Source organism: Cetorhinus maximus, chromosome 12 (assembly GCF_964194155.1).
Source record: "Cetorhinus maximus chromosome 12, sCetMax3.hap1.1, whole genome shotgun sequence".
NCBI lineage: Eukaryota > Metazoa > Chordata > Chondrichthyes > Lamniformes > Cetorhinidae > Cetorhinus > Cetorhinus maximus.
In genome coordinates, this window is record NC_135890.1 from 39577015 (window position 1) to 39721193 (window position 144179).

General features: G+C 42.8%; 2 protein-coding genes across 3 annotated transcripts; both read right to left on the minus strand.

Annotated features, from left to right (window-relative positions):
- Positions 1-16608: 16608 nt before the first annotated feature.
- On the minus strand, positions 16609-43162 carry LOC144687371 (fructose-2,6-bisphosphatase TIGAR-like). The gene is made up of 6 exons (XM_078553410.1): positions 43068-43162; positions 39454-39491; positions 35551-35672; positions 31688-31765; positions 20040-20150; positions 16609-18212 (listed from the first exon to the last, which is right to left on the minus strand). The coding sequence occupies exons 1-6, from the start codon at positions 43094-43096 to the stop codon at positions 17748-17750; spliced, it is 843 nt and encodes a 280-aa protein (XP_078409536.1). The 5' UTR covers positions 43097-43162; the 3' UTR covers positions 16609-17747.
- An 8178-nt stretch (positions 43163-51340) lies between these two features.
- LOC144687369 (G1/S-specific cyclin-D2) lies at positions 51341-85448 on the minus strand. 2 transcript variants are annotated; one of them, XM_078553403.1, is made up of 6 exons: positions 85102-85448; positions 83014-83229; positions 82060-82219; positions 76104-76252; positions 72436-72590; positions 54023-54166 (listed from the first exon to the last, which is right to left on the minus strand). In XM_078553403.1, exons 1-6 carry the CDS (start codon positions 85294-85296, stop codon positions 54157-54159), a joined length of 885 nt encoding a protein of 294 aa, XP_078409529.1. In that variant the 5' UTR covers positions 85297-85448; the 3' UTR covers positions 54023-54156. The 2 variants fall into 2 exon arrangements, with proteins under 2 accessions (XP_078409531.1, XP_078409529.1); XM_078553405.1 differs by lacking the exon at positions 72436-72590 and having other exon boundaries at positions 51341-54166.
- Positions 85449-144179: the final 58731 nt, after the last annotated feature.

Below are 144179 nucleotides of genomic sequence, written 5' to 3' on the forward strand. Positions count from 1 at the left end.
GGAACCACTGCATCCAAAGCTGATCAGTGAGAAAACTGTGTATTTACCTGGTTACGTTTAAGAAGCTCCAACTTCCAAGGCAGCAGATGGATAGGATGGTGGTGGGTAGAGTGGTAGAATGGCAGGTAGGGTGGGTAGGTGGGTGAGTGGGTAGCCGGGTCGAGGGGGTTAGGTATGGAGCTGGTCAGGTAGGGTGGGGAAGGGTAGTCAGGTCACAGGGTATCTGGGTAGTGGATGTTCGTCAGGTCTGGTCAGGGGGTAGTCGGAGGGGGTGGTTGGGGTAGTTGGGAAGTGAGTGTGACTGATTGGTTGGTGGGAGGGGGTCAGTTCTGTAGTTACCCAGAAGTTGGGTTTTTCCATCTAATATTCCCTGGGTAACTATTCAGGTCAGTAAATCAGAACTGTCTAAAGTCCCTGACTCTACCTGAGAGTCGGAGACTTTTGCTGAGGGTGCTAGGGAACAGGGACATTTCCCATCAGAAGTTCACACTTCCTGGCAATTCCCACAGAGGTCAGCATGTCAGGACTTCCCGGGATCCCAACACACTTCCTGCGTCATGCATCCGGTGTCCGACGATCCGGAGGCTGGAAGATCTGGGCCAATAACTTTCCAAAAGGAAATGTATAAATACTTGACTGGGTAAAATTTACAGGGTTATGGGGAATCATGGGAGTGAGACTAATTGAATAGTTCTTGCAAGAGCTATCAAAAGCACAATGGGCTGAAATGTCTCCTTTTGTACTGTATTATACCCTTCAAGGTTTTGAGCACCTCTGTCAAATCTCTCCTAACTTCCACTGCTCTAAGCAGAAAAATCCCAGTTTGTCTCAACCAATTCTTGTATTTCATTTTACTTAAACTTCTAATTTCCACTTCTATATAAATCACCCAACAATGGAGTAGCCTTCCCTGAACTACTTCAACTGATGCCAATCTGGTATTACTAAATTCCATGCTTTCTTGTATCCCATTACTGAGACTGATGTACTTAGGCTACACCAAGTTCCTCCTTTTTAGCTAATGTTGCCTCATTAAAATACAATTTATTTACCATTTTAATAACATCTCCACCATTTATTCAATTTATCCTTATGGTCATGTGTTCATAATTATTGGCACTTAATGGGCAAACGCTATTCCTGACCTGTCATTGGCAGTACCATTTATAACCACACAGTGGCAGACATTTCCAACCAGTTTTAAAATTTTCATTAAATGAATTGTGATCAACATAATCACACTACAAATAACTTTTGCCAAATAAAAGGTGTGGCTATGGGTACCCACATGGGCCCCAGTTATGCCTGTCTCTTTATGGGGTATGTGGAACATTCCTTGTTCCAGTCTTACTCAGGCCCCCTCCCACTACTCTTTCTCCGGTACATCGATGATTACTTCAGTGCTGCTTCATGCTCTCCTCTGGACCTGGAAAAATTTATTAATTTTGCTTCCAATTTCCACCCCTCCATCATTTTCACATAGTCCATCACTGACACTTCCCTTCCCTTCCTTGATCTCTCTGTCTCAATTTCTGGTGATAGACTGTCCACCAATATCCATTACAAGCCTACCGACTCCCACAGCTACCTCGACTACAGCTCCTCACACCCCGCTTCCTGTAAGGACTCCATCCCATTCTCTCAGTTCCTTCACCTCCATCGCATCTGTTCCGATGATGCCACTTTCCAAAACAGTTCCTCTGACATGTCTTCCTTCTTCCTTAAGTGAGGTTTTCCACCCATGGTGGTTGACAAGGCCTTCAACCGTGTCCGGTCCATCTCCCACGCATCCACCCTCACACCTTCCTCTCCCTCCCAGAACCATGATAGGGTCCCCCTTGTCCTCACTTATCACCCCTCCAGCCTCTGCATTCAAAGGATCATCCTCCGCCATTTCCGCCAACTCCAGCATGATGCCACCACCAAACACATCTTCCTTCACCCCCCCAGCAGCATTCCGTAGGGACCGTTCCCTCCGGGACACCCTGGTCCACTCCTCTATCACTCCCTACAACTCAACCCCCTCCCACGGCACTTTCCCATGCAACCGCAGATGGTGCAACACCTGCCCCTTTACTTCCCCTCTCCTCACCATCCAAGGGCCCAAACACTCCTTTCAAATGAAGCAGCACTTCACTTGCACTTCCCTCAATTTAGTCTACTGCATTTGCTGCTCCCAATGCGGTCTCCTCTACATTGGAGAGACCAAACGCAGACAGGGTGACCGCTTTGCGGAACACCTTTGGTCTGTCCGCAAGCATGACCCAGACCTTCCTGTTGCTTGCCATTTCAACACACCACCCTGCTCTCATGTCCACATGTCCGTCCTTGGCCTGCTGCAATGTTCCAGTGAAGTTCAACGCAAACTGGAGGAACAGCACCTCATCTTCCGATTAGGGACTTTACAGCCTTCCGGACTTAGCATTGAGTTCAACAACTTCAGATCATGAATTCTCTCCTCCATCCCCACCTAATTTCCGATCCCTTTTTTCCTAATAATTATTATATATTTTTAAAATATACTTTTCTTTTCCCACCTATTTCTATTATTATTTTTAAATTTATTTCCATCCATTGTTTTATATCCACCTTTTAGCCTACTTCGATCCCTTCCCCCCCACCCCACCCCCACTTGGGATATCTGTCAATTGCTCGTCCTGCTTTCTCCCCTTAATGTCCCCATTAGCACATTCTTTAGATAATATCACCGCCGTAAACACCCCTTTGTCCTTTTGTTTATGACATCTTTGGCAATTTCTCCTTTGCCCCCACCTATCACTGGCCCTCTATCCAGCTCCACCTGTCCCACCCCCCTTAAACAGCTTATATTTCACTTCATTTCTATTTCTCTTCAGTTCTGATGAAGAGTCATACGGACTCGAAACGTTTACTGTATTCCTCTCCACAGATGCTGTCAGACCGGCTGAGTTTTTCCAGCTATTTTTGTTTTTGTTTCAGATTTCCAGCATCTGCAGTATTTTGCTTTTAATCACACTACATGTACTTCGCTATATACAGATATTCAGAAAGTTTTGTCTCAGTAAAATCCTAAAAAAAAATTTTTTTATATGAAAATTGCTGTAAATAAAGTCTGATTCACTTTGCATATGGATATGAAAAAAACTAAGTTCAATTTCTAATTGAACACCTTCAAACTAAGAAACATATCGGGATTTTCATGGGCTAAATAGTAATACATATTTCTTTCTTTGAACATTTAATTCATAGAATCATATGAATTAAAACATAGGAAGATGCCCTTTGACCGTTTCAGTCTGCCCCAGTGATGGCTCTTCAACTAATTATCCATTTTAAATCCATCGCCTATTCCTCTGCATCCTTTTCAAATCTTCTTTTTCAAATGATACACAATCCCCTTTTAAATGATGAGTCTCTGCCCAAAAGTCACAACCCTCAGTGTAAATAAAAATCTTCTGATATTCCCCTTTGTTCCTCCAGTTTAGGACCAGCAGATACAGTCTTTCACTGTTCACCATCCTAAAATCTGTCTTAATTCTAAAAAAACACTCTATTTGATACCATCTCTATTTTTCAAGCTTTTCTTGCAACTTCTCACTCCTAGGAACATTCTAGTAAATCTTTACCATTCCCTTTATGCTTCTAATATCCTTTCTATAATAGAAGAACTGCACATAATACTCCAACTGTGATCCAGCCAATGTCTGGACAAATTTAATATCACCTTCTTAGTTTTATATTCAATGATGCGATGCATAATCCCTGAATTCATTTTGCCTCTTATGACCCTCTGTGTCTAGAATTCGTGGTTCCTTCAATCTGTTATGAAACATAGGCATTTTAGTGCATGGGGAGGCATTCATCCCTTTTTGCCTACATTGAATGTCCAGCCCTCTCAGGGACTGAATTAGCTCAATCCAATTTCCTCCTTTCACCACATATACATTTCCTTCTTCAAGTTGTGATCCAATGTTTCTTTAAATTTGGAATCAATTTAGCATTGATCACCAACCTGTGATAAAATAGTCCAAATTCCAGTAATATTGCATGAAAACCACACTTCCTCTGTGTATCTAGTGTTTGCCTTTGATTTCTCTACCAATGTAAATAATGTGGTTTATCTTATCTATTCTTTTATGTAATTTTGAACACCCCAGTCAAATCCACTGAATATTCTCAGTTTGAGAGAATACTGCCCCAGTAAGTCCTCGTAACTCCGAACTCTAAGCACATACTTCCTTTTCTCTCTTTTCCCCAAAACGTATCATTTTACATTTCACTACATTGAACTGCATCTGTCATCTATCCATCAAGCTCCTTCATTCTTCCTCACAGTTTGCCATGGTCCATACTGTGGCATCATCAGCAAACTGTGACATCATCCCTATTGTGCCTATCCAAATCAACAGAGCCCTCAGGAGAAATTCCTCCACATCCCACCAATCCAGAACACATCCATTTACCCCTTTCAGCCACCTCCCCATTCCTGTGGCTACATTCCCTTTAATGCCATGGGTGCTAATGTTCCAATGTAGTACCTTCCAATGCTTTCTGAGATTCTGTACACAACATTCACCCTATTCCAGTCCCCAATTCTGAAGAAGTGTCGTATTTGGCTCAAAACATTAACTCTGTGACTCTCTCCAGAGATGCTGCCAGATCTGCTGAGTTTTTCAAGCACTTTGTTTTTATTTCAGATTTCCAGCACATACAGTATTTTGCTTTTATTCAACCTATTCCCTTTGTCAATATACTTTGGTTTCCTCAAAAAATTTATCCAGTGAAGATGTCATACCTGCATGTTTTCTGTGTGTTCACTAATTTCATTCCAAATTATCGACCCAAAAAATTCACCCAGAACATAGGTAAGGTTAATTAGGCCATCATTTTTTAACTTATTCCTTCCCTCCTTTGAACAGGCATATAATATTTCCTAACCTCCAATCCATTGTCACAGTTCCATTTTCCAAAGATTTTTGGAAAATGCTAGTTTGTGTTTCCACTATCTCCTGCACAACCCAGTTTTGTAGGATGAATACCATCTGGGCCTGGCGACTCTTCTACTATTAATCCCACTTCATTTCCTGTTTGGAAAAGTCTTTGTCTACTCATCTGGAAAATGTTTTGTCTAAAGATCCCACTTTCAAGTTGTGTGAAGTCTTCGTTGTGATGAAATGGGCACCTGGATTTTATGTCAAAATCGTAACTGTAACTAAAATGGTCAGTCAGATAATCAACAAGAAGTCTCATGTGTGTCATTTTGGTCTCTATGCCTTGCACTCTTGTCCCTGACTATTAGTAGCTCCCAACTTTTGCCTAGAAAGGTATTATGAACAACATCACTGCTATAACTCAGATAGCCAAGGGGGTGAAGGCTGGTACACTTACAGCTTTTATTTACATATTTTCATTGCATATTATTCATCTCCAACCAAAAAAAAAATTCCTGTACTGGGGAAGGGAAATATTCTTCATTCTGTCATGTCAGTAGTACTAATGGCACTTGTGACTTCCTCTCCCTTCCTCACAGGTCTCAGGAAAACTATTGCTCCCTGTTTGTTTCTCAATGCACAATGCAACCTGTACCAGCACCAAATTATTTGCATGACCACGATTGTTGTAAAAACCCATCTGCTTCACTAATATCCTTTAGGGAAGGAAATCTGCTGTCCTTACCTGGTCTGGCCTACATGTGACTCCAGACCCACAACAATGCGGTTGACATTTTGAAATGGCCTAGCAAGCCACTCAGCTTAAACAGCACTGTGGGTTTACCTACACCACATGGACTGCAGCAGTTCAAGAAGGCAGCTCACAACCACCTTCTTAAGGGCAACTAGGGATGGGCAATAAATGCTGGCCTAGCCAGCGAAGCCAACATCCCGTGAATGAACTAAAAAAATACCTGGGAATGTTGCTGCTGAGACTGCAAGTTTAAAATGGAAGTGTCAGCAATTACTTTCTTCTTCATTGATTGCAAGACTTCACGAAAGGGAACAACATTTAATGAACCCCTTTCACAGGAATCTGTGATAATCCTTAAACCTGTAGCTTGCCTGTTTATCATTAATCTAATGTAATAGACTTGGCCTGAAAGACTCACCACCACCTTCTCAAGGGAAAATAGGATGGACAATAAATGCTGGCCTTGCCAATGATGCCCACGTCGCATGAACAAATTGAAAAAAGAGGCTATATTGGTAAATTTCAGATCCTTGTACTTGGGTATTCTCCACCAGTTCCTTTGTCGCCTTTTAGCATGTTTAGGTCTGGAACATAGATTGGATACTGACAGTTTCTAAACTTACAAGCCCCACATTGGAGCCGAAGTATATAATCTTGGCTTCAGGGCAGTTCCGAGAGAGTGCTACATTGTTGGAGGAGCTACTATTTGAATCAAATGTTAATCCAAGGCCCAGCCTGTAGGATGAGGAGGATTTTAAAGATCCCATGGTACTATTCAAAAAAAGACCCGGGGGTCTTACTGGGATTTACCAGCTGATATTCCTCTTGATCCAACATCACAATAAGCACACTGGTGATTTATTTCATTTGATGGTTGTGAGGCTTTGCTGAACATAAAACAGCTGCTGTGTTTACTCATGTGTCAAAAATAATTGCATTTCAAAAAGGAATTAATTTGGGATATCCTAACAAGGTACTATGCAAATGAAAGTTTCTTGATAAGTCATCAACCAATGATCATTTTTATAATATTTACAGTACATATCTAAAGCTGTTGCTTTATTAAGTTCTGGGTGAGCAGAGGGATAGAGTGTAAACCTAAAGAAATTGTATTGTGCTGTGTACACTGTCAGATCCCATCTGAATTCCTTCACCATAGTGTCAAGCAAAGTACAGACAGAGCATTACCGCCCTTTACAGAGGAGCCAAACTTCTGGATTATCAGTGCTGAGAAAAGGTTTCATTTCGGGAAATCTAATTGAAGTTTTCAAGATTATGAAGGGAAATGACAGAGAATGAATTCCAGAGGACATAAGTTAAAAATTAGGAAATTAAAAGCATAAAGAGACATCTATCTGTATCTCTCCATCCAACTGCCTCAATTTCTCTATATAGTCTGTATTTAATTTAAATGTCTCTCTATCTCTATCTGCATCATTTTATGTATCTAACTATATTGATCTCAATCTTTATCTCTAGATATTTTTCTATCTCTATTCCTCTTCTTTCTGAAGCGAATATTTTTATTCAAAGGGTAAGAGCTGTTACCAGGTAAGCTTACTGAAGTGGATGGTATAGATTGAGTCAAGAGGCACCTTTAGTGACTTGAATTTTGCAGTCAGCGGAGAGGCAATGGCTTTCGCCACTCAGCTTGAATCCAACAACAAACTTGTCTAAAATGATCCCTGGGGCTGGAATTTGGGTTTGAGAAAGGGAGAATTCCCTCCTGACTTATGCTTCAGTAGCGCTCAGCAGCGCCAGTAAACACGCCAGATCACATGGTGCAGTGACTGAAAATGTTGCCATTATTGACACTGCAAAATCCTATACAGTGAGTCCTCACTTAAAGCTGTGGTTACATTCTTGAAAATTGCGACTTTAAGTGGAACAAATTTATGTGAATCATGGATTCCCATAGGAATCAATGTTAAAGACAGAGTTAGGTTACATTGGACAGTTCTCGCTTGGAAAAAGCAATGTACCAGTAGAAATACTGTATCGTACATGTGCAGCACTATGCATTCCTAGCTGGAATAAAGGCAAAATATAATGGATCACTAAATATAACGGAAATACTATATACATTGAAATTAGATAACACCAAATCACCCAAACAAGCCCCGAGTAGCACAGCTTCTGTGTCTCACCCACAGTACTCTAAAACTCAGCTCAGTTTATTGCTTGCTTTCCTTTCCCATTCAGCCTCGCCCTCTCTCCCTCCCTCCCCATTCCACCCCTCCCCCTCTCGCTCCCTCCCTGTTCCGCCCCTCCCCCTCTCGCTTCCTCCCTCCCCATTCCGCCCCTCCCCCTCTCACTTCCTCCCTCCCTGTTCCGCCTCTCCCTCTGTCCCTCCCTTCCCTTTTCGCCTCTCCCTCTCTCCCTCCCTCCCTTCCCGTTCTGCCTCTCCCTCCCTCCCTTCCCTTTTCGCCTCTCCCTCTCTCCCTCCCTCCCTTCCCATTCTGCACCTCCCTCCCTCCTTTCCTGTTCAGCCTCTCCCTCTCTTCCCATTCCACCTCTCCTTCTCTCCCTCTTTCCCTTACCATTCTGCCTCTCCCTCTCTCCCTGCTCCCTTCCCATTCTGCCTCTCCCTGTTCTGCCTCTCCCTCCCTCCCTTCCCGTTCTGCCTCTCCCTCTCTCACTCCCTCCTTTCCCATTCCATCTCTCTCACTCGCTCCCTCCTTCCCCATTCCAACTCTCTCACTCACTCCCTCCTTCCCCATTCCATCTCTCTCACACTCTCTCCTTTTCCATTCTCTAATTCTGTCTCCTTTCCCATTCTGTCGCTCTCTCCAGAGCCCAGATCCCTTCCTGACAGTTTGCAGGGGCCGAGCCTCTATCCTGCGAGGCGCAGATGCTATGCCATGGAAGAAGGTGGGTGGGGGCTGACAGGGTCGCTGGAGCCGGGTGGGTTGTGTTGCGGAAGAAGCGGGGGCCGATCGGGTTGTGGGTGTGGGAGGTGAGGGGGCTGCAGGTGAAGCCGGGAGGAGGGACAGGGCCACAGAAGAAGCTGAGGGGGCAGGGGGGCTCCTCCTTCCAGTTCCCCCTCTCACTTGGGTTACTCACAGTTTGGCGATTGGCAACCCCTTGACCCTGCGCTATGCTGCTCTCCTGCTCCCAGACCTCAGTCTTCATTCTCTCCCCACGGCCTGGGCCTCTGGTGGCTATGGCAGCAGCCCCAGGTCAGAACATGGCAGCAGCTGGCCCAGAGTTCAGCGTGGGCGTGGGTGTGGGCGGGGTGGGGGGGGGAGGTTGGCAAGGGGGTGGGGGGCAGGGGGGCGCAGGGTTAGTGTGCAGCTGACAAATGGCAAAGTAAATTAAAAAAAAGGTCCTAAATAGTAAACAACGTTACAGCAAAATGACAAATTGGGGCAACTTATAGTGAGGACTTGGAAATATATCGCCGTTCCTTCACTGTCGCTGGGTCAAAATCCTGGAACTCCCTTCCTGACAGCACAGTGGGTGTACCTGTACCACATGGACTTCAGCGGTTCAAGGAGGCAGCTCACCACCATCTTCTCAAGGGCAATTAGGGATGGGCAATAAATGCTGTCCCAGCTAGCGACACCCACATCCTGTGAATGAATAAAAAAAACTTAATGTTTTTGTGATGAAAGAAAGAATTGATATGGTGATAAGGTGGGTAGAGTTGATCTATGAAAGAGGCTCATTTAGAGTCTAATGCTGTCTCCTATACTTATAAAGGCTTACAATGCATTTCCAGCACAAATTGATAACACAAGAGGGCCAAAAAATCTTTTTCTCACTGGAGCTGTCAGCTGCCGCACTTTGCTACCACCTAGTGTTCACATTCAATCAGTGCCAAGCAAAGCCCCTAATCATTGTTCAGAGCAGCGTCAATTCATCTGTTTTACTATAAACAAATATTGATTATTCCATGCTGTATAAAGATAAACAACAATTAATCTCTAAATAACGGCAATAAATATTCAGGCTAATACCTTTATATAGGGGTTTTGAAAAAAAAACATGAATGCTGGAAATATACAGAAAACATCTGGAAAGAGAAGGCAAATTAATGCTTCCAGTTAATTCTTCATCAGAACTTACAACTGAGAGATAGGCAGGTGCCTCAACAGGATTGAATTCTTAAAATTCCACAAAACAATATTAAATCTGTTCTTCAGGATAGAACCACTGCTACACCAAATTGTGCATACAGTGAATCCAAGTATGTAAATCAGTTAAGATTAACAAAATGAAATCACATAACAATACAAGCCACAACTATTAAATAACATTTTAACTTAATGTTACAAAAAGCATAACATACCGTATTTAAAAAACTATAACATAAACAAACTGTTGCCAGGCGAGAAATGGAAGTAATGTTCTACAGTATCAATTGCACTGATTTTCATTTCTCTGTCACTCATGGATAATGAGACATCAATGACATTGATAGTTAAGAGAGCGGAAGTGTAGGTTTAGATTGTGGAGAATAGTGTAGCCATTTCAAAGCAACCTGATCTTACCTCAGCTCAATTTAACCAACCAGAGATGTGAGACTTTTAAGGCCATTGCTTGTTTATGAATTGTTTAAAGTACAGTTATACTGTAAATTCTAGGTTCATTAAGACAAAAGAAATCACAGTTAGAAATCGCATTTAGAGGGAAGAAAAGAAGTTTGAAAGGTTATCAGAGATTATGAAAAAAGCTAGCAGGAAGCATACGGAAAATAATAAAACATTTTATAAATACCTATTAAATAAAATAATTCAAGATATGATGCAGATAGAGATGAAGGAGGAAATGTTCTTATGCAGGAAAAGAATAAGAACTGTAAGAAATGGTGTCTTTAAGAGTACTATAGAATTAGCAGGCATAGTATTGTGAACCCTTAGCAGAAGATTATATGCTTTCTTTTTCCTCTCTCTTTAGGGAAAAAAAACATTCTTAGCAGCCAGGGACTGAGGCAAAACAAAGGTGTACACATTCCTGAATTGATAGCAGAAAGTTTTCTGGCACTTTATATACCCTCTTATCTACACAAGCGTCTGGTAAGGGCTAGCAAGTGGCCCTCAGCATGAGATAAATTACAAGGTAACTTTGAGCTGAAGTGATGGACAAGGGGAGGGTGACCATCCTGACATCTTAGGTACGTATCCTGTAATCATTGGTTCAAAGAGTTTGAACAAGTGATTCAAATAGAGTAAACTACCAGCCCCTAAAATTAAAGTATATTAATGGGTGCTTGGAGTCAGGGGCAGTCCTCGTCAGGCAGCTGCCTTCAGATGGAGAAAGAGCAGAGAAGATGAAGATGGAGGAAGACTGGGGGAAGAGCTTCCTAACACTTCAGCTACTGAGTAGATTGCTGCTGCCACAAGCTACAGAGATGAACACACTCTGCACAATCAGTCTGTTCATCCTCTTGGATCAGTGAACTGCTCTCAACTGTCACGGGTCATATACTTTTCCTATCTATTTAGCTTATGCATCATATCTAAACTAGCGCTCCTTAATTAACTTAGTAAACTATCAATTATGAGTTCTCAAACACCAATTCTGTGACTCCAGAACCTTAAAAATCTTACATGGTGAAGATATTAAATGGCTCTCAAAGAAGAATATGGTAATGCCAAACAGCGGAAGCAGCATGCAGTACACAGAGCTAAGCGATCCCACAACCAATGGATCTAATCTAAGCTCAGCAGTCCTGCCACATCCAGTCATGAATGGTGGTGGACAATTAAACAACTAACAGGAGGAGGCAGCTCCACAAATATTCCCATCTTCAATGAGCCCAGCACATCAGTGCAAAAGATAAGGCTGAAGCACTTTCAACCACCTTCAACCAGAAGTGCTGAGTGAATGATCCATCTCGGCCTCCTCCTGAGGTCCCCAGCATCACAGATGCTGGTCTTCAGCCAATTCGATTCACTCCACGTGATATCAAGAAACACTGGATACTACAAAGGCCATGGGCTGAGAACATTCTGGCAATAGTTACTTGTGCTCCAGAATTTGCCGCGCCCCTAGCCAAGCTGTTTCAGTACAGCTACAACACTGGCATCTACCTGGCAATGTGGAAAACCGCCCAGTTATGTCCTGTCTACAAAAAGCAGGACAAATCCAACCTGGCCAATTACCGCCCATCAGTGTACTATCACCTCAGCAAAATGATGGAAGGTGTCCTTGACAGTGCTACCAAGCGGCACTCACACAGCAATAACCTGTTCGTTGGTGCGCAGTTTGGATTTTGACAGGGCCACCCGGACCGACCTCATTACAGCCTTGGTCCAAACATGGACAAAAGAGTTTAACTCCAGAGGTGTGCTGAGAGTGACTGCCCATAACATTAAGGCAGCATTTGATCGAGTGTGGCATCAAGGAACCCTAGCAAAATTGAAGTCAGTGGGAATCAGGGGGGAAACTCTCCACTGGTTGCCATACTTAACACAAAGGAAGATGGTTGTGGTTGTTGGTGGTCAATCATCTCATCCCCAGGACATCACTGCAAGAGTTCCTCAGGCTAGTGCCCTCGGCCCAAACATCTTCAGTTGCTTCATCAATGACCTTTCCTCCATCATAAGGTCAGAAGTGGGGATATTCGCTGATGATTGCACAATGTTCAGCACCATTCATGCCTCCTCAGAGACTGAAGCAGTCCATGTCCATATGCAGCAAGACCTAGACAATATTCAGGCTTGGGCTGATAAGCAGCAAGTAACATTCATGCCACACAAGTGCCAAGCAATGACCATCTCCAACAAGAGCGAATGTAACCATCTCCCCTTGACATTAACACTGCTGAATTCCCCTCTACCAACATCCTGGGGGTTAACATTGACAAGAAACTGAACTGGACCAGCCATGTAAATACTGTGGCTACAAGAGCAGGTCAGAGACTGGGAATTCTGCAGTGAGCAACTCACTTACGGACTCCCTGAAGCCTATCCACCATCTACAAGGTACAAGTCAGGAGTGTAGTGGATGAGTGCAGCTCCAACAATACTCAAGAAGATCAACACCATCCAGGACAAAGCAATCTGTTCAATTGGCACCCCACCCACCATGTTCAACATTCATTCCCTCCACCACCGACAGTGGTAGCAACCTGTACAATCTACAAGATGCACTGCAGCAACTCACCAAGGCTCCTTCAACAGCACCTTCCAAACTCATAAACTCTACCATCTAGAACAATGGCAGCAGATGCATGGGAACACCACCACCTGCAAGTTCCCCTCTAAGCCACACACCATTCTGACTTGGAACTATATCACCGTTCCTTCTTCCTTAACTGAGGTTTCTCACCCACGGTGGTTGACAGAGCCTCAACCGTGTCCGACCCATCTCCCGCGCCTTTACCCTCACACCTTCCTCTCCCTCCCAGAAACATGATAGGGTCCCCCTTGTCCTCACTTTTCACTCCACCAGCCTCCGCATTCAAAGGATCATCCTCCGCCATTTCCGCCATCTTGAGCATGATGCTACCACCAAACACATCTTCCTTTCAATCCCGTCGGCATTCCGTAGGGACCCTTCCCTCCGGGGCACCCTGGTCCACTCCTCCATCACCCCCTACACCTCAACCCCCTCCCAGGGCACTTTCCCATGCAATCGCAGACGGTGCAACACCTGTCCCTTTACTCCACCCCTCCTCACCGTACAAGGGCGCAAACACTCCTTTCAAGTGAAGCAGCACTTCCCTCAATTTAATCTACTGCATTCGCTGCTCCCAATGTGGTCTCCGCTACATTGGAGAGACCAAACGCAGACTGGGTGACCGCTTTGCGGAACATCTTTGGTCTGTCTGCAAGCATGACCCAGACTTCCCTGTCGCTTGCCCTTTCAACACACCACCCTGCTCTCATGCCCACATGTTCATCCTTGGCCTGCTGCAATGTTCCAGTGAAGCTCAACACAAACTGGAGGAACAGCATCTCATCTCCCGACTGGCACTTTACAGAGGACTTAATATTGAGTTCAACAACTTCAGACCATGAACTCTCTCCTCCATCCTCACCTCTTTTTGATCCCCTTTGTTCAAATATTTATTTTTAAATTTATATATATACTTTTCTCCCCACCTATTTTTATTATTTTTAAGATTTATTTCCATTTTAATTCATTGTTTTGTCCCCACCTTTTAGACTATTTCAAACTTTTTTCCCACCACCGTCCCCTCCCCCCACCCCACCCACACTAGGGTCATCTGTCACTTGCTCATCCTGCTTTCTGCTCTTAATGTCACCATCAGCACCTCCTTTAGCCAGTATCACCACCATCAACGCCCCTTTGACCTTTTGTTTATGACATCTTTTGTAATCTCTCCTTTGCCGCCACCTATCGCTGACCTTCTATCCAGCTTCACCTGTCCCACCCCGCCTTAAACAGTATATATTTCACCATATTTTTACTTATCATTAGTTTTGAATAAGAGTCATATGGACTCAAAATGTTAACTCTTGTCTTTCTCTCCACAGATGCTGTCAGACCTGCTGAGTATTTCCAGCACTTTTTGTTTTTGTCACTGTTCCTTCACTGTCACTGGGTCAAAATCCTGGAACTCCCTTCCCAACACCACTGTAGATATACCTACACCACATTGATTACTGCAGCAGTTCAAGAAGGCAGCTCAGCACCACCGTCTCAAGAACAATTAGGGATAAGCAATAAATGCTGGTCTAGCCAGTGATGCCCATATCCCGTGAATGAATAAATTTTTAAAAATGTGAACAAAGAGTATAAGAGGAGGAAGTGCATGTCAAGGAGAACTATGGACAGCGGAGAACCCACCAGACCAGATGATTTCTATAATGTTGCTGGGAATCAGGAGCATAGCAACAAAAACAATACGTCCATTCATGTCGCATCTTTAGCCCAGGAAAATGGTCCAGGGCACTTCATAGATGCATTAGGGAAAAAATGGATGCAGAACCAGCGAAGGGGATATTAGGATGAGTGAACATCAGTTTGGTCTAAGTCAATGGTTTTAAAGAGAGTTTTAAAAGGTGAGGAGACAAAGAGGGATTTACAGAAGGAATTCCAGAAGATGAGACCTGGCGGGTGCAATCATGGCTGTCAATGGTGGGATGAAGGGCAAGGGGTTGCGCAAGAGCAAAGGAACTGAGAGTTTGGGGGAAGTTACAGAGACAGGGATGGGCAAGACCACTGAGGATTTAAATACAAAGACTGAGAAATTTAAATTTGAAGAGTTTGGGAATTAGGTGCCAATGAGATCAGAAAGGACAAGGGTGATGAGGGAATATGTAGCTGATTGGCCAATTTTTGGCCCACATATATTTGGGCACACGAGGCAGGATGTCCCACGAGGTAGTAGGATCCAAAGTGCAAGAATTGCTTCCTTTTCTTTCCTATCTGCCACTGCTCTGCCTCGTCATTAAGACGTTGTGACTCAAAGCACGATGCAGCTCGATGGACAAGTTGCCGCCATTTAAAGTTGGGTAGCAAGCTCCTCCTAGTCATTAATGTCAATGCTGCTGTGCTTCAAGAAGAGCTTCAGTGTGTCTTTGAAGTGTTTTCTTTGCCCTCTCCTGGCATGTTGACCATTTGAGAGAGTTGAGAAAACAGGACCTGGCTAGGGAGATGCTTTCCATGATCTGGACACAGTGTCCTGTCCATCAAAGTCAATTGTGCAGGCTTTTTGCCTGAATGCTATAGAGCTAGTTTCAAGAAAGATATTAGCGTCTGTTCCATGGTCCTCCCATTGAGTCCAGAGTATGCAGCAGAGGCATTGCTGATGGAATTTCTCCAGCACTCTTATGTGTCACTGATACACAGTCCAGGTCTCACTGAAGTACAGGAGTGTGGTGACAACTACTCTGTACACTTGGATTGTTGTGTCTTTATTGCCACTCATTGCCGTAGTTGGTAGAAGGCTGAGCCGTCACAGCTGATCTGGTGTTGGATCTCTTCATCAATGGTGGCCTTTTGAGGTGGCTGCCAAGGTATGGGAAATATTTAACATAGCCCAGAGTCTGTCCTTCAACATATATGGGAGGTGGAATACTTGGCTGAGCAGGTGTTGCTTGATATGTGAGTTTTGTTTTAGCAACATTCAAGGAGAATTGAAGAGATTGTACCAGGTTTGCAAGCCACTCTCAGTGGGTAATGACACTGCAGCCATCTGCAAACTGTAGATCATGTATGTCTAAGATGGTCAGTTTAGTTTTGACATGGAGGTGACTGAGATTAATGAGTTTTCTATCCAGACAGTATTTAATAGTGACACCAGAGAGCAGTTGATCTTTGATAAGGTGAATAGCTACTGTCCGGTAGATTGTAAAAAGTACTGGTGCTATCAAACAGCCTTGCTTGACCTCGGTCCACATTTTGAATGCATCTCTTTCAGATCTCCCACTCAAGACAGTTGCAGTCATTTAATCATGAAGCAATTGCAGGATTGTGAAGTTTCTTGGACATCCAAATCTTTGAAACACAATCCACAGAGCCTCACAATTAACGGAGACAAATGCTTTGGTCAGGTTGATGAACGCAATGAAGAGTTCCTGGTGTTGTTCTCAACATTTTTCTTGGAATTGTCTGGCAACAAAGACCATATCAGAGGGTCCTCTGGAAGGTCTAAAGCCGGTCTCTGGGAGGATTTCCTCAGCCACAGGAAGTAGGCAATTCAGGAGAATGCATGTCAGGAATTTCCCTACTGCGGACAAAAGGGAAATACCTCAATAGTTTCTACAGCATGATTTATCTTCCTTCTTGAAGATAGTTACAATTGTCGCACTCCTTCCCAGTCCTCTGTGCACCTCGTTTCTTCTTGTTAATGTTCCATCCTGGCACTCAACCCCGCCAAGTTAATTTAAACCCTCACCAACAGCATTAGTTCACTTCCCTGTGAAGGTATAGGCCCCAGCTCCATTGAGCTGCAGAAACATTGCACTATGTTAACTGTAAGAAGTATAACTTTGATACTCAGTAAATTAAAAAAATCAAGTCACGACATGCTGCATGGTATTTTATTTTCATCTCTTTTGTAGCATTCATAATTGTTCGATGAAGTTTTATTTATCAATCTCCGTTTAATCAAATTTTCATGTATAACAGATGTATTTGCTTTACATTAACATGCCACAAGGTAAACAGTTCAATGCAGCTACACATTCGGGTTTTCACTCAGTGGTGACAACCCTTTTCAAGTTGCTTAAAATCTATTAACAATACACATTGTAATGTCACTGGTATACAATCTTAATATACCCTACTGGTTTTTAATGATACACAAGAGCTACTATATTTTTGCACCATATGACTAATCTGCTGAGGAATTTATCACAAGGTCAAGCAGTAACCATAGTCATCAAGCAATAAATTATAGAATGCTTTCCCTCAGTAAGGAAATTAAATGACAACTCATAACCATTAAGGAGATCTTTTGCTCCATGTTAAATGAAAGGAAATATTAAAAGGTAGTTTCCTAAAATAACAAAGTTTCTCTGCACTATTTTAATATACAAGAACAAAAGTCTAATGAGAGATTTAAAATGGGAATGCTGGAAATACCAAGCAGGTCAGGCAGCATTTGTGGAGACAGGGAAACAGAGTTAACATTTTATGTTGATAATCTTTTGTCAGTACTAAAAAAAAGCTAGAATTGCAAGTTTTTTTCAAATGGCAGCTGTTGATGATTCTGCTTCTACCAGTTACACCACCTCTGAACCCATCTTTTGTTTCTTTACCTGGCCCATACCAAATCCTTTTATCTTGCACAATCAACCCTTTGCCATTTAATTTCTCCTGCCTTCTACTTACCCACAGACCTTCCCTTCTGTTCTTCCCAGCACCCCCTTTCCTTCCTCTGTATTTGCTTAAAACCTTTCATAATTCTGGCAAAAAGATCAACCTGAAATGTTAAGTGTTTCTCTCTCCATAGTTGCTGCCTGACCTGCTGATTATTTCCAGCATTTTCTGTTTTTATTTCAGATTTCCAGCATCTGCAATATTTTGCTTTTGTTCTAAGTAAATTAATATGGATTTGTCATAGTCACAGGATTTATTCAGACTGATTTTAGCAATGAATCTGTATACTGGCAAATGCTCTTACAACTAACATGCTTAACAAAGAATAATTTATCGCTATGGGCTCAGACTGAAAATACATCTTGTTGAACGCCTATGGTGTCAAGGTGGCTACATTTATATAGATAATCACACACTATCTGAGGAGAAGAGCTCGCTACCAGATCAAAAGTAATGACAAAACTGCTTATTCCTGCATTTGGACAGACAGAAAAAGCCTTGGACTGGTCAATGGATGGTGGTAAAGGACATTTCAGATTCTCTACAAAATGCCTAACCCACTGTAGCATTAATCCACCATGACTAACTATAAGTATATTAGCTATCAGATCTTCAGCAATGTCTGAATTGCTATCATTTATGTCACAGGTATTGGAGTCCACACTGTTGAGACCTTCCAGGGATTTATGCAAGCCTCCTGAATGTTCAGCAACTGTGTTGACATGGTCTGATACACTGTTACCTTTTCCTGTATGTGTCATAAGAAGTTGACATAAATAATTTAAAAAATCCTTTGCTCGAGCCTGAACCTGTAAAACAAACAGCATGTTGTCACTCAAACTGTCACAGGTGCAATATATTAAAGAAACATTTCCTACTACTGGTCCTCATTTGAAAAACAACTTTCTCACCTTTATTGCTTCATTAAACCCAATATTAAGACTATGTATCAAAGCGATTGTAGCAGTAGAACATAAATTTCCAACATACATAATCGCAGTCATGTTTCAAAACTTTGGACTATTTAGTTTAAGAGGGAATCAGGCTACCGTTTATTGTATTAAGATGCTGCTATTAAGTTAAATTTGAACATACATCTGTATTCAGTTCTATAGCCTAGACCGCTGGCTAGCAGAATTATGTTTCTCACATATCATATCAGCTTGAGAAAATGGAATTGTGAGTATATCTATGACAGGAAATCTGATGTAATGCTAGATTGGTGTCCCATTATTGAGCTCAGCAAAAATTTGAACTGAATTAGCCATGTAAGTGCTATGATAGGAACGGGGAACTTTCTGATTTGAGGAAGCAGTTATCCAGAGTGGCTAATGAAACTTGCAAATTGGTATTTAGTCTTCCTTCTCAACATGACCTACAAAAATCACATCAAAAAGCCTTGTCCACCCAGTTGCCACTCAATATTCTTTCATACAATCCACTAGCACCAGGCGTGAAGTGTTTTCGATACCATCCATAATCTTGCTTCAAGTCTCTTAAGAAATAGATTTAAAAATCCTTTTTCTACCCTAGAATGGCCGTGCAATCCAATAGTTTTATTTCCTCATAAACACAGCATGAGGCACTGGGTTTGAAGTCTTATGAAAACCAACGAAAGCAATGTCATTATGGTTCCCCATAGACCTTTCACTGACTTACAACCTTATATGAAGCCAAAACCTGTTGCACACATCTTTCATGAAAATGAAATCCAGCCCGAGGCATACGTACACATATAGAGCTTGGATTTATATAGTGATGTTCATGATCGCAGGATTTCTCAGATCTGCTTTGCAGTCAATGAAAAGCCAATGAAGTACTTTTGAAGACGTGTAGTCACTGCTACAATGTAGGGAAACAAAGCAACAAATTTGCACAATGCAAAGTCCCACAAACAGCAATGAGGTAGTAACCAAATAATCTCCTTTTGTGATGTTGCTTGAGGGATGAACATTGGCCAGGAAATTGAGAACTCACCGCTCTTCTTTGATCAATGCCATAGGGTCTTTTACATTCACGCAAGCGGGCAGATGGGTTCTCAGCTTAAAGTCTCAACTGAAAGACAACACTTAACAGGCCAACATTGAGGCCTAGATTATGTACTTAAATCGCAAGAGGAACTTGAACCCAAAACCTTCCGATTCAGAGGCAAGAGTAAATCTGAGCCATGGCTGAACATAATACAACGGAGACAAAGGTCAGGATTTTCCACCCCGCCTGCAGCTTGAATCCTCACGGGCGGGACAGAAAACGTGACGGACCAGCCAAAGGTCCATTGACTTTGGGTGGGAATTTCCAGTCCTGCAGTGGGTGGGACCGGAAAATCCCAGCCAAAGAATCTGAGACAAAGACACTGACTAACAAAAAGCGGACCAGGGAGATATAAAGAGATCAAAAGTGTAATTTTATAATTTGCTAGCAATAAAAACAAGTTTTGCAGATCAATTCCTTCAATTATCACCACTCAACTAATTTGATGGCAATGGATGAATGAACCTGAATTAATTTTGAATCAATTTTAAGTGCATAGTCTATATGAATTCAATCCAAGTCCTAATCCAAATTTATGTGGTTTAGGTAGTTCATGTGTTTTAAGCCTGTGATCTGCCATATCCATCCATCAATAAATGACTTACATCGTCCACAGTCTCTGCTCCTGGTGGAGTAAAATTAGGGCATTTCTGCCCTGCAGCTTTTGCCAGTGCCCTTAATTCACTCAGTGGCTTTCCTTCAACAATCCCATATTTCTAGGAACAAAAATAGGATTAAAGTTGCAAGTATATTGTTGTAATTTAGAAACAAAAAGCTTGTAATGCAGTCCTTGTCAACAAATGCAAATTTTACATAATTACATTGAGCTTTTGCTCTCAAAGAAATAGGACATACTAAATTAATTGCTTCTTTTTACAAGTTAACCATTTGTAAGTATGTAACTGCTTCACTTCCTTGGTTAAGCTTTTCCCATTATTAATTAATTTGCTCACAAGTAATGTGTGAACTGCTTATGTAAACTAACACCCTATAATCATATCCTTCCACCTGAGCAACAAAGCACTGAGAGCAGTGCCTTTAGAAACAGCGCAGAAAGCACAAACAGCTGCAGAGCAGCAAAGCACAGCAGGAGAGAACAGTGGTGAGAGGAGGGGGCATATTGCAGAGTGACATTACAGGACAAAGAATCACGTGGGATGAGTGCACTGATAAGCTTTCAATTTTTATTTCAAGTTAATTTTTATTTCAAGTTAAATTAATCAACTATAAATTAATTTAGAATAAGGCAATTAGGCAATAAAAGCAATTTGATAATTTATCATATAATTAGTGTTCAATTAATCAAACCTAGGGATAAAGTTAAAATTCAATAAAAAGGGACTGCAACAATAAAGGATTCTGATTTTTTCAGTAAATTAAAATCTGAAATTATATAGGTAATAACAGATAGTAAACTAACTCCCTATAAGATAAAGTGATGGCAGGATAAGGGAAGCAGCTGACTGGCGAGTAGCTGGCAAGTCTTTATTTAAGTCTTACATTTATTTCTATTAACTCAGCTAATAGTCTAAAAAATAGAGGCAAGGCCAGAATTTATTGCCCAGCTGTAATTGCCTTTGTGGTGGTGGTGTCAGTTGCCTTCTTTAACTGTTAGAGTCCATATGGCATAAGTACATACATAGTGTTGTTAGGGAAGGAGTTCCAGGATTTTGACCCATTGAAAGTGAAGAAATGGTATATAATTTCAAGTCAGGATGATGTGTGATTTAAGGAGAACTTCTAGATGGCAGTGTTCCCATGTGTCTGCGGCCCTTGTCCTACGAGGTAGTAGAGATCAAATTTTGGAAAGTGCTGTTAAAGGAGGCTTGGCAAGTTGCTGCAGTATATCTTGTAAACGGTATACACTGCTGCCACTGTGCATCAGTAGAGGTGGGAGTGAATGTTTAAGTGGGTGATACCAATCAAGCGGGCTGCTTTGTCCTGAATGGTGTCAAGCTTCTTGAGTGTTGTTGAAGATGCACTCATTTCAGCAAGTGGAGTATTCCATCACACTCCTTTTAAGTTGGTGGACAGGCTTTAGGGAGTCAAGAATGAGTGGCTCATTGCAGAATTCCCAGCTTCTGATCCGCTCTTGTAGCCACAGCATTTAAATGGCTATTCCGGTTAGGTTTCTGGTCAATGGCGAGCCCCACGATGTTGATGGTGGGACATTTAGCACTTTTAATGCAATTGAATGTAAAGGGGAGATGGCTAGATTCTCTCATTAGGAATGGTTATTAGCTGACATTTGCATGGCACAAGTGTAACTTGCCACTTATCAGCCCAAGCCCGAATGTTGTCCAGGTCTTGCTGTACATGGACACAGACTGCTTCAGTATCTGAGGAGTTGTGCATGGTACTGAACACTTTCCAATCATCAGCAAGCATCCCTACTTCTGACCATATGATGGAGGGAAGGTGAAGCAGCTGGATATGAGGAACTCTTACAGCAATGACCTGCGGCTGAGATAATTGGCCTCCAACACCACAACTATCTTAATAAAAAATAAAAGCAAAATACTGCGGATGCTGGAAATCTGAAACAAAAATAAAAATTGCTGGAAAAACTCAGCAGGTCGGACAGCATCTGTGGAAAGGAAGACAGAGTTAACGTTTCGAGTCCGTTCAGTTCTGATGAAGAGTCATATGGACTCAAAACGTTAACTCTGTCTTCCTTTCCACAGATGCTGTCAGGCCTGCTGAGGTTTTCCAGCAATTTCTGTTTTTGTTACCACAACCATCTTCCTTTGTGCTAGGTATGACTCCAGCCAGTAGAGAATTATCCCCCCCGGTTCCCAATGACTTCAGTTTTACTGGAGTTCCTTAATGCACATACAGTCAAAAGCTGCCTTGATGTCAAGGGCAGCCACTCTTATCTCACCCCCTTATTCAGCTCTTTTGTCCATGTTTGTGCCAAGACTGTAATGAGATCAGGAACCGAATGAACCCAACCTGAGCATCAATGAGTAGGTTATTGCTGAGTAACGTCGACAAGTGTTCACAACACCTTCCATCACTTTGCTGATGATCGAGAGTAGACCGTTAGGGCAGTAATTAGCCAGATTGGATTTGTCCTGTTTTTTGTGGACTGGACATACCTAGGCAATTTTCCACACTGTCCGCTATTTACCTGTGCTGTATCTGTACTGGAACAGCTTGGCTAAGGGTGTAGCTAGTTCTGGAGCACAAGTCTTCAGTACTACTGCCAGATGTTATCAGAGCCCATGTTCTCTGCTGTATCCAGTGCTTTCAGCCATTTCTTGACATTACTTAGAGTGAATCAAATTGACTGAAGACTGGCATTTGTGATGCTGGGGATCTCAGGAGGAGGCCAAATGGCACAAGAACCAAAGGCAACATGAGGAAAAACATTTTTATGTTGCATGGGGTTAGGATCTGGAATGCACTGCCCGAGTGTGTGGTGGAAGCAAATTCAATTATGGCTTTCCAAAGGGAATTGGATAAGAAAAACTTTGCAGGACAACAGGGAAAGGTGTGTGGGGGGAATGGGTCTAGCTGAGTTGCTTTGGCAGAGTGCTCGCACATACATAAATAGCCTCCTTCTATGCTCTTACCATAATATGAGAGAATTGTGACCATAATACAATAGAATTTTGCATTAAGTTTGAATGAGACATGTTCAATCTGGAACTGGGGTCTTAAAATCTGAAGAAAGGAAATTATGAAGGTATGAGGGGCAAGTTGGCTATCGTGGATTGGGATAATACACAAAGATTTGACAGTAGACAGGCAATGGCTAGTATTTAAAGAAATACTACAGGTCCATAACAGATACACATTCCTCTAAGCACAAACACACAAAGGGAAAGGCAAATCAACCATGGTTAATGAAAGAAGTTAAAGATTGCATTAAATCAAAGGAAGTGGCTTATAAAGGATGTCAGAAGAAGTGGTAAGCCTGAGGAATGGGAGCAATTTAGAACCCAGCAAAGGAGGACCAAGAAACTGATTAAGGGAAAAGAAAATATGAATGCAAACTGGTGAGGAACATAAAGGTGGACTGTAAAAGCTTCTTTAGGTATGTGAAAAAGGAAAGATTAGCTAGGCCAAATGTGGGCCCAGTACAGGTGGGGTCAGGAAAATGGTGGCAAAACTAAACAGCTACTTTGCATCTTCTTCCATGAAAACAGACGCAAAAAAATCTCCCATAAGTACTGGTCAACCAAGAAACTTGTGAAACTGAGGAACTAAAAGAAATTAGTATTTGTAAAGAGGTAATACTTGAAAAGCTAACTGGATTGAAGATTGATAAGTCCCCTGGACCTGATGAGCTTTATCCCAGAGTGTTGAAAGAGGTGGCTAGAAAGATAGGCGATGCATTGGTGGTTATCTTTCAAAATTCTATAGGTTCTGAAAAGGTTCCTGCGGACTGGAAAACAGCAAATGTAAGCCCACTATTTAAGAAAGGAGAAAGAGGGAGAATGAGAACTACAGACCCGTTAGTCTGACATCAGTAGTATGGAAAATGCTAGAATCTATTATAAAGGATATGATAACTGGACATTTACAAAAGAATGGTAAAATTGGTCACAATCAACATGGATTTATGAAAGGGAAAATCATGTTTGACAAGCTTATAGTTTTTTTGAGGATGTTACTTGTAGCATTGTTAAATGAGAACTAGTGGATGTGGTATATTTGGACTTGCAGAAGGCTTTTAAAAAAGGTCCCACACAGGAGATTAGTAAATAAAATTAGAGCGCATGGATTGGGGGAAATATACTAGTGTGGATCAAGAATTGGTTAGCAGACAGAAAGCAGAGAATAGGAATAAACTGGTCATACTCAGGATGGCAGGTTTTTACTAGTGGGGTACCGCAAGGATCAGTGCTAAGTCCACAGCTGTTCACAATCTATATAAATGATTTGGATATGGGGACCAATTGTATTATTTCCAAATTTGCTGATGACAGCAAACTGGATGGAAACGAAAGTGTGAAGAGAATGCAAGGAGGCTTCAAGAGGACTTGGGCAGGCTAAGTGAATGGGTTAGAACATGGCAGATGGAATGTAATGTGAGTAAGTGTGAAGTTATTCACTTTGGTAGAAAAATCGAGCAGCCAGATTAGTTCTCATTTGGGGAGAGGTTGGGAAGTGCGGGTGTCCAAAGGGACCTGGGTGTCCTTATTCACGAGTCACTAAAAGCTAGCATGTAGGTGCAACAAGCAATTAGGGAGGCAAATAGTATGCTGGTCTTCATCATGAGGGGATCTGAGTACAGGAGTAAGGATGCCTTGCTGCAGTTATACAGAGCATTGGTGAGACCTCACCTGGAGCACTGTGCAGAGTTTGGTCCCCTTATCTAAGGAAGGATATACGTGCCATAGAAGGAATGCAACAGAAGTTCACCAGATTAATCCCTGGGGTGGCGGGATTGTCTTACACGGAGAGATTGAGGAAACTGGGTCTGTATTCCCTAGGGTTTTGAGCATGAGGGGTGACCTCATTAAAACTTGCAAAATTCTTACAGGGCGTGATAGGATGGATGTAGATAAGATGTTACCCCTGGCTAGTGAGTCTGGAACCAGTGGACAGTCTCAGAATAAGGGGCAGTCCATTTAAGACAGATGAGGAGGAATTTCTTCACTCAGAGTAGCGAATCTTGGAATTATCTATCCCAGAGGGCTGTGGAAGCTCAATTGTTGAGCATGTTCAAGACAGAAACCATTAGATTTTTGAAGATATCAATGACATCAAGGGATATGGGGATAGTGCAGGATGGTGGCATTGAGGTATATGGTCAGCCATGATCTAATTGCATGACAGAGCAGACTCGACCGGCTGAATGGCCTACTACTTATGTTCCTACCATTCTATGCTTCTAGTGGCACTGCAGTACTTCAGCTTTGTACCTCCCTGTTCTTCAGGTGCACTGCAGATAAACGCCAATGCTGGAACCAACTCTACTTAATTGCTTCCCAAACTGTAATAAGTTTTCCACATGATACTTTAAAAAAAGGACCAATGCATTACTTTAAAATAGGGACTGAATGATGTCTAAATGTCCTATCACAATTATCTCCCACCCTCTAATCTTGCCTCTGCTTTACCTGCAGATTACACTTGGTGTTTATGCCTTTGTGCAATATCATGGAGACTGATTAGCAGTTATTAAGAGGAGTATGCTACCGAAATTTGCAAATTTCTGTACTTATATAGAAAAACCCATTCTTTCCACGGAAAAACCTGTGCACACTAATTGCAATTCCATACAAGATGTTGTGCTATGTGACTGAAAAGCTTCTTTTACTATAGTATAGATAATTAAACAACATTATAATTTACAAAAGGATAAACTAAGCGTTAAAACAACTATCCTGCAGCCTACTGTCTGTGATATAGAGGCAGTTATGCCAATTATAAATGGTTCTAGCAGGAAATATTTATGGACTCATGTTCACCAAACAAATACTGAATTTTGTGATGATGGGTGTTAATTTTTTTTAACACTTTTGGGAATATGGTGGTATTCTGTAAAGAAGGTTGTCCGCGTGTGTCCATGGGTAATTAAACTGGGGGAAAATTAGTAAAGGCAGCTTGTCTGTGGGAACGGAGAGATGAAAGGTAAAGGTTCCAGGTGCATGCATTTATAATGAGAGGCTATGGTGAAGTTGGAATTACAAGTAAATAGGCTGGGTTTGAAATTTGCATTATAAGAGGAGTAGGACTTTACAGCTGTTAAACTTCAAAAGGGTAGTTTAGGAGTGACAAAGGACTTTTACAACTTACAAAGGTTTCATAATAATCTTCCCTTGTTTACTTAAATTTTATTTGACCTGAAAGTGGAGGCAATAGGAAGACATGAAAGATTTTTATATTTTGGAAAAGTTGAGTTCAAAGAGGTGCTTAGGGCAATGGAGTCTAGGACGAAAGGGGGAAAAAAAAGATATTTAAGGGAGATGTTTAGTTGAGTTGTGTGGCTGTGTGAGGGAGATGTCCTGAGACCAGCTCTGTGCTGAGAAAAGTTGTGATTTTGAAGCATCCAGTTTCAAGCCAGGGAAGTCTTTGTTTCTGAACTTCTTTCAGATTTCCACAGCAGAGTGGAAGAAAGTGAGAAGTTGTGTGGTATACTTTAATAAAGTAGCAGTTTTTACCCAGGGTAATATTACTGGATTGTTATAGTTAAAATCTATAAAGCAGCTGTTGCCAAGTAGTTTACTTGTGTGTTCTGACCAAGTGGTTCTTTTTGGGGAATGTTTTGTAAGACTGTTTCAACTGTGTAATTTTAATCTTGTATGGATTAAAAGGTTTATTACCAAGAATTAAAAAAAAAAGCTTAATGTTAAAATCCTAAAAGTGTTACTGGGAGTCTATGCTTCTGGGGTCAGTAGTTTTCCCCCTCATTTTCAAAATCCAAAAAAAGTTATGATCAATAAGACAAGTTTCCCTCCGGGAATTGGCTTGTTCAGGGAATAACATTGACTGTCATAACAAGTTATACAAATATATTTAACATATATCTCATCAGGGTTTCCAGGAAAAAGACTCATCCACTACGTGGTGTTAAGAATGCCAATTGCATCATTATTTAAATTAACTTTATTTACAAAGGGAAATATATCATACACTGAGAAACAAAGTTTGTGCAGTTTCTCATCTGCTAATGATCATTTAAATTTAGTTATGTGTTTAAAAGTGTTGATGTCCTCCAACTTTGATCAGCATAGAAATCACACATATCCATTGGTTGAAAAATTCTTAGCCGCTTTCAAGCTTTGTGTATAATTTAATGCAATACAACAGGTTGCACCATGTCATTATGTATCATCTGAAAACTGTCTCCTTTCACCTATACAATATAAATGTGGATCAGATCCAAGCAAAATAATTTCCCTCCAATTTTAAACTGGTTTGAGACTAGTAAAGCTCTCCTTTGTTAGGGTAATTAATAGCTGCCAAGTATAAATTCAGTATAGAAGAGATCAAACAACATAGAAATTATATTTACCAAAAACTGAAAACTACATTTTACAGCTCAGGAATATTGCTGTAGATAAATCTTATTAGAAAAATAACACAGGGGCCACACATGGACCTGAATTTTTCCTGCGTCGGGCAGGCTTGGCAAAAGCGGCTGCGGAGCCAATCTTGATTGGCTCTGCACCTTCATTTTACGCAGGCAGGCCAATTAAGGCCCACCCAGCGTAATACACAAGCGGGAGCACTACCTGTGCAGGCGGGGGTAGGAGGGAGAGTCAGGTCCAGCGCTCTTTTGCGCATACGTGAAGCTGCCTCAGGGAGATTGAAGCGCTTTTAAAAAAAAAATGCAATAAAAATTTAATGAAACGCGTCTCCTCATGTGACTGTCACATGAGATGGGACATATTTTTATTTTTCAGAAAAAGTTTTTTTTATTTAAGTCGTAAAAGCTTTAGGAAGCCTCATCCCGCTTGTGGATGAGGTTTCCTAAAAAAAGTAAAGGCCGCTTGGCCTTTGTCTGCCCACCAACTGAAAAGTTGGATGGGCAGCGTAAACTTGAAATTAATTACTTCGTTAATGGCCTTAATAGGCCTTTCAATTATCGGTGGGCGTGTAGCCGACTCTGGCGCACACACGCCAAATGAAACAGTACAAGACTGTGCGATGACGTCAGGACACACACCCGACATCAGTTTAAGTTCCGGCTCATCAGGCCCACCCCTACACGCTGAATGTAAATTCCTGGCCATGGAAACTTGAAATGTTCCAGTATTTTAATTACTTAATATTAACAATTATTAAAAATTAATGCGATGATTTTCATTACAGCAAGTCCTCAAACTTGGTTGCCTTCCTGAAAATAGCAACTTTAAGTGGAACGAATTTAAATGAATCATGGGTTCCCATAAGAACCAAAGTTAAAGCTGGAGTTACATTTCTTTGGATATTTCTTGCCCAGAAAACAAAGTACAAGTTGAAATACTGTACCATACATATGCAGCACTGTGTATTCCTAGCTGGAATAACTTGCAAAATAAATCACTAAATGTAAAAAATACAATATACAAATTGAATTCTCTTAAAAAAATTACACTATTCACTTCATTACACGGTACTTTTTGATTGACCAGGCTCCATCAAGTGGCAGAAGTTGGTCTGTGCAGATAGTAGCCTAAGTCCTGACTACCTGCACTGACTTACTTCTGCCACTAGATGGAGGCCAGGACTTAGTGCAAGTTTAGGAGCAGAGTCAGAAGTTGGGAGCCACTGATGAACAGGCCTGAGGGCTCACATAAGGTGGGGGGTGTGGGAAGGAGTAGTCAACAAGGCCAGGAAGAAAGGGGATCGGGATTGGCAAGGCCAGGAGGAAGGTGAGATGTGGGCGGAAGAGGGTGAGGATGGAAGCTCTGCGGAAAAAGTCATGTGAGCAGACAGGCCACCAGAAGAGGAAGTCTGTGGCAAACGATGTTAGTGAAACTGGATAAATGGATATACTGACACTACTTTATTAATGATGTTCAACTGAAACACCGTTAAGTGAGTCGAAGTTAAGCAAAGACTCACTGCATATATAGTATCATCTGAAGAAAAAGGACCATTCAGGATCTTGTATCCATCATCCTGTACAATGTCAGGGCTTGAGAACAACAAACTGCATTTAAAAAATACCTTTAGTGTAGAAAAACAAGCCAAAGCACTTCACCGGAGGCTTTTCAAACAAGATTTGACGCTGAGCCACATAACAAGATATGGGGCCAGGTGACAAAAAGCTTGGTCAAAGAGCTAGGTTTTAAGGAGGATCTCAGAGGAAGAGAGATGGGTGTGGGAGGGAATTCCAGAGCTTGGGGCTTAAATAGTTAGAGATATGACAACTAATAACGATGCACTGGCAATTGGACAAGAGGTCAGATTAGAGGAATGCAGAATTTTGGGAGGATTATAGGGCTGGAGGAAATTACATAGATAGGGAGGGGCAAGGCCATGGATGGATTTGAACACAAAGATGAAATTTTAAATCCAAGGTGGTGCTCAACTGGTGCTCATGTAAGTTTATGAGCACAGAGGATGACGGCTGGAAGTGATGGTGTACGTTAGAAAATGAGCAGCAGAGTTTTAGTTGAGCTGAAGATTAGAGATTAGAGAGAGGCAGTCAGGAAAGCATTAAAATAGTTGAGTCTAGTGGTAATAAAAGAATGGAAGAGAGTCTCAGCAGCAGATGGACCTGAGGCAGAGGCAGAGACATGCAATGTCAAAGGCAGAAGGAGACAGTCTTGGCTCATAACAATTGTTACAACCTTGTAGCTCATAAGCAAGCCTATACCGGCATTACACCCTGCCTCATATTTCACCAAGTGATGGGAAATGTAGAACAAAGTTACTTTTAAATTAAAATTTGCATACCTACATGGTACAAACTAAAAAAAAGGTAGTCAACTAAACTGTTAAACTAAGGATCCAACATCCTAGTTGTTAAAAAAATGGGACATCATTAAACAGTGTTTCAATGTTTACAGAGATTCTATGCCAGAAAAAGATTTTGAACTGGACACGAAAGGAAAAAGCAAAGCAAAGCCAAGCCACTGGACCAACACATTTATCAACTTCTGACAAATTCCAAAACAGCTACCCTTTTAGTCCATCTCATCTAATTCCTCGAAAATACAAAACTCGTCACCTTCTCCATTGTAGCATTTAACTGTTCATTTAAATCCAGTGTTCTGGTCTCAACCATCCTGCTGACCAGTGATTGTTATTCTGTATGAATCCATGTCTTTTTCAACTTCCTGCCTTGATAAGTTCTATCCCAGCCATAAAGTTTATATACCTTCACTTTTACTGCAGGTACATACATCTATATTGAGCTTCATTAACACAAGCTAAACCCTGCTGACTTATCCTTGTAAGGTCTTGCCTGTTCTCAGAGTCTATAGCCCCATCACAAGCTAGGTATCTTCAGAGAGTTCATTAAGACTGCATTTAGGTATCCCACAGGTGTAACACTTCACTAAATAGTTCCTTCTAATTAGATCCAACTCTCCTTAGAATTACCCTCTGCTTCCTTCCCTCTTACCCAGTCTAAAGCCTAAATCTACCTAAATCATAAACAATGATTTTTCTAAAGAAGCTTCTCATAAGACATTTGCTCAAAGGCTATTGAAATTTTACATGTGATATAACTTTCCTTATTATTTAAATGAGATATCACCTCTTCAAAATACAGAAGTTAGATAAGCACAGCTATGTATGCCACACAAAACTTCACATAGAATCTGGCGGTTTGCCATTATAATTCTCTGTCTCACTCCCATTCTGGCCTCAGCCTTGCATACCATTTCAAAGAAATTTGTTATAAGTTCAAGGAACAACACGTCATCTTTTGATCAGGCAAGTTACAATCAGATTGCAATAACATGAAACTATAACCAATGCTCCCATTTTTTATTTGACATTAGGTACTGCTGTTGTTATTTACAGCTCCTCTAGACCTATATTTTGTTTATCTGTCCCATTATCATTCCCTTTCAGCATTAAACCTTGTGTCATTAAATCTCTCCTGCCTTCTAACTCATCACAGATCTTCCCTTTTGTTCTTTCTTCTGACCCCTCTCCCTAACTCTTGCTTGTAAACTTAAATCTCCAACTTCTTCCAGTTCATCAATCTGAAACGTTAATGCTGTTTCTCTCTACACCAATGCTACCTGGCCTGCTGGATATTTCCAGCAGTTGCTTTTTAAAAAAATTTCATAAACTGATTTATGGCTTGCATAATACTTAAAAGATGCAAAATATCATAGCAATTGAATAGATTCCTCCTTTTTTGATGTATTATACACAGGAAAACTATTAAGAAGTTACAGGGAAGAGAATTGCAATAGTATAAAAAGCAAGATCATGAGCTTGAAATTTGGGTAGCTAGAGTGTGCCCTGCTACAAGGCAGTTTTGTTTCTGTTGCAGAGCTATTTCGCTTTCTGGTCCGTTCATCTGTCAGCTACATAAACAACTTTAGCTTAAGTGCAATATTTTACAACAGATTGCGTACTTGGTGCCAGGTTGTTCTTGAAATCACTCAAGCTATTCAAAGTTCCTGTTAAAAGCAAAATATTGCAGATGTTGGAAATCTGAAACAAAAACAGAAAGTGCTGGAAAAACTCAGCAGGTTTAACAGCATTTGTGGAGAGAAAGACAGAGTTAACGTTTCGAGTCCGTATGACTCATCTTCAGAGCTCTGAAGAGTCATACAGGCTCAAAACGTTTTTGTTTCAAAGTTCCTGTTAATTGTCTAATTTATTATTTTATACATTTGATACTTACTCTTTCTCGAAGCCTTGCATCACAAATTATTTCAAGTTTCTGTCCACAAGTGTTCTCTAATACAATAGCAGATGCAGTCTGAAACATACAGGAACATGTTTACAAATACTAAGAATGTGGGGCATTACTAGCAAGTAAAACCAATTTGTAGAAAGATTATAAAGTTTATGAACCAAAGCTTCTTTAAAAAAGATATGTTAAAGTAGAAATAAAGTTAATTCCTTTTCAGAGCAAGTTCAGTTTTTCAAGAATAGCTGATGTACATCGGGAGCTGCTCTTATTTAGTATTAATTCCTTACTGTTACTTTTGGTAACAGATTGCTTCTGAACCACATGCTTTCAAGTGGACAAAATTATATAATGAACATTTAGAGCATTTTTTTTTACATTCATTTTTAGGGTATGGCTTTGACAACACTTACTGTCAGTAACTGAATGCCTACAAGAAGGGGGCTGTGGGCTGTCTTCTTCAACTCTGCAGTCCTTGAAGTAAAAGGTACTCCTACAATTCTGTTAGCTAGAATGTTTCAGCAATTTGACTCAGTCACGATGAAGGAGTGGTGATACATGTCCATGTGTATAGCTTGGGAGAACTTGGTGATGGCATTCCATGCATCTGCTGCCCTAGATGGAGGTCAGATTTGGGAGATGCTGCCACTGTAACCATGGTAGATAATAGTAGTGGCTGGATGTTTAAGCTAGTGGACAAGCAGACTGCTTTGCTCTGGATGATGCTGAGCTTCTTGAGCTGCACCATCCAGGCAAGTGGACAGTATTCCATCAAATTCCTAACTTTTTGGCTTGTAGGTAGCGGAGAGGCTTGAGGGTCAGAAGGCTAGACATTCACTTCAGAAAACCAAGCCTTTAGCTTGCTCTGGTTGCCATGGCATTTACGTGGATGGTCCAGTGGCTTTTCTGGTCAGTGGTGACCCCAGGATGTTAATGGTGAAGATTCAACTCAACAATGGTAATGTTGTTAAATGTGAGGAGGAGATAGTTTAGCTCTCTGGTTGAAAATGGTTATTGCTTGGTACTTGTATAACACAAATTTTACTTGCCGCTTATCAGCCCAAGTCTGGATGTTGGCTAGGTCTGGTTGCAGGCAGACATGACTGCTTCATTACCTGATTAATTGTGAACATCCAATTCTCCACCTTTTCATAGAGATTGTCTCTTTTCCAACATTACTGTCTGTAACAGCACTTTTCTGCCTGTCCAACTATCAAACCAGCTAGAGTTGGTGTTTATCTACTCTCCTCCATTCAAGTTGGTACTCTTCATTCTTGTTTCCACACCACCCCACCTCCCCGGTAAACCCATAAAGGATTGCTGTCCTTGATTATTTCTGTACAACTACTAAGTGGTTGATTAAATTAGCTGAAGCACTAGATGATGACAAAGGATAAATGAAAAGTGACACCTGACTAGAGACTGAGAAGCTGCAAACTTCAGACCATGCAAGTTTAGCTAAATGTGTCAACACCAACTGCAGCTTGAAATGAGTGTCTGCATACTTTCAAGGGGGTGATTCGGAGAAGGCAGGTAACTGTCAAAAATGTCAGCCAAGAGCATGTTGACAGGTTACAAAAACCTTGGCTGATGCAAGATCCTGACACACGGTCAGGTTGTGATCAGATTAAAGTATGGACATGTGCAGAAATAAGGACAACTGATTGGCCTGTTATAGCCAGAGTCCATGTCATACCTTGTTGATGGTTGGCAATTAAGGTACTGTATAAACATACAGCAAGGCCAGACAATTGTGGTAGAGGAACAAGGTCAGGCAGCCACTAGGTTACGGCCCCACCGAGAGGACAATTGGATAACATTTTTTTTGCTTCCTGGTAATTACCAGTTATGTACTTATATGTATTAATTCTTGTTCAAAATAAAAAGTTCAATTACTGTAACCTCCTCGTGTCAGGTCTACCTACTTGTAGTTCATGCTGGCACTCTCCTTCATCCCAAGGTGCTGATCCCAGTTTCTTCCTTCTTCCCCAAAGCATCGCTCTCAACTTCTGCCCTTTTCCTTCTCCCCTTCATAAACATTCATTCCCACTTTTCTTCCTTTGCAATCTATTAATCTCCTTCATTGCCATCAATTTCTCCCTTTTCCCTCATATCAAAGGTAACCAGACCTTCAGATAATTAACTGGCTGTAAAGAATTTTGGGCTGTCCTAAGGATAGGAAAGGAACTAAATAAATGCAAGTTCATTCTTTTTTTGCCTCTCCCCACTTCATTGCCATCCAATCCCTCTTCCACTGACATCCACTCCCCCCCCCCTACTACTATGCCATGCATTCTGCCCCTTCCCTTATTCTTGCTCCCACTCCTTACCCACCAATTGCTTGCCATACATGCTGTCCCTGTCCACTCAATTCATTTCTTACCTCTTTGCAACCCATTTGTACACATCAACCATTCCACCTTCCCTTCTTAACCCTCATTTCCCTAGTGTGCTTCCTATTGAGTCTGGTGGTTATGCATCAAACAGGCCCTGCTCCTCCTTTCAGTGCCGATGGCCCAAATTTCCATTTGGGCACGCAGTATGTGAGAACTCCCATTCTAAGGAGAGTTCCTATAGTCAGGCAATAAGAACACTAGTATTGAAAACAACCTGACAAGAGAAGTAGGGCTATTCCAATGCATAAAACACAGGATGAAGGAGAAACACCCAGAAGGGGCAGGGCAAGGCAGGAAAAATTCAGTTGCAATGACTGTCAACACTGGGCCCTAGAATGTTGATGGTCAGTGAAAAACAATGATCAGCATACATGATGTTCAGGTTGTAGGTTCACAAACATTTTTATGACCTTGGTGCAGGCCCATACCTTGAGGACAAGTTAAGATTGCCAAAGTTCATTTCATGCAGAGCCCTAACAGCTAGCACAAATAGATTCTGTTCCATTTGTGATGGAATTTAAATTAGGTATTGAATGTGAAAGGATAGTGTGCAAGCCCACAGCACCATCAAACTCACTGAACCAAACTAACTACATGCCCCAACAAAATAAAAAATAACTAGTAACAAATAGCAAAAAATAATCAACATTCAACAATTAAAAAAAAGTCCTGGGATTAGAAGATTGCTAGATGGGACAAAGGTGCTTTGTCTACCCAGTAATTGGAGACTTATCACCACTATTTGAAACAAGTAGAGGTAAATTCATATTCTTAAGTTCCGAAAAAGGTTCCACATCTATTTTCAGATGCTAAAGGAACTACTAGGAGGTCTGGGGAGTAGTGAATTGTGTTCCTGCCTCTGAGTCAGAAGCTCTGGGTTCAAGTCCCACTCCAGGACTTGATGGCCAAGGAAGGTGCATTCCTAACATGGTCAAACAGGTCGGATAGCAACCTGCAAATCCTTCTAACATAAGCCAATGGAAGGTGGTAAGAGCAGTAAAGATTCCTGTACAGTCATAAGAAGAAAAGGAAAATTGGAGCATCTACCATCACTATTCATAGCTCTGGACTACAACATGCATGTTGCCACGGTAACTCTGACTCCCAGGGATGAGTGGGGGTCAGTTGTCTCAGCTGGCTAGACAGCTGGTGTGGATCAGATTGGTGCTAACAGCACAGAGTTCAATCCCCCTTCCAGATGGGATGGATTCAGGACCTGCCTCCTTATACTAGTCATGGTGGAGATTGTGGCCCTATGAGTTGGACCTACTGAAGAACTACTGTGCTTTTACAGGAATTTCATCTTTATTGCTTCAAGATTCAATAACTCTTATTTTCCTGAAAGTTACTAGCATGTTGCATTTCAGTCCAACTTCGATACAAAAATTAGTTACAAAACTAATAACTTCTTGAAACTGAATCATCGTTGAAGATAAGCAGAATGAAGGTAAAAAGCACCTGTTTAGCACGCTGTAGGTCACTTGAGAACACATGGGAGAATCTGACTTTGCTGAGAGCCTGGCCTGCAGCCTTAGCCTGCTTGAAACCAAACTCGGACAGTGGTTCATCCACTCCCTGCCCTGAAAGGGAATAGAAAGATACTAGAACATTTCCTTTGCGCTTAGTGTTTTTTAACATGCATAACAGTAAAAATGTTGAAAATTATAACAGAACAACAAAGTAAAAGAGTGGTTAAGTTTGCAGGCCAGCTTTTATTCTATGCATGCACTGATTGGTATCCATTTGCAACAATTTATATATTTCCAGTGAGACAAGATGGGCTAACATTCTCCTGTAAAAATAAGGTCTCCCAAAGTCCTGTTGTAAGTAAGTCGGTGTCACAATACAGATGTTAACAAAATTTAAAACGCAGCTGACCATGATGGTGGCTTATGTCAGGAGCAGAGCAAATTTATACTGTTTCATTTGCAGAGGAGTGTGATTTTCTCCTGATGTGACACAATGGCATTGTTAAGATGGAGTAGAAGAAGTTTAATATGCATGCGGACTATAATTTTATTTAACCTGGCAGTTTAAAGGCTACTTCTCAGTGCCCTAAGATCTTTCACATTAATTAGGCAAGACATTCTTCTGACTAACAGTGAAACATTCCAGAACCTGTGGCTTCCCAACCCATTCTTGCCTTGCCAGAGGAGGGGTCAGACCAACAGCGGCAGGTAGACAATTAGTAGCAATTAAGTGCTCAGTAGGTTGAAAATTAGTGACAATGCCAGCATCTTGACAGTAGGTGGGGCTCCCAATGAGACTAAGGCTCTGGGCAGCAGGCCGGGGAGTGCCATTGACGCCTCCTTTAAATTGTCCTATCTCGAAGCTGTGGAGATCAGAGGGCCACAGCCGCAGGCTGTCCCATGGTCAAACTTAATTTTAAAACATGCAGAAGCAGTCATACGGCATCTCCATCGTGAGTCACCTTTGCAGTTTCGTACCCACATCAGCAGCACCCACTTTTCCCTTTGGGGCTGCTGGTCATCACAGCCTTGGGAGTTGCAACCGCCCTCCTGACTTTGCAGCCTGTCCGCTGTCCCTAATTGGATGTCAAATATGGAGCTGGTTTGTTAATGGTGCACCTCTGGGAAGATCGTGCAGGCGGGCGAGACTCCAACTCCATCGGGGTTGGGAACCGGACATGGTCTGGTGCCTGAAAATCTTCTAGGACTATAAGATGTTGCCCTAGATATCCCCTTTGTACATTAAAGGTTTATGGGTCATTTAGTCAAATTACAAGCAAATAATAAATCATCTTTTATCTTTACTTGTTATAGAAAAGCATTGTATAATAGTAAATGAACAATGGATCTACCTATTAAGAAATCATGGTCCAAAGTTTCTGGTGCCTATCTCCACTGCTGGAAGTACAGTTGAGGCAGCCTGTCACATCCCTGACCCTATCCCAAATTTCAGAGTTGAGGTAATTTACATAGTGTGGGAGAACACATCACGCAAGCATAAAAGTGTCTTGAAGGCAGGAGTGAAGGAATTTCTAATGGATGATGTCCTGAGCAATGTGGTAAACTCTGAAAGTCACTCCGTTGTATTCAAGAAGGTAACCTACAACCGCCTTCTCAAGGGCGAATAGGGATGGGCAATAAATGCTGGCCTTGCCAGCTATAGCCACATTCTGTGCACAAATCACAAAAAAAAAATGTATCTCTTCCAATGAGGGAGGGTGCAAAATGTATCTGCTCCCATACCTCTTGAAATTTTGGATGTAGGAAGAAAATGGCAAAGAGCTCATGGAACACAATATTTCACATCAAATTCAAACCCATCTGACTTGCACTGTTCAGTGCCCTTCCAGACAGAAATTTTAGACCTTAGGTGCTTCAGGACCTTTCAAAGAAGGTTACTCTAATGAGACTCTATAGTTTACTGACCCAATTGCTAATGTTCCTCAATGAAAGTTATTTATTTCTTAAATGAGATGATAATGGTGCCAGATCAAGTACAAAGTAAACATTCTATTAACCATACCTTCCAACCACAAATGAAGTGCTTCCTCTTTTCCAACTCAGAATTTGTTGGATTTATGGGCTAGTGAGCCATTCTACCTCGAATTTTGCAGAACCAAGTGTCAGTTGTAAAACAGAAGGACATGTGGGTAATGTCTAATGAGACCATATCAAAAATAGTAAGGAATGCTTTCACTGCATTATAGGGGAACAATCACAACAAATAATAGATGAAGCAAAGTGTCACTGGTCCCCAAACTAATTGCAAAATTTACATTTTTAGCATTCTTTCCACAGGGACAACAACAGTATATGTCTTGTAGTAAGATAAAAATGCAACATTGCAAGTTAAAATTTTCCATAACAGAAGTAAGTGACCCAGAACACTGTTCCTCAGTAAAATTAACTTTTCAACCTGGTTCCTTATGTTATCCTTCCCTCAGTCTGGGATACAGCCTACACTGTACTGGAAGCTTTATGGGACTTCATCCAGGATGCAAACTGCAAAGGCCATTGCAGTCAGGATCTAAACTTGTCCTTACCCCATAGACTGTCAGTTTGTTCAGCTGCCAGTACTCTTACTTCTGGGTCAGATTTTGGGTTTGAACCCACATTAAAAAGTTTGAGTTCAATGTACATTGATGTATGCAGGCTTTGCTACACTGCTAGAAGCGTCATTCCCTAGAGATGTTAAACTAGGGTAGTTTAGTGTCTAGGACACTATGGTGTTTCAGACGGATGTTAAAGATCTTTTGACACTATCCAAAGACCAAAGAATTCTCCCACTGTCCTTGCCAGTATTCCTCCAGGAAACAATACTGTCAAAATACTTTGACCGCTAATTCAGCCCATTACTGTTTGAGGAATATTGATGGTGCAAATTGGTCACTGAGTAGACCCACCTAACAATTACTGCACTTTAAAGTTATTCATTATGTGAAGCTTATGGAAATGTTTTTATGTAAAAAGGTGTTCCATAAGTCATTCATGACTGCATATCTACATTCCTCTGCAGTGGTAAATTATGCTCACTCTTGCTTCAAAATCAGAACATTGCAAATTCAAACTCCACTGCAGATTTAAACATAATCTAGGCTGACACTTCAGTGCAATGTTGAGGAGGGACTGCCATGTCAAAGGTATTAAAATAGATCAACCGATGATTTGCTGTTTATGGATCGTTGATGTACAAAAATAGTACTGACTTTGTCTATACAATACTATACAATAGTACTGACTTTGTCTGAACAAATACAGCACTATAGGAAGGCTATAAGTGAACAATGCTATATAAAAATTACATTTTTTCCCCTTCTTTTGTGGTCAAAAGCTTGAGCCAATATTTCCTTTGTCTTCACTTGGAGACAAAGAAAATTCTATCACCCACACTGACAATCTGAGTAAACTCCAAACAATCGATAAACCCTGGAGCCTTCCTGGTTTGTATGGTTCATCACCATATGCAAAATACATGTACCTAATAAGCCCTATGTAAAGCCTACATTAACATTTTTAAATAGAAACCAATGGTACAGTGGTAGAGCGAAGTTGCACAGACTGGTTAATGATGGGTGAGACCATATAACAACATTAAGCTGAAAAATCAGTAAGAGGGAAAAATAAACCAAGAAGCTCAAGCCAAGAGATTTAGCCACTTCACTACATCTTTGCACACATTCTAGCATCCTTTAGATGACAGCTGGCCAAGTCCTGGAAGCAGCTCATTCTCCTAAGAATGTTCCTTAGCACAGGGAACCCACAAATGAATAAAGGGGAGAAAATATTTCAAAAGCAGAGTCTCCACAGACTAGTATTTTATTGTTTCTTTTTAATCATAATTGGAAATCTAAGCTAGAGATAAAACATTACATTATTTTTGAATATTACCTACCTTGAAGAACTTTTGCTTTATTGTATCTTGTCTCACCACTAAAAAATGTTTAAAGAAGCACAATGTTAAACCAGTAAACAACAAGATAAACCCAGTTTCATACTTTAATTCTTTCATGGGATGTGGTGTCACTGACAGGACCAGCATTTGTTGCCCATAACCAGGTGCCCTTGAACCGGGTGGCTTGCTAGGCCATTTTAGAGAGCAGTTAAGAATCAACCACTTGCTGTGCGTCTGGAGTCACACATAGGCCAGACAGGGTAAGGATGGCAGATTTCCTTTCCTAAAGGACATTAGTGAGCCAGAAAGATTTTAACAACATGGCCACCATTACGGAGATTAGCTTTGTACATCAGATTTGTTAATTGAATTCAAATTGCAACATCTGCTGTGGAGGGATTTGAACACTGGCCCTCTGGATTACTGGTCTAGTGACATTACCACTATGCCGCCATCTCCCCCTTCACAATACAAAATTCTCAAGAATCTGCAGATCAATCACACATTCGTTTACAGAATTAATCAATGAACATAGCTGCATGAGTGCAGCGCCATCGCAATGCATGATAACTGAAGGATCAAAACCCCAAAACAAAATTTATTATACACATATTTCAGGTTACAGGATGAATTCAGATGGTGTCAAGGTAAAATATCTTCAGAAATAAGGAGGAAAATGCTTGAGAAACCCCAAACAAGTGCTCCATTCTCCAAAGAGTCACTGTCACAACATTCAGCATGACAATGTTTCAAAGCCTATCACAAGACCAAAACCGGCATTCAAGAGGGAATTGGATTATTATCCGAAGAATGTGCAGGCTAGAGAGAAGAGGTGGGGAATTGCTCCTTCAGACAGCCAGGGCAGATACAATGGGCCGAACGGCCTCCTGTGCTGTAACCATTCTGTGAAAGCAATAGAAACTGCTGCTTAGAAAAACTAAATACTTGCTCCACCCAAGGTAAGGCAATGTAATGATCAAATAAAGATTTAAAAATAGGTAATGGAAAGCTCGTCTTTTCAGTCCTACGTCACATATACACAATTGTAAGAGGCAAAAAGGAGCCATTGAGCAATTGTAGGATAATTAAGCCAAGCAGTTTTCAAACTACTGAATCTATGTAAAGGCTCATAATACAGTATGTTATCATTCTGCTTGCTGCACGCAATATGCGGGGTGCACACAATTCAAGAGTGCAGGCAAGAATTAGCAGTGGTCAACTTATTGTGAAATGTCTGGGAAGTCATATGCTTGATTTTATTGGGCTTGCAATACAATGAAATCGGAATTCCAAAAGTCAGTCGTCGTCAACCAGTAATTCTGCAGAAACTGTGCCTGTTAAAGGATGGAGGATGGTAGATTTTGCTCGGCATTCAACAGAATGAAGCCCTCCCATTCTACCATCAACTGTATGTGTATTACAATAACTGCAATATCATGTATCCACAACTTATCAAGGGTGAAAGAAACACCCATCAAAAACAGTATAGGCCACAGAGAGTGAATGGAGAATGACCCTTCATGTTAAATGCACTGTACCTTAAAAGAGCTGGATTGCTTTCTCTCAGTCTCCCTCAAGTCACTAGCCCTGATTGCTTGCAAACAGCTGGCAGCCATCTACTCCAGCAAGTGACTGTACCTTTCTTATAAGCTGCAGGGCAGCATCAGCACTGCAAGGACAATTAGAAGGAACCGTCATGATGGCCCACCATTTTTCTTTTTTAAAAACAGTGACAATGCTGCAGCTTAGCTGAAGAATGTTGAAATGATCTGTTGACACAACTGGCTGCAATGCAAGAATGTCTCATCCACATCCTTGAGTCTCTCTTTGTTCTGCTCATCAGTCGCCTGCATGCTGATGCCTTTATTGATTGTAATATTATGGAGCACACAGCACATCATCACTAGCTTGGACAATTTCTGTCGTGTGCACTATAAGTCACTTTAAGTCACCCAGGCAACAGAATCATTGCTTCAAAACACTGCTTAGTGAGCACCCAGGATTTGGCATAGACCTCACTGTTTTGTTGCTTGGCCTTGTTGGTTGTCATGGCAATTAGTCTCATCAGCCAAGGTTGAAGAGGATAGATAGATTCCCCAGGAGCCATCCATCCAGCTTATCTCCCTGGAACAGATCTCAAATGTTGGCCTGTCATAATATTTAAAAAAATCAAAGCAACTCTCAGCATACCTGATATTTATGCAGACGGTGTTCAGGTTGACATTCACACTGACACCAATTTCTTTTTCTATTTTTGTGTGGCACCAGTTGGCCTACTGGAGTCCAGGTGAGTGTGGGCATCATCAACAATGCTCAGAAATCTGGAAAACTATCAATAAAGAAACCTTACTACCTGCAATCCTGCTACAGCTACTCAGTGCCACAAAGCACATAGTAGTAGGCTACATACAGAGGCTTGTCAAACAGGAATATGACATTTGGATCACATCAGTTTCAAGTGCGTCATTTGCATAGAGAGAAGTGCAACATCCACGGATGGACAAAACGCACTAAATGCCATATAAAAAATACATTAGGACTTAAACTGGTTCTGGTTTGTTGCAAAATTAAATAATGGGAGTTTGATTACATCATGCCAACATCTGCTTGTTACACTGTGCTCTCCCACATGTACCTTATACCAGCTTTCAATAAGCAACCTTGTAAGCAAAAAGCTGAAAAACTCACTCATGTCCACTTTTTCATTAGTAGTAAAGACCCTCACATGATTTATACAGAAAATATATTTCAGTTATATTGATACTCAGGTGACTTTCCCTAATCCACTGCTTGAAGGTGATTGGGCAAATTCAACAGCAACTTTCAAAAGAGAATGGGGTGGCTATACATGCGCACACAAGAAAAAAAGTTGCAGGGCTGTAGGGCAGTGCAACTAATTAGATAATTCTTTCAACGAGCAATGGCCTATTCCAGTGCTGAAAGGCCTATGACATCCTCCACCTTCAGCTGCACCAAGTTCACAAAAGAAGTGTTGGATTATTAACATCCCTATAACTTTGGGAAAAGTTTGAAAGGTGCACTTTAACCAGTTAAATTAGGAGTGCCCAATCTTAACAGAAGAAAATGCTGATCTGAAATGAAAACGCTGGAAATGCTCAGAAGATCTGGCAGCATTTGTGGAGAGAGAAAGAGTTAAAGTCTCAGGCCAAGGGCCAATCTTGGTCTTGGTGGGTCCACGTTATGGAGACTCAAGGGCCATGATTGAAATTCCAGTCGGTGACCCTACATTCCTCTCAAGTTTCTGATACTGATAATAGGTCTTCACGCTACGAGTTACAATTAACCCAGCGGTGAGGCAACAAGGCTAAGGTCCTGAATCGTACCTCCCACAATATTCAAACAGGAAAGTGGCCAGTGAGCAAAAAATAATGAACAATTCCAGTTGCCCCGCCTACCAAGGGCTGCGGATCGAGTTAAATGGCAAACTCCACTGGTGCGATCAGAGACCGGCGCAGCAGAGGGTAACCCGGGCTCAGTGTTTCAAACAGCAGCCGGCCTAATATTACTGAGCTCCTCGGAACCAGCTTGTACCCTAGCAGCCTCGCTCCCTGGCCCGAGGGCCGCCCGGCTCCTCAACCCGGGATAGTACTCACTGCCGAACCAAGATGATCCCGAACTTCATGCTTTCAACCGGCGGCCTCCCGCAAGTAGCTTCACGTCGGAACAAACCATCCTCCCATAGGCTGACCCGGCCGACTGACATCATCCACATAGCAACCAATCAGAGCAAGAGACTTCACGGTGATGCAAAAGAGCTGAGTGTTCCCATTGTAATGGCCCTGTTCCCGCCACGGGCCATTCATACTAATGCTCTTCCATTCAATTTCAGCAAACCCCCCAGCCTGTTCTACAAAATAACCTCTTCATCCACTCATCGTGACAAGTGCATAATATTGCATTCTCACTCCCCTCTTGTGCCTTGCAAGTGGTGGAAAGATTTTGGGGAGTCACTCACCATAGAATACCCAGTCGCTGATTGACTCTGATTTAAACTGTGTTTAAATGTATTCCTGGAGGTTTCATCCCATGACTTGCCCCTATGCTCCCGCCATTAGTCAGCCAACTCATCCATCCTTGTGATGCACCACCTTCCTATGGCAACTGGAAAGCAAAAAGACTCGTTATAAATACAGAAAATGCTGGAAAAACTCAGGAGGTCTGGCAGCATCTGTGGAAAGACAAATAGAGGTAATATTTCCAGTTCACATGACTCTTCTTCAGAACTAAAGAGTAGTAGGAATGTGATGGATTTTATACTGCTTAAGAGGGGTGGAGTAGGTGTAGCAAAATAGGTCAGGGGCAGGTGGGAGCAGTTCCCATCTATCAATGACCTATTTGGCTCCACCCCCTCTGTTTTTCTCTCTGCACAGATGCTGCCAAATCTGCTGAGCTTTTCCAGCATCTGCAGTATTTTTCTTTTACATTAAAAAGACTTATTACCCAATTGGATGATGCACGACTGTCAGCCACAGTCTTCACCCACCTCCAATTTTCAATACTTTTATATCTATTAAAGAGGAATGTTCAAAGGAAATGAGAAAAAAACAATTTAAAAAAAAAAAAGTCCTGATGAGTTTTCTCTAGGGTTGCACACAGCAGTGTCCTGGAGATTGGTCTTCAATTCTTGGAGACTCCAGGCCAACCCTGGAGAGCTGGCAACCCTAGATCTGACCTGCTCTTGTAGCCAGAGTGTTTACATGGCTGGTCCAGTTAAGTTTTGGTCAATGGTAACCCCAGGATGATTGGTAGTGTTTTGGTGATGGTAATAATATTGAATCTCAGAGAGGAGGTAGCTTAACACAAATGCTACCTGTGTGGTAGCTTTAACAGGTTGGCACCTCATTTTTAGGTGCACTTGGTGCTGTTCTTGGCATATTTCTCACTGAATCAGAGTTGGTCTCCTGCCTTGATGGTAATGAGGAATATGCTGGGCTATGAGGTTACAGATTGTGGAAAACTACAATTCTGATGTTGCAAACTGCCACCTGGATGCCCAGCTTCGAGGCTAGTTCCATTCTGAAGCTATCCATCCTAGTTGGCAGGGTGTTAGTGCCACACAATACAATGGAGGCTATCCTCAGTGAAGATTGGACTTTGTCTCTACAAGATCACTCCTACCAGTATGCTCAAGGACATATGCATCTCCAACAGATTGATGATGATGATGATGAGGCCAAGTAGTTTTTTCCCTTGTGTTAGTTCTTTCACCATGAGCCTAAGCTCCCAACTTTGGCAAAAGTCTACAGATTTTAATGAGGATGGCTTTGAGGATTGATTGGGTTGGATTTGTCGTCTTTGTGTCTGGTGCTTGGGTTAATGCTGGGTGGTCAGGATGTTTCATTCTTATTATTTCTTTATTAATTGAATTCAAATTACACCAGCTGCCATGATGGAATTGTGTCCCCAGATCATTAACCTAGGCCTCTGGATTACTAGTCCAGTGACATTGCCACATTGTTAATATCTCTACCCAATTGAGTTGCATGCTAGGCTGGTTCAGAGGGCAGTTAAAGGTCAATGACACATATGAGACTCCAGGCTCACAGCAAAGATAGGCAAGAATGGCAGATTTCCTTTCTTAAAGGATGTTAGTGAAACATACAGGTTTTTAATGATAACCTGGTAATTGCATGGTTAACTTTATTGATATTAGCTGTTTATTCTAGATTTGTCTAATTGAATTTAAATTCTCAGCTGCCATAATGGGTTTTGAATTCATCTCCAGATCATTAGACTAGGCCTCTGGATTATTCGTCCATTAATTTAAGCATGGTTCACTCATGAATTCCCCTCCCTCCCATGCACTAAATAACTAATGTGACTGTGGCATTTAATGTTCAATAACTGTGAAGGAAAGGAGCATTTTTTGAAGCCTAGGGTCCAGAACATTGATCCTCTAAGAAGCAAGCAGAGCTGGACAAAAAAAAATTGCTGAAAAAGAGAGAGATATGTCTAAGCTTTTAATCTTGCATCCATCAGGACACCCGCAAGAATACCAATATAAGGGGAAGACAACAATTTATACTGTATGTGAAGAGAGTGCTGATTGGTTGGCAAGTGGCATTGTCATAAAGAATGCACCACTGATGATGCACCACTGATGATGACTGACAGTTGTTAACTGCCAAGCATTGTTTAAAATTGAAACCAGGCAGCTTGACCCTGATTGGTCAAGGTATTGTCCAGAGGAATGAGTCATAAAATGGCTGTCACTTATTTTGTTTGGCTGAAACAGGCATGATGTATGTACATGTTCTTTATGTCTGAAAAGAATAGGGCCCTGTGTATTAATATATATAGCTTCCAGTACACAAACACACCACACTGAGCCTGACAACCTTAAATTGGTTGTCAATGTAATTCTTAGCACATTGATGATTGGTCAGCAAATGTCCAATCGCGGTATCACATCTATTGTTGGACACTGTGTTCTGAGATTTGCAAGCATGGGCTGGTTGGGTATGGTCTGTACCCTGCCAGTTGTGAACAGCTGCTGGGACATGCTATTTGATATGATCCGCCAGTCTTTGGGATGTATGGCCTACATACCTAGCATCACACTTGGGCTGCCCAAGACACAAAAATGTGATGTCTGTCTACACCCCATCTTACCTCTGACTGGTTCTGCGCAACATGAATTGGCCAATTACCAGTTTTGACCAAATTTTCCACATACAGAGTGAAGGATTCCTTCACATTTGCAAAGACGATACAGGACTTGCATATCAATAGCAATGCTGCATCGATGTGTTCATTTGACATTGCTAGCCTATTCACCAATATTCCACTTAAGGAAGCCATAGATACTTGCGCTGCAGCACTATATCATGGCGATCTAGATCCACCACCATTGTGTGAATCAGTATTCATTGAACTTATGCAGTTGAGTTCATTTTTAATGACACCACATATGCCCAAATAGGTGGTGTTGCCATGGGATCCCCTCTAGGGCTAGCTTTCGCAAACATCTCTGATGGGATGACACCTAATCTCCTACCTCTCTCAAATTTCAGTTATGTGGCTGATACACTTGCTATATTTAAATCTGCATGCAACAATTTCCTTACATGTCTTAACAAGCTCCATCAAATTCACCTAGTACAATCCTCCATTCTTGGACTGAGGAGTTTACATTTATCATTTCCTCTAAATCCTTTCAGGAGTTCAGTATTTGTGTTTGAACCTTTTCAGGGGCTTGTGTTCAGTGAACTTTCGACAGTGTTATGTTTTAAACGTCCAAAACAAAATCATTTGGTAAATGATGTGTCAATTCTCAGAATACCATATTATTTACCAAGCTAAAACAGCACTTGGAGGCCAAACATCCTGCTCTCAAAAGATACACCAAGATTTTTTTCAAAATGAAGTTCTTTTAACTGCAAGTACAGGTGAAGATAATCAAACATGTTGGGCAGCTATTTTGTGGTGAAGTTTTGGCAAGAATCTACAAACTCAAGAAGTGCTGCATATTTTGAAATCAACTCGAAGTCATCATCCAGTATTTCCAGGTTTTACCAGGCTATTTAGGCAACGTATTTTACAGGCTCAATGAACTAAACATTTCTTTGCAACACAACAAATGTAAGTCATTGGGCTCAAAGAAGTGCAGAGTTTTGCCAAAAATGTTTGTTGTGGAGCAGCTATGTGCTGCAATGCAATGTAACTGTGTTCCTGTCATTGTCTTGTAAGATGACTACAAAATGTCTGTTCCAGATGTTAAAGATGTAATTCTTGAGCATTTGTCTCAGCTTTGTGCAAACCTCAATGAATATTTTCAATAACCTCACCTGCACAGGAAGTGTTGCTGAATAGATTCCTGACATGATGATTCAGGGCAAACCATTAAAAAAGTGTCAAAGTGCATGCATAAAGACTGATATTTTATATATTTTTGAATGCTTTAAATTGTTACAACTTTTACTCCCAGTTTTTGGCTGTGCTGAGTTAGCTGATTTTTGCTGGGAGTTCAGTTGAGACACTACAATTACCTTGTAAGATAGGAATTGCTTGACTAAAAAGACCAAGGTCCATTTTGTTTACCTCCTACTAGCCTGGTCATCACATAATGCAACAATAATGGAGTTTCAGCATCTCTGAGAATGGGAAAAAGAGCCAGAGAGTGTTTATCCTCCTAATTGCTATTTAGTAGCTCCTGCTGAAAAGTGTGCATGTATAAATGTTGGATACAGACAGGATAAGGCAGACAGAATCTTTACAGTGTAGAAAGTGGCTATTCAACCCATCAAGTCTGCACTGGCCTCTGAAAGAGCATTCTACATAGTCCCACTCCCCTGCCTTATCCCTGTAACCTTGCATTCTCTTTCAGAAAGCAATCCAATTCCCTTTTGAATACCTCGATCGCACCTGGCTCCACTGCCCTCTTAGGAAGTTCGTTCCATACTCCAACTATTGTTAGGGTGAAAAAAATTTTCCTCACATCGCTTTTACTCTTTTTCCCAATTATTTTGAATCTGTACCCTCTAGTTCTTGATGACGTCTTGAGTGGGAACAGTTTCTCACTATTTACCCTGTCCATACCCCTCAGAATCTTGAATACCTCTCGTCTCCTCTCAGCCTTCTTTTCTCCAAGGAACACAGTCCCAACCTCTCCCACCATGTGATGCTGACATGTAACACTGTAGAGCGGCTACTTCTGTCTGAGAAGCTTAACCCTAACAAAAGTTACTACTTTCAAGAAATGGATAGGAAATTCAAGAGCAAAAAAAAAGCCACCTTGGTGGCTTGTACTGTAGTCAGTCTGTATTACAAGTTATCATGATCTATGAAAATGGTTAAGTACAACAACTGGAAATTAAATCTAGCTTACTTTCATAAGACATGGTAGCTGAAATAATCCCAAATACTGTATAGAAGCAAGCTAGTGGTTATACTAATACAGCCAAACCATAAATGATATGTTATCAATGGGTTATTTCCAACATAGTTTCATACTATAAAGTTGAGGGTAAATAAATAAGTAAAATAAATTTGTTGAATTCTAATATTTTACCAAAAGCACAGACACAAGAAACAGTGATTCAGACCAACAAAATGTTTGTTTACTGGATAGTTTATTGGTTCATTTTGCACTTGGAACATAGTAGCAGCACAACAACTCTGTATTTTTAAGCTTCAAAACTTTGAATATTTCTTACTGAAGCCTTGCATTGCCTGTGCATTCCAAAGAACATGTCGTGAGAAATAGGTTAGAAAATGTGGTTAGAGCCAGCATAACAGGGATTGGGACTGCTGTCAAACCGCTGGCATTAACACACTGATGATGGAAGCCTGAAAGGAACCATTTATTGAAATATTCTCATTTATAACTTAGTTAGAAATATCATTTTTATTTTATTTGAAACAAACTGAAGAATTGATCAGCAAAGTCAAGATTTTATGACGACTGAATAAGTCAAATTCCATTTTTATTACACAGGAACTTCCAAAATTTTGAACGTGGTTTTCCAGACTAAGTCCACAATTGCCTATTTTTCTCTGAAAAGCCTGCATTGATAGCTTTGATATATATTTTAAAAATAGTATTCCACGGAATAGTGAGGCAACTAGAGAGTGGGTTTTAATGTAAAAGTTAAAATTTGAGTAAGGAAATCAGTAAGAGCATTTAGAATGATGCCACAATGGGAGAAAGATGGAAACATTATGGACAGTGTTCAAGCAAAACAAGTATGGTAAGTATTTGTGTTTAAGAAAGGTAGCACTCCTCATCACTGCTCTATGATCTGATATTTGTTTGTTTACATATTGTAAAAACAGATTGCAAGCATTATCTACCATGTACCACTTCATATTTTAATCACTGATTAGCAAATCATTGTTATCCCACCTCAGTTTAACTTATTTCACTTTCTATAATGACTTCATCTACCTGAGCAAGTTATCATTACAGGCAGGTTTAGATATAAAAAAAAATACTTTGTATTAGAGCTAGGAGCTCAAATTATGGGTTCTGGTAATTTTTAAATCCCAGTGCAAAGAGGTTATCTTAATCTTTAAAAAGGGGGACAAGGATGGGACTGATTTTCAGAAAAAATACAACACCCAACATTGTTGTTTTTAAACATATTTCCCAACTTTGAGATTCAACATTGATTTGAAACCACACAATTCTAGTAGCATTTTGCACCAAGTAAAAAACGCTCAATTTGTTCAGCACCCATCTTAATAAAATGGTTTACTTTGCACTCAAGTGCAGATACCTTGATGACTTTTGTAGGCACTACCAGGACAGGAATAGTATGGCCATATACATAATGAAGCTTCCTGACACTCCCAAAAATATCTCACCATGCATTTTTTTCAATTCTGCTACTCATCCTTTTGAGTGATTGCCAATCTAGTGCTGGGATGTGAGCTAGTGTTTTGGCTGTCATCTTGGAGCTGGGTTGAAAGTACCTAAACTTATTGCACACCCTCAGACGGTACATTATTTCACTCCAATGTTTTAAAATTGCAAGTACTTATAATTTGCAATTTTAGACATTGAAGCATAGAAAGCATACTCACTTTGCAGCAAACCTAGTCAGCACCAGATATTCCTATAAGCAGGCATCAACTCCATAAACATTTTTTGGATGGCTCTCATCTTCTAAAGATGTTGTTCATTTTGTATTACGCATTGACTGGTCACTATTGGGTTTGTCATAATGCTGTGAATACTCCATTGGCAAGTGGTGGGAGTGAATAGCAGAACCAGATCCGTTTGGTCCACTAAAATACCATAAACGTTAAATATCCTTTTAAATGATCAGTTAATTTTTAAAAAGTCTTTATGGCAGTAATTCTCAATGTTTAAAAAAAACTCATAAGGGCTTGTTTTAAAGAGATTTGATTCTACACAAGCCATAAGATCACAGCAGCAATAAGATCATGACTTAAAAAACACTTTCTTATCCACTTTAAGATAAATGTTACTATCACATATTGTATGAAGTTTAATCAGTATACCACCATGACTATTTTATCTTTCCCATGGCTGCTTTATTCAGGGACTCTGGCTCAGTGATAGTTCTAGAATTATGGTTTACTGTATGGAAAAACTGCAGCATTTGCCCTTTCAATATAGCAGCCAACATAAACATTTGCAGGAAATGATACCTAGGTTTGGAATTGCTTGGCTAAATCTTCACAACAGTAGTATAAATGGTCAATTGGAATTCTTTATCCACACTCTGAGCATATGCAAGGTGATGGCTACTAACGTGGATAGAAATGAGATCCACTTTAATTGAGTTAAATGGGGAAATATTAACACATTCTATAATCTTCCAATAAAGCAATTTATTTGTGCAAAATGATCAAATGACATGAATTCTCAATTTACTCCACCCAGAAGGAAATTTTGACATTCACCGTTGAAATTATCTGAATATTTCTGGGTCTTCTGTGTATAGCTGGTTATAACAATGAAGACCCATATCATATAGACGGGATGTTTCAGGATGTTTAAAATGAATGGTCTCACTAACCAACAGAATCCCAAAACTATGCTGCAACTTGGGGGTTTTTGCACAGAGCAACCACTACGCAGTAGCATTATATCCCAAATATGTAATAGATTACCTATTGCATAGCATCACAATGATTAGTAAGCCAAAGCACAAAGCTCACCTATAGGATTAACCATAATATCCAATTCTTGTCCTTCTGCCAAAAAAAATGTAAAGAATCCAACTTGGTTATTTGTCTTTCAAAGTTCTGCTCTACTTATCAGAATGCATCTCTTAGCACAAGCTGAATTAGCACACATCTTAAGAGTATGATGCATATTAGAATTAAGTGAAAACTGAAGAGTTGACACTTTTTGGGTGACAAGTGAGAAGAGAGTAATAAAAGACCCACACATATGCACTTTAGACCAAGTGACTTTATTGTCCGTAAGACTTGTCTATTTCCTTCACACCATAAAACCGTTATGATCCAAAGTCATTATAAGTTGAATAAAAAAGCCTTTTCAATACTGAACAAACACTTCACAAATCAACTGATCATATACTCCCACAAGTTTTCCACATTGTACTCAAACTATAAATGCTCTCTACTCATCCCTAACCATATGAATAACAAAACATAAGAGAACATTGTGAGAGAATAACATTGTATTGATATGGCATCACACTCAGTAAAGCAAAAAGTTTAAGAACAGAGTTGTGCATCTGAAAGTAAATGAGGTACATGGTAATGTTACTGAGCCCAGAAGGGAGCCATACGCCTGTGCAACCTGCTTGTGCATCTCAGCTGAGGCAGCACTGTACTACAGTGTGCCCAACCATATCTCTTTATAGCAACGAAGCCTGTAAGGCTCCCCAAAAACTGTAGAAGTGTGAGGTATTGTGAATATGAACCATTTTATTGTCCAGTAAACCTGAGGTAACTATGCTGTCTTTGCAGAATGTGACAAAAAGAAAATCATGAAACAATACTGGAAAAAACTGTACATGGGCACTTCCAGTAAATCAATGTACTCATTTTCCATTACCCACTACTTCAGGATTTTGAAACTTAAGCGGTAAAATAATATATTATAAAAATGTTTATAAAATAGCAGCACACTCAGTGAAACAATACAGCCAAGTACTGTTAATGTGAATAAGAATGAAAAAAATCATAGCTTTTCATAGCAGCGCAAAATAAAGATTCGTACTCCATTTTCTACCCTCATCAACCCACGTCAGGCTGTGTCAATTCAGCAAAAATCTATTTCCCCCAAATACTCTCTTTAGTCCTGCCTTTCACAAACCCCTAGTTCAACATTTCAATCAATAGCTTCATTTTGCAAATTTCAGACTGTTACAAAACATGTGCAAATAAACACCGCCCCAACTCTTTACCATCCATGCCCTAACGATGGAGCAGAAAAATTCAAGTAGACTGAATACAAATTTTCTCAAATAACAACAAGTTGTGAACCATGGTATTTGCTGCTTCTTGCACCAGCAAAGATTCTCATCCAAATGTCCAAGGCTCGGTACACCTGTGGCACACAAGATCCTTCTGTGACACTGAAAATACATGAAGTTACTGAAGATCTGCGGAATGTTGCAACCCAAACTGGAATGTCTTCCATACAAAGTGTTGTTTCTTTTTCCAGCAACACCATAATTATATAAACACCAGATACTGGGAAACAAAAACAAGTCAATTTCATAAACCATTCCATCCATCCCTTGGGAAATATATTCAAAGTGCTTTTCAAATGAAATGGTTTACAATAATGCTAACTGTGGGCCAATGTCTGCACAAAAAACAAACGTTTGGAAGTTTTTCTCTTTGACAAGTTTTATGCCGCTTTTCAAGTGGAAGGATATAGTTCAGTTTCTCTGCTCTTCACACAAAATGCTAGGTAATCACAGTTGAAATCTCCCTGCAAGATCAATAGTGATGACCAAAAGACTTACATCAATCTGGACAACCCTGTGTTATGTCTTCTAATGCACAGTTCTATGGCAGTGTAATCAGCTGACAGGCAATTGGACCAGGAGTTCCCTGGAGACATTCAAGTTTGGCCCACAGTTAGAGGAGCAGCTAACAATGCTGCTGTGAGTAGAATGAACCATTTCTGAAGAAGGAATCAGAAAGAGTTAGAGACATACATTGATGGAGGGAGAAATGAGATAGAATAAAATCAGAAACAATGATACAGGGAAAAGACAGAGACATACACAAAGTGAAACTGACAAACGGAAAAGTGAAACAAAATACACATGCAGAAAAGTGAAACCGGTACAAAGGCAGACAGACACATGGGAGAAAGAACAGGAGAGAGAAAGACACATGGGGGGAAAAAGAGGAGAGAGAAAGACACATGGAGAAAGATGGGGAAAAGAGACAAGAAACAGACAGACATGGGAAAAAGTGAGTGCCATGCAGAAATACTGACAATAGGGAAAAGAGACATACATACACATGGTAAGGAAATATATAAAACATCTAACACACACAGAGGAGTTAAAGTTGTTTTAAATAGGAACCTTCCATACAAACACTAATTATTTAAGGCAAAACATATACCAACAGAGTAGCAATTCTGTCAATAACTAAACTTCACTGGAAGATAAAAGGTTCAATATGTTAAGGCAGTTACATTCCTTCTAAACTGAAGATGGTTCATTCACAAAAGAGAAGACTATTTTCCAGCAACCCTCCCCAATCCCTCAGGCTATTGCTTTGCAATCTAAATTGAGCCACAATTTTTCTTATATCTGAAGAGGGTGCATGCACCATAAAATAGAACAGTAAATATCTAATCATTTGATCCCACATACACAGGCCTGCATTTAGCTAGCTATTTTATGCTTTTTAAGCATGTTCATCATTGATAATATAACAGCAATTATGCAAACAAATAAGGTGGGATTCCCTTCTGCAGAACACCATAGGCACCAGAGTTTTTAATATCAGTTTTTTTTCTAAAAGAAGCTTTAGATAGTTTCTATGTGGGAGCATTTTTAAAAAGGAAAAACAAAAAGATTTCTTCCTAAAGGGAAGATCTCACACAGCCTTTTCCATTCCAGCAGCCTCACAGATTTACATTTCTCACATCTGTGGGAGTGCTGGCCTGGTCCAGTTCATCCACCCTCTTTGAAGGGTCCTGCTGCTGTTGGTGCTGCTGAATTTGTCTCAGGTTGCTGACCAGCAATGATTCAATCTGCTCCTGGCAAGCTTTCAGGCAATCCTAATGGGAAAAAGATAAATCAGATCAGAAACATAACATTGAGGTGTTGGTAAATATCACACTGCGACACACTTTAATTATTCTGCTGCAAGGTGAGTGAAGATGTAATATATCCTGCAATCCACATTCTCTTTCACTTTTTTCTAGGTTCACATTCATTTTAATTTTGTGTCAGGAAGATATAATACTATTCATAATGATACAGGAGTTTATTGTGGAGTAATAGTGAGGACTCTGTGTGGGGGTGTGTGTGAGACTTGACTGTATTAAAGGCAGCTGGTCTGAAGGCTTTGATGTATCAGAAGATAAGCTAGGTTTGAAATGTTAAATAGGTAAACATGGGGAAGTTTTAGAATACTAGGTGTAAAGGGAGCATTTGCATTTTTAAACCAACCAGACTGACTTGAATTCAAAAGAGGGGATGAAATGTTTCACCTAGCCAGGAGAGGTTAAGAAACAGTGTATTTATTTTTCCTAAAGATTACTGGTAAAATTGGTACTATAATAGATTCTTATTATTAGAGATGTAAAGTCCAAAGACATAGTGAAACAATGGGAATTTGCATTCAAAGGGGAAATTATGTTTAAAGGGGAAATATGTATAAAAGGAGAGAAGGCTGTGTGCAAGGGAAGGCATTCTAAGATCTAACAAGTGTGAAAAGCCTCTAGCCTCTAAGCCTCAAACTGCAGTCTGCAAGAACTGAAGTTAAGAAAACACTGAATTTGACTGTTCAGGGTATCGTGTTACTTTGCCTGGGTATTTTAAAATCTGTGCGTTTTACTGTTGCCTTAATGGGGGTGTAACTAGGAGTTAGATTAACTAGGGGAGCTAGGAGTTATCACAGTAGTAATTTGTAAACCTATATATGTGTTTAAAATCATTTTCATTCTATTTAATAAAGGTTTAATTTAGTTTTGTAAGAATCCTAGAGGACTCGGTGGTCTTATTACTACTGAATTCAAAACACGCATCTTGAAATATATACAAATTGCAAAACAGTTGTGGCAGTTGTTTCAAGTTTCCCTTTGGGATTTGAGCAGCTCAGCATTTACCATCAGTTGTGCCATAACATTGGTTTAAAATATATGTACTTTCAGTATCTCAATCAAAGGTTTAGTTCAAATAAACCATCTGCCTATGAAAGAAACATTAGTGTCACAGTTAAACACTGGAATTTAAAAACATGATTTCAAGGTGAGAGTTAAATAAAAAGTAATGGTTGAATGTCAAAATACAGAAACAATGGCTAAGTACAACAGAACCTTGGAAGCATTTCCAACTGTCTGTGAATGATACAAATATATTAAAGTCAATTATTTGCAGTTATTTTAGACTAAGAGATAATCTAATCTTAATTACAGACATATCACAGAGGTACTAAAAGATATACTAATTTATTATCTACCTCCAGCACTAACAAATCCTCTTAAGCAATTCATTTTGCAGTTTTTTTGCAAATCATTTTTGGATTTGCTAGAACATGGCATAAAATAAATTACTATGCATTATATTGCGTATCAAATGCGCCTGCCTGACATTACATTATGGATGAGTCTGTGCTGTCTCCACTGGGTAAGTCAAGGTTTTTCAGTCATAGCTGTAGACTCTTTTCCTAGCTATTTACTCGTTCCTCTCTCCAGTCATTTGCTCAGGCTAAACAAAGCCATACAAAAACCATGGGGAGTGAAGTTGCACATGGACAGAAATGCAAAACAGTGATACCACATCGGTCACCTATTATATGCCCTGTCCAATATTCAGCTTCACTGACTGCAATAAAGTTGGATATCAGTCATAAAATGAGCAGCAAAAGCAATTTCTCCTGTGTTACATCTTCACTCATGTACACATAGTGTTGGGTTCAGCTCAAACTGCAAATTTTTCCAATCATCAAAACAACTCATCATAAGGCTGCCCTCCTCTACTCCAACCCTGATGAAACCTTTATCCATATTTTAGTTCTGGATTCAATTGTTCCATTACCTCCCTCGTCAGTCTCCTATCCCCCTATAAATTCAAATTTATCCAAAAACTCATCTGCATCTGTTACAGACTAGGGCTGGGATTTTATGGCCCTGCTGTGGCTGCACCCCTTGTAGGGGATGCGGTGACCCTGCCTAATGTCCATTGACTTTCGGTGGTACTGGTCAATCTCAGCAATGGGCGGGCGGGCAGGCATAAAATCCAGCCCTAAGTCTCATTCAGCTAGACCTCTGACTTTGCTGTCCCACAATAGCTTGAAATAAAATTATGGTCAACTTCACATACTCTTATTGCTTCACTCTACCCTTCCCTCTGAATCTTTTTAGGCATTCTACCACTTTCTGGCTTTAGCTTTTTACGCATCTCCCCTCCTTTATCCCAGCCATTAGCGGCAGAGCCATCAACCATCTCCACCATACTTTGAACTCTTTTCCTAAATCTGTAATACCACAGGCTGAATTTTCAATTCATGGTTGAGAACCTGACGCCCAGGTAATTTCTGGGTCCTAACCCTGCAGCGCTGATTTAAAAATGCAAAGGGCCTAAACTGGCCCAGGGGAAAGTTTGGCATCCAATCAGCATCACCAGGAATGACCCAGAGGCGGGATCTAGTAATGGAGCGCCCTTTGAAAAGGTGAATAGTAATCATGACTGGGCTTACCACTGACTGAAGCTATAGAGCAACAGGGAGCCCAGAGGGCCCGTGCTGACTTGGGCAAGCATTCCCCTGGTGGCTCTAAACTATTCAGACACCTCCCTCGAGGCCTTAACGGATGCAGTATCAGAGAGGAAAGAGGTGCTGTGCCCGGTGTATGGAAGAAATCCAAGAGAGACCAAGAGGGCGTGAATAGAAGCAGCCACGGGTAAGCCATTAGGAGGATGTGCAGAAAGCAAATTCATTGATCTGATAAGGTCTGGAAAGTTGAATGGCAAGCAACACCTGGGTCTTGAACTATGTAGATACCTGTATGCACACGAGCTGAGCAGACAGTGCCCATAATTCTCCCTAACATTGTTAGATCAAGTGGCCAATTGCATTACATGTGATTTCCAATTCAGTGGAGGCATGGAGGGGCAGTGAGGAGTGCAACATTTCACGTGAATGCTGTGCTGGAATAGATGATGAAGGACAGCCTACACAAATGTCTCTCTCTCATCCTGTAGGAGAATGCATAATTCCAGGGAAATCTCAGATGGGTGGTGTGCCACAGCTCCACACACGCACACACCCTGATGGAAAAGGCAGTGCTGGAAATTGCAAGGGTGCTATTATGACAGGCCACAGGTGACGGCGAGACAGGAGGTCATGAAAAGCAGGGTCATTTGATGGCTCAATCTTCAGGTGAAGGGCATAGGGGATACTCTTGCTCAACCGACCACTATCATCCATAGGGTTTGTTGTGCTCAGACACTTGCTGAGTAGCCCAAGTTCCTATTACCACCTTAGTGTGCTTCCCACAGAGCCAGTTGCAAAGGAGAAGCAGAATGTACCAGCCCAATCATCGCCAGCCTCCTTGGCAGGAAAAAGTGTTCCAGAGCCAGCACAGTCACTCCTTCCTCTGCATCTTCCACCAGTGGAGGCACACTTACCTCAGTTGGGCCTCAATCTATCTTAGAATGGGGTGCAGTGGGTAAACCACTGATGACGAGTGAGAAGGGTGAGGCAGACTCAGATGAGGGTAGGCCCCCTCAAGAATATGGAGAGCAGGCACAGCCTTGCTGTACTGGTGAAAAATGCTGGGCCTCAGGTGTTACACAAAAGGAGGGATTTTCCTGGAACATCAGAGGCAGATGAATTCCCAAATGTCAAGAGATCCAAGGCACTGCGGAGCCATGGGCAGATAATAGGGTTCATGCAGCACATGTATTCTGTTTTGACTCAGGGATTTGAGTGCATGAGCTCCTCCATTGAGAGAGTGATCAATCTTCTGGAGAGCGTTATGCAGCATCAGTCAGTGAACGTAGTAGCAGCACACAGTGACACACATGTAGCACTGACCGCTTAGTTTCACTGATGGCACAGAGATGCTTGGAGCGAATGCCAACTGAGTCCCAGCCAGTACCCTCAGCAGCATGCAAAGGCACAAAGTGAAAGGGCAGAGGCAGTCCAGGAAGCTCATGATGTCTTCAGGGGACACAGGCATCACCCCATGCCTCCTCAGCAGTCTGAATGAAGAACCATCCATGCAGCAAGGCCCAGTGACAGAGGCTGCCCCTGATATGTGCAGGCACAGAAGCCTGTGCGGTCCCCAGGGGTACCTCTACAACGAGGATGGAAGTCACAGGCATCTCAGCTATAACCAAAGCCAAGGAAATAGGCTGCCGCCACCTTATCCTCAGCCACAGGGATACCACCCCATAGGAATGGATGGGAACAGAAGGCACCACATCAGATGCACTTTATGGGTCACTTGGGTGATATTTTCTCCATTTCTATAGCAGTTAACTTATCCTTTAATAATTATTGTGTATGCCTACGATCAGACTTATGTTATTATTGCTTGATGTCAAAAAGAACATGGAGTTAAGGGCCAGGGTTGGGAGCTGGGTTTCTTGCAGCATCATGTTCAGTGTTGTGGGAGATTGTTGATGGTGGTAACCCCATTTAAGTTACTTGTGTGGTAATGAGATTATTACCAGACCATACGCTTGCTAGATGATTTTTGCAACTTGCCTTTCTTCTGAGCAGAGTAATCTGTTAAGGGCAGATAGCCATTCAAGTGAAACATTGCCAGACTAGTGTGGCTTGTGGCCATGCCAAACCAACAATCACTGGGAGCCCAGAGACAGCCTCAGCATGCTCCTGCCAATGCCTGGTCACTGCAATCCTCTGGAGTACCTGATCATCACCACCTTCCTCCTCAGAGGAAGAGTGGCATTCCAGGTCCTCCTTGTGATCCAGCTCCAGGCCCCTGTATTATCATATATAGATGTAGTCTCTTCAGGCACTGGCACTGTTATTTACAGGTAGCTGACTCTTGACCGAAGCTACCTGATGTCTTGGGGTGCGGCTTCTTCCCCTTGCATCCCTTTGCTGTGGTCCTCCGACCTCCTCCTGACTAGGAAGGTGCATCTATTGAAGCTTCTCCTCGCTACTCTGTCAATGTCAGAGGAGACTGTTCCTAAGGCCACTCCCTCATTGCTGCTCATTCATTCATGAGGACTTCCTCTACCAACTTCTGATGCCCACGTGATGCCAGCAGCCTCATTTCCCTTTCAAGAATACTGCCACTCTGTTCATAAACACAAACCTCTCAGCACCAGCGGTGGCAACTCCATGCCACAGGTTGAGCAGCTGAGTATAAGTCTCAGTTTCACACATCTGTTGACTAATGGATGCATTATTCCTCCTGGCTCCCCACTGTGTTCACGACAGATGCACCCCTGATGTGTACCAGACCCTCCCATTTTCCCTGCGCCTCCTGACTGAAAATTTTAAACTGTCTCTCTCCAAACTCTTAATGAGCTCCACAACGAGCCCAAAAACCTGTTTATTTGCAGCGTGCAGGTTTCTAGCTCCCCTCCTCTTCCTTTTGAAAATCATGTTGTGTTCCGGTGGTGTTGGGATCCAGCCACGCCATCCAGGAACGTGATTTTCAATGCAGTCTACATCCAAACTCACCCCTATGGACTTATGAAAATTCAGCCCCTCTACAACTCTTTACAGTTCTAAAAACATTCCTAATATTATTTTAAACTAGATTTTTGATCATTTCTCCAAAATTTTCAATAATATTACACAAATATGCATCTAAACTGGAAGTTTATTGAATTGTCCCATGATCTTAAATATTATTTGTACACCCACCAGTGTTTGCTACTTCGTTACTATACTATTTACTCCAAACTAAAGGATAGAGGCAGCCTGGGATTTGTGTAGAACTCCAGTTACTCTGAACTGCTGGTTAGAGATTTTTTTTGTAGCATTCCCCAAGCACTGATTCAGTTTCAGTACAGCTCCAGCACATAAGGCAGATTTTTCCATCTTGCACTTGGCCTGTGGGACATACACACTGCAGGCTTTGAATGAGCACGTTCAGGAACTGACACCACCAGATCTTCTGGGTGCAGCCCATTTATAATTTCAATGCCAGTTTGGGTTGCGGGGGGAGTGGAGAGAAGAGACTGAATCTGGTGCAGCTGCAGTTACAAATTAAAGGCAAACTGATTTATTTCTGCAATGAGAATAAAAGAGTCAGGAAATCACTGCAGTTGCTGAAGAATAGTGCAACGTCTACACAGAACCTCTCCATTCACTGATGCAGCTGCTCCTTCTGAAATGGATGAAAGAAGAATTACCCTGCTTGGCGCTGAAGGGCTTCCTCCTCAGACAAGTTGTACAGACTGCATGCAAGTTAGTAGAAAGGGCAAATACTGTGTTCCAAAGAACAGGGTGTGGGTGAAAAAGAAACATTGCTAAGCCTACCAAAGAGGGGCAAAGCACGCATGCACCAAGTGTTACAGCTTAACTACAGCAAATGCAAAGCAACCAGACAGTATTTCAGCTCTTTCAATGTTCATATGTAAAGTATGCCCAAAACACAGCAACACAATCATTAGGCTGAACAAAATCTATATCCTGTCTTCCTCGCAGCTGCAAGTTGGTGATATGTTTCTCTCCAACATACTTGTCCAATCTGACCATGAAGAAATCTAAGTCACTTCCCCCTTCAACCCCTCAACTTAACTTTCAGCAGCAGCTCAGTTGGTAGAGCTCTCACCTGAGTCGGAAGTTTAGAGTGATCAAGTCCCACTTCAGGGCTTGAGCACAAAACTGTAGGCAAGATACTTACAGTACAGTACTGAGAAAATGTGGCATTGTGATGCTGTCTTTCCGATGAGACATTAAACAGAGATGCCCTGGCTAATATTTATCCCTCACTCAATAACAGAAAAGAGATTATCTAGTCATCATCACATTGTTTGTGGGAACACGCTGTATGCAAATTGGCTGCTGCATTTCCTAAATTACAACACTGACTAAACTGAAGTAGTTGTTAATTGCTGGAAGGTGCTTTGGGACGTCTTGAGTTCATGAAAAGCACTATATAGTCTTTTTTTTAAAAACTTTATGCTTATCCACATTAAACTGTATCTGTCAATTGTCAACCTTCCTCTGAAAATGTGGTCACATCTAGCCCAGGGCTTTATTTACCCAAATACAACTCAGCAAGACAAACTTTCCAACTGTCACTTAGTACTGGAACTCCTGCGTACTAATATCTGTGAAGACAGCCCTATAAAGCAAGATCCCAATAAACCTGATGTATGATGCATGTTTATTTATTCATAGATGTCAAGATACAGGAAGGACACCTGCATACGTGCTCCTTAACTTTTCAAAATCTCAGCACTAGTTCACTTGTTGCAAGTCAAAGCTGCACATAAGGGGAATTAATAAATCTCGAATAAAAAGCAGTATTGATGACGACGAAAATACTGGACTTTCATAAAAACTCATCTGGTTCACTAATGGTCTTTAGAGAAAGAAATCTGCTACCCTTACCTGGTCTGGCCTACATGTGTCTCCAGAGCAACAGCAATGTGGCTGACTCTTAATTATCCTCTAAACTGGCCTAGCAAGGCACTCAGTTTTACCAAACCACTACAGAAAAGCTAAATAGAACCAAAACAGACCAGCATTGAACAAAGCACGGGAAACTCCAAAGGCACACCTTGCCCAGTCGACCCTGCAAGTTCTCCTTGCTGGCATTTGGTGACTTGCGCCAAAATTGGGAGAACTTCCCCACAAACTGGTCAAACAACAGCCCGACATAGTCATACTTACCAAATTATACCTGACAGCTAATGTCTCAGACTCGTCCATCACTGTGCCTGGGTCTGCCTGTCCCACTGGCAAGAGAGGCCCACCAGAGGTAGCAACAGAGTGATATACAGTTGGGAGGGAGTCGCCCTGGGAGCCCTCAGCATAAATGCTGAACCCCATGAAATCTTGCCACATCAGCTCAAAAAAATGGGCAAGGAAATCTTCTGCTAATACCACTTACTAGCCTCCCTCAGTTGATGAATCAGTACTTCATATTGAACACCACTTGGAAGGAGGTCAGAGGATAGGAAGGTCACAGAATGCACTCTGGGTGGTGGGACTTCAATGTCCATCATCATGAGTGGCTCAATAGCATCACTATCGAACAAGTTGGCCGAGAGCTGGACATACTTGCCAGGCTAGGTCTGCGACTGGTGCTGAGAGAACTGAGGGAAAAACCTACTTGAACTTGTTCTCACCAATCCACCTGTTGCAGATGGTACCATTCATGACAGGTTTGGTACGTGACCACCGCACAGTCCTTGTTCTGTCTTCACACTGAGGACACCCATGATCATATTGTGTGGCATTACCATAATGTGAAAACGGGATAGATTCAGAATAGATCTAGCAGCTCAAAACCAGTCAGTCATTCATTCATGATGCACTATGGGTTATCAGCAGCAGAACTGCATTCAACCACAATCAGCAACCTCATGGCCTAGCATATCTCTGACTCTACAATTACCATCAAGCCAGAAGACCAACACTGGTTCAAGGACTGTAGGACAGCAAGGCAGGAGCAAAACAAAGCATACCTAAAAATGAGATTAACCTGGTGAAGCTACAAACACAGGACTCTATGCATGCAAGACAGAGGAAGCAGCATGCTATAGACAGAGATAGTGATCCCAGAGCAATGGGTCAGATCAAAGTTCTGCAGTCCTGCCACAACTAGTTGTGAATGATGGTGGACATTTAAAACAACTAATAAGGGGAGACAACTCCACAAACATCCCCATCCTTAATGAGAGGGGAGCCTAACATGCAAGTGCAAAAGACAAGGCTGAAGTATTTACATGCATTTTCAGCCACAAGTGCTGAGCGGATGATCTTTCTCAGTGTCCCTCCTATGGTCTCCAGCATAACTCAGTCCACGTGAAAAAGGAACTGAAGTCACTGGATGCAGCAAAGGCTGACGACATCCCAGCTGTAGTACTGAAGACTTGTGTTCCAGGACCACAAATACAGCCCTAGATAGCTATGATATTGACATCTACCTGACAACAAAGAAAACTGCCCAGGTGTATCCTGTTCACAAAAAGGACATATCCAATCCGACCAATTACCTCCCCAAGGGTCTACTCTCAAATCATCAGCAAAGTGATGGAAGGTGTCGTCAACAGTGCTATCATGCAGCATTCACTCAGCAACAACCTGCTCATACTGTCTTTAAAAAACAGTAAAAAAAAAAGAAACAACCTCAATTTGGGTTCCACTATAGCCACTTGGCACCAGACCTCATTACAACCTTGGTCCAAACATGGACAAGACCTGAATTCCGGAGGCGAGGTGAAATTCACAGGCCTTGGCATTAAGGTAGCATTTGATCATGTGTGGCATCAAGGAGCCATAGAAAAATTGAAGTCCATCGGAATCGGGGTGGGGGGCGGGGGGGGTGAAAATTCTCCACCAGTTCTAGAGTCATACCTAGCACAAAAGATGATGGTGTAGTTGCTGTAGGAAAATCATCTCTACCCCAGGTCATTGTTGACGGAACTTCTCAGGTTAGTGTCCTAGGCCCAACCATCTTCAGCTATTTCATCAATGACCTACCCCCCAACATGAAGTCAGAAGTGGGGATGTTTGCTCCCTAATGTTGCACAGAGTTCAGTACTATTCACAACTCCTTAGATACTGAAGCAGTCCATACCTGCATGCAGCAAGCCTTGGACAACTTTCAGACCCTGGGTTGATAAGTGGCAAGCAACAGGAAATTACCTTCCTCAATAAGAGAATCTACACATTGCCCTTCAACATTCAACCACATTACTTTGCTGAATCCTCCACTAACAACATCCTGGGGTTGTCACTGACCAGAAATTGAACTGGACCAGCTATATAAATGCTATGGCTACAAGCAGGTCAGAGGCTAAAATTCTGCAGTGAGAACTCAGTTCCTGACTTCATAATGCCTATCCACCAACTACAAGGCACAAATCAGGAGTGTGATGGAATACTCTCCACTTGCCTGGATGAGTGCAGCTCCAACAACACTCAAGAAGCTCAACACCATCCAGGACAAAACAGCCCGCTTGATCGACACTCCATCTATCACCTTAAAACATTCATTCCCTCCACCATCAGTGCAGAGTTGCAACAGTATGTACCATCTCCAGGATGCACTGCAGCAACTCACCAAGTTTCCTTCAATAGCAACTTCCAAACCCCTTGACCTCTACCACCCAGGACAAGGAAAACAGACACATGAAAACACTATCACCTGCAAGCTCCCCTCTAAGTCGCACACCATCCTGACTTGGAGCTACATTACCAATCTCACTGTCGCTAGGTAAAAATCCTGGAAATCCATCTCTAACAGCACCATGGGAGTGCCTACACCACACTGCCTAGAACTGCTGCAGTCATCGACTTACCACCACTTCAAAGGAAATTAGGGAATGGCAAAAAATGCTGTCCTTTCCAGTTGCACTCATCTCCCACGGACAAATAGTAGTAAATAGTAAACCTACATCAGACAACCCTACAGATCTTCATGAATTTGAATTGGCCACTTTCCATTTCCTGTGACCAGTGTATCAATGGACTGGAAGTGGGTGAAGCTAGAGGTCTTTCCAAAGCTCAGCAATATTACAATTCTTTTGATATTAATCTTCTATTCCTCGTTCATGGATGTACTTCAACATATTACAGCACAGTCCATTATGTCGTCCATTAGGAAAGATCTTGCACATATATAGTACGTTTCACATCCTCAAGGTGTCCCCCAAAACTTTAGAACCAAATGGGTTTTTATTTTGCAGGAGTAGTCAATAGGTAGATAGAAAGATCCCAACCAGCAAATGAAAGAGATTGTCGACTTAACTGGTTGGAGATATTGACTAAGAAATGAATGCTGCCTATGACATTTGCTCTTCTGAACAGGATTACGTATCTTTTAGGTCCATCTGAACAGGCAGTTGGGGACTTAGTTTAACATCTCATCTGAAACACGGTGCCACTAACAACGTAGCACTCCTTCAGTACTGCACTGAATAATCAGCCTCAATTACATGCCGAGATCCTGGAAACATAGAAAGATTTACAACGCAGCCATTCCACCCACCACATTAGCACCAGCCAAAGAAAAGCTATCCAGCCTAAATCCCTCCTTCCAGCTCTTGGTCCATAGCCCTGTAGGTTATTGCACCTCAAGTGCATATCCAACTGGTTTTTTTAATGCAATGAGGGTTTCTGCCATTACCAACTTTTCAGGAAGTGAGTTCCAGACCTCCCAAAACTAGATGAAAAAAACTCAATTCCCCACTAATTGAGGTGATTGTGTCACCAGTGGAAGAGGAGCCAAATGTGCTCCTTTCTATAGTAAAAGAATGCCAAGATATTAAAGTAAAATTTGCAGATGTCATCTTTTATAGCATGCAAGAGAAATCTGCTAAGACTACCCTGCCCTTTCAAAGAGCTACGGTCAGTTACTACTATTACACTGTGCCTTGTAATTGAGCATCAGCCTTTTCCAAACCTCTTTTTACCATGGCAAGTGAACAGACGAACTTTTACTTTTTACACACATCAGCTGCAAGTGGATCTATCCAGAGTTAGAATACAGGATTCTACATGTAAAACACAAAATCAAACAAACTACAAGGTGTGACCACACTAATTTCTGCTCCATAAAGTAGCTGATCATAGCTACTTGCCCACAATTGCACAAACAAATTCTTTGCAGAGGTGGAAAATGGCATGCAACCCAAGGGAACCTTAATGGGGAGAAAAATATTTCTGAAAATACGTATTACAAATCTGAATTCAAATGTTTGATTTACAAATGTCGCTGGTCCTCGATGCGTGCATTTATTGAGACTTTACAGAACAATCATAAGGCTCTGCTCCCCAGCTGGCACATTTGTGTGTTCACGCTCTCAAAACTCAGTTCATGATGTACCTTATAGATACATTGAGCTGCTGAGGAGAGGGAAGGATTATACTTCAGGGGCATCAAGCCTCCTAGTCAATCACACACAACTGCATTCTATTTAGGACAATATTTTATAGTTATGCTATCACCATTGCATTAAAGGGAAATTATTTACAAATGCATCAGAACTTATCCTCCTTGAAACCAAACAATGGTATTTAACAGGTTAAATTAAAGTATTAGATAAAATAATCAGTGTTTGGAGGGATATTGAAATATTGTCTTACTTGCAAGTGTTGAAGTGATGGTTATATGTGGCTCAAAAACTACTAACAAAGCTGGCTGCTAAATATTTGTAGTTGTTAAGGGGTGTAGGGTACTTTTCCTTTCCATAGCATTTACAAAGCAAATGGCAGTACTAATTACAAAGATTTTTGATAAGTGAAGAAAATTGAATAAATCGTGAAATGTGATGATGACTCAGACAATTTTTCTTTCTTCCATGGATCAGCTAGGATTGATTTGCTCCATTAGAAAGTATCCATTATTAGTGGCTGTTAACAGCTTTTGAGAAGTAGCTAGTCTATGCCACTGCTTCAAATTACTGGGATCAAAAGAACACAGGAAATTAGATTCTGGCAGTGGAACATGGTATTCTTCCCTAGCAACACTAAAAACCTAGGAACCTATTATTTTTGCTAAATAAACTAGGAAGGGAACGAGAGGTGAAAGACAACTGCAAGCTTCTATAAGTAGATGAGCGGGTTACTGAAGATCTTATGCAAATAATCAGGGAAGGGTACTGAAGGTTTTCACACAAGGGAGAGCTGCTACTTTTTCCATAGACTGAGGAATTTGGACAGGAAGATTAGAACAGAAAATTATTTCGACAAACATCCAGCTGGCTGAATATAAAATCAAACTCTAGCCCCTGAGATCATGAGTCATCATTCTTCATAAATAAGGCTTTTGTCAACCTTGTACCTTTCTAGGTGAAAACCATTGATGCATCTAACAATTGTTGTTATTTAAAAGAGTAAGTATGCCTCACTACTTAAAAATTGCAGTCTAGGCTAAAAATATAATTCTCTTCTATTTCCATTACACAATTTACTTAAATGGAAAATTTCACAGGATGTGTAAAAATGTTATTTGAGTCTTTCAGCACTGATAACAAATACTCTTGCAGCTTGGGTGATAATGTATCATTAAAGTCAATCTGAAATTTTGAAATACATTAGTGACAAAATTTATACTAAAAGTGTATTAAACAAACTGTGGTTACTTCTGCACAAAAAGGGTTACAATTTACAACTGCCCCTAGAAATACTTCAACTCATTTCCCTGATTTTTAAGATCACTGGCACAGAGTCACCTGCTACATTCTGCTTTCCACTGTGAATGGGATGTGATGGAACAGCAGTATTATTTTATGTAGCTGCATCACCCCACTGTTACTCCACATGCAAAGCGCTCAGATTGAGAAGTTGAATGAATGCTAATAGCTGCCAACTCAACTAAATACAAGTAGGAAACGATCTCATTCTTCCATTCATTTCAGTCAATCCTGGCTGCTGTTTTCTTGCATACTAAGTACAGTCTGCAAACAAACAAAGCAGGATGAGGAGCAAGTCCCATCATATGCTTCCAAATCACAAGCATCAAGAAGCACAAAGAGTGGATAAGCCTTTAGTTTGCTTGGCGAAGTATTACATGACCCCCATCCTAAAGATACTTCTACCTTGATGGAGAGTGATACAGTGGACAGTATACACAAGGTTTTCCTAGTATCAACAGCACTCCAAAATACAAAGGGCTTATGTAGATTCAATAACTTTGCAATGAATGCAGAAAAGATGATACAAGAAACCATTCTCGCTCTGAAAATGACCGAAACAGCTCCAGGAGCAAAGATGGCAATGATCACTACAGTCGAAGAAGAGAAAAGTCGAAATCTAAAGAGAGAAGTCGCAAAGAAATGACCTCAAGAAACAGTGAGGAGGACCGCCCAAAAAATGGTGTGGATAAACGATCTGGAAAACAGGACCGTCAGGAGAGCAGATATTCCGAGCGCTGTAAGGATTACAGAAAGGATGAAGACAGGTGGAGAGAAAGTTCCCCAAGAAGACACTAAATAACATTCATAGTGCTGTTATTTGGGAAAACTGCATTGCCAAAGCTCTTGGGGCAGTACCAATGCCACAGCTAAAGGAGAAGGAACCACGTCTTGCAAAGAACTGCTGATCTGTACGTAGTTTCCACTGGAACCTTACAAACTGCTATTTCCAGTTGTCATCTTTTGTAATTAATAAAAATCTGCATTTCAAACAAATTCTGAGGAAATACCTTCAAGCAATGTTTCCTTTTGGACAAATCTGAAAGATGTGCAGATTTATTTTGTGGACAGTGATATCTTTGATAATGCATTTATAGAGGATTTGACATTCTCTTGTTTCATGTAAATGTTTTGTTTGTCGATTCAAATAAAAATCGTGCAGATATGTCAAAAAAAAAAAAAAACTTTGCATTTTATGTAATGATAAAAGACCATTTTGAAATGTTTGTAATATTCTTTATGTATTGAAGCACCTCAGAGAAACATATAGAAATGTGGATATCATAGCAGTTTCCTGTTATGACAATTTGAATTTTTTTTTAGTTATTTTATGAATAAAGTTTATTTTTGCAAAAAAAACTTTGCATGATAGGGGGCTGAATATAATTTTTATTTCCATTCCACAATTTACATAAATGGCAAATTTCAAAAAGGTGTGTAAAAATGCTACTTGAATCTTTTAGCAGTAATAAAAAGTACATTATTGACCAAGCTGCAACAGCTGGCACTAATCAATAGCCTCTGCACTGCAGTTCGCAGGGTCAGGAGTAAAGTCATAAGTTGGTTTGGGGGTTCATCTGAAGCACTCCACCTTTGGTGTGGGAGAGGGGGGAAACCACGGACTGTAAAAATTCCAGCCCTTCATTTGCTGATGATATACGCTTGGTTCAGGTTCAGGCCAACCCAATGCTATATCCCAATGCACAGCCTAGGGGTAGGAATTCTAGATTTAGGGAATCCTTATCCCTGCATCCTTCCACTAATTCCCTTGCATGGGTGAGCAGAGGTTCTGACCCAACAAGAGCACTTTGCAAACTTAAGCCCATGGCCAGCCATGGCATATCCATGTCCTAGTATAGTTTCTGACTATTTCAATAGGTTTCCCCTCATTACAATAGATTATACCAGAATGACCATGATTTTCAGTCCCACGTTTTATTCAGTGTGCCAATACATGAGGCACAAAGTTGCTTCCATGTGCTTGCAATGTTACGCTGTGATAACCCAACCAAAAAAGGACAAACTGATATCTGAATTAACTTGCCTGAACTAAGTTTAAAAGCTTGGCACTGTTTATTCTCAAGAGAAAGATCCAACAACCAACTACATTTTATAATGGCAGCAGTGTGTGCCACTTCAGGGCTTGAGCACAAAAATTAAGGCTGACACTCCAGAGCAGTACTGAGGGAGTACTGCACTGTTGGAGGTGTTGTCTTTCAGATAAGACATTAAACTAAGGCACCACCTGCCTGTTTGGTGGATGTAAAAGATCCCACAGCACAATTTTGAACAGCAGGGGAGTTATCCCCAGTGCCCTGGCCAATATTGATCCCTCAGTCAAAAATCACAAAAACAGTTTTTCTGGCTCTTATTACACATCTGTTTTTTGCATAGACTGATTAATTTGGACAGGAAGATTAAAATAACTAATTATTTTGACAAATGCCCATCTAGCTGAATATAACATTGAACTCTAGTCTGAGATCATGAGTCACCATTCTTCATAAATAAGGCTCCAGTCAACCTTGTACCTTTCAAGGTGAAAGCCACTGATACAGCCAACAATCGTTTTTAATTAAAAAGGTCCTGTGTCTCACTATTTAAAAACTGCTATCTAGGCACAAATTAGCTGCCACATTTCCTTCACTGCAACAGTGACTGCACTTCAAAAGTATTTAATTGGTTCTAAAGCACTTTGAGACGTCCTGTGGTCGTGAAAAGCACTACATAAATGCAAGTCTTTCTTTCTACATACAGCGTAGTTTATATTAACACAGTAAAATGTCCCAAAAAGCCTGTGTCAAATAAGGGACATATTTTTGCTTAAGAGCAAAAATAAAAAACATTTTTGACACCAAGAGATAGAAACAATTAGGAAAGATGACCAAAAGCTTGATTAAAGAGGTAGGTTTTCAGAAACATCTTAAGAGGAGGAGAAAGAGGTAGAGAGGCTGAGGAGTTTAGGGAAGCTTAAGACCTAGGCTGCTGAAAGCGCAGCCACCAAAGGTGAAATGATTAAAATCAGGCATGCGCAGGAAGCTAGAATTAGAGGAACACAGAGATCTAAGACTTGTGGTGGAGGAGGTGTCTGTACAGATAAAAGGAATGGAGGGGCCATGGAGGGATTTGAAAAGGATTAGGATTTTAAAATAAGAGGCGTTGTTGGATGTGGAGCCAGTGAGGACCAGCAAGCACAGGGGTGATGGGTGAATGAGACTTGGAACGTATAAAGATACAGACAGCAAATTTCAGATGTTCAAATTTATGTGGGGCAGAAGCTGCAAGGCCAGTCAGGAGGGCATCAGAATAGTCAAGTCCTGAAGTAACAAAGGTGCAAATGAGGGTTTCAGTAGATGAGCGAAGGGAAGGTTCGAGTCAAGTGATGTTATAGAGTTATAGAATAGTCTTAAGTAAAAAGATAAACAGAACCTCTATAATGTTTGAGATCCCCACAAACTCTAGGACTTGGTAGGGGGGGGGGGGGGGGGGGGGGGGGTGGAAATGGAAAATGGGACAGATCAAGCATATAAGAGGCACTGAACCTTTAGCCTAAACTACTTTAACAGGGGGTGGTTAACATATGAGGCAGACTATAAGGATGACAGAGGAAATTGAATACAGAAAAAGGGAGAATTGGATAGATATGAGGATTTTTTTTGGGGGTGGGGGGCATTTTTTTCAAAAAATTCATTTACAGGATGCATTGCTGGCTAGGCCAGCATTTATTGTCCATCCCTAATTGCCCTTGAGAAGGCATTGGCGAGCTGCCTTCTTGAACCGCTGTAGTCCTATGGTCCTCAGGAATCAAAGTTCAACCTCCTGGATAACCCAGGAGAAAAATAATAAGAGTATGAAAAATAAACTGTATTTTCCTAATTTTTTTTGAACACCCTTTTATTTTAGTTAAAAGATTGGAGGTGGGGTAAAAAGGCCTTTTTTCTGGTTGGGGTGGCTGGAACTGAGGTCACGTGATGAAATCTCTAGGAGTGCATCCAAAGTTGGCAACCTTAAATGTACACAACCCAGACTCCATAAAATAGGTCATGGTCAGGATGGTCATGGTATGGGTGGATTCCCACCTCACCAAACTTCATGCCCATTATAACTGACAGGAAAGTTTGTCCCTAATGAGGTTTTCACTGGGAGAAAAGACAGACTACAATTTATTAACAAAGATCAATTAATTTTATTAACCTTTTCAATACCAGTGATTTATCTGTTTTACATATTTGACTATCACATTTTCCCATTATGGTCAAACTTTTTTGCTTATTGGTGCTTGTTTCTCTTATAGGGGAGCACAGTGATAAGTGCCACTTTATCAATGGCTTCATATCTATCTGGAAACCTCCCTGGAATGAAGAATCACTACATGTATATGGGACAATCCTGATGAAGCTGAAGCCATGTGAAGGTTCCCATCTGCTGGAGTCTTTGTGAGCCCACTACTTTCAAAGATGGAATCTTCCATCACCTGTGCAGTGTTATGCAATGGCTCTGACTGCCAACCACTCAGTCACATGCTATTCTACATATTCTGTAACAGAAGGGCACCCCTTCATGATGGCCACATACCTACGTGAGTATACAAGTTTGTATCCATGAGGTTTCAGGATGCTTCCTTCATGTTTGCCTGGAACCATTCTCCAAGCCAGTTGAACCTGGCTACAGTCGCATCTTCTAGTTTGGATCCCAAAGCCCGAATTACATAAGTGAGAGTATTCCATAAAGACCCTCTGTCTGATTTATTGCCTGCGTAACTGAGACCTCAATTATAACCAGCTGTGTGCTCAATGGTAGGCTATGTTATGCACAACCGTTAGGTAGCCTAAATACAGCACCTTCAAATGCCATGGCTATATGTTCTTCAGAGTGAACCTTTTATTATAACATGTTTAATAGCGTCCATTGGAAGGCAGCCTCACTAAGGTATTCCCATACAATCAAGGAATGGTACTCAGCATACTGTACCTCTACTTTGTAAGAACTGCCTCCTCCAGTGCTACTCTAAATCAGTGTTCTGTACCTTTCCTGGAGTTTTCTGCTTAACATCACTATAAACATTTCTCCTTTGGCTGTATCTGCAATGGTGCCTGCTTCAAGTGGGAGTGATGATGTCTGGCATGCAGGTGACTCAGTATTCTTTGGTGGCATTTGGTTGACCACTGGGTTCAGATTGATCTGTGAAAAGACCAGGTGGCTCATTAGCAGCATATAAGCACACTTACTTATTTGGATACTACCTGCAATATTATACACGTGTATAAGCAATGAACAAGAACTTGATAAATAAGTATATGCTGCATACCAGTAGTTCAAATGCTTTAATCTCTGCAGTTCCAATGCCTTCCAGCTACCACCTCACGAACAGATTAAAGTTGTTCCCTTATACATAGGGAGTTTGTGGTCACATTGCACAATATATGATGCACATTGGATCCTCTTGTTATATGCCAGCTTTGTCATTTAAAAAAAAGAGCATTGGGGATTTAGGTAGTGATTTGGGCATTCCTGCAATACTTATCTTTTCCATCATGGCATGAGCAATGTAATTTTCATAACCTACTTTCACTTATTAGTATCTTGCTCACTGTATTCTTGTTAATCATAGAATGATTACAATAGAGGAGGCGGCCATTTAGCCCATCATGTCCATGTCAGTTCTCTGCAAGAGCAATTCAGCTGGTTCCTTTCCACGTAGCCCTGCAGGTTCCCATTCTTTAGGTGCTTATCCAATTCCCGTTTGAAAGCCCCGATTCTTATCTACCTCCACCGCACTCTCAGGTAGTATATTCGAAATCCTAACATAATCCTCACTCCTCGTTGCATAAAAAGGTTCTCCCATATCACCATTGGTTCTTTTGCCATTCACCTTAAATTCTCGGCCGTTCCAGCAAGGGGAACAGCTTCTTATCTATTCCCCTCTTGATTTTGAGTACTTCTTTCAAATATCCTCGCAACCTTTGCTTCTCTAAGGAGAACACCCCAGCTTTTCCAATCTATCTACATAACTGAAGTCCTTTAATCCTAGAACTATTTTCATAATTGTTTTCTGCACTCTCCAAAGTCATCACATCTAACCTGAAGTATGATGCCTAGAATTGGACACAATACTCCAATTGAGGCTGAGCCAGTGCTTTACAAAGGTTCATGATTACTTCCTTGCTTTTGTACACCATGTCCCTATTTATAAAATTCAGGATCCCATATGCCTTTTTAACCACTTTCTCAATGTGCCCTTTTAGCTTCAATGATTTGTGCACATATACCCCCCAGTGTCTCTGTTCCTTCATCTCCTGTAGAATTGTGCCCTTCAGTTTATATTGCCTCTCCTCATTCCTCCTACAAAAATGTACCGCTTCACACTTCTCTACATTTAGTTTAATCTGCCACGTGTCCACCCAATCCATCAGCCTACATCCACTTGAAGTCTATCACTAACCTCCTGACAATTTGGAAATATTGTGAACTGTATGTCATCTGCAAATTCTGAAATTGTGCTCTGCACACCCCAAGTCTAGGTCATTAATTCACATCAAGAAAAGTAGTGGTCCTAGTAATGAGTCAGTACAGTCATTTTTGTATATACAAAATCACACGTCAAATGACTTCCTACATGTTGTTTCATGCTTTGTGCAATTAACTTGCACCTAATCTGGGTTGTGCGAGTTGTTCCCATGTGCCCGACAGATCCTGCATGTAGTTTCATGGAGTTCAGTTTTTTAGTGACAAATTCCCCACACTGGTTGCTTGACACAATTGAAACTGCCATGTCCTTTCCACCCTGCCAAAAATATATGTTCCAAATATGCACTTGGAAGGCCCTAGCTGGCAAATTTGGCTTTTCTCAACTGTCATTGAGTCGTTATCTATGGATATCGCAGGCTCCATAGCTACATTAAGAAACCTTTGGACAGTTGTATGGACTTTAGTCATTTGTTGGTTGCATAGGAAGTGTTAAAGGTGTGCAACAATCAACAGCTCTCTTATTACTGCAAGTAAAATTACATTCTCAGGAAGGGCATCTTATAAATTTTGTTCCTGCAATTTGTTTTTGGGTCATAATTTATGAAAAATAATTGCAGGCATTAAAAAGAACACTTTACATAAACATCTATTTCAACAAAATTTGTAAATTAAGAGCTAGTAATTTCTGAATGGGGGCCCAGTTAGCTCAGTTGACTAGATGGCTAGCATGTGAATCAGATTAGTGCCAACAGCACGGGGTTCAATCCACAGTCCAGCAGAGGTAGATTTGGGGTCTGCCTCCTCGCCCTACCCATATTAAAAAATCATGACACTTTGCTGTGGTTCGGTGAATAATTGCCAAGGACCTGCTTTCAGGCACTGAACTTGAGAAGAATTATTCCTCAATATGCAAACACTATTCCATCAGTGGCAATAAAAACCATGCATCATGTATACTTAGCTTAATTTGATTTTGCGCTTCACAACTTACGAGTTGCTCTTGAACAGTACCCTCTATTTTGAACAGGAAAATGCTAAATGCAGAGTACCATGTCTGGAAAGTAATGTCATGCTAAAGCTATGGCAAGACTGCACAAACCTACAGCAACACTTTGTGACTATCTACCCTGCCAAAATACAGATATCATATGTAAGCAACAAATTACTTACCAACTGATGGAGCACATAGCTGCTTCTCTTTAAAATAACTCTCCAATTAGTAACAGCAAACAAGTTTTAAAAATAGATCAATTAAAATAACATTGAGACCTTGAATATAGCAGTTGGATTTTATTTCTCCCCATTTCTCAATGGACTTTTCCACTGATGTAATAAGTTGAATCTCAGCCATCCTCTGTGCATTATCTTGCCCCACACACTATCTTCTAGCTGAACAGTCCATATGAAAATCAGGAGTGCCACATCAATTTAAGCATTTTCTGAAATCAAGTTACAAAAATGACCTATGGCTGCTGGAGCAGAAACCAGAAAGCCCTGGGTTTCACATGTTCAAACTACTACAAATCCAACACTCTCAAAATCATCTTTTAAGCATTCCAAATTTCCGATAAGTACAATGACTATATCATTCCACGCTTGCATTCCAAATGCACTGTGACTAGCTAATCAACTGCATGCACATCATGTGCCCTTAATCACAATTAGTCACTGATGGGAGATCAAGCAACTAGAAGAGAACACCAAGTGGTTATTAAGCACAACAGTATCGTTACCTCTGAACATGCACATTTACTTTTTTCCTGAAACATTGTCAACTAGCACCTCAAAGTGGCTGTGTTTTTATATTATTTTTATATATTGAATAAAAAGGCAGTTGACAAATGCAGCGTTACTAAGCCATTGTACCTACATTCATGAAAAAGGAATGGAGACCCAGTATTTCAAGTTGTTGTTTTGTAAGAATCCACTGCTTTGCAAGGATGTTAAATTACTCAAGATATAAAATTCACTGCTACACAAAGTAAAACCTCTTCCTCACTTCCCCTTTGAGATAATGTGTTTAAAATGAATAAATTTGGAAAAAAAACCAAAGGGTGTAAATCTGTAAGTGCCCTGAAATATAATGTTCCAGGAAGATTACATTACTTACACCTATGGCAATTTAACTGCATCAGGACTTTTGACAAAGATTGAACATACTTTTGGACAAGATATTGGTTGCCAACCATCTGTCAGTGCCTTTGAGTAGTGTAACAGGATACTCACCACATCTGTGTGTGTGATCTTGGCCAGTAGATCTGTCAGGTTGTCACTTGAAAGTGAACTGTTGCCAATATCAAGCTGAAGTCCACATATTGCTGCCCCCACACTTCCAGTCGCAATCATTGATGGTGGATACATGGCAAATTTGAAGTCTGCAGGTTCAGATATACCACAGAGGTTTATAAACTATACATGCTCTCAAGCAATACAATGACTTTTAAACCAAATTTCTGGAATAACTCTCACTCCCATTCATTCATAATACCTCATGCTACATCTGAACAGACTGATCCAAAGACAATTCTTGTTAATTATAACATATTTAAAAGAGTCAAAATATATGGTCCGCTTTTCAATAAAATGACATCCCAGAAACACACTGATCACGAATGTCTGAATAAAGAGCCACAGTGCCCCTGCCAACCAACACTGCTGTAGGTCTGCTTCCACGTGTGGTCACATGAACACATTTCATTGCCCAATAACCTTGTAAGCTCCTTTAATGTCATTCACAATGCAAATGAGACAGCTAGCAAATGGCCAGAGGCCCAGAGTGACTAATGCCTAGCATCCAAAAGACTTACATAGCTTCTATCTCCACTCTTCCTTTCCTCCGTAACAGGCACCATAAACTTGGCTATCAAAGCTCCACATGTCCCCTCTTTGTTGTGCAACAGGCAGTGATTTGTATCAGTAGCTCCTATTTTTAGCATATTAATTAACTACTGCAACTGTTGAGGCAAGAGTCTCTAACGGGAGAGTGTGGCACCATTGTTTGAAACCATCTCCTCATCTTCGCTATTGAAAATCATGGAAATGACCTTCCTACTGATATGAATTCAAGCTGACATGCTCACAAAAGGACTGGGGGGCAGGGCACCAATTTCACACATGCGGCTTGCCAGCTCACCCGACCTAGCTAGCAAGGGAGAATTTTTTTTTAACGTGAAAAAGGACAGCATTATTGTGGGTCACCTAGAAGGTAGTGTGTTAGGATTAGGAATAATTAATTAAGCAATGACTGAACTACAACACCAACTAGAAATTGCAATATTTTATAGGGACATTATTTTCTAAAACGTTAATGTTTGTGCGGATAAAATCTTACTGCTACTCTACATAGTGTGAACGAAAACTATAGACGCTGCAGTTCTACTATACTTATTAGCCAATACGTAATTAAACACAAAACAAACCAGTATGTTTGGCATACATGTTTGTTGTAATTCAGGTATCACACATGTAAATTTTCATTGTTAAAACTGGGCTAAGGAGAGAAAATTTATAATTTGGGATGCACAGACATTCCCCTCAGAACTAAGACATTTTGGACATGAGTCAGAATGCCTGCAATCTGAGCGATCTAAGCAAATAATAAAGACATTACATTGTATTCTGGGTTCTGAACTATAGCCGGATGTAAAATTAAACTCTGCACAACCTCATCCACTACTAGCAGCAATTAGGTTTTGTGGCATTAACTGTACCAACAGAATAATATGGTGTGCAACATGGTATAAATGTTTCTTTAAAGCACACATTATCTGAATTATGAGCAATGCCTCAGGAAATCCAAATCAAAAACTGCACGTCAGCCAACACACTTTGTGCATCATTAGGTACTCCTCAGTTGACATTTACCTATACAACTACTTCAAGTAATTCTTCAAATGTGAAATACTTTGGGACACTGAGGAGTTATGAAGGCACTTAAGAACGAATTACTTCTATTTACTAAGACATGCTAGTTTAAATACAACCCTGTTTAAGGGTAGAAATGTATGTGTGCATTAAATGATTCAATACTCCTTCCACTGAGACAGTGCGCTCCCCAATTAATTGGAACAAAGCTAATGGAGGATATAAAAAAAATGTAAAGCACAACTTCTAGTGCACCATTTCCTATCTGTAATGTTTTTCTAACACACTTCAAGTCTAATACCAAAAAAAAATTCTTAGCAGTTGAAAATACCTTAGCTGACACAGTAGCCACAATTTCAATGACCTCTGTTTGACCTGATTAATCAGGTTATTAAAAAAGTAGTACAAGTCTGAAAATTAAAACATCTGCAAAAGACAAACACACTTATCACAGATGAATCTCAGTGCATGAGTCAATAAGAACATCTTTGTGTCAGAACTGCCCACTGGATTGGGGTTTCTGCATTCCTAATAAAGTGAAGGCCAGCTCAGAACTAACTAAGAAAAACAGAAAATGCTGGAAAAACACAGCAGGTCTGACAGCATCAGTGTCCCAGAATCTGTGCTTTTATCAGAACTATGTTCAACTTGTCTTTGAGGCTGCTCTGTTTGAAGCTATCTGAGTATTTACTTAATCAAAAATTTCCACTTTATATAGCATCATTGCACAGCTTCTTCATATGTTACACTTTTGAATCGGTTTCTATCGATTATTTTCATTAATGTGACATCTTTAAATCTCTTTGCTGTATACAAAATTATAATTACTTGGTAGCAAATCAAAAGAAATTTCATCCATATCTCTCATGTAATAATGTAGAGTGAACATTTAATATTAAATTTAAATGCATTTTTACACCTTCTAAACATATGCATCAAAAGAAACACATCCTGTAATACCAAATTAACTAAGGACTTGGGGGCCAAACATTTGCTGTCCCATCACCAGGAACAGGCAATGCACATATTCCAAAAGGCAGTAATGCCAGTATTGGTGCACATGGTGTGCTTGCTAGGCATTCACATGGGGAATGCAGCACTGGTTGTCACTTGCAGAAAAAGCCAGTTAAATCTTGTTGATTCAACAGAAAGCTGAAATTGGTTCCTTCATAAAGATGGGAGAATTTCACTTTTTGGAACTTTCCAGGACATGGACCCAGCCTGAAACACTCAGTCATGTTTTCATGCATCAGGCTTCCAATGGTGGATGCAACTACCACCTGCCCCCACGTAACTTCGAGGACCTGGTGTTACTAGATTACACCCCATTTCCTGCTCCCCACCTCAACTGCACTTCCAAGTTCACCCGCGCCACAATAAATGTCAACTATATAAACCAAATGCTGTGCAGTAGTTAAGGATAAAATTGAAAGAAACTTAGGATTCTTAGTCGACTTGTCATGAAACATCCAACCAATGCAGAAAAGCAGTAAAAGAATGTTAACCTATATAGGTGAAACAGTATTGAAATCAGAGGAAGTCACAATCAAACTGCACCGTGCTCCAAGTCAGACCCGAAATACTGCATTCATTTTTGGTCAATAGGGCACAAGGGTGATAATACAGAGAAGAAACAGAAGATTAATCTCAAGTGTCAATGGTCTGAATGAGGAAGGCTTCTGTAATGACCTTATAGAGACAGACACTATAAATGAAGGTGAATGGACAAGCTAAACCTAGCATATTACTTTAGATAAAATTGCAACAATAGGACAAGTGCATAAAGATTTTTTTTTTAAATCAGCAAAAAGGCAAATTTAAGAATATCACAAAATGCTTCTTCACAGAGTGAGCAACACATGGAACAAATTTCCAAAACTGAATACAGCAAAAAAGAAAAACATTTAAGAAACAACTGGATGTTACAATGTTAAGGTTGGGTGAGAGTGGAGGGGGCACAGTAGATTGCACCTCGATCGATAAATTAAAATAGTTTGAATGGCCTTCCCCAACTGCAATTATGTTCTGATCTTGTAAACTAAAACACAAAACCATCAACTGTAACAACCAAACTAAGTAATTTACTGCACTGGTATTTTAGACTGGTAACCTGTTTAATGTATTATTAGTCCCCTTTTTCATTCCAACTGTGATGTTTACAGATAGTAGGCACTGCATGCTATGTATAGTAATGCTAATATGTAGTTATATTCACCAATTAGCACTCAGGGCTGAGTTACTGAGCTTAATATTTTAAATTTGCTATCACATCAGTTTACAGTACAAAGTTTGTGCCCAAGAATGTGGAATGGACTCTTGTCTTGTGTAGTCTGTCTGTAATGATGTAAAACTTTCCCAAGACCCCATTCTTCCAAACAAAGATTGTAGCTCAGAATTAAAGTGTAAATACTGGCCAGGTACGATACCACTCTGCTACTGAACCGCCCTATACTTATCTAACTTGGGCGGAGCAGCATGATGCCTTTAACTCTACAAACTTATCTATGTTCTGAGCATCAACTGCTGAAACAGGTTCAAAGTTTGCACCAAGGTGATAATTACAGATTTGCGTGCTGCTCAGAATTACCTTAGCGGTCACTTTAAGAACTAGTGTTGATACTTAAAAATCTACACTACAAGAGCATTATGAGTAGTCATAATGGTTAAAAGGGGGCTAAAAATCAAGTTTTTGGCGTTTAAATTGCATGTTGTAATTGAAAGAATATGCTCCGGAGACTACAATTAATGTGATAACGTCTCTCTCAAAATAAACTGCTTTCCGAATGCAGATGCCTGCACTGCCACCAAATATCAAAGAAATGTTTTCATCGATCCTTTGTACATCATAGATTTCATATTCATTGGCAGTTAGATGGTGTATGGGAGAGGATTTTAATTTTCTACAGAAGGATAAACCAGATGGTCCAAATGCCCTCCTTTGTCTACACATATCTTTTGTGGGATTTAATAGTATAACAATACAAATTTTTTTAATCTCAAATTTCTCAGCATCTTTCAAACAATAACTGACAGGTGGCTTTAAAACTCTAAATTATGAATGTTAAATCCCTGAACAGGGACCCAACTTGTTAAAGCAGGTCACTCTACACATCCTCTATTGTTTAGTTACTGCAGTGGTCTTTGAATTTTATTTATTGCACTATACAAAACAAAAGCCATGGTTGTTGCTTTCTACAGGGTTCTGAGCCAGCTTGTGAACTATGCTTTTATCAAATTGGCTTTTTTTTTGAAGGAGTTAAAAAACTGTGCTAAATTCCAGCCTCATGTATTACTAATGATAAAATGGTCTTTCCTATAATTTTATGGAAAAACAAATCTTCAGAGTTGATTAGAGACATTTACCCATAAAATTTGTATGTATAATCTGTTCATATACCTTAGGTGTGTGAAACATGCAGCACTCCATTAACCAGCACTGAACAAAATTGATGAGAACCAGCATGAACATACTGGAAATAAATTTCAAAATATATTAATATGCCAGTCAATCTACCGTGACATTGGATACAAGGCGTCAAAACCAAGCATATTCTTCAGGTGAAGCAGCAACAGGGAGGAGATAACTGAACCATAACATACAAAATAACGGAGCCCTAATGTTAATATTTTCATATTGTCCTATTTGTAGGTTTCGTTAAAGAATTCCTATGTCTACATTTCTAATGGAAATTGGCCACATAAACCTGTACTGTAATCACAGCCTTCCACTAATGGGGGCAGCTCTGATAGGATAGTTCAATTACAGTGCGACAAGTTTACAGTTTCCATTATAAAGGCGAATAAAAGAATTTGGAATAGAAAAAGTTGATAGGAAGTGCAAGCTGACAAGATTTTTAATACATTAAAGATAAATGAATAAAAAAAAATCAATCATGAAAGCTTTCATTTGTGAAAAAAATTCTCAAACAAATATCAATGCATAGTCTAACAGAATAGCAAAATAATGTGGATGTGGGAAATCCAATAAAACAAAAGGCGCTGGAATACTCAGCAGGTCTGGCAGCATCTGTAGAAGCAGAAATAGAGATAACATTTTAGGTCTGTGACCTTCCAGCAGATGTTATAGTATCCTACGCATATTATGCCCAATTTGATACAAACCAAAACAATTTTGCAATCAGCAGCAGAACCAACATTTGTATTGCAAACCTTTGAAGTTTCCTCTACATACTCAAAGCACAATCAAAGCCAAGTCAAGGTTTAGTCTGTTTCACTACTGTAATCACAAGATTCCCCCACCAACGTATCCTAATCAGACATAAAACGGTACCTGTTGCAGATACTGGACCACTCATACCTGTGGCACAAAGGGCAATGAAGGTCTGTGCATGCTTTCGGATCAAGTGCAGCTTATCTTTAGGAAGCGGAAGCTTCTTCAGGATGTGTTCAATGAAGTCATGTGGAGTCACTGCTGCAAGGTTCCACTTCAACTTTCCCAAAACTACCAACTCCCACTCCTATCAAAAAGAGACGAAAGGTCAAATGCACCATAGGAAGACAACAATAGAGGGGAGAAAATAAACTATACCAGAATGTCTTTCAGAGGACATTTCAAACAAGAAGCCCACTGTATGGTAGAAGCACAACTGACACATTCAGGGTGAAGTCTTGAATATCTACCTCCAGAGGGAGCTACAGACCGAAATTTACACTATTCACTTCACTGTTGGAGTGAACAGACCAGCTCCTGCACTTGAAGCATATACCACCCTTTTCAATACACTTCAAATATTGGGCTCAGCCTTGTTAAAATTATTCAGTAAGCAATGATAGCAGAAATTGCCCAAATTAGTTTGTTGCAAGACAAATGGAGCATACTTATATCTTGTTTTCTTCATCTTTACATTTTAATTTGTGCCCTGTAGACTTTCTCAGTTTATGCATCCAGATTATGGGCACTTTAGTAAGAGGTTTGCCCACATTTATAACTGAAGAAAGCAGTAACTGAAGCAATTTAAGATTTTTTTTCAAATGTCAAGGAACAGAAGTGCTATTTATTTCATAAACATCCTCTATAATATTGTTGTATTGTGAATAAAATATTTGAATCATCACGATTATGGGTGTAGTTTAAGACCTGAATGAGTCTTTCCAGCTGAACACAAAGGTTTCCTAGAAAGTGCAAACCTGAAAAGTCATTTTACACTTCTATTGGAAGTTTATTTTGATAAAAAGCCAAGTATAGATAGGCCCTATGTGCTAATTTACAACATTGGAATTTTGCATAGACAACTGCAGATTGTGAAATTACCAGAAGCTCACGTGGTCTGATAGAGTTGTCAGTGTAAATGCAAAGCTTTTCTGCTGTCAGAGGAATAGTCTCTTTGAACTTTGATGCAAGGAACATACAGACCGCTCCGAGCAGCTGCAGGTGGCATTTGGTAGTTGGAACAATCGATAAGAATCTGTCCAGGTAATTCATTGCCAAAGGAAAGACCTCCTCCTCACACTTCTGCTCCTCGCAGACCTAGGAGGAAAAATGGCTAAAAATGAGGACTAACAAGGTCATGGAAAGTACTGTTAGTGGAGAGTGAGGCCCTGGCACCAGCCCTGATCTGTCACATGCCTCTGGTTCAGTCAGCAAGAAATGAACTAAAGTCACAATCGCAGCACCAAAAGGCTTAGAGACAATTGGCTGCAGTCTTGACTGTCACTTTTCAAACAATACTTTTAAAAAAAATATGCCCACAGTCTGACACAACACCCAACGCAATGTCACAGACTCTCACCCCCCAATCTCACTTACAGCCCACCCACCTCCAACTCTGACAACTGCCCTGTCCAACCAGTCTGACCGACACCATCTCCCATCCTCTCTCCTACAGCCGCCCGGAAACTCTCAGCTGACTCACCCCCTTCCCTAAGCGACAGACAACATCGAAGTCTGCGACCCACGAAAGCCCCGGCTCCAGACAGCACCGAGCGACTCCAGTAATTGCCGCCGCCGTCTGGCTCCATGATGCCGCGCCGACTGGGGCTGGGAACTGCGATCCCCTCACTGCAGACACCCAAACCCCAGCCCAGACCCACAGGGGAGGGGAGGGGCGAGAGACTGGGGTACCGGGGGGGGGGGGGGGGGGGGAAGAGAGAGAGAGAGAGAGAGAAGGTTCGGGCTTGGGGGGGGAGGGGGTGTCTCGGGTACCCGGGGGGTGGGGAGGTGGTTTGGGTTTGGGGGGGGGTGTCTCAGGTACCCGGGGGGGGGGGGGGGGAATGAAGGGGTTGTCTCGGGTACCCGGGGTGGGGGGGTGAGAGGGGTGGTTTGAGGGGGAGGGAGGGGGTGTCTCGGGTACCCGGGAGAGGAGGGGGGGGGGCTGGGTTGAGGTGGTTTGAGGGGGTGTCTCGGTACCGGGGGAGGGGGGGGTGAGAGGAGGTGGTTTGAGGGGGAGGGAGGGGGTGTCTCGGGTACCCGGGGTGGGGGGGGGGGGAGGTGAGAGGAGGTGGTTTGAGGGGGAGGTGAGAGGAGGTGGTTTGAGGGGGAGGGAGGGGATGTCTCGGGTACCCGGGGCGGGCGGTGAGAGGAGGTGGTTTGAGGGGGGGGGAGGGAGGGGGTGTCTCGGGTACCGCGGGGTGGGGGGGGAGGTGGTGGTTTGAGGGGGAGGGAGGGGGTGTCTCGGGTACCCGGGGGAGGGGGGGGTGAGAGGAGGTGGTTTGGGGGGGAGGGAGGGGGTGTCTCGGGTACCCGGGGTGGGGGGGGAGGTGGTGGTTTGAGGGGGAGGGAGGGGGTGTCTCGGGTACCCGGGGGAGGGGGGGTGAGAGGAGGTGGTTTGAGGGGGAGGGAGGGGGTGTCTCGGGTACCCGGGGGAGGGGGGGTGAGAGGTGGTGGTTTGAGGGGGAGGGAGGGGGTGTCTCGGGTACCCGGGGTGGGGGGGGAGGTGGTGGTTTGAGGGGGAGGGAGGGGGTGTCTCGGGTACCCGGGGTGGGGGGGGGAGGTGGTGGTTTGAGGGGGAGGGAGGGGGTGTCTCGGGTACCCGGGGTGGGGGGGGAGGTGGTGGTTTGAGGGGGAGGGAGGGGGTGTCTCGGGTACCCGGGGGAGGGGGGGTGAGAGGAGGTGGTTTGAGGGGGAGGGAGGGGGTGTCTCGGGTACCCGGGGTGGGGGGGGAGGTGGTGGTTTGAGGGGGAGGGAGGGGGTGTCTCGGGTACCCGGGGTGGGGGGGGGAGGTGGTGGTTTGAGGGGGAGGGAGGGGGTGTCTCGGGTACCCGGGGTGGGGGGGGAGGTGGTGGTTTGAGGGGGAGGGAGGGGGTGTCTCGGGTACCCGGGGGAGGGGGGGTGAGAGGAGGTGGTTTGAGGGGGAGGGAGGGGGTGTCTCGGGTACCCGGGCAGCTGCCTCTGAATACGAACCTCCAGCATCCAGGTGGCCACCATCCTCCGCATGAAGGGCTGGATGTCCTGCTGGACGCACTTGAAGTAGGAGCAGGCCGGCAGGCAGCGCTCCTCCAGCGCCAGCAAATTGTGCAGCACCCGCTCATCGTGCAGCAGCCTGGGGTCGGGCAGCGCCCTCCTCACGGTCTCCAGCTCACAGCACAGCAGCTCCATGGCGGCTGCGGGGTGGATGGGAGGCGAAGCTGGTGTCGGGGCTCCGCTGCCGCCTGTCCTGGCCTGGCCTGGCCTAACCTCCCTCAGACGGTGCTGCGCTGCGGCTCCGAGCGGGACGCGCTGACGCAGGGAGCGGGCAGCCGCTTGTGGTGTCGAGCAGCGGCTGGGCGGGCGCAGAAAGCGCGCACATCCGACACTGGCAGAGGGAAGCGGGGAGGCCGGCGGCAGGGGAGGGCGGCCATGCACATCGGGACACTCATTAAAGGCCCCCGGCAGGATGGCAGAGCTGGGCACAGGCGCCTCTCATCTCCGGGGAGGATTAAGGAGCCACGGCCCACAGCCGGCGAGAGGAACAAGCGCTCAAATCGGGGCTGAGGCTGAAGCTGCGGGTTTAATGGAGATTAAAAGCCGAGCCCGCCTCCCCACTGCTGGCGCTCCGTGCGCGCCAGGATAGCCCCACCCACAGGCCTTGATTGACAGGGGGGGCGAAATCGCCCCGCCTACATGCAGTGATTGAAAGGCGATGAGGTATCCCCGCCCACATGCAATGATTGACAGGTGGTGAGATAGTCCCGCAAACAGACATGGATTGATAGGTACAGAGATAGCCCCGCCCCCAGGGAGTGATTGACAGTGTCATGAAAAGTGGGTTACAGCCACAAATTACTTACGGGGCATATTGAACTTTTCAAGAAAGACGTGTGCGTTTTTAAAGAAATACAAGCAAGGACACTGAGCAAAAGATGGTTGATAATTTTAAGTGACCACTTTCTTAAAAAATTCCTATGTGGATTATATTGACAGACTTGTCCTGAGAGAACAGGGAATGTCGCACCAGAAATGTCATGGCCTTCCTCAAGCAGAGACACTTAGATAGGAAAGATGCAAGACTGAACTTTAATCTCCTGTAGTTGCAGAGACAAAAGACTGATTACCACATCTCAAGAGCCATCTAAAATCCACCTCCTGGTGATTCCTATCTCAGAATGTGTAAAATGGTCAAAGATCAAAGAAAACAGACTCTGGGTGCAAGACATGGTTTTTTTTCCCTTACAGGAATATACAGGGGAAAATGTGTTAAAAAGCTAGCTGCAGAGCAGTGCAGTGTATGCTAGTGTGCAGGTGTGCTGCATATGTGACAGCAAGAAGAAGAACAACTATGCATCCCTGCAGTTCACAGAATCATAGAACTTTAATGGCACAGAAGAAGGCCATTCGGCCCATCATCTCTCCAAATGAGTATTGTGACTTAGTGCCATTGCCCTGCCTTTTCCCCATACCAGTTGCAGGCGAAGTCTCTCTCTCTCTTTCTCTGTTGCTGGAAGCAAGACAGCGGAAGCCACAATCAAAAAGGAAATAGGACAGCTTCTTCAGCTAACCTGCAGAACCAAGTGTCTCCAAACCCCTTGTGAAACTTCCAAAGTCAGGTCTACCAGAATCACCCAACTTAACAGCCGCAATGTTTAGCCATCTACAGCTCACGGACAAGCCAAAGACTGATTCTTATATTTTTAAAAACTTTTATTTGGACTTTTAACTTTTTATTTCTGATCTGTGTGTCTTGCATTTTTATTATTTTTCTCAAGTTTTTTGTAACTAATAAACTTACTCTTTCTTTGACTCAAGTAAGCCTGGTTAAATTGGCCCCTTCTGAAAAAAGAAGCTCCATTGGACTGGGAAAAGTTATCCATGGGAGAAGGGATCCCTTTCAAATTAACCTTCTTGCGTCCAACTGAGGGGTTGAGTAAAAAAGGGGAGCCAGCTCATTCCTCCTCACCTGGGAGCCTAACAAAATTGGGGTCCCGTTCGGGAAGTTAACAAATTGGGGACCTCGCTTGGAGACCAGTTGTAACAAATTGGGGGCTTGATGCTGGAATAGTTCCCACAGACAAAACAAAAGAATTAGAGTGGGGAAAGTAAATTGTTCCTCTGAAACCAATAAAAAAACACAAAAAAGTTTTCTTGAGTCTGCCCTACTAAAGTGTAAAAAATGTCCCCATCTGATGCCACTGTTTTTACAGACGGAAGGGATGTTACTAATGAAAATTTAGCAGTTCTGTCCCTCAAACAATTAAAAGAGCTAGCGAGGCACTTAGGTTTAGAATTTAGCCAGAAAACCCAAAATTTTAAAAGGGTGGCAACGATCTACAGGTGGAAATTGAGGACAATGAAACAGATGGAGTAGCGGTAGAGAGATTGAAATTGGAGCAGCAGAAATTTGGATTTCAGGAAAGAGAAAGGGAAAGAGAGAAAGAGGAAAACCAGGAAAGGGCACAGAGAGAAGAGACAGAATTTCGGGACAGAGAGAGGGAAAGGGACCTTAAACTAAAACAGTTCAAGCTGAGGGGCAGGAATCCTACAGCGTCCCTTGAAGACAACATTAGCTCAGCCTTAAGGGCTGAGGCAATCCGTTTTGCTCATTTAATCCCTAAATTTGGTGAAGCAAAAGTGGAAGTCTTCTTTATCTCTTATGAGCGGTTAGCACAGCAGTTAAAGTGGCCAGTCCAACATTGGTCCCGACTACTGCAGAGTAAGCTTTCAGGAAAAGCTCATGAGGTTTACTCCCTCTTGCCTGCGGAGAGTGCCACTGACTATGAAGCAGCAAAAAGGGGTATTTTAAGTGCATATCAAATAGTGCCAAAGGCGTACTGTCAGAAATTCTGTACCCTCAGGAAACGGCCTGACCAGATATACCTGGAATTTAAAAGGCTTAAGCAACTTGCTTTTGACCAGTGGGTGCAGACACTTAAAACAGAAGCCACATGAAAATCTCAGTGAAATAATTCTCCCTGAGGTGTTTAAAAACTCAGCAGCCTTCCCAATAAGAACACATCTGGAGGAAAAGTGGGTAACAGGGGCCAGGCAGATATCCACACTGGCTGATGATTATGAGCTGATCCACAAACCCTTGTCCTAGAAGAGACCCTCCCCTAGTCATCCCCAACCAACTGGAACGGATAGAACGGAGAGAGTGATAGGAAACTGAGCAGCCATGGGAGAGAAGGAAATACTGGGGGCCCTCCTCAGGACAGGAAGGGTGGTGCTGAGATGAAAAGTGAGGCCAAGAAGCCTGTGTGTTTTAACTGCTGACTGCTGGAGGTTACAGGAAAAACCAGTGGGACCTACTGATGCACATACACCCTGTGCAGAGAATAAGAGTTAGTCAATAAGTATAGCAGACCAGGCTATGGCTCTGACTGCAGCTGCAAATCCTTGTAGGCGCACGTCTGAGAGTGTGAGGGGTGAGGTTAATCAAATCCCTGGAATTTACAAGGATTTTAAATCTGAAGGAAGGGGGGCCACATTTCCCCAGAGTGAGGCGAGTAAGCCTATAGGGATAATGAGGGATACGGGGGCCAGCAAAATTTTACTGCTGGGAAAAGGCATGACCTTTCCACCAGAGGGTGCAGTATGTGCCAAGGTGTTGGTAAAGGTGATTGAAGGAGGGTACATGCCCATCCTCTTATACTGAGTGCATCTGGAGTATGACTTTGTGTCAGGACCAGGGACCAAGGGAGTCATCCCCAGTTTGCCTGTTGGCGAGGTCAACCTGCTCTTTGGCAATGACCTGGTGGGATAAAAGGTAAAAGCATCCCCAGTCGCCTCAGGGAAGCTAACTGAGGTCAGGGAGACAGAACAGTTGCAGGAGAAATTGCCTGGCATTTTCCCTGACTGTGTGGTACCGCGGCCTATGGTTAGAGAAGCTCTGTCAGTGGAAGCTGAAGTGGCACTGCAGACAGAAGACTCTACGGTCTGGTTATCTGAAATCTTTTTTGGGAGTCTAGAAGACCCTAAGGAGGTAATAAATAGGTCTTACTTGGTAGCGGCCCAGCAAGCTGACCCACTGTTAGAAACATTAGCTCAGACTGCCCGCACTGAAGTTGAGGCAGAAGCAGCCCCTGAATGCTACTACATTAAAAATGAGGTGCTAATGAGGAAATGGAGACTCCCTCACAGACCTGCAAACAAGGAGTGAACAGTGATCCACCAGGTAGTGATGCTGCTGAGGTACCATAGGGAAATATTAGATAGCTCACAAAAATTCCGATGGCTGGGCATATCGATATACACAAAACCCAAGTCTGCATCAGCCAGCATTTTTACTGGCCGCACCTCCCACAGGGATGTTGTAAGGTTTTGCAGAGCCTGCCACACCTTCCAGGTTGTGAGAAAACCCCACCCTGCAATAAAACCTATATCTATGACTCTCAAGCCGGCTTTTGGGGAACCGTTCAGCATGGTGTTAGTGGACTGTGTGGAGCCCCTGCCAAAACAAAAGGAGGTTACCAGTATATCCTTACCATCATGGATGTGGCTCCCCACTTCCCAGTGGCTGTTCCCCTGAGAACCAAATCTGCCAAAACAGTGGTGAGGGAATTAACCCAATTCTTTACCAGGTATGGTGCCCACCGAGATCCAGTCGGATCAGGGCTCAAATTTCATGTCCAAAATATTCCAGGAAGTCATGGGTAACCTGGGTGTGACCCAACTGAAGTCTTCAGCGTATCACCTGAGGTTGCAGGGGGTGCTAGAACAGTACCCTAAAAATAATAATCAGGGCATAAGGCCACAAGTACCCCCATGGCTAAGTTTTCTTATGTTCGCTACTAGGGACTAACCCAATGAGTCCACTGGTTTTACTCCATTAGAATTAGCTTACAGGCACCTAGTGCGAGGGCCTCTGAAACTAATTAAACAGAGGTTTTTTAGAACAGAAGGAGAAAGTCTCCATGTTGGACTACGTAACAGTGTTCCAGGAGCAACTCATGAGAGTCTGTGATGTGGCCCGAGAACACTTGAAAAATCTACAGACAGCTATGAAGAAACTGGCAGACAAACATGCCAGGGCCCGAACCTTTCAGCCAGGAGACTATGTGTTAGTGCTCCTACCAATACCAGATGAACCCTTAAAAGCCTGGTTCAGTGGCCCGTATTGAATGGCAAAGAAGCTCGTGGAAGCAAACTATCTAATTGAGACCCCAGATCGGGGAAAAAAGCAACGGCTGTGTCATGTCAACATGATAAAGCAATATCACAGCCGAGAAAGGGACAAGCAGGTAACGATCTATCCCATTGCCACCGACCTAGAGGATGAGGATAGTAGTGGGGATGAATTGGAGACATGGGTGAGGCCCACATTGAATCCCCTACTACACAGCTAACCAACACAGAGATACTAGCAAACCTAGACACCTTATTCACCCACCTAAGGGCAGAACAGTGAACAGACATGACGAGGCTACTCACTGCATTTAAAGGCTTATGCAGAGACAAGCTAGGCTGCACCACACTAGCTCTATATGATGTGGATGTGGGCGAGGCCCCTGCCATAAGGCAACATCCCTATCATCTAGGTCCAGAAAAGCTGGCACAGTTTGGCAGGAGGTTAACCACATACTGCAGCACCAATGAATATAGCCAGCAGCAGTGGCTGGAGCTCCCCAGTTGTGCTCGTGCCCAAGCCAGATGGCTCCACAAGATTCTGTATCAACTACCGTTAATGCAGTGACCAGAGCCGACTCCTATTCAATACCTTGGCTGGAAGACAGCATAAATAGGGTAGGTAAAGCAGCCTACATTATAAATATAGGTTTATTCAAAGGATACTGGCAGGTTCCCTTGACTGCCTTCCCTTGATTCCACCTTCATAAATCCGGATGGGTTATACAAGTGTCAAGTCCGAAATGCCCCAGGCTGATGAACAGGTAGTGGTGGGCTTATCCAATTGTGAAGTGTACCTAGACGACCTCCTAGTGTACAGCGACATCTGGGAAAATCACTTAGAGCAACTGGAAGCCTTCTTCCAGTAAGTACAGTCAGGTGACATAGTGGTCAATCTTGCAAAGAATGAGTTTGCCAAGGCTCACATGACCTATCTGGGACACCTAGTGGGTCAAGGACAAGTACTGCCCAGGACTGCAAAGATACAAGCAGTAGCACAGTTCCCCATTCCCACAACAAAACAGGAAATCATGAGGTTCTTGGGGATGTGTGGATTCTGCTGCAAGTTCATCCCAAACTTCAGCACAGTAGCTGCCCCACTGACAAACCTACTACAGAACAAAGCAAAGGTAGTATGAACTGAGAAATGCCAGACATCTTTCGAAAAGCTGAAAGCCATTCCAATAGGCAATCCTGTGCTTGCAGTTCTGGCCTTTAACCAAGCATTTAAAGTAACCATCGATGCGAGTGACATCGGGGTAGGGGCTGTCCTTCTCCAGGAAGACGAATCAGGGATAGAGAGACCAATCAGGTACTTCTCCACAAAACTAAACAAGCATCAGAAATGGTATAACACAGTGGAGAAAGAAATCCTCAGTTTATTACTGGCTGTCAAACACTTTGAGATATATGTCGGAAAGGGAAACAGAGAGACCACATTCTATACTGACCATAACCCTTTAACCTTTGTGGAAAACATTAAGACACAGAATGCCAGGTTATTCCATTGCAGTTTATTTCACCAACCGTACCACCTAAAAATTAGCCACATTGCCGGGAAATCAAATGCGATTGCAGACACCCTGTCCGGAATTTAAAGAGACCCGGTTAGAACTGGAGAAATAATATTGACCAACGCTAGGAGAATGAATGTGTGTGTGTGTGTGTTTGTTATTTTTTTATCCTTTGTAATGAAATGAGAATGAATCTCATTTCATTCCTGGTGTGGAGCAAATGTCATGAAAAGCTGGTTGCAGCTGCAGATTACTTATGGGCATATTGAACTTTTCAAGGAAAACATGTGTGTTTTTAAAGAAATACAAGCAAGGACACTGAGCAAAAAATGGCTGATAAAGTTAAGTGACCACTTTCTGAAAGAATTCCTATATGCATTATACTGACAGCCTGTCATGAGAGAACAGGGAATGTCGCACCTGGAGAGGTATCAGGCCTTCTTCAAGCAGAGACACTTAAAAGGGAGGTAGGGGGATGCAAAAGACTGAACTTTAATCTCCTGTGGTTGCAGAGACAAAAGACTGATTATGACGTCTCAGCAGTCATCTAAAATCCACTTCCTGTTGATTCATATCCCAGAATGTGTAAAATGGTCAGAGATCAAAGAAAACAGACCCTGGGAGCAATACATGGTTTTTTTCCCTTACAGGAATATACAGGGAAAAATGGGTTAAAGAGCGAGCTGCAGAGCAGTGGAGTGTGTGCTAGTGTGCTGTGTGTGTGACAGCAAGAAGACCAACTAGTCATCCCTGCAGTTGCAGACAAAGTCTTTCTCTTTCTCTCTCTCTCTGCTGCAAGCAATGCAGCTGAAGCCACAATCAAAAAGGAAATAGGACAGCTTCTTCAGCTAACCTGCAGAACCAAGTGTCTCCAAACCCACTGCGACATTGCCAAAATCAGCTCCATTGGAATCTCCCAACTTAACGGCCACAACGTTTCACCATCTACACCCGAGGGAAAAGCCAAAGGTTGATTTGTATATCTTTTAAAACTCTTATTTGGACTCTTAGTTTCTCATTTCTGATCGGTGTGTATGTGTGTTGCGTTTTATTATTATTTTTGGGTTTTTAGTAACGAATAAACTTACTCTTTCTTTGCCTCAAGAAAGCCTAGTTAAATTGGTTCCTTCTAAAAAAAATACATTTGGACTGGGAAGGGATCCCTTTCAAATTAACCTCGTTGTGACCACCCAAGAGGGTTGAATAAAGAAGGGGAGCTAGCTCAGTCCTCTTCACCCAGGAGCATAACAAAGTTGGGATCCGTTTGGGAGTTTAAGAAATTGGGGGACCTCGCCCAGGACTGGTCGGAACAACAGGCGCCAGGGTAGCACCTGCCCTGACCTGTGATTGACAGGTGCCAAGATAGACCCGCCCCTGGAAATGTTGGCAGGAGCCAGGATAGCACCAACCCCCAGGCAGTGATTGACAAGTATCAGTATGGCTCTAAAGAAGGGTCATACGGACTCAAAACGTTACCTCTGTTTCTCTCTCCACAGATGCTGTCAGACCTGCTGAGTTTTTGCAGCATTTTCTGTTTGTGTTTCAGATTTCCAGCATCCGCTTTTATCGCAGCGCCCCAGCCTGTGACTGATAGACGCCGCGGTAGCCCCGCCCCCGGATTGTGATTGACAGATGCCGAGAGAGCCTGTCACCGACCTGTGATTGATAGGTGCCCAGGAGCCAGGATAGTCACGTTCCCGACCAGGGATTGATAGGCACGAGGATGGCCCCGCCACCGGCCGATGATTGACACGGGCCAGGATAGGCCCGCCCCCGGCCTGTGCTTGTCTATGTGGGATAACCCCACCCATGTCTGATGATTGACAACCGCCAGCAATGGCCCCGCCCCAGGCTAATGATTGACAGGTGCAAGGCTGGACCCGCCCTCGGCCTGTTTGACAGGCGCCAAGATAACCCCGCCCACGGCTGATGATTGGCAAACGCCTTGTTGGCCCCGCCCCCGATCAGTTTGACCGGTGCCGGGATAGCCTCGTTCCACCTCCCCCCCGCTCGTGATTGGTACAAGCCAGGCTAGTCCCGGCCCCGGCTGATGATTGACATACTCTTATGTGTCAGATGGATAGCTCCGCCCCCACTCAATGATTGACAGATTCTCTGCATGGTTTCAAAGGGTAAGCTAACTCTTCCTGTGCTGATTGCCACGCCTTTCCGTTGTGCTTTTTTTTAATTGGCTCGAGTACAAAATGCGAACTGTCAGTCGCTGCTGCTGATGAAACGCCAGCAGCAGCTTTCTAGGAAACAAAATTGTGTGGCTGCTTTCGATTCAAGTACAGTGGCCAAGAACCAGAACGGGCTTCGGTAGCCAGTGCCATCTGCACAAATCCTTTTAATCACCGTTCAAAGATTGGTTCTGTGTACACAACGAGATGGATAATTAGATCGACTATCCAAATATATCCCGAAAATGCATCACTAGCGTGTAGCTTTCTCTTAAAAAAAAATACCTGTCAATAACGCGGTGGATATTTCTGCAACAACAGTTGTGCGTTGAATAATTTCAGGATTGTGTTGAACGTGTCGATGTTAGTTGTGTGTTTCAGTTGTTTTAAGTTGCTGTGGCGTGTTAAAATGGCGTGTTTACGCTGATTACACACATACAACTTTATTACAGAAACACAAAGTAACCTCAACAGAACACAGCAATTCGAACAAGTTAAACCGTACAACTTAAACACAGAAACTTAAGTTGTGCGACTTTTAAGTTGCTGTGTATCCGTGTTTCAGTTCCATGTTTGTGCAAGCTACCTGTTTTTATTTGATTTCCTATGTGTTTGGGAATTTTGTTCGAGTTGATAACTTGGATTCTGCGCAGCATATGGGGCAAGTTGCATCCTACCTGTTGCTGAGCGGATTTGTCCATCTGTTTCATCCCGGGAACGCGCATTGCAAATGACTGAGTCTCAGCAGCTTTGACAAAAATGGATGACAACACAGTTGAAGCAGGAATGGGAGAATAAAAACAAAATGGTGGATATAACAGCTCAGCAGCAACTGAGGAGAGATGACCTTCCATCAGCATTTTAAAAAAAATTCAGATTTCCAGCTTACGCAGTATTTTGTTTCTGCAGGAATGAAATGAGGGAAGATGTCTGCTCCATGAACGTCAGCAACAATTCTTAGAAAAGATTCCCGTGTCTAGAGACATATGGGGCATGCAAAGCAAATGCTTACATCTGATTTGTGTAACTTGTTTTTTCCTGGAACCGACGACTTGTCTTAAGCCAAAAACTATAGCTTGAGAGGCACCACTCCCCATTAAGCACAACTGACTACGAGTCACCCTTCCATGTTCATGTTGGAAGGATCTACAGGTTGATAATCACATTATGAACACAGCTTCCCTGGCTATCAAGTCCTGGAGTGAATTTCAAACCTGGAGCTTCTGGCAGAGGCAAAGACACTATCCACTGCAACAAGACCACCCTAGCAACAATTCCTAAATGGATCAAACCCAGGCTCTGCCTTTCATTTTGTCTGAAATCCAATGTTACCAGTTAACATCTCGCAAATGGAAGACTTTGAGAAAAAAAACTCAGCAACTTTAACACAATTTAATTAAAGCATCCCAAATGCCACTAGATACCGCTGCCAGAGCAGTTCTAGTTAGAAGTTTTATCCTGTAGCTCCTTTGCTCAGCTACCTGGTTTAGTCAGACATGTGTTGAGAAAATGTCCCTCCTTACAACATTTTAAACTAGCAGTTTTTTAAATAATGCCAGTGGCGGCAGCTGTCCCTTGATTCAAGGGTGATGCCTCTTCGGGGTCACAAGTTTCTGCCATGGGTCTTCATGTGACTGAACAGGCTGATTCTTGACCCACAGATCTTTGGGAACATGGGACAGGATATCCCATGAGACAATGGGATCCAAAGTGCAGGACTTGCTTCCTTTTCTTTCCATCCCTGCCACCATTTTGCCTCTTCATTAAGGCATTTGCACTCAAGGTGTGATGCAGCTTGATGGACAAGTTGTCACCATTTTAGCAAGTTCCTCCCAGTCATTAATGTCAATGCTGCTGTGCTTCAAGGAGAACTTTAGAGTGTCATAGGAGCATTTTCTTTGTCCTCCCCTGGAACATTGTCCATTTGAGAGTTGAGAAAACTTGAGATAGGAGAGATGCTTTTTCGCCAGCTGAACGCTGTGTGCAGTTATCTTGGATTTCTCTGGCAACAAAGTTCATGTCAGGAGTAATATGTACATCATTGCAATGTATGTGTAAAATGACCTGATTTTGCAAGAGTTTTGCCTGAAGGTTTGTGATCTGCCTTCAAGAAGGGCACCCACATTTGTTTGAGGTCCTCCCATTGAATCTAGAGGATGCAGCAGAAGCATTGCTGATTGAATTTCCCTAGCACTCTTTTGTGTCACTGACATACAGTCCAAGTCTAATTGCAGTACAGGAGTGTGACAACGATAACTGCTGTTTACACTAGGACTTGTTGACTAGTGGAGGTCTTTGTTGTCAAACACTCACTGCCACAGAAGGCTGAGCTCATGCAGCTGACCAAGTGTTGGATCTCCTCATCAATGGTGGTCTTTTGAGAGAGGTGTTTGCCAAGGTATGTGAAGAACTCAACATATTCCAGAGCCTCTCCTTCAACACATATGGGAAATGGAACACTTTATTTGGCTGACCAGGTGTGGGTTGATATGAGTTTTGTTTCGGCAACAGTCAAAGACAGGCTGAGTTTCTTGTATACAGAGTTGAAGAGATCAAGAGTAGCTTGCAAATCTGGTGTGGAGTGGGCAACGGCAATGCAGTCATCCACAAACTGTCGATCCTGTATATTTATGGTGGTCAGTTTAGTTTTGGCACAAAGGTGATTGAGGTTAAAGAATTTTCCATCAAGGCGGAATTTAATACTGACACCAGAGGGCAGTTGATCTTTGATGAGGTGAATGGCCACTGTCAGGTAGTTTGTAAATAGTATAGGGGCTATCATGCAGCCTTGCTTGACCCCAGTCCAGATTTTGAAGGTATCTGTTTCAGATCTTACACTCCAAGACAGTTGCAGTCATATCATCTTGAAACAATTGCAGGATTGGAGTACAATCCATGGAGCCTCATTATTTACTGAGTCAAATGGTTGGTCAAGTTGATGAATGCAATGAAAAATCCTTGATGTTGTTCTTGACATTTTTCTTGAATTTTTCTGGCAGCAAAGACCATGTCAGAAATAATGCGTACATCATTGCAATGTATGTGTAAAGTGACCGGAATGCAAATCCATTTTTGTCCGATTGTTAGCTGTTCCTGTAGTGGACAATTTTTATGCTTTAAATATGGATATTTCAATGGAACACACTGTCGTTCACCGCTTCCAGGGCTTTTTGCAGTTACTGAGTGAGGTGCAAGACATCTCAAAAGGAGTTAATTGAGATCGAATTTTCCGACTCACTTAAAGCAGGCTGAAGAAATTGCAGGCGTTTCATTACCCTTAAAACTCACCCAAGATGGGTCTACAGAGATGAGTTACAAAAGTAATTTACTCATCGGCGGTGCTATTGATGGAAATTGTTGCGCAAAATCATTTAAAAGGATGGTTATCTACAAGTCAATAACCATAAACTTAAACAATTCCGGGGATGATTAACCACATTATTTCGTTCAGTTTTTCCGAATTCTGAAATGAAAATGTTTTCCCCAATTCATGAAAACGATGGAGTTTAACAATAATCCAAATATTACATGTAGAGTGAAGTAGTAAATGTAATCTTTTTTAGAGACCGTCCTGCGACTTTTACAGTTGCAAAATATGAAAACCTTGTCACAGCGACCAGACTGCGCTGTTTAATCGCCTTGTCAAGTCTTGTTTATTTGATAGGTATATAACCTGATTATGCACTCAATTTGTTACACAGTCTAACCCCTCGCGCAGTGTTTATTTTTAATGAAAAAAGCACTAGTAAATTACCCACATTAAAAATCAAACCAAAAATAAAGTTGATAGCTTTATTACAATAGCATTATGCCTCGAGCACCATCGAAGCTGCTCTTCATACTGTTGTGGCAGTTTGAGGCAGCAGATGTGGAATTGTCCTAAATTTGATTGACCAGCTTGCCATATGGCAAATGGGAATCGCTTGTTGCATTGTTAGGCCCCTCCCCTCGCCTCGTTTCCCTGGTTTGCCTGCTGGCTGAGGGACAGCAGCAGGTGAGGCTGGCGGTACCTGTCCTAGGCAGACAGCAATCGTAGACTCAGGTGGCACCATGCTGAGCTTTGGTGATGGGAGGGGGAGGGGGTGCGCTGGTTGAAAAATGCTATTCTTAATACGTAAAAGGACTTTAGTGCTCAATTACACATAAATAAATAGGTTCGTATAGATCCACATTGACGAATAAAGGCTGTTAATTTTCCTTGCATTGACTATTTTTATGGGATGAAGGTGTAGATGGCTAGGCCTGCATTTATTGCCCATCCCTAATTACCCTTGAGAAGGTGGTGGTGAGCTGCCTTTTTGAACCACTACAGTCCATGTGGTGTAGGTACATTCACAGTGCTGTTAGGGAGGGAGTTCCAGAATTTTGACCCAGTGACAGTGGAGGTACGGCGATACAGTTCCAAGTCAGGATGGTGAGTGACTTGGAGAGGAACTTCCAGGTTGTGGTGTTTCTACGTATCCGCTGCCCTTGTCCTTCTAGATGGTAGTGGTCGTGGGTTTGGAAGGTGCTGCCTCAGGAGCCTTGATGAGTTCCTGCAGTGCATCCTGTAGATGGTACACACTGCTGCTACTGTACATTGGTGGTGGAGGGAGTAAATATTTGTGGATGGGGTGCCAATCAAGCAGGCTGCTTTGTCCTGGATGGTGTCAAGCTTCTTGAGTGTTGTTGGAACTGCACTCATCCAGCCAAGTGGAGAATATTCCGTCATACTCCTGACTTGTGCCTTGTAGATGGTGGACAGGCTTTGGAGAGTCAGGAGGTGAGTTACTCGTCGTACGATTCCTAGCCTCTGACCTGCTCTTGTAACCACAGTATTTGTATGGCTAGTCCAGTTCAGTTTCTGGTCAATGGTAACCCCCAGGATGTTGCTAGTGGGGGATTCAGCGATGGCAATGCCATTGAATGTCAAGAGGTGATGGTTAGATTCTCTCTTGTTGGAGATGGTCATTGCCTGACACTTGTGTGGTGCAAATGTTACTTGCCACTTGTCAGCCCAAGCCTGGATATTGACCAGGTCTTGCTACATTTGGACATGGACTGCTTCAGTATCTGAGAAGTCACGAATGGTGCTGAACATTGTGCAATCATCAGCAAACATCCCACTTCTGACCTTATGATGGAAGGAAGGTCATTGATGAAGCAGCTGAAGGTGGTTGGGCCTAGGACACTATCCTAAGGATCTCCTGCAGTGATGTCCTGGAACTGAGAGATTGACCTCCAACAATCACAACCATCTTCCTTTGTGCTGGGCATGACAAATAACAGGCTGTGTTAATTTACCTTTTTTTTAATATTCACTCATAGGATGTGGTCATTGCGGGCTAGGCCGGCATTTACTGCCTATCACTAATTGCCTTTGAGATGGTGGTGGTGAGCTGCCTTCTTGAACCACTGCAGTCCATGTGGTGTAGGTACACCCACAGTCATAACCCTGTGTGTACCATCTAAGAAATATCTTCCCTAATGAATTTTGAAAGTTGATAAGTGAAAAAACTACATGGGCAGGTTCAAGTACAAGGTGTTCAGGAAAGTTAGGAAAGGGAAAGGGATGGCAGCATTGATTAAGAACAACATTGCGGGGCTGGAGTGAAAGTATGTGCCAGAGGGTTCAAAGACAGAATCTATATGGCTAGAGCTGAGGAACAAAAAAGATAGTCTATAGGCCACCAACCAGTGGGAAAGATGTAGAGGAACAAATTTGCAAGGAAATTACAGAGAGGTGCAAAGATTATAATGATGCAGACTTTAAATATCCGAATTTAGACAGGGATAGTAGTAATGTAAAGGGCATAGAGGGGCAAGAGTTCCTAACGTGTGTTCAGGAAACTCTTCTACAGCAGTATGTTTCTAGTCCAATAAGAAAGGAGGCATAGCTGGACCTGGTTCTTAAGAATGAAGTAGACCAATTGGATCAAGTGTTAGTAGGGGAGCATTGAGGAGACAGTGACCATTGCATCATAAGATTTAGGTTGACTATGGAAAAGGACATGGAACAATCAAGAGTAAGAATAATTAATTGGGGGAAAAGCCAACTTCAATGGGGTAAGAATGGATCTGATCCAGATAAAATGGAAATCAAAGGTTTGGCAGGCAAAACTGTAACTGAACAATGGGCTGCCTTTAAAGAAGAGATAGTTCGGGCACAGTCATGGTATATTTTCATGAAAGGGAAAGGTAGAGTAAACAAATCCAGAGCTCACTGAATGACAAAAGAGGTAGAGGTTAAGATGAAGAAGAAAAAATTGCTTATGACAAATGTCAGGTGGATAATATAACTGAGAACCAGGCTGAATATAAAAGATTCAGAGGGGAATTGAAATTTAAATAAGATAATCAAAGAGAGAGTATGAGAAGAGACTGGCAGCTAATATAAAAGGGAATTCAAAGTCTTCTTTGGCATTTAATTAGTAAAAGGGTGGTTAAAAGGAGAAATGAACTGATTAGGGTCCAAAAATCTTCTTTAGACTCAGCGGTGCTGCCAGAGGACTGGGGAATTGCAAATTTTACATCCTTGTTCAAATAAAAAAGGGTCTAAAGATAATCTCAGCATCTACAGGGCAGTCAGTTTAACCTTGGAGGTGGAGAAGCTTCCAGAAATGATAATATGGGACAAAATTAATAGTCACTTGGGCAAATGCAGGTTAATTAAGGAAAACCAGCAGAGATTTGTTAAGGGGAAATCATATTTAACTAAATTGCTTGAGTTTTTTAATGAGGTAAGAGAGAAGGCTGATGAGGGTAATGCTGTTGATGTTGTGTACATGGACTTTCAAAAGACATTTGAAACAGTGCCACTCAACAGACGTGTGAGTAAAGTTAGAGCTCAAGGACTCAAAGGGACAGTAGCAGCAGGGATATGAAATTGGCTGAGTGGCAGGAAACAGAGAGTAGTGTTTAATTGTTGTTTTCAGACTAGAGGAAGGTTTATAATGGAGATCCCCAGGGGTCAGTGTTAGGATGCCTGCTCTTCCTGACATATAGTAATGACCTTGACCTTGATGTACCCCAGATACAATTTCAAAATTCACAGACAGTACAAAACTTGGAAGTATTGTGAACCATGAGGAGGGTAGTGTAGAACTTCAAAAGGACGTGGACAGGTTAATGGAATAGGTGGACAAATGGCAGATGAAATTTAATGCAGAGAAGTATGAAGTGATTCATTTTTGTAGAAAGAATGCAGAGGTTCAATATAAATCAAAGGGTACAATTCTAAAGTGAGTGCAGGAGCAGAGGGACATGGGTGTATATGTGCATAAATCATTGAAGGTGGCAGTACAAATTGAGAGACTGGATGAGTTGAGAGACTGGTTAATAAGACATATAACATCTTAGGCTTTATCAATAGGGGCATAGAGTGCAAAGCAAGGAAGTTATTTTGGACTTGTATAAAACACTGTTTCGGCCTCAACTGGTGCATTGCATCTAGTTCTGGGCACCGCACTTTAAGAAGGATATGAAGGCATTAGAGATAGTGTGGAAAAGATTCACAAGAATGTTTCCAGGGATGATGTGCTTCAGTTACATAGATAGATTTGAGAACTTTGGATTGTTTTCCTTGGAAAAGAGAGGATAAGAAGGGATTTGATAGAGGTATTCAAAATCATGAGGGGTCTGAACAGATTAGATAGGGAGAGACTGTTCCCATGATGGAAGGATCAAGAACCAAAGGGCACAGAGGAAGAATGTGGGGGGCTACAGGGAGAAAGCAGGGGAGTGGCTCCTTCAGACATGATGGGGTGAACAGCCTCCGGTGCTGTAGATATTCTACAGCCATTTACATGGGAGTTCTTGAAAAGGTAGAACATGAGATGAGATTGAAATTGTTTCTATCTCTGCTAGTTTAGCAGAGATGCCAACCCCCAATTTTAAGCTTTAATCTGCATGGTTTAGAATAGTACAGAGAAGAATTTAAAAATAAACATGTTGGTGCTATACCTAACTTTTGTACGTGCTCATGTATTTTCTTTTGACTTACAGAACATACTGATATTTATAACTTGGAGCATTTGTTTGAAACTAACTGAGAGCCTTCATATAAAGGCTGCAGCTAAGTTAATTAAAAGGAAACATAATGCACACATTGTATAGTGAATTTTGATTTGCTATAGACATCTTCTCAGATTCAGTAGTAGTTGCTCCCTTAGCAACCGAGTGTCCTTATGAGAGTTGATTCACACTGCCCTGAATCTATAGATATGAAAGTCTAACATGGGGGCCTTGCGATCTTTGTGTTATGGCAGGCGGATGGTAGATGCCAAGCTGCCCAAATCCCAGAGGGAAACTTGAAGCAGCTGCCACAACTATTTTTTGCAATTTGTACTTATCTCTAGATGCGGCTTTGGATCCAGTAAAACAAAGGCCACCAAGTCTTATAGGTTTCTTGCAAAACTAAATTAAACTTTATTAACAGAAGAAATGATTTTAAGCACATACATAGATCCACAAATCACTACTATGATTACTTCTAAATCCCCTAATTAATCTAAACCCCAGTTACAACTCCATTAAAGCAACAGTGAGACACATAGATTTTAAAAGACCCAGGCAAAGTAACACACAATACCCTGAACAGTCAAATTCAAAGTGAGTTTTCCTCATCTTCAATTCCTTGTAAACAGCAGCTTGAGGCTTAGATGCTGGAGGTTTTTCACACTTGTTAGATCTTAGAATTCCTGCCCTTACACACAACCTTCCCCTTTGAATGTAAATTCCCATTATTTCACTATGTCTTTGGACTTTTACCTCTCTAATCTGAGGTGTGAGAAGAACAGGCTAATTAAGTGGGAAAATATAATTAATAAATAAGAAACTTCAACAGCAAAAAAGAGTGTAACAGCAATACTCTGAAAGAAATCGTCTCTAGAAGCACTTAATTCATAGAATTGGGTTTCTGTAAAGGCCCTATATGGTAAAAGCTGTTTCCCTGGGATTTCAATGGATATTTTTGCCAAAATTGGAGTGGAGAATCGTGAGTCCTCCCACCAGAGAAGTTTTAGTCCCACAGTGTGACCACCTTCTGCTAGATTTTAAACAGGATGGTGCAGGATGGGGGAGCCTAGGATGGAGTAGATATTTGTAAAACCTTTTGTTAAGCAGTCTCTTCGGCTAGGATTTTCTGGCCCCGTTGTGGTTCGGGACTCATTGTGGGCAAGGCAGCGCCCCAACCAGAAGTCCATTGACTTGCAGAGGGACCGGAAGATCGTGGCGGCGGGCAGGTGTGGAAAATCCCGCCCTTAGTGACAAATAGGGCTTTCATTCCCAGACTTTGCAAGATTAATAAAACTGGCGATTGTGAGTCAACCTGGTCAACCTGCATCAATCCTGGTTTTTAGTTTCTTACATTTATTTTGATGAGGCCTAAGATTTTCAAGCCTCTGGCCTATGAACACAGCATGTCATCAGAGTAGTGTCTACTTTAGGGTATAATGAAAATTTAGACTGCTATTTATATGCTGGTTTATATTCAAAATAGAATTTTGAGAAGCGTATAGTATTTAATTTTGTGGTACTAAACCTCAAAAGTAACCCCCCCCACCCCGCCAACCACTCCCACCCCTCCAAATTCCATCCCACCCCTCCAACCGACTTAAAAAAAAAATCAACTGTCGGCCTGACCGTTCCAATTTTTTTTAAGCCACTCTTTTAGGCCTGAAGATCTGGCTGCTAGTCTGGGTGACAAGAACTCCGTTTACAACACTGAGCCCAGCACACCCTACCTCCCCCACCCCTCCAGCCCCAGGCCCTGGTGTTCTGCATCCACCTCTCCTGGGCCCCGTTGTGATGTTGTTTCATCTGTTTCATTTGATCTTTTGCCAATGTTACTGTGACCAATTTGGAGCTCCCACCTCTTGAGGAAATAAACGGCGTTTCTTAGTTTATCATAAAATAAGACTCAAATTTCATTTTCACATTGAAAGAATTTGTGTCTGCCACCATAAACAGGTGCCATTTCTGCTCTGTATTACACTTGCTCATTTCTATGTTCCTCATATATATACCTTATGGATACTCTTAGATTGATGATATTTTCTTGTTTTGTTGTCTCTAGATGTACTACTGCCTACGTATAAGAAGTCTAATGCCACTCAGATTCAATATTGTCATCTGTTTTGGGACAGAATTTTACAGCACCGCTGCGGGGCAGGGCCGGGAAATCCCACCAGCGGGAAGGGCCATAAAATTCTGCCCTTAATGTTTGTCCGAGTAGCTGCTAACGCCCTTACATGATATTTGTCTAAATTGTAGTATCTTTAGGTATAATATGTATACACAGAATTACAGTACATCATTCTCTGCACAAAAACAATTGCTTGTTCAATTTCATCAGTGTAGTTGAGGTCACCCAGTTAGTAGATAATATATAACAATCTCCAACATCATTTGATCATCAAACTTAATTTTCTGTCATCTTACTGTTTATGTAACTCTCAATAAATGCCCTTCAACAGAATTTCAATAACAATATATATTTTAGTTGTATCAAAGCTGAAAGAGTATCATTCGAAGTCCACATCATCTCTGCACACAATGAAGTGGTTGAACGTGTGAATTGAATATATCCCACACACAGGTTTCGGGATGATTAGAAATTCACGGAAAGCTATTTTTGCAGCTATGATTGAAAACAGATGCACATATAAAAGCTGTAAATTTAATACTGAAAGGGTTAAAGTTCATTTATTGCATACTGGTTCATTTAGAACCATACAACCATAGAACCATATAAAAGTTACAACACAGAAGGAGGCCATTCGGCCCATCTTGTCCATGCCAGCCCGAGGACACCCAGGTGCCCTTTCTAATCCCACCTTCCTGCACCCGGCCCATAGCCCTGCAGCTTACAGCACTTAAGGTGCAGATCCAGGTACTTTTTAAAAGAGTTTAGAGTTTCTGCCTCTACCACCAACTTGGGCAGCGAATTCCAGACACCCACGACCCTCTGCATGAAAAACTCTGGAAATAATTAAACTCACAACATTTCTACAACAGCATGAATATTATGCTATCAAATTGTGATCAAACGTGCTTGAATAGTGAGTGCACACTGCTTTTGCATGTTATAATACTGTACTAACATGGGGAACATAGGAAACATAGGAACATAGGCACAGGAGTAGACAATTCGGCCTGTCAAGCCTACTCTGCCATTCAATTCGATCACGGCTGATCATCTACCTCAATGCTACTATCCTGCGCTATCCCCATACCCCTTGATGTCATTAGTATCCAGAAATCTATTGACTTCTGTCTTGAACATGTTCAATGATTGAGCTTCCACAGTCCTCTGGGATAAACAATTCCAAAGATTCACCACTCTCTGAGTGAAGAAATTCTTCCTCATCTGAGTCTTAAATGGCCTGCTCCTTATTTTGAGACTGTGCCCCCTGGTTCTAGACTCACCAGTCAGGGGAAGCATCCAGTCTACATCTACCATGTCATGCCCTGTAAGAATTTTCTAGGTTTCAATTAGATCATCTCTCATTCTTCGAAGCTTTAGAGAATACATGCCCAGTTTCCTCAATCTCTCCTCATAAGGCAATCCCACATCCCAGGGATTAGTCTGGTGAACCTCCATTGCACTCTGTCTATGGCAAGTATACCCTTCCTTAGATAAGGAGACCAAAGCCATACACAATACTCCAGGTGCAGTATCAGCAAGGCTCCATACAATTTCAGCAAGACCTCTTTACTCCATGTTCTAGCCCATTCACTTAGCTTGTCCAAATCCCCTTGAAGCCTTTCTGCATCCTCCTCACAACTCACACTCCCACCTACATTTGTGTCATCAGAAAATTTGGAAATATTACATTTGGTTCCCACATCCAAATCATCTATATAGATTGTGAACAGCTGTGGCCCAGCACTGACCTTTGTGGTACCTCACTAGTAAAAGCCTGCCATCCCTGAGAATGACCCATTTATTCCTACTCTCTGTTTTTCTGTCTGTTAAGCGATCCTCAATCCATAGCAATATGTTACCCCCAATCCCAGGGGCTTTAATTTTGTTTACTAATCTAGGACCTTATCAAAAACCTTCTGAAAATCCAAATACATCAAATCCATTGGTTGTCCTTTATCTGTGCTACAAATAACATCTTCAAAAAACTTCAACAGGTTTGTCAAACATGATTTCCCTTTCATAAATCCAGGCTAACTCTGCCCAATCATATCATTATTTTCTAAGTGTCCAGTTATCACATCCTTTACAATTGATTCTAATGTTTTCCCTACTGCTGACGTCAAACTAACAGGTCTGTAGTTCTCAGTTTTCTCTCCCCCTCCCTTCTTAAATAGTGGGGTTACATTTGCCTTTCCAGAATCTATAGAATTTTTAAAGATAACCACCAATGCATCTATTATACCTATAGCCACCTCCTTTAATACTCTGGAATGTTGCTCATCAGGTCCAGGGGATTTATCAATCTTCAATCCAATTAATTTTTCGAGTGCAGCCTCTTTATTAATACTACTTTCTTTCAGTTCCTCATTCTCACAAGTCCCTTGGTTCCCTCGTATTTCTGGGAGATTTTCTGTATCTTCCTCTGTGAAGACAGACACAAAGTAATTATTTAATTTCTCTGCCATTTCCCTATTCTCCATTTTAAATTCTTCTGTCTCTGCCTGTAACGGACCCATATTTGCCCTTGCTAATCTTTTCCATTTCATATTCCTAAAGAAGCTTTTACAGTCCTCCTTTATGTTTCTCGCTAGCTTACATTCATAGTCTCTTTTCCCTTTCTTTATCAGTTTCTTTTGCCTCCTTTGCTGGATTCTAAATTGCATCCATTTCACTTTGCTGGCAATCTTATAAGCCAATTCCTTTGATCGAATGTAATCTTTAGCTTCTTTTGTTAGCCACAGTTGATTCACCTTTCCTGTTAGGTTTTTGTGCCTTAGGGGAATGTATATTTGTTGTAGACTGTGTAATACTTCTTTAAATACCAGCATTGCCTGTCTACCGTTAAATTTTTGAGTGTATTTTCCCAATCCACCACAGCCAACTTGCGCCTCATACCTTCATAGTTTCCTTTGTTCAGATTTAAGACCCTAGCTAGAATGATCTATATCACTTTCAAACTTAATCTAAAATTCTATCATATGACGGTCACTATTTCCTAAAGGCTGCTTTACAGCAAGGTTGTTAATTAGCCCTTTCTCATTACATAATACTAAATGTAAAATAGCCTGATCCTTAGTTCGTTCTTCAACGTACTGCTCCAGAAACCCATCTCGTATACGCTCCAGGAATTCATCCTCCATAGCATTAGTACTAATTAGACTTACACAGTCTATATGATAAATTGAAGTCACCCATTATTACTGTATTATCCATGCTACATGCAGCTCTAATTCCCTGATTTATACTGTGCCTATAAACGACTCGCACCAATGATTGCTGCTCCTTGCTGTTTCTTAGCTCCACCCAAAATGATCCTACAGGCAGAATTTTCCATAAATGAGACTAAGTGTGGTGGGGGGCGTTTTCTGCAATTCCCACCCCGTTTTCTGGAATGGAGGGAACTCGCACCCGATTCTGTGCTTGGAGCCTCATTAATTATGCAAAGGTGCGTATCAGTCTGAATTACCTGGCGAGTTAGGAGTTGATTCGTGTGGCCACCATCAGCTGATGGGTTTGAAGGTCCTGGTGTCACTTTTAAAGGCCAAACCAACACACAATCTCACTCTCTCCAGCCCACTAGTCTGGCAGCCAGAAGATGAAGGCTGAGAGCCTGAAGAAGAAGGCAGCACCCCGCTTCACGTACCAGGCCCTCCAGGCCTTAATCAGAGGGGTGCAAGCGCAAAGGCATGCGCTCTATCCCAGGGATGGCTGCAGGAAACACAGCAGCCTCACCTCTCCGGCCTGAGTGCCCGAAATGCCACCCAGTTCAGGAAGAAGACGAATGATCTCATCCGCTCCGCCAGGGTAAGTCATCATTCAGCTCCCTCTAATATCAAACTCTCGTCATGGCACCATGTGCTCAAATCACTACTCTCTTCAGGGACCTCACGCAACCATTAGCAGGGGACACATTAACACTCATTCTCTCAACCAGACTTTCACATCACCGCCATCCCATCTATCATGGTGCTCACACGCCATCCTCTGGCCCTTCTGGGGAGGGCTTACACACACAAGGGACATGCATCTCACCCAACCTCTGCTCCCTCCCTTCTCATCACATGCCTTTCTTTCTTCTTCATACAGGCCAAGCTGGCACACAACAGGCACGAGAGATCACAGACGGGGGGAGGGACGGTCGACATCATTGACCTCACTGAGCTTGAGGAGGCTGCAGTCGAGCTGGCTGGGGAGGACAGGGAGCGCTCCTGTGGGGAAGGGGAAATCAGCCTCTCACAGCTCCATCGCTTCATCAAATCCTGACATTCACAGTGAGTCACACGCCGTCTTATCTAGCTCATGCTCGTTAACTGAAACTCTACTTTCTAGGCACCAGCAGATCGAGGCCCCCAAGCCAGTCCAGCACCAGTGCGAGCCCACAGACTTCATCCGAAGAGGAATCTCTGGAAGAACCATTACAGCACTCACACACACCCTCCACCAGCTCAGAGGCACACACGTCAGTGGGGCACAGTTGTAGATTAGGCTCGGCCTAACTTTCTGGAAAATACCTCACCGACACATCCTTGCAGCAGTTGGAGGCAGGGACAGCCCAGGTCTCCAACACTCAGGGGGCTTCTGGAGACCAGCCACCCACTTAGTCCAAGTCAACTAATGAGCCTCTGGAAGTGGCTGCCAAATCAATGCTGGAAATGCAATGCCGGGCGGCGGCACAACATTCGGTAGAGATTCGACAGTCACTCAGGAGACTAAAGCGAATTATGGAGGAGTCCATGTATGTTCTGTCTAGTGTCGTGGCTTCAACATGCGAGCGCCTCGAGGTGACCATGGGAAGGCTGGCGACCACCATGGAGATCTTGATCCAGCAGGTTTTGCCGGATTTGCGCTCGGCCCTGCACTCCATGGCCACACACCCTGGTGGGCACCATCAAGATATAGGCGACATGGGGATGAGGCACCTTGACCTCCCTCTAGGTGCACCATTTCCAGCAGGAGTCAGAGCAGGGCCCTCGGGCACCCACAGGGAGGATGAGCGTCAGCTGGATAACCCGGGGGCCTCCTCTCTGGACACTCCAAGGGTGTGCAGCCACTCAGCCCCATCCACTCCAGCTTCTCAGGCCGACAAGGGCACTTCTGCCCCTGAGCAGGTGACCCTTATCAGGCCAGGGCCCTCCAGACCTCGGGCCACCAGAGGACGTCTGCCAAGGTCATCACAGACATAAGGACATAGCAGTCAGGAGGCTGCCTCCACTTCTGCTGTGGATGTTGGGGCTGCACCAGGTGTAGCAGTAGAGTTTGGGTCATGGGTGTGCTAGACATGCAAAGAAATTGCCCTTTTGTTAATACATTTGATAGTTATGTGAATGTTCCTGTCAACTGAAGCCATTGTGATTTTGTACTTTGGAATCCTCTTACTTCTAAGTTTAGCCTTGCTCCCACTCAGTGATAGTGTCCCACTGTGAGATTCATATTCTTGTGATGTCAACCTCAGTTGAACTAATCTCCACACCCTTGTGTGATGTTTAAATCTTTATTGGAAGTGTGTGATGTAAGCCTTTCTAATCCTTCTTTCTTAAGGATCACCATTGAATGAGGGCAGCTCATCAGCATTGATATTCTAGTGGCATTTGTGTCTCTTCAGTGGTAGTGGCAGAAAAAAAGACAGGCATGGGAGGAGGAGATCCCTAGGCACATCCACATCTCAGTCACAGCAGTGTTTGCATCATTAGCAAAGGCTTCAAGTCTTCTCTCGCATTGCTCTTGTTCCTCAGTGGACTCTCAGTTCCCAGAGTAAGTGCATTCACAGGGCCCCGCAGACCAAAGCAAAGATCATGGTCCAGCAATTCATGAGGTCAGAACGCACAAGTGTGAATGTGGGACTCGTTCTCGCTGCAAGTGGGTGGACATCCCCTGAATCGAAAGAAAATGGCATCGAGGGCTAGGAGAGATGTGGCCATATTCCCTCACTTAACTTTATTCTTCCTGGAACCTGTCAGCAATTAACGTATCATGGGCATGTCTCCCACGTCTTCCTTCCTCCAAGGCATTATCACGCTCATAGTGACCCTCTGCCGCCTCGTAAGGTTCCTAGGCTTCCGGATCTTCATCCTCCGATGAGCTTGCATCCTCCTCCAGGTCATCCACTGGCAGGATTCACCTCTTTGCATTGCCAGATTGTGAAGGGGGCAACACACTGCAATGATGTGGGAAACCCTGTCGGGAGTTTACTGGAATGAGCCACCTGAGCGGTCCAAGCATCTGTAGCATCTTCAGAAGCCCTATGGTCTGCTCTATAAGGGAGTGTGTGGAGCTGTGAGCAGCATTATCCCTCTCCTCAGAACGTCTGAGGGCAATGCAACGGTGTCATCATCCAGCATTTCAGTGGGTACCCCTTAACCCCAAGCAACCATCCCTGCAGACGTAATGGCCCCTCAGAAATCTCAGGTACCTAGAAGTGACTCAGAATATAGGAGTCATGGCAGCTCCCAGGGTACTGTGCACAAACATGCAATATGTGCTTCTGGTGATCACACACCAGTTGTACATTGATGGAATGATAATCCTTGTGGTCTGTAAACATTAGGGGCTGCTGCCATGGAGCCTGTATAGCTACATGGGTGCAGCCTATTGCACCCTGCACTCTTGGGAAGCCTGAGATGGCGGTGAAGTCGGTGAATCTCACAGCCTGACTATCCTCACCCAGAGCAAACCTGACATAATGATGGGCCTTCCTGTAAAGGGCATCTGTGACCTCCTTTATGCATCAATGTGTTGCGGACTGAGAGATGCCACACAGGTCCCCTGTTGATCCTTGAAAAGACCCAGAGGCAAAGAAATTTAGCGCTGCAGTCACCTTCAAAGCCACTGGCAGGGGTACCCCTCCAACTCCACGTGGCATCAGGTCTTCACGAAGAATGTGGCATGTGTGATGTACCAGAGCTTGGGACAAGCACAGACGTGCACGTCATTGCTTCTTGCTCATTTGTAAATAGGAGACTCTTCTACGATAAACCCTTGGTCTGGTAAGTTGCCCTGGTGGCCTGGGTCTCTCCTCCTGACCCTCCTGTTCGTGCTCTGATTCTGCTTGACCATACCCCTCCTGCTGGAGCTGCACGCGGAGTCACCTTTCCCTCCTTCGCCTCCTCCATTGCATTAGAACCCTGACAAAGGCAGCATTGAGCCTTGGATCCATATGTACTTTTGCCTTCTCACTGAAATGAAACATGGAAGACATTATTGATTCAAGGGGCAAGAAAGAGAAGCTCAGAAGATGAAATGTTTGGAAACTGTAAGGGGCCGTAGATTTTCCTGCCCTACATGCATGGTGGATGATGCCACCTTGTCCCTGAGGTACTAGTACACACATCAAGGTGACCAAGATGGTATCGCAGATATGTAACATCTTGAGCCCTGTGTGGGATGTGAAAGTTTTAGTGGGATGAGTGACCCAGCATAGCTCTGTGTTCCAATCTCTGAATGGCATATGAATGACAAATCAGTTGCTCCTGGTCAATGAGTGGATACCCTTTGTCACGTTAGGAATGTCAATACTGGTGAACACGTGACAGCCCTTCATTGGTGGAATACCATATGCCTGCATTCCGAAATTCTACATTCCTATGTGTTACTCTTGAGATGCAGTGACTGCGATGTGAAGCCACTGAGTTCTGGGTAGTCCTTTAACAGTGCTAATGAAGCCATTGGCTTTCAGTAGCTTTCATTACAAGGAGGTCTTCATCCTTTCTTTCTAAGCAGACTCCTGCTCACTCCTTCAGCAACAAGAGATTAAAGGGGAACCCCAGAAAGGACCCCCTTGTGTACCCCCTTCCCTCTCACTGCCATTCCACAGCCTTCCCTCTCCATTGCCCCCTTCGTGTTCATCAACCCCACCCTAGTCTCACAGCTTACCCCCAGCTGAAATGCTAGTTTCTGAAAGTGGAGCATGAGTACCCCAGCACAGTGGTGTTCCTCGGGACAATGTAGGCGAAGAGCAAAAGCAGACTAACCCTACAGCCCCAGCAGAGTGGCATTTATCGCAACAAGACTGGTGCAGCGCTATGACTATGCATGTTCCACTCACCTCAAAGTTACCGGCAAACTAAGGTCTGACTTGTGCACGCCAGCCCTTTTGAAACAGATTTTGAGGCCGATGTAATTTCTCGCTGGCATGATGCAAGATTGGAAGGCCTGGCAAGATTCTGGCAAGCAGCTATTTTAATGAACATTCATGACATGTTAATGAATGCAAATGGCGTTCGCACCATTAGTTGGTGGGATAACCGACCTGCCAAAAACGCACCATCGGGAGAATTGCAATCTACTTTTACAATGGCGGATTTGTGACTTTTTGCCTGCCGCTGGATTCTCTGTGCCTGCCCGCCACGAAGCCTGCGGCAGGCAGGATGGGAAAATTCCGCTCTACGTCTTGATCCCTCGATCTAAGATCCTCTCTCACTGATGTACTGATCTCATCCCTTATTAACAGCATTGCCCCACCTCTGTTTCCTTTTTGCCTATCCTTCCTAAATGACATATCCTTGAACATTCAGTTCCCAGTCTCTTCACCCTGCAACTATGTCTCTGTGATGGCAATTATATCATACCCATTTACATCTATTTGTGCCCTCAAATCATCTACCTTGTTGCGAATGCTGCATACATTCAGATAGAGCACCCTTAACTTTGTCTTTTTAACATTATTCCACATTCTGATCCTATTTGATGCTTGCCTCCACTTCATCTTCCTTCTAATTTTGTTTATTGCTTTTCTACTTCTTTTACCAGCTTCGCTTCCCTCCAATCTGAGCTCCCTCTCAGGTTCCCATGCCCCTGCCAATCTAATTTAAATCCTCCCCAACAGCACTAGCAAATTTCCCTGTGAGGAGGTTAGGCCCTGTCCTGTTAAAGTGCAACCCGCCCATCTTGCACAGTTCCCACTTGCCCCAGAACTAGTCCGAATGCCTCAGAACTCTAACGCCCTCCCTCCTGTAGCAACTCTGTAGCCACGTGTTCAATTACTACATCCTCCTATTCCTATGCTCATTAGCATGTGGCACAGGGAGTAATCCTAAGATTACTGCTTTTGTCGTCCTTTTTAATTTCTTTTCTAATTGCCTAAAATCTGCCTTCAGAACCTCATCCCTCTTCCTACCAGTGTCATAGGTACCTATGTTGACTATGACCTCTGGCTGTTCACCCTCCCCCAGAAGAATGTCCTACAGTCACTCTGTGACATCCTTGACCCTGGCCCTAGGGAGGCAACATACCATCCTGGAGTCATGTCTACAGCCACAGAAACGCCTGTTTGTTCCCCTAACTAATGAATCCCCTATCACTATTGCTCTTTCACTCTTCTTTCTCCCCTCCTGTGCAGCTGAGCCACCCGTGGTGCCACAGACTTGGCTCTTGCTGCACTCCACCGAGGAACCATTGCCCTCACCAGTATCCAAAATGGAAAACCAGTTAGCAAGCAATATCAACTCAGGGGACTCCTGCACTATCTGCATGGTTCTCTTAGACTGCCTGGTGGCCACCCATTCCCTCCCTGCATGCACATAACCTGCGGTGTGACCACCTCCCTATCCACATAGTCCTCAGCCTTGCAGATGCACCACATTGACTTCAGCCACTGCTCGATTCCCAAAACCTGGAGCTCAAGCTTCCGCAGCTGGTGTCCAGGACACATGGTGCATCCACAACTTACCACATGTCACACAATGCACATTCCACTCGTCTGAGCTGCCCTGCCATACCTTAACTTTACAAACCATTTATTAGAAGTGGAATAACTTACCTCCAATCATCTTCTTCCCCTGTGCCAAAGTGAGAACCAAAAACTGGAGGCTGAAAAAGGTAGAAAAAGAAAGGAACACCTCCTTCACTGAACTCCTTCACTGACCAAACTCCCAGCTGCTCACTCTGTCCAATTGCAAGCTGCACTGAGAGTCCTGTATTTATGCTAGCTGAGGCTCATATGACTCAACTCTGCTATAGCTATAGAAACCATATTGTGCTCGTTACCTAATTAACTAAATACGGCTGTTCTCTAATTGAGAGCTTGTTTATCCCTGCTTAAGACTGGATTTAGAAATTTAAACTTAAACAGTAATTTTTAGTTAAATGCAAACAAAACTAGATTTTTTAGAATGAAACTAACCCTAAAGAGTCCCTCATGCACCAAAGTCCCAGCTGTTCACTCTGTATAAGACACACTTCATTTTGAGGTTTTGGGAACCATATCCGGAATAAGAGCATGCCTTTTCTTAAACTTAAAATTTGAGTGAATTTTGTATTTAAGGCAAGGGAGGGAGCTCAGTGCTACAGAATGGAACATTTTCCACCTAAAATTATATGACCCTTCCCTGCCCCTATGATTCCTCCAAAAACTTTCCTCTTTAGTGTTCAATTCAAGTATCTACAGATAAGATTAAATGGAGAGGTAAAAAAAAGCTCTTGGTACAGTGCTCCTATAGAAAAGAAAGAAAGACTTGCACTTCTTAACTGTCTTTTACAATGTCCCAAAGTACTTTGCAGCCAATGAAGTATTTTTGAAGTGCAGTGACTTTTGTAATGTAGGAAATACAACAGCCAATCTGCTCAGAGCAAACTCTCACAAACAGCAATGTGATAATGTCCAAATAATCTATTTTGTGACTGAGGGATAAGTATTGTCCAGGAAACCAGGGATAACTCCTCTGGTCTCCTTTGAAATACTGCCAAGGGATCTTTTATGTCCAGTTGAGAGAACAGACAGGGCCTCAATTTAAAATCTCATCCCAAAGATGGCACCTCCAACAATGCAGCACTCTCTTGGTACTGCACTGGAGTGTCAAACTAGATTTTTGTACTCAAGTCTCTAGAGTGACACTTGAACCCATAACCTTCTTAACTCACAAGCGAGAGTGCTAGCAACTAAGCCATGGCTGAAATAGTTAACTGTAAAGCTAATCTGAGATGTCTGCTCTTTACTGGACACCAATTTGACATTTATAATTCTGTTTTCACTCCCTTTTATGTATTTTATGAGTGTGAATGGCAATTTGGTACCAATTAGGCCTGAATTATTAGTATTCCAACAATGTCATGTCACTGACACTAGACTAGTAACAAGTATAAATTAGGTATTGCTGAAAAATGGGATATGCTGTCAAAGCTTTTCGTCTTGCATTCAACAGGGCAGTTAGCAAGAATACCAATAATAAAGGGAACAACGATTTATACTGCATGAGAAGAGAGTGCTGAATGGTTGGCAAGTGGACTCTGATTGATTGAGGTGTTGCATGGAGAATACACCAGGGAACAATTAACTTCCAAGCTTTTGTTCAAATTCAAACCATGCAGGTCAGCTCTGATTAGTCAAGCCACTAGCACGGGGAATGAACCAGGGAATGGCCACCCCTCAAGCCTTTGTTTAATTGAAAAAGGTGCAATGTGGACATACTCCTTCTGTCTGCAAAGGAGCCAGACTGATAATCTTAAACTGGTTTTCAGTGTAATTCTTAGCACAATCAAGATTGTTTAACAAATGTTGTCCAATAGTGAAATCATATCTAATGTTGGACACAATGTTTTGGGTTTTGCAAGCTTGGGCTATTTGGGTATGGTCTATACTTTATATGTAGAGTCGATCTGCCTGGTTTGAATTTGAAAAAAAGCTTGGCAGTTAACTGTTTCCTGGTACATTCTCCATGGCAATGCCTCTACCAATCAGAGTCCAACCAATCAGCACTCTCTTCTCATGCAGTATACATTGTTGTTCCCTTTACTATTGGTATTCTTGTGAACTGTCCTCACGAGTACATGATAAAAAGCTTTGACATCATGTCTCTTTTTTCAGCAATACTCAAGTTCTGTACTACTAAATGACTGAAGTATAAATTGCCATCTATGTTTGAGAAAGACACATTGGATTGCCCATTAAAGCCTGATTTCCATCCACCTGGGTCAATCAAAATCATTTTAGATTTGTAATGAATGAGCCTGAAGCACGTGTGCAGGTAAATTGTTTTAGAGATTTTTCTGATTGCTAACACAAACAGTCTTTCCCTGCTCTGCACAACTGTAGCTGCAATGTTTTTCTCTTTCCCTCTCTCTGTTTCTCTGTATCTTTCTCCAAAGCGTGGCTATCCCTTTTCTATGTAAAGGCATGAAAACAGTCACTTGATTTTCAACATGTTTTGGTTTGGGTTTCTTTCTCCATGACAACTGGACCACATGGGCCTGTTTGGACAGAGGTTTCGCATGACCATCACCCCCACACCCCATACCAGAACATTCTGTTAAAAGAGACATTTTAAAACATAACCGTCTTTAAAGTCCAATGTTCGTAACAATGCAAGTGTCAGTCCTGGCAAAAATAGCATTGGTCATTTGTGAGTTTCCTTTGTTGGTAGCAGATTGCAACATTTTACAAACATGACCAGCAGATTCCTGGATGGAGCCAGAGGCAAAGAAATACAGGGTTGTGGTGAGTTTGACCACCACCGGCAAAGTGTGCCACCTGGTCCACTTGACAGGAAGTCTTCTTCCAGGAGGCTGAAAGTGTCAGCAAGCACCTGACAGGAAAGCTTGAGCCTCCTGTGACACTGTTACTCAATCATGTCCAAGAAGAACTGTATATGCCGCGCTGGGGATTATCACCTCTTGCAGGCTGGAGTTCTATGTTCATCCCCTCTGTCCTGTGGAGCAGCAAGAAGCTATGGAGAAGACTGTTTCTGCTTCTTTTGGTGCTGCTCTTGCTGCTGCTAGTGTTGCTGCTCCTGCTACTCATCTTGTTCCTCATCTGAGGTCCAAGATAGAGCTGCATAACCGGCTCCCAATCTGATTTGAAGACCAAGAGCTGAGAAGTGCAGATCAAAAGCAAAAAATGCCAAGGTAGTAAAAATGACCTCCAAAATAATCAAAATCACCTCGAAAGCAGTGAAAGCACGCTTTCAGAACAAGTCCTGTGAGCAACAACCTTTCAGTTTAGGCAAGGGCAAAGCAGGAGTCAGATCTCAGTATTTAAAGCATTTCTTGCCTGTCAGTTGCTCAGCACAATCAAATCCTGCTGTACTTTTACCTTGTTTTCCCTGCAAATTCCAGGAAGCTCAGGAAGCTTGCGTGTAGTAAAATTTAGAATTCAGGCTTAGAGGAGCAGATAATGAGCACTTTACATATTTAAATAGCAGGCCAGCATGTTCCACAAGGGGTTTCCTGCATCCTCCAGATCCTGTTCAGATCACAGGTGGAAGTCGACGAGTTCCTGCCTTCTTCCCGAGATGGTGACGATTTCAGTTGTTTTAACTTGCCACCCGCTCAATATTACACTCACCTTGTCAGGTCAAAACGAACCCCCCCTACCCCCCACCCCTTACCTCAATGGGTCAAATTAGCTCCTTCTGTGCTGTAAACTCGTATGATTTTATGGTTCACTGGTTTGCTTCATCCTTTAGCTCATCTGGATGTTTGAAATTGCATCTCTCCCCCCCACTGCCTGTCAGCAGCCAGCACGTTTCCTCTGGGGGATGACTAATAAGGGCAGTTATTGTAAAAGGACCTCCAAACATGAAACCAAGAATGGGGTTAATGTGTAGCTTCCTGTAACCATTTCTGTTTCTCTGCCCAGCAAGACTGATACTTTAAATTGCAACCTTAGAAGTGATGCAGCTGTATGCCATGGCAAGTGAACAGGTACAGAAAATAATCAAAAAGGCTAATGGTCTTAATGTCAAGATAACTAGAAGACAAGGGGGTAAAAGTCATGCTTCTGCTATACAAAGCCCTGGTTAGACCCACACCTGGAGTACTGTGAGCAGTCCTGGGCACCGCACTTCAGGAAGGATATATTAATCCTAGAGGGAGTGCAGGGTAGGTTTATCAGAATGATACCTGAACTCAAAGTTAAATCACGAGGAGACATTACAAAAACCAGGGCTGTATTCACTGGAATTTAAAAGGTTAAGGATTATTAAGGTTAAGGAATATTAAGGGGAACAGATATGGTAGATAGAGAAAAACTCTTTCTGCTGGTTGAGGACTCTAGGATGAGGAGGCATTGACTAAAAATTAGAATTGAAATTAGGAAACACACACACAAAGGTGGTAAAGTTTGGAACTTTTTTCCACAAATGGCAATTGATGTGAAATAAAATGTTAATTTTAAATCTGAGATTGATAGATTTTTTTTATTTGTTCATGGAATGTAAGCATTGATGGCTAGGTCAGCATTTGTTGCCCATCCCTAATTGCTCTTGAGAAGGTGGTAGTGAGCCATCTTCATGAAGTGCTGCAGTTCATGTGACGTAGGTGCACCTACAGTGCTGTTAGGAAGGCGTTCCAGGTTTTCGGTTCAGCACCAGTGAAGGAATGGTGATATATTTCCAAGTCAGATGGTGTGAGGAATTGGGGGAGAACTAGCAGCTGGTGGTGTTTCCATGTCTGTTGCCTTTGTCTTTCTAGCTGGTAGAGGTTGTGAGTTTGGCAAGTGCATTGAAAGAGACTTGGGTGTCTGTTTCCTGCATCTTGTAGGTGGTACACATAGCAGCCACTATGTGGCAGTTGTAGGGGAAGTGAATGTTTAACATTGTTCAGGGGATGCCTGCCAATCAAGCGGACCTGGATGGTATTAAAGGATATGGGAAAATAAAGGTATACAGAGTTTGGTCACAGATCATCCATGATTTCATTGAATTGCAGGACAGGCTCAAGCGGCTAAATGGCCTACTCCTGTTCCTATGTTCTAAATTGACGATTAATTTTGTGAAGCTCTGCTCCCAATGTGGAACTTTGCTACACAGAAGAGTGAGTTGCAGAATTGCTCTTATAGTGATATTGTTCTAACTTTCACCTTGCCAGGCTCCACAGTACAATAATGAAACCTGCCCTGGATTGCTTATAACATAAAATTAGACATTTGCAAAAAGCCTGTTCTCTGCATATTAGGTTGTAATATTGGCAACCTGTGGAAGATCACTATAGTTAGAATTCAGTCTCTCTCACATACCCAAATTTCAACCAGAATATTTGATTTATTTTCAAATATTTTCAAATTCAACTGCTAATACTTTATCTTTAGAAAGAACAGTAACATGCTTGCTGCAATATAAATCCAACTGTTGGGTCACTTAAAGTTTATAAATTATGGTTCTCTCTAACAATTCTTTATGATCCCACTAAACTCCCTCATACATTCCTTGAAATGGGACAGCCTCCGAGATTCCTTCCAGTAAGCTGTTATCTTGTTGGGTCACAAAATATTAATGGTAAGTCTGACTCACTTGTACTGTGCATGAATTCAGCATTTCAACAGTGGGCATTTAAGGAAAAACAATATTTTGCTTTAAGTGGAAATGAAACATTTGTAGTAATGTGACCTAGTTCAGGGAGAACGTGCTGCTTTATTATCAATTTGGGCTCTACACAATTATACAACTTAGCACAAGCATGGAATGACTCAATTCTCACTTGATTTACGGAGACATTGGGGCCTAAATTCAGCATCATTCTGCCCATTTTACGCACATTAAGCTGGAAAAAAGGAGAAAAATTGGATAAGACATGAAAACGGGCTCAGGAACCTTGATGTGCATTTAACCCCTTTGTTACAATGCAGGCAGCATACGAACTTTGTGCTGCCTGGTCATTTACATAATTACAGGGTGAAGCCAGCGCTAAGAGTCTTTTTGAGTTGCTGCATGCCTGAGTAGAGGGTGCAAAATCTTTAGAAGCTAGCATGAGTTCAAGCTATCCTGTACTAAAATCAAGCCTGCACCTCTTACAGGGGAGGTGCATTTTCTTTTGAGAAGGTGCTGGAATTCATTGCAGAAGTGACTTGGGCCTAGGAAAGATACAGGAATGATGCAACATGGCAGAGAACAGGCTCTAAGGTTTCCGATGCAGCACTGGCGATCTTGATACAGGAGGTAGACAGGAGGAGAGTGGTTCTCTATCCACAGGTGGGCCAGGTGGCCGGCCCTCCAGATAAACTCTGAGAAGGCAATGGGAGCAGATAGTCATGTAGGTCAATACCAGCAGTGCAACCCCATGGACCTGAATGCAGTATCAAAAGATATTCAATGATCTCACATGTATGGTCATGGTTAGTGAATGCACCTTCAAATGTCACTTTCCACCATCTGCACCACTAGCCCCATAGCCCCATTATTTGCACCACACCACCATTCCTTACCTACCAACAATCTCAACACGATTCATACCTCACTTTCATAGCTTGACCTCACCCTCACACACTTAGTACAGATGCAAGCCTCAGACCTAAATTTTCCACCTTGCCGTGTATAAGGCTGTGGCCCACGTCAGGGTTGAAAGGGTTGAAGCTGACAGCATCTTTCTACCTAATCCTCCTTTTCATGTCCCATATCCCCCCTCATCCACAACCTTTTCTGTTTTCCAAGCTGCAGTTGTGTAAGTGTGCGCCTCTTGTTTTCTCTCCTCCTCCACCGCAACCCTGGCTTGTGCCTTTCTCCTTTCAGATACAGAGGAGCTGCCATGCAGACAGGCAGTGGTGCAGGAGCATAAAGTGCAAGAGCAAGAAAAGAGACTGATGATAATGAAACACCGTCACATGATCTGACCCTCACAGCCATCAGCTCAGATATTGGTACTGTGCATAGTACTGTCCATAGGATAGAATAGAGGTGGGATTGGGATGTGGTGAGTCATCAGGCACAAGCAGCTTGCAGCCACAGCAGGGGGAAAGTGCTGCACAGTTGCCAGCTCCCTTAAGAGTGGGAATGCACATTTGTTCTGCTACAGAGGACTAATGATAAGGGCTTTGACGGGGCAGCATATAGAAAAATTGCATGAAGGCATCTGGCGCCGACTTAGCACAGGGCTTTGCGCTTGGCTTTGAGCCCATCCTCTCCATTGTGATAGTGATGGCAAAATCCATGGGAACACTTCCAGACCCAACCAAAAATCAGCAACTGATGGTCGATGTCTCAATTCCATTGCAGCACAAGGAGCAGCAGTCTGAGTGCAACAGTGGAAGTTCAGACTGAAGTCATGCAATCTCATTTTGTTGCCATGTAAGCATGGCTCAGTACCATGCAAGTTCAGACTGCTGCTATCATGTTTGCAGATACCACTGCTCAAAGGGGCTTGCAGGGTCTCACAGCAATCCAGTAATCTGTCCTTAACAGAACAAGAGATTTGCTGAGACACTGTCCTGGGGGAGTGGCAGTGGCATCATGGAGCAAGAACCTGCATTCATCCTCCCACCACTGCCACTCCACCAGTGCCCTTGCTGTTGGCTGTTAGCTGCTGCTGCCCATGCTGAGGTGATGCAGTCCAAAGCTGGGCCACCTAGAGCCAGAGCTGCCAGGACTATCCTGCAAGACCATCTGCAGTGTTGCCCAGGGAAAGTCAGCAACTTTCCACCAGTTATGCTTCAGCCACTAGGTTAGCACTGCATAGAAACACTAGGCTAGGCAAAGGCACACAGAAGGCAGGCACCACAGGAATGCACAAGGATGATTAGTTGACTTTTGTATGCAATATTGGATGGTTTGTTCAATAAAGTTGGTTTGGAATATTTGTTTGGTTGTGCCTTTCATTTCAGCATTGTGGCCAAGAGGATGCTATGGTGGTCAGTAACAGATGGAAGAGAAGGGTGAGACTTGTTGAATGGAGCATTGGGGTTGCATTCAATGGTACTGCAGTCAGATGAGTCAATCTAAGACAGCCCGGCCAGAAAGGGGACATGTTGGATCCCTTTTCCCTTCTTCCTTCTCCTCCTCAGCTACTTGCAATATACCAAGTGGCAAAGGCTGTGCCCCCACGATGATCAGGTCATGCTGGATGTAGTAGACCGTGACAAATGCTGACATATGCTCTACTGCAGGGCTCCTCCAGAACAGTCTAGGCTATGGAAGCGTTGCTTAGACACCTGTTCAATGGCATTTCATGTGACAACATGGCTTTGGTTAGAGGCATGTTGCCCAGGTGTGCTTGGGTGTGTTGACTGGAGTCATGAACCAGATGGTCAGTGAATAGTCCTTGTTGCCCAGAGGCCACCCTCTGATTTGATGTGGTGGCTCAAAAACGAATGGTGCAGTGGACTGGCACAGAATAAAGGCATCATGACAGCTGCCAGGAAACTGGGCATTCACCTGCATCACTTGCTCAGCATGGTCGCACACCAATTGCAGATTCAGGGAGTGGAACTCTTAACTGTTATCTCAACTTCAGCAAGGAGCAGCATGTGCAATGTCTCTGTTTTATGAAGGTGGTGTTCACTAAAAACTTCCCCCTCCTGCAGCCTCAGAGCAAGGTGGGGATGGTGCAAAGTGGTGGCAAAGGTGACTGTGGCCATGAACTTCATCTCATTGGGATCCTTCCAGACTGAAGTAGGCAACATCCCTAACAGTTCCCATTTTGCCCTCTACTGCTGTATAAGAGAGGTGACTGACACTCTGTTGAGGTAAGAAAAATACCCCCTGAAGATTCTGCATGGGTAAGGCCTCCTGCTGAGAGCCCTTTTCTTCCCTTTGTGTGCACCTTATTCTCCTTGGATTTGCCCCCACTCAATGTCCCTGTCATCCTGCATACCAAGGGGAATGGTAACTACATGGCAACTACAACATCCATAACTGGAAACAAGTCTGAGCAGAACCCTTGAATTCAGAGCCAAGGCCTTCACCACATGCCAGACTAATCCCTGTAGATTTCACCAAACTTCATTAAGAGTAGAAACCACCAAACACTTCTACAATCACAGCAAGAACCAATAGAAATCGATCAGAAGCTAACCTGAAAGTAGTCGATGATTTTTTTAAATAGCACTTGCTGAGCACTTCCTGCTGCTGGAAACATGTTGAGCTGTGTGTGTTTAAGAGAGCATATTAACTGAAGCATTGATGTCAAAAATGGCACCCTGATATCAAATCAGAGTTACACACTGAATTATGTTATGATCTGCAACGCTGCATACTTCTGACACATGCTCCTATCTACCTCACTAATGCCCTTACTAAAATGGCATCCATTGTGGGTTGCATTGGAAGTCTGTGTGTACAGAGCAGATTCTATGTCTCATCCAAAATGGAGCTTGTAACGCCAAAAATGTGGGTGCTACAGAGCCGAATTTTGCAGCCAAGCTGCCAACAAGCCAGGCAGTGTATAACGGGCTACTGGTGCACTATCGTCCAAGAAGAATTTCATCGCCATTATATCTGCTGTAACCTTTTACATGCAGATGCTCTTCTATGGACCTCAATTAGCACTATAGATTGATCACAATTTTCGGTGTAGAGATTGAATATGCTTCATAGAGATTCCTATGCACTGGTAAATCTGAGAGCACAAACACCATGAATGGTTTATACTGAACTATATTTATTCTTTATACATGAATAAAAGCAAAATGCTTAAACCCTTTCTCTGACCAATGCCTTTAGGAGCTCACATTGAAGTTAAAATGTGTTACCAAGGACATACCCCACTATCCTGAAATGCAATCTGGCTTGATGTATATGTTCCATTTTGTGCATCAAAATGAAACCAATAATAATAAAAAGAATTCTCCTTTCATTTGACACAAAAGAAATTACTCAGAACTGGGCATGCATACAGTTGCAGGAGACAAGAACAAATATTGAATTTTCTTCTAAAAGCTACAGATTATTTGCAATCTAAAGAGCTAACATCATCACCTTATATCCAGCAAAGTACATTCATCTGTTCCCCAGTCTTACGCAGGGGATTGGTGGAAACCTGGAGAAATGGTATAGACACCCATTAAAGTTTTAAAAATTATAATGGAGAATGTAATGGGAAAAATCCCCAAGACCTGATGATTTCCACCTCAGAGCGTCAATTACATGGGGCTGAATTTTGTGCTTGATGGGCGGGCAGGCCCGACTGACTCGGCGGTGGGCGGGCAGCCGATCCCTGCCGCCGAAACAGGCCACGCCGCCATTTTGCGCGGGTGGGCCAATTAAGGCCCGCCCAGCAGGGTTCCGACTCCTGTGTTCATCGGGAAAATTAAATCGGCGGCGGGCGTGTTCAGTCCACCGGTTCCAATGGGGAACCAGCAGTCTGTATAAAGACTGGCCAAGCAGACTCATTTAGGCTGTTCATCACGGCCAGTCATAGGGCAGCACAAGAGGTGAGGGCAGAGGAGGAGGAGGGGGGCAGGCAGTAGGGTAGGCCAGCAGGGGGCCACTGTGCCCCTTGGTTCTCAGGTGCCTGCCTTGCTGTCATCCTCGAAGAGGTGTCCAACCATTGGGATGTCTTGTTTCCAGAGGATGGGAGTAGGGGGGCCCCCCACGTCACCAGGCAGGCATGGCAGGAGGTGGCAGAGGCTGTTAGCCCTCATGATGCTGTGCAGTGCACAGGAACCCAGTGCTGCAAGCGTTTCAATGATTTGCTGCGCTCTGGAAGGGTGAGTACCATGTCGGCCTTGACCATTTTACACAGCAGGTAGCCTTAGCCTTTGAGACCCCCCCACCTCCCCCACGTCTTAGTGTCGTTACTGCATTGGGCATTTGGCGCACACTGGGTGGGCAAACAGGTAGTGACCATGCTTACATCAGCCTCAGCGGTTAAGGAGAAGATGGGTTCTCCCTGCAGCATTTGTTGGTGTTTGTCGCATTTGAGTAGTCTGGGGACAACCTGCAGGGGAGGCAACTAGACACAAACTCAGAACTCCAACACATTTCTTATTGATGGTGATGAGGTGGTGGAAGGGGAGGCTCAAGGTGTCGTGGCCAAGAGCCATCTGCTGGCCTCGGCGCCGCACCTAGTTGCGCCTCCTTCCCATGGGCGCTAAGACCCGTGTGTTATTCAAAGTGATGGACGCCGAATGTGTCCAAGGTGACCGTTGGAGGAGGGGGTTGGGACCCGCCGTACTATCTTCTGGGGATTGATCACCAGTAGTGTGGACAGGAGCCGCTGGAGGCCTCAGGTAGGCCACTGTGGTTGGGGTGCGGCGTGCACGTGCAGAGTACATGAGCGATCAGCCCCAATAATTACTCTTCTCTGTTCTGCAGGCAAAAACTGAGAGCAATATGTGGAAGCAGCAGCGGAGTGGTGGTGGGCACGTTGTACTGCAGCGCCTAACCAGGTATGAGGAGCAGGCCATGGAGCTGGGGAGGAGGCAAGCGGCCAGGTTGGCAGGTGTTGGTGAGGCTGGGGTGCAGCAGCCAGGTATTTGAGGACCACAGTCCCATCCACTCTGTCTCCCCACCATCCAAAGCACTGATGGTTGCTGCAATTATTAATGCAGCAACACTGCTCATTCACAGACTGATACTGTCAGACATGTGGGTCATACACAAAGGTCCCTCGGCCCCTTAAGGATGCGCGTCTCTAGCACCTTCCAAAGTTGCCTTATCCTATTTCTGACCACTATCCCCATGGCTAAACATGCCATGGCATCGCTGCTGCACATCCAAAGACTTATTGCATCTTAGGAGGGTTTGTACCTCCACCAACCTTTCAGCCAGTGCGTCCCACATTACTCTGTCCAAAAGGTCCTCCGCACCTCACCTGTGAACCTCATGCACTCAACTTAAATAAATGCCACCATGTTAGTCATCTCTGCGCCAAGGGGAAATGTTGCCTTCTTTCCACCCGTTCTATGCCCCTGATAATGGTATGAAGGTCAATAATGTGACTTGTCAATCTCCTGTGCTCCACGGCAAATGTCGTAAGTGTTTGCAATGTTTCCTTATCACTCCAACTCTCCAGGCCAGCATGTATCCAGGTCAGGAACCTCTGCACTCTCCCCACTCCAATGCCATCCCTCCCATGAAGTGCAGGTCACAAGTGAACGCAGAAGTGTAGATGTGGCCTTGACAGCGTTTTCTGCACTTGCAACATGACCTCCCTTTTCCTACATTCTATTCTTCGGCTAATAAAGGCAAGTCTGGCTTCGACCTTGTTAAACACCTTTTGTTCCTGTTCTGCTACCTTAACAGGTCTGCCCAGCAAGGTCCCTGTAATCGTCATGACTTCCCACGGTCCTACCATTACTCATGTATTCCCGTACCTTCCTTGTCTTGCCCAAGTGCTTAACCGAACACTTATCTACATAACATTCCATGTGGCATTCTTATGCCATCTGGCCAGCCTGTCTGCATGCGCGTGTAATGTTTGGGCCTCCTCTTGACTATTTACCACCCCACCAATGTTCGTCTCCTTAGGTTCTTGAAGAGTGAGCAACTTATGTGGCTTGGGGGGAAAGGGATGAAAGGTGTTACTGACTGAACACTAACTGATGCACTGTCCTTGTTGTTAATTTCAGCATCACCACCATGACCATGGCTGAGGGTGTTTCCTTTGTGCTGCATTTGTACGTTTCACAGACATCTCATGAGTGTTTGAGTGGACATTGATGTTTATGTACTAAGCCCTTAGTTGCAGCTGATGAGGTGGAAGATGTAGCACCTGAGTACCACGTGTGGAAGTGCCAGGCAATGCTGGTCCTGCTGATCGATGTGTGTGGAGCTAGCTGAAGGTTCGTTGGATTAAAGTGTCTTGGGTGTCCCTACCTCCTTGGTGTAGCAGCGGGTCGGCGTGCTGCCCCTCATCATTGCTCTGTGCTTCCTCATCCTCTGAGCCACTGCTGGATTCATCATGTGCAGCCTCATCCACTGCGTCAAGGTCTTCATCATCAACTGCATCCCCCCTTTCCAGCGCAAGATTGTGCAGAGTGCAGCATACTACCACTATTACAGAGATACGATCTGGGGGGTACTGGAGTGCGCCCCCTGAGTGGTCCAGGCAATGGAAGCGCATCTTGAGAAGACCGATGTGGTGCCGTGGCTCCTGTTGTAGTGTTCCTCAGCTTCTGAACTTGGATGGTGGAGAGATGTTATGAGATACCTTCTGAAGGGATAGCCCTTGTCACCCACCAACCAACCATCCAGCCGAGCCGGAGCACTGAAGAGCCCCAGCACCTGGGAGTGTCTGAGGATGTAGGTGTCGTGGGAGCTGCCTGGGTACCTTGCACATACTTGCAGAATCTGCATCCTGTGATCACACACTATCTGCACGTTCATGGAGCGGAAGCCCTTCCCGTTGATGAAGGCACCGGGCTCACCTGCTGGTGCCTTGATGGCCACATGCGTGTAGTCTATTGCACCCTGGACACGGGGGAAGCCAGCAATGGCCGCGAAGCCTCTGGCTCGCTGTGCCTGACTTGCCTGGTCACAGCAGAAGTGGATGAAGGTCAATGCCCGTCTGAGCAGAGCATCTGTAATCTGCTTGACACAAGTCTGGACAGCTGATTGGGAGACACCGCAAAGATCACCCACTGAGCCCTGGAAGGAGCCAGATGCATCGAAGTGGAGGGCAACTGTGACCTTCAGAGCCGCTGGCATGTGGTGTCCACCCACACAGTTAGGGAAGATCTCAGGGCCAATCATCTGACAGATATAGTTGACTGTCTCCCTTGACAGATGGAGCCTCCTTCAGCACTGCACCTCAGTCATATTGAGGTAGCTGCTTCGTCGCCTGTATTCCCTGGCAGCAGGATAGTGGCGACTTCTGCAGCCCCTTCCACCCTGGACAACCTCTTGGCCCTGCGTCCCTTGTGCCTGCGCCTGGCCTCCCAAAGGTGGCTCCCCTGGAGGCTGATTGTCCGCTCCTGGCCTCCTCCTTATTCTATCCCTCCCTTCCTGCAGTGGAGATGTCAAAACCTATACCCAGGCTAAATGGAGGCCTCTGGAAAGCTGCAGGCCTGATAAAGATTACTGTCTGCAGCCTGGTGAGCTGAGGCTTCAAAGTACAGAGAAAGCTATTGGAAATCGATCTGAACTGTTAACAATCACACAGGTAAGTTTAAAACACTTTCTGCAATAAATACTTCAGAAAAAACATGAACAACCCCTCTGAGCCCACATATCCCGCCCATGGATGAGGTTTGTTAAAAAATCAGTTAGCCGCCTACCCGTTGGGCCCATGCGCTGAGGCGAAGATCGCACGGGCTCCTCAAAATCGGCTTCAATTGCCAAGTTAAGGGCCTTAATAAGGCCTTTAATTAATGGCGGGCGCGCATCGCGCTTCATACCGTGCCCGCCCACCTAAATATCGCGATGCCGTGTGCTGACGTTGGGACACTCGCGCGACGTCAGCACGCATCATTTTAAGCACTGACGTGCGGGCTCCCCCACCCGCACATCAGCCATAAAATTCTGCCCATGGTGTTTAGTGTTAGTTTTCCTGGAGGCAATCAGCACTGCTGCTGCCTGCCCCAGGGCAAATTAAAGCTGCAACAGGAACCAGGAACAAGCTTTAAGCTCCTAACTGCATTGAAAATGGGCTAACCCCTGCTTCAGACATGGGTGGAAGACACCACTTGTTTATCCTTTACCAAGATAACTTCAAGTATGATTTGCACCAGAACTGTGTGTGTGTGCTTTGGATGCCATTTAGGTCCCCTCCTGCACAACAAACAAAAGGGGACTACTGATCCCAATTTTGCACCCTAGAAATTTTATTAGAATAAAAATGACGGTCGATTTTTTTGTTAGGACAGCTATTATTAAGTCATGCTTTGTATCAAAAATCTATTTATTAGTTATTGGGCTGAAACCACTGGCTCTGTTTTAAAAGACTGAACAATAGCAATTCAGTGACTTAGAACAGCAGTTTCTAAGATGACCGAACATTTGCACAACTGTACCCTACAAATTCCAAAGACATTAAAATGGAGCAAGCTATCTAGAAGAACACATCAGAGTCAATCACCTTAGAGGAATCTGAATGACTCATCTCCTGAGTCACTCACAAAACATCCAGACAGCACCTATGTATTCAGCTGAGCGTGGTAAAAGCCCGTTGATGCAATCACATTTGGGCAATCGACCCTGACTGAGAAAGGGACTCTTCCAACCATCATCTAATCATGTCTAAACCATGGACCTGGAATCAACTTGCTATGACCATGTTTGAGTAACTGGTCAGTTAGTGAGAGGTGATCACGCGATGAGCCAACTAATCCTCTTTTATGCTTTAAGAAACTGCTTTGCTCCATGCTAGAGAACAGAAGAAGTGGAGATGCAGATGAAGAAGGATTCTGAATGGGCACTCTCTCTATCTCCCTCTACATCCACCCTGCAAGCCTGAGCCCTGCCTGTTGTTTGACATGCTGCAAGCAGTGTTTTAAGAATCGATCCAGCAGCTACTGACTCCAGAAGTGAAGGTATAAATTGTCTGTCCCAGTCTGAAACTATCTAGGTCATTAATCTACAAGATCTGTATATAACTGACTGTTTTTGAATTTTTAAAACTACTTAATCTATCCTCCCACTTTGTAATTTACTTGTGTGTGCATGTGTGAACTATTGAATACATATCTGAGTGAGAATCAGAGTGTTTTTATTCTTTTTATTTTGATCGGGTGTTAAGTATAATAAATACTACTCTCTTTTATTTTAATCGCTTATAAGAAAACCTGTCTGTGTGTCTTTTACAAGTCACAGCACTTAAACAGTTAAGCACTCATTGAAGAGGCAAACGTACTCTTTTAAAAACACCAGAACAGTGGGTGTCATGTTACAAGCAGAATTATGTGACAGACAAGGTGTGATCTGTTTCTACCTTCGAAAGTCTCATCCCAGTGCAATCCACAGGGTTCACAGGTAATTGCAAAGCGTTGGACACTTTAAAATTAGATTTCCCATAATAGCTGGATTACATTGGAGTTTCCATTGGATCAAATGTCCTACATACCAAATCTATAATAATAATAATAATAATGCACAGTTTTTGTCTGTCTACACTTTCTGATTGACCCGTGGATTGATTTTGTGGATGGTGCCTGGTGCACGTAGAAGCATGTGGGGCACTCAGAGGACTGGAGCATGTGCACCTGCCAACAGCACAAGGAAAGGAGAGGCCAATAGCAAAGTTACCCTGCCATTTGACTGCCACTTCTCTTTCAGGAATGCATAACTTGACGAAGTACTGCTCTTCTCTCTGACAGGATTTCTGCTCATCTCTTTTGCCCTGTTCACCTTCATTGCTTTCCATTTCTCTCCTGGTGTTTGACAAGGTGTTTACTAAAACTTGCTTTCACAGCCATATTTCCATCCTCAGTGACTGTCTCCATCTCCGACTTGCCCCACATGGATTCCAACTGAAGTTCCATCCCTCATGTTTCGAACCCACCCAGGATTACAGGTATCTCCGGGACGTACAACGCTCCTCAGACTGCTGTTCTCGTCACATCCTGAGATCCACACTCAGTGCCATGCGCCGCCATATGAACACACTCGACCTCTCTCTCCAGCAGCACCGACTCACCCTATCTCTAAGCTGTCCTTGCCCCCAGTTTCATTTTATTTTTCATCTCATCTGATGCCTCAACAAGAAACTTTGTCTCTTTCTTTCAGGTGCAAAGGAATGCAAGCTCCAACAATTCACCGACACCCCTGCTCGCCCCTCTGACCCCATCCCATCTTCCAATCCCAGCCCCGGCCGTGTATTCACCATACCCCCTGACCTTCCCCTCTCTGACGCTGAACGTTCAGTCTCAGCAAAGGACTCAGTTTCATACCCTTACGCCCTCACCTCAATGAATTTCGGGCTCGGCACGATGCTGAACTCTTCTTCCGCCGCCTTCGTCTCCGTGCTCACTTCTTTGGGCAGGATTCCTCTCCCCGTTCAACGGATCCTTTTACCCGCCTCCAATATTCTCCCTCCACCTGGACCCCTCCCTCTGGATTCTTATCTGCTCTTGACCTTTTCATTGAGAACTGTCAGCATGACATCAGTCGTCTCAATTTCTCTGCTCCTCTCACCCACTCTAACTTGTCTCTTTCTGAACTTGCCGCATTCCGTTCTCTCAGGTCCAACCCTGACTTCGTCATCAAACCTGCTGACAAGGGTGGTGCTGTTGTTGTCTGGCGCACTGACCTCTATCTCGCAGAGGCTGAGCGTCTACTCGCAGACACTCCCTCCTACCTCCCCCTGGACCATGACTCCACCACTGAACATCAAGCTATTGTTTCCAGGACTGTTGCTGACCTCATCTCCTCTGGAGATCTTCCTTCCACAGCTTCCAACCTCATAGTCTCCCAACCTCGGACGGCCTGCTTCTACCTCCTACCCATAATCCACAAACAGGACTGTCCCGGCAGACCGATCGTGTCAGCCTGTTCCTGCCCCACACAACTCATTTCTTGCTATCTTGACTCCATTCTCTCTCCCCTTGTCCTGTCTCTTCTCACCTACATCCACAATTCCTCTGATGCCTTACATCATAACAATTTCCAGTTCCCTGGCCCCAACCGCCCCCTCTTTACCGTGGACGTCCAATCTCTCTACACTTCCATGGTCTGAGCGCTCTCCGCTTCTTCCTCGAACAGAGGCCCGAACAATCCCCATCCACCACTGCTCTCCTCCATCTGGCTGAACTTGTTCTCTCACTGAACAATTTCTCTTTAAACTCGTCTCACTTCCTCCAAATAAAAGGTGTGGCTATGGGTACCTGCATGGGCCCCAGCTATGCCTGTTTCTTTTTGGGCATGTGGAACATTCCTTGTTCCAGTCCTCCTCAGGCCCCCTCCCACAACTCTTTCTCCGGTATAGACTGCTTCGGTGCCGCTTCACGCTCTCGTCTGGACCTGGAAAAATTTATTAATTTTGCTTCCAATTTCCACCACTCCATCATTTTCACATGGTCCATCACTGACACTTCCCTTCCCTTCCTTGACCTCTCTGTCTCAATTTCTGGTGATAGACTGTCCACCAATATTCATTACAAGCCTACCGACTCCGACAGCTACCTCGACTATAGCTCCTCACACTCTGCTTCCTTTAAGGACTCCATCCCATTCTCTCAGTTCATTCGCCTCCATCGCATCTGTTCTGATGATGCCACTTTCCAAAACAGTTCCTCTGATATGTCTTCCTTCTTCCTTAACCGAGGTTTTCCACCCACAGTCGTTGACAGGGCCCTCAACCGTGTCCGGCCCATCTCCCGCACATCCGCCCTCACACCTTCCTCTCCCTCCCAGAACCATAATAGGGTCCCCCATGTCCTCACTTATCACCCCACCAGCCTCCGTATTCAAAGGATCATCCTCCGCCATTTCCACCAACTCCAGCATGATGCCACCACCAAACACATCTTCCCTTCACCCCCCGGCGGCATTCCGCAGGGATCGTTCCCTCCGGGACACCCTGGTCCACTCCTCCATCACCCCCTACACTTCAACCCCCTCCCACGGCACCTTCCCATGCAACTGCAGAAGGTGCAACACCTGCCCCTTTACTTCCCCCCTCCTCACCGTCCAAGGGCCCAAACACTCCTTTCAAGTGAAGCAGCGCTTCACTTGCACTTCCCTCAATTTAGTCTACCGCATTCGTTGCTCCCAATGCGGTTTCCTCTACATTGGAGAGACCAAACGCAGACTGGGTGACCGCTTTGCGGAACACCTTCACTCTGTCTGCAAGCATAACCCAGACCTCCCTGTCGCTTGCCATTTTAACACACCACCCTGCTCTCATGCCCACATGTCCGTCCTTGGCCTGCTGCAATGTTCCAGTGAAGCTCAACGCAAACTGGAGGAACAGCACCTCATCTTCCAACTAGGCACTTTACAGCCTTCCGAGCTTAACATTGAGTTCAACAACTTCAGATCATGAACTCTCTCCTCCATCCCCACCCCATTTCCAATCCCCCCTTTTCCAATAATTTATAATTTTTTAAATATATTTTTCTTTTCCCACCTATTTCCATTATTTTAAAATTTATTTCCATCCACTGTTTTATCTTCACCCTTTAGCCTATTTCGATCCCTTCCTCCTACCCCAACCCCAGTAGGACTGTCTGTCCCTTGCTTGTCCTGCTTTCTACCCTTAATGTCACCATTAGCACATTTCTTAACTAATATCACTGCCGTCAACACCCCTTTGTCCTTTTGTCTATGACATCTTTGGCAATCTCTTCTTTGCCTCCACCTATCACTGGCCCTCTATCCAGCTCTACCTGTCCCACCCCGCTCAACCAGCTTATATTTCACCTCATTTCTATATTTCCTTCATTCTGATGAAGAGTCATACGGGCTCAAAATGTTAACTGTATTCCTCTCCGCAGACCTGCTGAGTTTTTCCAGCTATTTTTGTTTTTGTAGCAAAGTTACCCTGGCTGGAGAGATTTGGGATGGGGCCAGTGGGGAGAAAATGACATGGGGAAGACGGAAGGCCATGAGGGAACGGCATGGGAGTGGGGAGACGACATGGGATGCATATGAAGGATGGAATGGGGATGGGGATGGCATATTAAGAAGGGGTGGTTTGGGGAATGGGATTGGAATGATATAAGAGGGATGCAAGGAACGGGATGGGTACAGCATGAAAGGAATGGCATGGGATGGATGGAATGGCAAGGGATACGGATTTAAAGAAGTACAGTTGCAATAAAGATATTAATTTCACTGCAAACATTTTGCAGGTCTCTGCTCGTTTAAAATATTAGAAATAGATAGGGTGCAGTGACTCCTCATCTGAGATAAAAGAATGGACACTGAGGCTTTGTGGAAGGATTAGAAAAGCTTTGTTGGGGGAAGGACTTAGAGAAGGGATGGAGTTTGGGGAAAAGTTGCAAAGTGTAGTGCCACAGCATCTGCAGGCACTGTCACTGAAAGTGAGATGGAAGACAGAAACACACAGGGGACTAGAGTCATAGGACCAGAGGATATGGTGACCTAAATTACATTGCTGTATTCAAACACATCATCATTTTAAAAACCTTAGTCATATTCCTTTGTAAGCCTGTTTTTCTCCAAAGTACACGAGTCTAACCTTGTAATTGGACTGCTGAGTTATTATTATTCTTGTCGACCCTCTCTGCACCCTCTCTGAGCTGTGGATTTTCAGCCCCATTGTCCTTAAGAAATCTGTGTCGGAGAGCGAAATTGTAAAGAGCTGTTTAGAGATTTGGATTTTTATCGCAGTTGTCCCAAGCACAGAATAACATTTGTTGGAAAAGTGCTTCCTGTTATATTCTCTGCTGATGGGAGTAAGCAATCCAGTTTACTGAAAACCTCTGGCAAAGAGCAGATCCAAAAGAACCTTGTTCATTTATCATTAACAAAGCTTGTTCACAAATGTGCTTGGGTTGCAATGGAAACAAATTGGACTACGTCTGGTATCAGGCAGCAGCTGTTCTAAACAGAGGACCCAGAAAACTATCAATACGAACTTGGGAAAATCCTCCATAAGAATTATGAAGATACAGCAACAGCTGCCTGACAGAAAGTGCTGTTTTGTTACTTGAGTGTGGGAAAGACTAGCCAAATTATACAAAGTATTAGGATCTTCTCTAATACACTATGTCAATAATAGCTTGAATAGATGTAATAGTAATTTAAAAGCACTGCACAGTGAGAAGGCCTTTACTGCCTTGTAACAAGACCGTTCAAGCATGTTTTAACTTGTGTCCAATGGGGAGTAAATTATATTTAATTTAGCAGCAAGTAAATATTAATTAATTTAGGAGTAAGTGGTAGTTAATTTAGTAGCAAACTCTAGTTAAAAAGAACAAGAAATGGATTACTAAGTTTCTGTACTTGATCTCCCATCATTTAATGGAGTTAAAATAATCTTAAAAAGGATGCTGTATTATTTTATTAACTGTTGTGTGATTCATACATTCCTACAAGAGGACATGCTGGAAAATTTGTAGTCACATGAAACTAAATGCTGTTTGCACCCTGCTTATACACTACTGTAAAGGTATAGAGAAAGCAGAAGGCCTAAGAAACATTAAACAATGTGAAACTACCTGGATGGAAGAATTCCTACCACATACCAGGGGCTTGAAAACATGAGCCCACTGATTAGATGAAAACCATGATTACAAAGAGACCAAAAAGCAAGTAAGAAATAGAGCAAGGAAAATTCTAATCAAGTTAAAGTTTAACAGAAAAATGAGAGAAAAAACCTGCACTTTACTCCAGATATTTCTGCAGCAAGACCACAAAACAAAGAGATGATAAAAAGTTTTCATAGCAGAATAATTGTACTTTGCAGTAAAACCAAGGCCAGTACAACTTGTGGACAGGTTCCAAAAACCTTGAAAGTAACCTTGTGAGAGGATTTTTCAGGGCAGTTGGAAGTAGGAAATATTTTTATTAAACCACCTCAGTACTCTGCAAGTATAGATTTTACTTTTCCTAATGTAGTTTGGTTTTGAAACCTCAAGTGAAAATATCCTAATTCTATACTTTAATATTTTCCACACTTCCCTTCTCCCTTAATTTGTTGCTTTGAGCTGCAGCCTCCCCACATTAATTTGCCAATGTTTGCCATCGCTCTAGTATCTAAACATTCCTATTGAAGCCCATCAGTTATGTATCCCATCCACCACCTGAAAACATTCACTCCCTCCACCAATGGCCCACAGTGGCAGCAGTGTGCACCATCTACAAGATGCAGTGCAGCAACTTGCCAAGGTTCCTATGACAGCACCTTCTAAACCTCTACCACCTAGAAGGACCATGGCAGCAAACTCATGGGAACACCACCACCCACAAGTTTCCCTCCAAGCCAGACACCATCCTGAATTGGAACTATATCACAGAATTATCCTCGGTGCCCTGACTGATATTTATCCCTCAATCAACATCAAAGAAACAGATTATTAAGTCATTATCACATTGCTGTTTGTGGGAGTTTGCTGTGCGCAAACTGGTTGCCGTGTTTCCAGTGACTACGCTTCAAAAGTATCTAATTGGGTGTAAAGTGCTTTGAAATGTCCGATGGTTGTGAAAACGCTATATAAATGTAAGTCTTTTCTTTTTCACAATCACTGAATCAAAAACCTGGAGCTCCCTCCCTAACAGCACTGTGGGTGTACCTACACCCATGGACTGCAGCAGCTCAAGAAGACAGCTCACCACCACCTTCTCAATGACAATTAGGGATTGCCAACAAATGCTGTCCTTGCCAGCAATGTTCACATCCCATGGATGAATTAAAAAAAAGGAAAATGCTGGAAATCTACAGCAGGCTTGTTAGACTATGATACTTAAATGTGTACACTCTGACAACATTAGGTTGGAGCAAGCGAGAAGGTGAGTTGGTACTATGTCTGGCAACACTTCACTAACTCTATAAGGGCTCTCTGAAAACATCCACCACATGGAGGTAACAGGGATGGAGCTTGTGGAACAGCTTACAGGGCCAGGACCAGAATATATTCTTTGAAGCTCTTGGAAGAACTAATGTTGGCAAACACATTAGGTTTGAAATTGATGTAACTGCTCAAGGATGGATTTTTCAACACTATGGTAACCTGCAAAATAATAATTCACAAGAATTCCAGGATTCAGGTTAACATTCCTCAGGTAAGCAGAGAATTATTGTGGAATATTCTACCTTGATATTCTGCAGCATCTCTTCCAACTCCCTGAATGGGAAGGAGAACTGGAACAAGCACACCATGGATGGGGACAGGGGGAGAGGTGATTTTTCAGGCCACTTTTTTCTAGAAAACAGTGTAACAAGTCCTTGCCTCACTGACCAGTCTAAGATGAATACCAGCCAATCAAGTTGGTGGTGAGGTATGATAATCAGGCAAAATCAAAAACCCTGAACTACATGTGGCCAACTAGTTGTCACAGTGAGACTGTTGGACATGTTTGGACTGTCTGAGTTTGAATCTCAAAATGTATAACAGTTTGGAGCATGGCAGCCTCGTAAGAACTCTGCCTCCTGCCCTGATCTTACTTTTTTATACTCATGTAAATAACAGCAGGGAGGTGGAGCTCTGGCCCTGGCTCATTCCCCTCCTATCCATCCCCTTATTACTACTGGTAGGCAAAGCCTGGGACTGGTCCCTGGGATAGAGGTAAGAAGACCTATGGAAACCCCATAAATCTCTGATGGTGGAAATGAGAGTAAATAGCATTAATAGGTCAGCCCTAACTCAGCCCTATCACCTGTTTGAGGTGAGCAAAACAAAATTGAATACTGACTTTTGGAGCTCTTCCATCCACTTTAAATATTCCCTGGTTCTTCTGATATAGCAGTGGCATTCTGACTGCAGCACCAGCAGAATCTCCTCCTGCTGCAGTGACAGGGTTCTACTTGCTGTTGGAGATAGGATTGGGAGCACCCATAACAACCCAAATCTAAGGGAAGTGGGTTGGGGTTGAGAGGATGACAGAAGCCTATCTGTTACAAGGAAGTTTTGAGGTTGGATTAGAGAGTATGAGCGAACCATACAAATCGCCAGATGAAAAGAGTGAGCTAATCACGTAGACATTTAAGAATTGCTCAAGCTTTTCGGGAGGGTGGGAGGTGGGGTGGTGGAAGCAAAAGCAACTGGTTTGTCTATGATCATTAGCTCATGCACCTGATTCCTCCAGTTTCACTAGGAAACCACCAGAAGTTATTGATATTTCTACAAAAATCTATGGACAATAAAACAATTCCACTCTTTGTGAGATACATCATAAGAAGCTTCAAGAACAGAACATGGTTACTGGGCCTAAAAAAAGGACCCATATCCTGTTCATAGATTAACCTTCTCATAATATTCCTCCATACTTCACTGTTATACTCTTGTAGCTTACATCACAACTCTATCATTTATTTAGTGAAAAACTTGTGCCTGATTTTCTTTCTTCAGATTGTCTCAGTAATAGCGCTTTTGGGAGATATTTTCAGGAGTTGGGAGATTCTAGTTCCAGGCCCTGCTCCAGGACTTGAACATATAATCTACATAAACTGAAATTCATCTGCCATTCAGCTGGATGTAAAAGTTCATTGCACAATTCAGAGAAGAACAGAGAGTTCCCCCGGTGACTTGGCCAGCACTTAGTCTTCAAACGCGCCACCTAAGTAGATTAAATGGTCATTTATCTCAGTGCCCTTTTGTGGAAAAATCCTGTGCAAAAATTGGCGATTGAGTTTTCCCACCACGTTACTCTTCAAAAGTAACTAATGGGCTGTTAAATAAATAGTTGTTTGGTCGTACAGAACTTGAGTATTGCTGAAAAAATGTCTAAGCACTTCGTCTTGCACTCATCAGGACATTCACAAAAATACCAATGTAAGGCGTGAAAACAACAACTTATACTGGATGCAAAGGGAGTGTTGATTGGTTGCCAAGTGGCATTGCAATGGAGAATGTACCAGTGATGGTAACTGATAGTTAACTGCCAAGCATTATTTTAAATTTAAACCAGACAGCTTGACTCTGATTTATACTCTCTTCTCATGCGGTATCAATTGTTGTTCCCTTTAGAATTGGTATTCTTGCGAATTATCTCGATGAGTCCAAGACGAAAAGCTTCAACCGCATGCCTCTTTTTTTCAGCAATACTTTCTTGCTAACTTCAATATTCTTAGCTAAATTTCAATCTTTCACCACAGGGTCAACTCCTTTCACAGCTTCGACAACTTCAATTGAAATTTCTCAAAGCTTCTTTTCCAAAAACAATGGCCAATTGCCTTCACCTTTTTCATAAATTAAAATCCTGATCCTCAGAAACATCTTTGTTATTCCCTTCTATCCCCACAGTTAGGTGTTCACAACTGCAAGCTGTACACTGATGTCCTGTAGCAACAGCACAACGTTTTTAGCTTTGTGCTCTATCTCCCCGCTAATAGAACCCAAGACTTTATTTGTGTGTGTTTTTTAATTGTAGCTTAGCCCTGTGATGCTGGTTTTTTTGGTTTATTCACCATAGCCTTTTGATCGCCCCAGCACATTCTCTTCCAGTTAATACATTTCTTCTCCACCGATCCTGCCAGACCTGCTGAGTTTTTCCAGGTAATTCTGTTTTTGTTTTGGATTTCCAGCATCCGCAGTAGCTTTTTGCTTTTTGTTTTTATACATTTTCCCTGTCTTTTTTTCCTTGTCTCTATGCCAATCTCTATTCACTGGATCTGACACCTACAGCTCGGTTGAAAATCTAAAATCTTCCTGAATCTGGTTGCATTGCTCGTCATGATTTACACTGCCTCTTACTTTAGAATCATTTGAAAATCAATGATTTGAATGTGGGGACCAAATGTAATATTTCTAAGTTCACGAATGATACAAAGCTAGGCGGGGATGTATGTTGTGAGGAAGATGTAAAGCGGCCACAGGAGGATTTGGACAGACTTAGTCAGTGGGCAAAAACATGGCAGATGCAATATAATATGGAAAAACGTGAGGTTATCTACTTGGTAGAAGGAACAGATGTGCAGAATATTTCCTAAATGGTAAGAGATTGCAAAATGTAGGTGTACAAAGGGACCTGGGTGTCCTTGTCCATAAGTCACTGAAAGCTAACATGCAGGTGCAGCAGGCAGTTAGGAAGGCTAATGGAAGGTTAGCCTTTATCGCAAGAGGATTTGAGTACAGAAGTAGTGAGGTCTTGTTTCAATTGTATAGAAGCTTGGTTAGACTGCACATGGAGTACTGTGTACAGTTTTGGTTCCCTTACCTCAGAAAGGATATTATTGCCATAGAGGGAGTGCAACGAAAGTTCACCAGACTTGTTCCCGGGATGGCAGGACTGTCTTATGAAGAGAGATTGGGGGAACCAGGCCTGTATACTCTAGAGTTTTGAAGAATGAGAGGTGACCTCATTGAAACCTACAAAATACTTAAAGGAATAGACAGGGTAGATAAAGGTAATATGTTTCTGCTGGTTGGGGAGTCTAGAACCAAGGGATACAATTTCAAAATAAGAGGGAAGCTGCTTAGGACTGAGATGAGGAGAAATTTCTTTACTCAAAGGTTTGTGAATCTTTGGAATTCTCTACCCCAGAGGGCCGTGGAAGCTCAGTCATTGAGTATGATTAAGGTAGAGATTGATAGATTTCTGATTAACAATAATGTAAAGGGTTATGGATGGGGATAGTGTGGGTAAAAGGCATTGAAGTGTTCGATCAGCCATGATTATATTGAATGGTGGAGCAGGCTCGATGGGCTGAATGGCCATCTCATGTTCCTATAGTCCAATGTTCCTAAATCAGGTGATTTTGCTTGTCCAAATCATTTGTATTGATACATTAATGGAGAATCAAATCACAATATATGAAAATCTTGCACACACTGGGTGGAACTTAAACCCTCCCCTCCTCCCCCCCCCCACCCACCATGGAACAGACTTGGAGGTGTTGGGGGGGTGGTATTGTGTATAATAGGGTGCAAAGGCACAGGGTGGGGAATCTCTCACCTTCCCAACCTCCCCCAGTTAAGTCGGGTTGGGCAAGGTCAAATCAGCCTTTCCGCTACTAGGCCAATTGAGGGCCTTAAGGGGGCCAACACCACATATATACTGGTGGCCTTCTTGTGGGCTCATGAAGGGGGAGGGGTCCTCCTGTTTGGGCACCCTGTGCCCCAGGGAAGACCACCACCCAGCAGAACCCCCATTGGAACAGCTCCCCGTTCCCTCCACAATGAACACCCTTACCTTGGTGGGGCCTGCCTGAATGTCCCCAGCAAACCCACTCCACTCACCCCTCTTCTGTGGCCTCCATCGATGGCCGTTGTTCAGGCCTCCTGCAGTCCCAGCAGTGGCCAGCACTCATACTGCTGACACTGAAGAACTGTTGGCCATCTGATTGGCTGGCAGCTCTTAGAGGCGGGATATTTGTCTTTAAAGGCCCAGGAACCCCAGTGGCAGGCCTGCCTTATAAGTATTTAATTCCATCGGGACTTCCAGAAATAGTCATGGCGGAGTTGCCACCAGCTGTCCAGCTGGTGAACAGGGCCAGCCATTAAACTCAGCCCATTGTGCTGAGCATTTGGCAAGATGGAATTGGTAGTAGTTGCCATATTCAGGGCACCACCAGACTGCTACATATTGGTAAATGCTGCAATGTGCGTAAAACACACACATGCTGAAGTGATGGTGGCAAAGCTTAAAAACCAGCAGCTGCTGAAATGCACAAATTCTTGCTCATTGAGCAGGTGGCACAATAAATCTACAGTCTGTACTACTTAAACCACCCGCATTCAAATCAGGCAATCGTTTAAATTTTGCAAATAGTGCAGGCCATTTGTGATTACCATTACTATCAATTATAAAGCTTACAGTGTGTTAAGCAAGCTGGTTACTTGGAGCAGAAACAGTTGTTTAGTGTGTAATTCACATCTCTTCACTCAAATGCAAACTATAACCCTGCAGTGCATTGCAACGATTAATAACCACAATCACACAATAAATAAAGGGAGAACAAACCCAGTTTGGGCGACCACTTTGCGAAACACTTCTGTTCAGTTCACAAGCACGACCCTGAGCTTCTGATGGTCTGCTGTTTTAATTCTTGACCTTGCTCTCACACTGACCTCTCTGTCCTTGGTCTACTGCAGTATTCTAATGAAACTCAGTGCAAGCTCCAGGTATAGCACTTCATCTTTTGATTTGACACTTTAGACTCATTTTTTGTTTCTTTACTTGCCCCATTATTATTCCCAGTGGCCCAGCACCACCAACTCTTTTGTCATTTAATGTCTCCTGTCTTCTGCCCTATCACAGACCCTGCCTTTTGTTCTTTTTCACCAATGTGAAAGCTTTTGCAGCTACATCTTTTCCCAGCTCTATGCAAGGTGACATCCTAAACTGTTAACTCTGTTTCTCTTTCCTGACCTGCTGAGTATTTCCCCCATTTTCTGTTTTATTTCAGATTTCCAGCATCCGCAGTATTTTATTTTTACAATAAACATACACCATTCTTGTTACAAGGCATGAAATGCAAAAACAATGCTCTGCAAAATGCGACATTGATGGGCAATACCAATAATGAAAGCTAACCGCAGCACAGCCGGAATGTTTCTGTGAATTTAATTTTGGTAATGCACGATTTTGTTTACCAATGGAGTAAACACATGGACTGATTATTCATCAATGATTGAGACTGGAGTTATTAAAGTCCACTGCGCTGAAAGGCTGAAACGCAGTTTGTCATGTTGCCAGTTGTGCAGCCAGATACGTGCATCCATGTGCTGATATCATAGCGCCACAGGTGGGATTTGCAGTGTATCCCGGAACAATGCACTTACTGTAGCCATGTAGACCAGCCACAATTGGGAGGACCTTGGAAAATATGGGTCTTTGCGGCTGCTGACTTTAAAAGAATTGCTAAATAGGTTTATTTGGGGTCACTCTCTTCTGCCTGACCTGTGCACCATGACCCAGCAGTGCAAGATAAATAAAAATGACAAAATATTTCCTTCCTTACAAAATTGAAACTTTGGAAGATTTTTCCAGTCTGAATTGTGTTTGACCACATTCCGCAAGGGATGAAGGAAACTGCTGGCTGTCACAGGCCTGCTTCTGTCAGCAGCATCTGTTCCCATTCTTTGAAAACAGTTGCTGAAACTCCCTCCGTAATACAGTGGAAAGTATGTAGGAATGCCTATCGTGAAACAATCTCAGTATCCAGCCATGTTATACACATACACAGCAGTAAGGGACATTAATGATTAAGTGTTGCATTACAGTTGTCCTATAAGGAGGTTTGGTATCATTAGCAGAATAATAAATGTTAATATTCAACTTCAAAGTTAGAATATCTATTTAATCTTCTGATGCATTTTTACTGTTTAGTTTTTTTGCGTTTTTGAATTGTATGTTGTGAGGCCAGATTTGTGTTGTGGCCTAACTTTGTCAGTGGGACTTGTGCTGAGACTGCCAAAACCTATCTTAATTAGGATACAAATAGCCATCAGAGACAGTAGACTTTCATCCCATCTGTCTGATCTGGAGTAGAACCCAGATGTCATAGAGGTAAAAGAACAGGACAGTAACCAATGGACCACCCACCACCCAAACCACCCACTTACTAGGTTTATTGCTGTCATTTTAAGAAAAATAGAAATGAACAAAGTGTTCCTTTTCTTTTAAAGCTAAAAAACTTGTGGAGCCTAGGTGGTATTAATAACCAATATTTTAACTTAGTGTGTGAAATTCAGCTTTCTTTATACTGGCAGGTGAGAGTGACGCAGCACTGACTAGAGTCCAAAGTGCTGAGTGTTGCGACTTGAGTTCAGGGTCTAGGTGGGGTTTCTTTAGGTTTGCCTGTTACCCTAAGAATTCTACCATAGTCCGTTATTTGTGAAAAACCATTCTCGTTTATCCACAGATCTATATACATCTCAGTACTGTGCCCAAAGTTGTATTTCTGCCTCCCAGCAGATCTCAGTCTCTTACTCATGTGACATTACACCATAGTTGCATCAGCAGATACATCAGTATCAGGTGGTCCTGATGTTAACCCTTTATTCTACATCTCCCCCCAAGTCTTTATCCCAATCAAATACATATTCCTACATCTCCCCCCAAAGTCTCAGGCTTCACTGGGTGAGACTCTGTGGTGCCTTGACCAATCTTCCTGATATGGTCCTGATTTCATTTTGAGGTTGAGGACGAACTGTACTCTCTTGTTTGATTGGAGAGTCTTCCACCTGGGTGGTTGTAGAGTTTCTATTAGTTTCTAGTTTCTTATCTTTATCCGGATCTAAATAGTATTTCCAAGTTTCCACTGGTTTTCTTCCCAATTATATTAAGGCTCTTCTGTTCCTTCTGATATTTCCCTGGTCTGTTTCAATTCTATAATATCTCAGTCGTGGAGCTCTTTCTATTACTATGCCTTCTTTCTGTTGATCTTGTATTCACACTCTCTCCACGGGCTGTAGCACTTTCAGGTCTCATGCTCTGTGCCTGAAATTGGAATTACGAGCTTGACTGTCTCTTTGGTTCTCCTCACACTTCGTAACATTCTCACGATCATCTGAGGTAATGTTAGGTTGTAGTGTTTGTTGTAGAGCTGGGAGTTGTGCTCAAAGCTGTCTTTCCAATAATAGTTCTGATCGTGAGATCCCCTTTTTAGTGAAGAGGGGAGGTTCTGTAGTTAAAAAGGGCTAAGCTAATATTGTCTTTTTTTTCACCAATTCCTTGATTATTCAAACTCCTCTTTCTTTTCTCTGTTCAACGGAGGATATCTAGGCAAATGAGTCACATGTATGAAAACATGTTCCTGCACAAAGTTGTGGAACAGCTTATTAGCAAACTGAGGAACATTGTCCGACAACACAACTTCTGGAATGCTGTGTGTCACGAAGATTCTTCTTAGTGGTGTAATAACTGCCTCTGCCGAGATGCTATGTAGACTGCTCACTTCAAACCATCTGGAGTAGTAGTCAATGACGATGATGAAACTTCCCCTTTAAACTTAAATAAATCCATGCCCAGGCGCTGCCAT

Excerpts from the sequence above, each read along its gene's own strand:
- LOC144687369 (XM_078553403.1), bottom strand. The coding sequence starts at position 85,296 with ATGGAGCTGCTGTGCTGTGAGCTGGAGACCGTGAGGAGGGCGCTGCCC. Across the intron at positions 83,230-85,101 it reads TGGCCACCTGGATGCTGGAG|GTCTGCGAGGAGCAGAAGTG; the intron begins GTTCGTATTCAG and ends TTTTCCTCCTAG. Across the intron at positions 82,220-83,013 it reads TCAGACCACGTGAGCTTCTG|GAGTGGGAGTTGGTAGTTTT; the intron begins GTAATTTCACAA and ends TCTTTTTGATAG.
- LOC144687371 (XM_078553410.1), bottom strand. The coding sequence starts at position 43,096 with ATGAAGTTCGGGATCATCTTGGTTCGGCA. Across the intron at positions 35,673-39,453 it reads TAAAGCAAAAGTTCTTCAAG|GGCAGGGAGTGGATGAACCA; the intron begins GTAGGTAATATT and ends ATTCCCTTTCAG. Across the intron at positions 20,151-31,687 it reads ATGCAAGGCTTCGAGAAAGA|AAATATGGGATTGTTGAAGG; the intron begins GTAAGTATCAAA and ends TTTTGTTCCTAG.